We start from the raw sequence: 111,278 nt of genomic DNA, 5'->3' as shown, positions 1-111,278 counted from the left end.
ACATTGAAGATCATAAATAGTACTAATTAACAATAATTTTGAAAGTATCAGTAATAACCAAAACACATCAAAACAATGAAAATGGAAGAACATTACAAATCATATATCAGCATCATAAACATAAAATTGCACAGAAAATATCTAATGAATACAATGATTAAAACCTACGTGGGAAAAAAAGTACGTATTATGTAAATCCTATCTTGACACTTAATAAAGCAGTCATGTCATACAACATATAGTTAATTTCTGATTGTATACACACTTAAGTTATATCGTCAATCTATTAAATTCCATTTGGGGATTGACAATGATCGTTCATCATGCAAAAGGAGCATATTTGAAGCACGCTGTAACCTCGGGATTACTAGCAACACTAAAATTAAGCTTTTCATGTATTTGGTTCGTCAACAAAGATTCATATAATCCGTTGAGGAGCGTTGAATTTCATATCTTATTGAGGTGAACAAAGTTAAGAAGGAATTATAAAATGGGAAATATGGCGAATGATCACAATAAATAGAATTTATACATGATCTTTGCCAAAATAGCAAATATGGCATTTTACCACACCTGCCGGTTTTTACATATCATCCTGTGATATGATTGGTCGTTACTTTGTCACTGTCCTTCAGCAGACAGTGTCAACTTCTTTAGAGTGGTTGACAATTGCTCAGGAAAACATCAAATCCATCTTTGATTTGGTGCCATGACGTATGAAAAAATAGGGGGAGGGGGGAAGAAGTTCCAAGAAACATATAATATTCAAAGTTCAACAATTTTTCACACACGCAAATTTGAGACATTCGTCAAATAATATTAAAACTAATGCTCGATGAAACTTTTCTTTCTTTTCGTAGAGATACAAATTGTGCATCAACAAGATCTTAATATGAGGCATAGGCGGCGCCACAGTGGGTGCAGCTGCACTCACATTAACTTCGATTTTCAGATTTTCTACAACAATCCTTTATATATTGTATATTTCTTGTTTCCTATGTTTGGATATATTTGAGTGACATCTTAGGTCTCTCCTAAATTACTTGCTATCATACACTGTTTTTCTAGTTTTCTTTCTTTTCTTTTTTTTAATTAAAACTTAGGGATTATTTTTGAGATCTTAAGGATCAATAGTGCAGAGCGTTCTGGAAACAATGTTAGGATGTGCTGTCCCTTCCCAGCCTGCACCCACATTACCAAAATCCTGGCGCCGCCTATGATACGAGGATTGATTTTTTGGTCAAAAGAATGGCTATTACAAGAAAGGTGCCCTTAAAAAATGGTTTGTACAGTCATAAACAGAAAAAATATACAGCAATGATTCTCCATTTAAAAAAAAAAAAAAGGAAAAAGTATGCTAGTTTTTCCTTTGCTTATAACTGACTGGCATTAAACAAATCTATTTCTACTCCTACATATTAAAACACATGCAAAAAGGTCTAATTCTATCTAATGTATATCCCATAATGTAAAGCATGTGTTCCAAAAAAATAAATTACAAGTTTGGACTCTTTTGAGAAAAATGTGCAGAATATGTGACATTGAGATATACCACGACACAGCTACTTTCAATACCAAGGCCCCTTTGTGTATTTTAAAAAAATAATATACGAATGTGGAAGTCCATCTTCTCAGTTTAGAGACTATAATGCCTGCTTGTGATATACGCTGTGCCAGGTTCGATTCCCTGTGGAAAAGAATAGAACGCTTTAGAGTAATTCAGATATCACTTTAAACAGTAGGTTTCGTTCTAAGTAACGTAACTGACGACAAAGCATTTAAATACAAATCAACTAAAAAGCGAATTCAACAAACCTCACATATGAATGATGAAATGTACAAATAACACCAAAACCAGAAAATAAATGGAACTAAAAACAGAGGAGCCACTTCTGGCATTTGCAATACTCCCACTCCCACAAACACATTAATAATATCCAAGTTTTGCATAAAGTAAAAACGACAATACAAAGAAATGTGTAAGAACAATTTTTACGTTAAAATTAAAAAGCCACAATTTAGTACTGATTATGGCAATTTAGAATAGACATGGTCTGCATCGGTGGACATATTTTGAAGCAAAACAAATAATATTTATGTAAGAACCAAGATGATAGAACATAGCCACTTAATTCCTCTGGTCTTGGTACTCTCCATCTTGTTCACGTTGACTCATGGATTGGACTTCTGCACCCAGATCTTGAAAAGTATTCAACGAATTTGACCTAAACTTACCTTTCTTTTCTATCTTACCTTTTGAAGTATCATCCTACTCCTGAAGAATATTAATGCAAAAGGTTTTGACTTGTACAAACCTGTACACGAACAAACAAAGAGAGAATCAAACTTAAAAAGAAAGAAGAAAAAGGAAATTACAAAAATAAAGGTAATTGCAAGAAATCTTTGTCTTTCATATGTTTATTGAATATAATGTACAGTATAAATAGTACAGAAGGGATTGAGTAGCACAGTTAAGTCTATTCACGTAAGAGATGATACTGTGAAATTTGAACCGAAAAATAAATAATGTTGCAAGACTTCAGGAAACGTTGAGAATATAGATGAAAACACATATATATTATATATATATTTTAACTAATTCAGTAGTGATAGAAACTGAAGGAATATAAACAAATATAAGAATTGAAGGGACGAAAATAGAACAAATGACTAGTTTCCAGTACCAATAAAGATATGAAATATGAATGAATGGTGAAAAAAAGGAGGTATTGCCATATGAAATCTTTAGGGATAAAAAGTTGTTACAAAGCCCATCCAATATTCCGTGTAATGCATTTTATTATACGGAACAAAAAAGTGGACATTGCGAAATGTGACGAGAACGAGTTAATTCCAACCCGTTCCGCCATATAATTCTCTTGGAGCCCATACAACTTTTTGAACGAAATGTGTGAAAATTCATAAACCAGTTTCAAATACCAGTAGCTTATTCCATAATTGCTCTAGTGACATAAAACTAGAAGCAAAATTCGCAGGATAGATATAAAAAAAAATGTATAAAATATAAGGTGCCATTAAATCAAAAGACCAATTTCAAAATATCCCGACATCCATGTTGCATGAAACAATTACTGTGTGTACTGTGTATACCCACAGGTATATATGGCATTCTAGCGCATGAGTATTGTCGTCCAGAAGCACTTTCATTTTTCTTTCTCCGCACGTAACATGATCATGTGTGACTGAACAATGAAGGTGCCGCTAAAGAACAGCGAAGTGTGAGACGCTTTCTTCTCGTTATCTTGAATTAGATTGTCTATAATAGTCACTGTCACATCACGAATGCAATTTGTCAACTATCCTATCCGCTAATCGTCCTTCAATGAATTTCGTCTAGCACAAAAATGCGAACATGTATTTTGTCCGCTACATTTGTCACCACCGTATTCTCCTTCAAATGCCCGATTGATGAGTACCTTCAGAATACCATAGTCATATCTGTTAGCGGCATCTCAATTTTTCGACCACACATTGTATCTGGGGGAAGAAGCGAAAGCACTTACTGAACAATCCCTCGCCAACTGATTGTCAACACATATACACTGATGCCCCACCACAGGACTGCCACATACAGCTGTGGGTATACACAGCACACAAAATAGCTGTTTCACGTAACATGGATGTAGGAATATTTTGAAACAGACCTTTTCATTTGATGGCACCTTATATATGAGTTACGCCCATTGAAGTAAGCGTAGTCGAAGGGGAAGGGAGCGCTGGAAATTGATTTTTTTAAAAATGGGATTTCCTCCTAGCCCTTTTCCCCCGGCCTTGTAAAAGCAAAGTTGGTTCTGAAATCTAAGACATATCACTTGAAAGGAACAAATTGTTCTTTCCGAAAACTTTTCAACTACACTCAGAAAATAAACCTGTTGGAAGCATGGATGTTTCTTTTAGCAATAAAGAAAAACGCCACCATTCCCTCCCCCTTCCGAATTGACACAAATTCTTTCAACTGAAAATCATACAAACAGTAAGAAGCATGTATTTTCTATGTAATATAAATGAAACTAACAACAGTGTTTCAAAGAGAGAGAGAAAAAAATTTTAGCGTTCCACGATTATGCACCGAGCCCAAGGAAGGTGTTGTTGATGAACTGGATAATAAGGGTGAAATGAAAAAGTGGGAGGAAACGAGAGAACTTAGAAAAAACCCGCACACGGTGTTTGTCCAACACTAAACTCACTTGGCGGGAGCTAAGATCAAACCAGGTTCCTACATGATTAGCATTAAAACGAATAGAATCTACATCAAGAGATCAACTGAGCACAGAAGTACATAAAAGCTTTTCAAATAGCGGTAAACGTCTGCCAGGCAGAGTATTTAAGAAGACAAGTATGATATTTAACATTAATGGCGTGCTGTCAGACTACAATAATCATCAGTGATTTTTTCTGGCGTTGCATAGTACCAACAACCACATTTTTTATTTATTTATTTATTTATTTTTTGTGGTTTTCAAATAATTATGAGCTTATTATTTTACTTTTGTCAAAAGCCTGAAAGTTGTTTTAAAAGTGTCTTCTGGAAGGACACTATAGTTCATTTGCCTCCATACGCTAAAGTCTTAGATTTCAAGTATTGACTTGGAAATTCTGAGCTGCCATTTGGTAAAGAAGAAATTAAAAAGACAACATGCACACTCCACTTAAATGGAAGCGATTAGTCGCTAGTTTTTACATGTACCTTGAAGGAAAATCAGTTCTAGTTATGCTACATCCTCTAAAATATAACTACTGTATAATATCTTCTAGCGAATGTAAAAGGGGGCTCTCTCAGATAAATTTTCAGTAACTTAATCTAGATCATGTCAGCTTATAGGACAACCTTTTCATTATTGTTCATCAGGGAAGTAGAATCGTCTCTCACACACTTCCTAACCCATTGGCACAAACTTACGGAAAAGTTCCGTATGTTTGTAATAGGACAAAAGACAGCCTTACGGAAATTTTCCATTTCATATTTCTCTGACTCGTTTCCCCCTACTAACTCAAATGTCAGTATGTATGTTTAATACTTCATCACTATGTTAATAGATTACAGGACTGTACAGGACTTTCTTATTAGTCCTAAATGATTATAAAATATCACATGCAGTGTGTGAATTTTTAGTGTAAAATTATTTTTAAAACCCTGCCAGAATGTATTTCAATTTCCAGATGGGTTTACCCTAACAAATAAGCGGTCTCACAGTTGTTCCGAGGTTATCGTTCTGTAGTTGATACAAAAACAGGGTTCACACTCAAATTCTGGTATTGATTTCTCTTAATTTCCATGACTACTTCTGTAAGTAATAAATTTTCCGTGAACCGCGGCACAACGAACCCTATCATTTATGGTTAGGACTTTTTTTTTTTAAATCGACCTCCATTATCCCCGTAGCCATCCAAAGCTTTCTTTCTTGCCCTCTAAATACAGTACGGTATAAGTATCTTCTTACTGTAAATACCTAGTACATACTAAGCTTCTTGCATTTGGGATACAATAAATTACTATTCCAAGCAATAATTATACACTAACGATATCTTTAATACCTCAACATTCTGAAGATACTCAAAGTAAATATACAGGGTGTTTCAAAACAACACCGACAACGTTCGGGAGGTGATTCCTGACACCAAGATAACACAAAAAGTATACACCAATTTGGGTCCACAAATGCTTCCCATCGGAGTTACAGGCTGCTGAAAACATGAAAAATTGAACTTTTAAGGTCCATAGCTCCAAAACTATACGACCTACCGAAGTCGGTTCAAGAGTTCACTTAGGAACTAATATGTGCCCTATCCAAAAAGCTATGTTTTAGAATCGTAAGGTACTCACGCAACAGTTTTTGTAGAGGAAGTTTGGCTACGGGCATATAATTCGAAGTATTCACCAATTACGTCTATAAAAATTGTTGCGGAAGTACTGAAGGATTCTGAGACATGGATATTTGGATAGGGCACATATTAGTTCCTAAGTGAAGTCTTGACCCGACTACGGTAGGTCCCATAGTTTTAGAGCTATGGACCTTTAAAGTTCAACTATTCATGTTTTAGGCAGCCTGCAACTCCGAAAGGAAGCATTCGTGCACCCAGGTTGGTCTATACTTTTCGTTATCTTGGTGTCAGGAATCACCCCCAAATGTTGTCGGTGTTGTTTAGAAACACCCTGCATATCAATTTGGCCTATCTCCTTGCTTATCTACAACTAACAAACCTACCTTTTTCTTCTTCTTCTTGTGTAATATTTGAACTTTTAAATTTAATTTGTTCTTCTTTCGAAGCTTCAAGCTTAAAACACTTTTCGGCGCTCCTTGAGTTTCTTCATTTCCTAAGATTAATTTTCTTTTTTATTCAGTCTTTTTCTTAACATCTTTTAGAGTCTCTCATTGTTCTCTGAGGCGTGTAATATAGATTTCTCTGATTTTCGGCATATTTTAAAATATCTCTATGGCTTTCCCTGACTTTCAAGATCAGTGTGATCCACGAAAAAGCAAAAAGCGGTCTGGAGACGAACAATGCATATCAGAGGACACGTTAAAAGTGTGGAAATTTATTATACTAAATTCATATTCAGTATCGACAGCTTTTTCTCCTCAAAAAAGTACTACTACTACTACTAATAATAATAAATGGGTCAATGCATTTGAAATCACCCAATTTCAGATTAAATGGTTGCCGACAAAATTTAAGTTTTTAATTTTTGTGCACAAAGTTGGACTATATTTAGAGAGCTGACAATAAGCATTCAATCATTTTTTAGATGTCATATTTTCTTTTGAGCGGCCATTTTGTATTGACCCGTACGCATATTTTGCACTTTACAAGGCTTGCGGTAAACGCTGTAGCTCCGTTATTTTTGAAGATATGTATTTCAAACAAAAACCACTTGAACACAATTAAATATACAATATTTTATGTACAGTACACATTTAAGGCTATGTACTACAAATATCTTTTAAAAAAAATTGTTGTAAGTTGAAGTTCGAAAAACACAACTTGTCATTCTGAAAATTAAAATATTTAAAGAAAACTTTTTTTTTTTTTTTTTTTTTTTTTTTTGTAGCTATAGGCTTTGCAGTACATTATTTCCTAAAAAAGTTTGATACTTCAGAGTATCATTCTTTCTCAGTTATGGGTCTTCAAACATTACGATTTTTCGAAAATCGGCTATGTTCAACCAGAAATATCTGAAAAGAGACACATTTGAAACATCTCAAATTTTCACAAAACAATCATTATTTGTGTGGTAATAAGTGGTTAAAATTTGATCTTGAGACTTGACTAGTTTTTGAGTTGCTACATAGCACGTCCAGAAAGTAAGTTCCGTTTCAATTTATCTCCGCTGCAGCACTGCGATCGCAGTTCCGCACATGTGCAGTAGACGCTCTGTATCAAGGAGAAGAAACGTGCGCCATTTGGAGATCGCTGTCAGTCACGTACGCTTTGTTGTGCTTGTTTACAATGTCGGTGTTGATTGAAAATCCCGCCGCTTGTGAAATCAGAGCGGTGATTCGTTTTCTGATTGCGAGGAAAGTGAAACCAAGTTAAATTTATCGGCAAATTTGCGATGTTTACGGACAAAATGCGATGAGTGATTCAATGGTGAGAAGATGGGTCCGACAATTCAATGAAGGACGTAGTGACGTGCACGATGAAGAACGAAGTGGGCGTCCATCTTTGGTTACAGAAGAACTGGTTCACGCGATTGATGACAAGATCCAGGAAAACCGCAAGTTTACAATTAGTGCTCTCGGTATGGAATTTCTCTCAAGTCTTTCCTTGGCGGTCAACACTTCAACAATGACGACGAGCTGAAAGAAACTGTTTCCAACTGGTTGAAGACACAGGTGGCAAACTTCTATGAAGAAGGTATACAAAACCTTGTGCCACGCTATGACAAATGCCTGCAAAATTTCGGCAGTTATGTGGAAAAGTAGTTTAAGAGTTGTAGAATTTTGTGCAATAAATATTTTTTCTGTATCTGTACACAATTTAATTTTATTACCAAATGGAACTTACTTTCTGGACGTGCCTCGTATTTGTTTATATGTAGCAAATTCACAAGTGGTGCGCTGTGCAAATATAAGGTAACCAAGAAAGTTCTGTCGCTTTTGCACCCACCACCTGCGACATGTCACCAAAGACGTACCTGGAAGATCAAAAATAGTCCCCATCAGCATCGACGACCTTCTGCCAACGTTCTGGAAGACCATGGATTCGATCGCGGTAGAACTTGGAAGGCCATGAAGCGAAGAAGGTATCAAGTGCATTTTCCACCTCTACTAGGGATTTGAACTGGAGTCCTCTAAGGTACCTCTAAGGTAAGGTAAGGTAAGGAATGGAACAGGTGATAATCGGACGTGCAATGTCAGGGGAGTATGACGGATGTAATGGTGTTTCCCATTCAAGGCGTAGAATGGTGTCCCGAGCCATCCTAGCCACGTGGGGCTTAGCGTTGCCCTTTGCGATTCAGAAGTGCTGGCTCCAGAGCTTTTCTTGAACACGGCTCAACTGTTGATAGTACAAAGTTGCATTGATGCTCTAACCAGCTGGTAGCAGTTCCCGATGCACGATGCCGCGAGCACTCCACTAAACACACAGGAGGACCTTCTTCTGGTGCAGTGCTGGTTTCGGCTGTTTTGGAACCGGTTCATGGGATGCTAACCAATGATGACGGCGCCGTGGAGCTTCGTACAGGACCCACTTCTCATCACATGTCGACACCTTGTCCAGAAATGGCTCCTTCCTCAGACGAGACAGCAAAGAAACACAGATGCCTGCTCGCGCTGTCTTCTGGCCCGGAGTCAAATCATGTGGGACCCATCGACACAACTTGTAGTGCTTCCCAAGTTGATGGAGGTGCTGCCGAATGGTTTCTCCACTCACACTGAATTCTAATCCCAGTTCCTCCCATGTCTGATCAGTGTTCGCCTCAATTGTTGTCTGAAGATCTTCATTTTGGACATGTGTTGGTCTTCCGGCACGTGATGCATCTTCGAGCGTTTCGTCACCATCTTGTTAAACCACCGATGTACTCTCCGAATAGTCACGACACCCTCACTAAAAGCCTGGCATATATTCCACTCTATTGCAGTAACGTTTGACCCTAGTTTGAACTCGTAGAACATACACGCCCTTATGACGTACTGTGGAGGTCCCATGTTCACTCTGTCCTTACACAAGTTCACAGTGTAACTGAACAATCACAACCAGGTAGTATGTTGGATATATCCACATCAACAACTGACCTTCGCCTTATCTCCATTCGCATTCAACTCATGGTGTGAGGGCCAATGGAACACAGACGTCCACAAAAACCGACAGAACTTTCTTGGTTACGTTTATATAATAAAAAACTATGTTGAAAAATCGAAATAACTATATATATATATATATATATATATATATATATATATATATATATATATATATATATATATATAATATACAATTATACTAGTATATATAGTTATACGATTCACATGTTAAGCAAAAGTACATACAATTGTTAATTTTTTTTTTATTTTCTTAAAATACTATTGTTGAAAAAAAAAAGTTGACTGATTTTTGTACATAGTTTTTCACTGATATTGAAGCTTTGATCTGTAGTAATTGCGAACTCTGTTGATGATAGTTTCCTTAGGACCTTACTAATTGGCACCCACATTATGTCATGTTTAGAGATTAGAAACAAGTTCTGGGGCCATGTGAATGAAAACAGTGGATAAAAAGATTGAATAAACAAGTGAGGAAAACAACAATCACATACAGTCAGAAATATCTTTCAATGTTCTAGCCTGTTGCCTATGTATTAGAGAGTCTTATATCAGATGCACAGGAATTGAACTGTGTAGTAAACTTCTCTTAATGAAGACAAAGGCATATTTGGTGAGTTCTTGTATATGCGATATTCCTACTCTTAAGTCTTAATGTAACCACTCTTACTTGTATATTTACATACATACATACATTAAGGAATAAGCGGTAAAATATCCAAATTTTTTAGAAGGTCTGAAGTGATGGCAACATATCACTAAAACACCACGTATGTGCCGTTTATTGCTTGTTGAGAGAGTTACTGTCAATGAAGATGTCAGTTTCAATAAAAGGCAGGCAGGTGGTAACTGTTTAGCCGCGCCAACTTTCAAGAATGTGTTTTGTTGTTTGTATTCTTTTGTATTTTGCATAAACTAAGCTAAACAGGACCTCCAACACAAAGTGGTCTCGACTATTTTATGAATTGTGTAAGCTCAGAAACTACGTAAGACAAAATGGCGTTTCTTTCTTAATAATTACTTCCTTCAAAGCATAATTAACAATTAGTTTGTCCCAGTTGAATATTATTACAATAAAAATGACATGCATAATGTTTTAATAACTATGGCCTCTGTTTAGTTGTACTTTAGTTGCTAATAAACCGAATTTCGCCTCATAAAACAAACCCCCAATTCAAAAGCTAGTCTCGTTTCAGTGATCGAATTTTAACCACTTATTACCACGCAAATAACGATTATTTTGTGAAATATGAGGTGTTCGTGTGTCTCTTTTGAGATTTCAGGTTGAACATAGCAGATTTTCGAAAACTTGTAATGTTTGAAGACCCATAACTAAAAACAAAAAATAAATAAAAGACTCTCAGGTATCGAACTTTCTCAGAAAGTAGTATACCACGAAACCAATATACAGGTAAAATAAATAAATAAATAAATAAATAATAAAATAAAATAGTGGTGAATCTTATTTTTTCTTTAAAATTTTTAATTTAAAAATATGACAATTTGCGTTTCTCAAACTAACTTTCCACATTTTTAAAGGTAATTATTTGTAGCGTAGTAGGTTTAAAAGTGCACTGGACATAAAATATTGAAAATTTAATTTATCTTTCAAATGTTTTTTGTTTGAAACCATCATCTTCAAAAATAAACGAAGCTACAGAATTTACCGCAAGCTATTATAAAGTGGAAACTAGACTTACAGAATGGTTGCTCAAAAGAAAACCGGGTATCTAAAAAATAAATTAATGCTAGTTGTCAACAAATATAGTACAACTTGTGTATAAACATTTTAAAAATATTACAGATGTTGTCAGTAACCATCATTGTTTGATTTGATATGGATTTACCCTATACTCATTGTAGGTTTCAACGAATTCCAAAGAAGACAAATTCCCTTTCTCTAAAAAGAGGATTAATTATCGTTCAAAATTATACATTGACTATGCTACCCACCACATTCCAGCCATCTTCCTTAATATTTTATTTATTAAATGTTCATCAAAATTAAGTAATAATGCTTCTCTGTAAGTGTAATGTTTAGATTACTCATAGACGAAATGCTTGTTAATGATGATGATATAGAAAATCAAACTTTATTTATAAATTTCAGTATTACAATATAGAATACACGCACACGTACATTTATTCACTACTCAATAAAAAAATGTACAAACTGATAAATTATCAATGTTTGTATTGTTTTCCACGTTTAGTAACTTTCATATACTGGCAGGCTTGGTCATACAAACTAAATCGTAGTGAGGTAGTTAACATTGCTTTAATAATACTTGGTAATAAGCCTTTATATAGTCCCGATACTCCTTCTATTTGAACGGTTTTTACAAGGCAATCTATCATTCCATTATATTTTAAAACCTGCAAAGATTGATAACCAAATTAGGCTAAGTCAATATATATCGTTTCCTTTATTCTATATATATCTAGATTCGCTAAAGCGTACTATATTGCAAATTATAGTCGTAACAGCATATAAACTTCTTGCAATATCTCATTAGTCTTGTGCTAAATGATTACTGTCTGTTGGGTTTCACTCGAGTTATAACTTTGATACGTGTAATGGATATAGGGTGAATCTGTGAACCTGTGATTTGGTAAGTATGTTTTCTGGGATTCGCTCGAGTGGGGAGGTTTACCACTACTGCCACCTAGCACCCTAATTAAAAGCATTTCAGTAACAATGAAGCTGTGAATCGGAGCACAACGTGCTTTTGGTGTAAAAGTGATTTACATAAACGATGACAGTTTCTTGCTTGCTCAGTTTGAATTTCGAAGTATGTTCTTACTCACCGATTTGGAGTTTAGCGTCCTGTTTCAGAGAGGTGTTGTTCTACAACTTAAGGTGGGATCCGAATTACGTAAGTTCCCGCCACACGTTAACCATATAGTCCATATAGTCACGAGGAAGTTTTGGAATTCATTAATACCGTACAGTTCAATCAGTTCATGCTATCAAGACATAGGTTAAGAATTTTAAGTTTACTGGTTCTACACTAAAGAAGAAAAGCGGCAGTCTAAAAGCAGTACGAACACCCGTACAGATGCTATGAAGAATACTGTGCCATTAAGAAGAGACCAAGTACTTATAGCTACCGTCTCCTTTAGCCTAGCCGGCATACCGTGGGACGTAAAACTCAAAAATTTCATTTCATTTCATTTACAAGTACCTACAGCTGTGGTCATCTGAGGGATGGTGTTTTTCGGATACGATTCCAGTTTTCGCCAAGTGACCTTTGTGGTGCATAAATACTGTGTACGTGAGTTGCATTCTTCCGTTTCCTCCCACTTTATGCACTGCACCATTATTAGCCATCTCATTATTACCGTTTTTCTTTACCTAGATGTATAATCGAGGGGACATGAAATACACAAATGATAGAAAACACCAAATTAACTCACGAAAATAGAACTAACATTTAATGGCATGAAGTAATTTGAAAAATGCAAACGAATTAAAAAAAAAAAAAAATCAACACAAATGCAATACAAAATTTATTTACGAATAGACGTTTTGTACATAGTTATAAATATTTCTAAATCATAATCTAACAAAACTGCGAAAAAGAGACACATTATACACTTTTCAAAGCATTATGTGACCGTCGGATAAGTTGGCAAACATTATCATAAAAGGAGAAATTAAGCGCTGTGGTTGCCATAGCTTTTACCATACTTGGTGTAAGGCCTTTGTACATTCCCAGGATCCCTTCTATCTTAACTGTTTTCCACAAGCAGTCTAACATTCCCTTGTATTTTATCACCTGGAAAAAGGACAGTATGTTTAAAAAAGTCTTTGAATCACAATGAATGGGCTGTAACATTTTGAAATTCATGCAAAGATAGCCGATTAAATTCAACGCTTTTTTTTTTAACGAATTCTAAAACTTCATGCAGTCGGTTACAATTATTTTAAACATATACTAAGTACAACACAAAACGTAAACTCAACTAAACTTCAGGTAATCATATTCTGTAACGTGCTAATGAATAAAGAAAAGTACTGCGCACGTGGATATTCAGATGAAACTTACTTTCTGGATATTTTTGTATAGAGTAATTTATGAATTTACTCGGTAGACATGAGGAAGAGTTGAGTTGAGTTTAACGTCCCGTTCAGCAGCGAGGCTATATGAGACGTGGACCTACTGATTAACGTGGAATCCGAACCACATGAGTTCCCCCCGGGAATCGAACCTGGGTCTCCCACGCCAGACAAGAGGAAGAATATCTACCCGAAAGTAAAACATTTTTTCCTATCACTAACTTAGTATTCTAGACTCAATGGTTTCATCACTCAAGTTTCCCATTTACGAATATCAAAATCCAATGTAGTTTATACGACGAAGCAAACTACAGGCGTATGACAACGCTTGTGACCGCGTGCTCATTTCTCAAATCACAAGGCACGAATGAAATGAAATATATTTTGCCAGTGGTCTATGTAAGAGAAGTTTCAGGGTTTTTAACCCCTCTTTCAGCAAGATATTACGCAAAAATAAACATTTACGATATTAAGATATGTATACAAACAACTGACATTATATGTACTTTGGAGCTTGAAACTCTCCCCAGACGAACTTCTGCGTACGCCACTTGATTCTGCTAATGATAGCTGTATTAAAAGGGAACTGAATACGAAATAAATAACAATAATTTTATTGAAAATCTCTTAACACATATTTTGAATAATGAACTTGAACACCATACCATGTTGATTCTATTTCTGCAGTTACTCGCATTCAATTATTCTACGGGCCTGTGGTGGCTCAGTGGTAGAGTGTTCACCTCTGGTGCATGGGGTCCTTAGTTCGATTCCAGCTCGCGCCAAATGAGTTTGTGGTGGACGAACACAGCACGCGTGGATTTTCTCAGGGTTCTCTCGTTTCCTCCCACTTTCTTCATTCCACCATTTCATTCGTTTCTTATCTTCACTGTTTCCTTTAGCCTAGCCGACATAACCGTGGGACGTAAAACTTAAAGATTTCATTTCAATTATTCTACGTAACAAAGAAAATTTACTACTGACAGTAAGTTCTTTATCATAGTTCTTACTGGATGCATACCTAAGCACAACTGTAATATTTCAAAAACTTTGTATATTTCACTTTTAATTCAGCATTTTCTTATGGCGTCTTTATTTAAAATCTTACAGATCGCTGAGAATTTTCTGACTTTTTAAAGATAATTTCATGTAATAAATATAGGATTATTTTATATCAATTTATAAAAACGAAGTAAATTTTGCCTTGATATATAGACATACCTGCGTACGTAACTTTATCGTCATATATATAAAAGAAATATTGAATTAGTATTATTTAAATGATTCAGTAAAAATACATAATACACGATGAAAGGTAAAGGTACAAGGGTTTGTTTTAATACTTTTGGATCCAGGTGAGGAAATACAAGGGAAAAGACTAGGCAAGGAAACGAAAGAAATTAAGTTAAATATTATATATATATATATTAATACATAAATAAATAAATAAAAGCACAAGGATGACTACATATAAGGATAAGAGGAAACTTGTTTGAATATTAGAAGTTCCCTTTTCCCTTTACACCTTGTTTCAGTAGGCATTTTGTGATGTTCTGCATATATAAAACAGCTATTACTTACAAATATCGTTATAGGTTTCTTTACTACTGTTATAGTTCACTACTGAAAGATTTTCTGATTACTGTTGTATACTTGTTTTTCTTGTTAGTTACTACTTCTAGCTTCTATGCTATACTCAAGGCCGATGAAAAATATTTTATATGAAATGTTAACATCTTTAGAGCACACTGCAGTGCTGCCGGTGCTGATAAAATTGCTGTAAAGACTTCTAAAATAGAACATAGGGCCTCCGTTGCTGCAACGAAGAAAGTCTCACGAGGTGAGGTTGGAGAGAGTATGCAGGATAGACAAGAATTATTCCACGGTTTCCTAGTTCAGATTACATACGAACAGAAAGATGTGCAGAAAGGTTATGGTGGAAAATCAGTCAATTCTTTTTCCTCCACACGCCAAAACGCTTCCAATACATGGATTCACGCAGGAGTAAAAGACTACTGTTATATACCGTTCTCTGGTGACTACTGCCCCTGATCGTTGAGTTCTCTATCAATGAGGAGGAATATCTGCAACATGATTAAACCTTGAATTTGTCCTCACGGTATTGATTTCTGCGTAGGGACGTAGGTTATTTCCAGCTGGAAGCTTCGTTCATCGTTCAGGAAGCACCATGATTGGTGACCTGTGATGATGCTGATGAGGAGTGTTATTAGGTCATTATCCGCATGCCAATCAAGTCCCCGCATGGTCATAAGTTTGTGTATGAGGAACTACTTTCTCAGCACCATATGTCATGACGAAGTCAGAATGGCACAGCAATTACTACACGTAATTCCTGGTGCATCTGCAATGTTATCAACTGTACTGAAACAATTTGCACGGACAATATATTGCAGTTCCCGAATTTTCCGTCGTTCTGTTCCACAAAGGATTTCCGCAAGTTTGAACACAAATAGCGGAAAAACGAGACATCCTTCTTTGAAGTAATTTTCTTGAAGAAAAGATTTTTCTGCTATATTTGTCATATCAATATACATATACAGCCGCGGATCCATAATATGATCAAGGGAGGGGCTAAATCATAGTGTACCGCTTTATCCAGTGTAAAGAAAGTAGGGTTGAAGCCCATTTTATCCAGTGTATGTCTGATCGTCAAGAGGGAAGGGAGGCTATAGCCCTCCCCTTGAATCCGCGCCTGTATATAGGTGCCCATTCTTCTATGCAACTGTATCTACTCTATAACAGACAAGTACTCTTACAAGTGTTCCTGATATTAAAAACAAAACACTGAATTTTGAATGCACAAAATTTTCCGATATTCGGGATCAGGAAGTTTTCCCATTCTTACGTTGGACCATTTCCGCTTTATTATTATTATTATTTTAATCATAAATATGGAATGGAATAAAAACTGAAAATTATATCTTTCTTAATTTCAGTGGCTTTTCGCTGAGGACAAGTTATAAACAGCTTTCACTCTGATAGCATCAAGAAGTATTCTTAGTAGTACCACGTACTCTGTAACTTGGTGCTTCTGTTAGGACTGACTTGTCAACACACTACTGTTTCTTCCGGCAAGTTTAGGAACATTTTCCTCTTCGACAGTTCGATTTTTCTTCTAGTTTCATTCAATGTGACCACTCAGGTACGAGGCGAGATCCGAGAACAATTTATAGTCCTTCATACGAATTCAAGCAACGTTATAGAAATTCGGAAATTTCGTCAGAAATGGGTACTACAGTATAATATTTCATACCCATTCTTAATTATAATTATTTCCATACATTTCCTTTAACCCTTTTCTTTTACAGGGTGATTATAAACGATTCAACGGGTTTTCAAATGAAATACATTAAAAACTTACCACAATACGTTTGTACTATTGATGAAACGAAAAGAACACATTTGAAAGTTCAATTTCTCTAATAATCTTGGCTCGTGGTGACAGAGGGAAGCACAAGCCTAGTTTTCAAAATAGCGTCTATACTGCAGAAAGCGTTTTGCAATATGGAACATGAAAAGTACTTTTCCGTTGTTACCGTACAACATTCATTTCGCAGACAGTTTGCAACTATACTGCAGCTGCCAAGGCATTCTGAGATGGTATCAACAGTTTAAGGATGTTGAGCCTTCCTATGTAATGATGCAAACACAGAATGTTAGATTGGGCGATTGCTTAAGATGACAGCGCTTTTTCCATGGTCTCCTAGATATCCCGATCTAACAGTCTGTAATTTACTTCCTTTGGGGAATGAGCAAGACATAGTGTATGTGTCATCACTGCCAACAATTTTGAGTGAGCTCTAAGATCGTACTACAGCTGCATTTCCGACCATTAACAGAAATATATTACAGCGCCTGTGGGACGAACTAGACATAGATGTGTGTGGTGTGACAAAAGGGAGTTACATCGAACGTTTGTAACAATATGTCTGAAACTTACAGATTCTCTATATTTTCATGTGTAACTCGTTATTGTGTGTGTTATACATTCTTTAATACAGCCATTTCAAACCCAATGAATAATTTACAATCATATCACATTCTAAAATAGTCTAGTTTCTACACAAAGCAACAAAATAAATAAATAAATAAATAAATAAATAATAAGTAAAAACATGTCAATTGGATTAAGTCTTGCAAACAGAAGATGAGTAAAAAATATGTACCTTTCCAAATGGGTGCCTAGCTTGTTCGAAGCCTTGTACTTGAAGCCTTTTCTTTGTGATGTCAAGTGGATAAACCATTACTTTGGCCAACAGACCAGAAAGAGAGCCACAAATTAAGCCACCGATCACTGATACCGGCCTAGAACCGTCAGGTTCTTTCTGTTCTGAAAAAAAGGTGCATGTTGAAAACACATTATCGGAAATAAATTTTAATGAGCAAATACTATGAAATTATAAAGCATGATTCTATAGAAGACTTTCACTAGCTACGAGTATTACTAGGAAACTTGGTGTACAGTCACCTACATATTAACTTAGGAAAAATAGTTTAAGTAATTTTCTTTGACGTAAACAGAACATTATCCATTGTATATAGCTTAAATTTGTACGCACGTAAATCCATTCGTCCCGAAGTTACTGATAAAATATTATGTAGAAGACCAATATGCACATCTGTTGGCCTAAGACCAATATGCACATCTGTTGGCCTCTATACACTGAATATCGGTATCTTAAGGAAAGCTACGTTAAATTAATAATAACGAGAGTTCCGTACTTACAAAGGATTCAAATAGAAATCCTACACGCACAAGTGGCGCGGAGTGGGCAGAGTAGGTGTTGCGAAGCTGTGACGTATGGCTTCACGATTTTGTTGTATGGGCAGAGTCTCTATTTTATAACATCCTTGGTGATTTGTGTCTTGACTGGAAAGCTGTACTCGATTGCCATTTATGAACAAATAACATAACGAAAAAAAAAGTGCTTTACAGGAGTAATTGTTCAGTGAAGTGCAGACTGAAGTCAGAGCCGTTTGAGTACATTTTTAAAACTGATGTGACTACGCCTATTTTAATAGTGAAAAATGATCCCCCATAAGAAATTATCAGGTGCTCAGTTACGAAAAAGAAAAAAGGAGTGGGCGAAACAAGACAGATCATGGCTAAATTTGTAAAGCCCACTGAGGATATGGATGATTCTTCTGACGGTGATGGGGATAATGTTGCACAGAAGTCAGCAGTTGAAGCTTTAAGTTAAAATCCTATATAAAGTTAAAATCTTATATAGGCCTACCTAAACAGGTTTGAGCATACATTGGAACCTGTTTGGCAGGAACGTCCTTAGGGGGAGTATGGGGGCACATGCTCCTCCAAATCTTGGCTTGCCGCTCAAATATTTAACTATTACCATATATATATATAAACGCCCCCCACAAGTCAGAACTGTGGCTACGTTCCTGCTGTTTGGGTTACTGTCTTTCGATGAACGAAACCTTCTAAAAAGGAAACAAAATTATGCCTTGTACTTACGTAATTGTGGTTCGCTGGAAGTAGTAGACTCTCTCGGAGTAGTAACTTATGAAATATCTACAGGTATGCGTATTTATATGTACAAGGGCATATGAATTCTTCATGCCAACCGGTTCCAAAGCACGCCATACTCCATGAATGAGTACGTTAAGTTAGGTTTAGTATCTCTGTAATAATAATGCGGAGCATTGCGGCATTAACGTCTCTACAAATTGTCTTATCTAACTTAAAGACAGTAATATGAAATGTTCTGCTCAAAATAGGCTATACTCTTCCCGTTACATACTTGCTGTATATATCAAGAATAGGGGAGGAAAGTTTGCTTTATTGGGTACCTTAAGAAGTGCTTTTAAAAGTACTTCAAATGTAATGATTTGGGGGCATAAGTTTTCTTTATTGGGTACCTTTCTTTAGAGCATTTGTAAGGTACGTAATACAGTAAATTAGTTATGACTTGGGTAAATATGGAGGCAGTTTTGAGGCACGGAAAGCCAACATAAAGAGGGAAGAGTAACTTTCTCATTAGTCCATTTTATCATGGATTAAGTACAAGGGAGTATATTACATTTTTCAAGGCCATTATACTCCGTTCAAAGTTGAATGACAGTTGAAAGGTGTGTGTTATCTATGATTGCTTCGCTCGCGCGCTCTCCTCTAACCACACCAACCCTCCTCCGATCAGCAGCCCCCCTGGTTTTATTTTTGGTTTCCTCGCCTCAAAAACCCGTTCACTTTGTGTATTGTTCCAATTTAATACAGTTTTTTTTTTTTTTTAAATGAGGTATGCAATAAAGTAAAGAGGAACTTGTACCGAATATGATACATAAAAATAAAATCTAAAGAAAAAACAGCTTATAAGTTCAATGCAGCCAACACTAATTATAACCTAGCCTAACTGCTTGATTAATAATATTATTACTATGTAGTGAACGTTTCTTTATTTGACATCTCATACGAAAAATTTAAATCAACGAGCTTTTCTTCCACTGCTTTCTTTCACAAGGATCGCAGTAGTGGATCCAAATTTCAGTTTCATACCGAATACCAATTTGATACTGATGAATCTTGTTCAGAATGATGTAGAAGTTTGCTTGCAACTATAGCGCGAAGTTCAAGCTTTTCATTGTTTTAGAGATATATTCTTCCTTTTCTTGACAATAGTGAAAAATCTGTTTGCAGAAAAATAAACAATGGGTGCCAAACAATAAATTTTACTGTGTACTAATGATAATTGATTGGCAGTGTGAGTGCCAATTTTGCTATTTGAACAATTAACGTCATGCTGCTGTACGAATCTTGCAAGAGCTCTCGTATTGACAACACTTTCAAATCAATTATAGAGCATTTAAATTACCGATTGCTTGTACAAATGTGTGGGTAATAAAATAATTCTTTTGGGACTCTTTCATTAATAAAATACTTATTTTGTTTTCAATGAAAAATAACTTATTATTTGTTCAAGTGGAACAGAGTTTACATTATTGGTTTTAATTACAGGAAAATCCAGAAAACATCGAAATAACTGAAGTCCATGCCCAGGATCACGAAGATAGTCCACCATCAGCAGACCTGCCCGCTGATACATTTGTACGATTTGACTTCTAGACCTACAACGTCATCTGTATCTTGAGACATTGTCACAGCACAGAACCAGTCTTCAAATACATCAGCAACTCAGTTCTTGTATCAGCATGACTTGGGCGTAATTCAATTTGAGCAAAGACGAGACAACAACATCAGATGCTACATTACAGAAAGAAAAGAACGCTTTCAAAACCGTGATGTCAATTTTCCAAGTGAAACGGAAGACAGCATGGGAAGATATTTTTCAGCAGGATGGTTCAAGCGAATCCTGGAGAATAAAGTAGAAGTTCACCGAACATGGTTAGCGTATTCTCCATCCAGAAAATATATTTATTGTATTCCTTGCTTTTTATTTGGGAAAACTGATTCCTCACAGTTCTGTCAAAGTGAAGGATTCAACAACTGACGGAAACTAAATCCACGTATTCCAGATCATGAAGTGTCTCCTTGTCATAAAACAGCATTCACTGAGTGGATAGAACTCTCTATTCGATTGAAGAAGAAAGAAGCCACTGACCATGAAATGCAGATGCAAATAATGAATGAAACCGAAAAATGGAGGCATATTCTTCGAGCTGCACTTGATTGTATTTTATACCTTGCTGGAAGCAACCTTGCACTACGTGGTGGAAACGATGTTATATCTTCTAGCACGAAAGGTGGCTCTAATAATCTAGGAAATTTTCTCAATCGTTTTCTGCTTTTAGCGAAGTACGATCGTGTGTTGAAGTTGCATGTTGCGAAGATCATGGATTCACCATCCAAACTTGCGACAACATATCTGACGCCAAAAATTCAAAATGAACTGATCGGGTTGGCTGCCAATAGGGTCTGAAAGTCAGTGATAGAAGATGTAAATAAAGCCAAATACTTTTCGATAATGTTTGACTCTAAAACCTGATGCAAGCCATACAGAACAAGTGTCACATATTTATCGCTATGTAACAGTTTCACCTGATGGAGACTGCCAAGTCGAAGAAAGTTTTGTTGATTTCATCGATGTCAAAGAAAAAACTTTAAGTTCCCTAACGGACGTTATATTACAGAAAGTTCAAGACGATGGTGTGAAGATGGAAAATTGTCGGGGTCAATGCTACGAAAACGCTAATACGATGTCCGGTAAATATTCTGGTGTGCAAGCTCGTTTAACAGAACATTTTCCCAGTGCTCGTTAGTTATGTGCCTTGCACTGCACATACTTTGAACCTAGTTGGAATGCACGCAGCTCAAGTGGATTTTCATACAGTAAATTGTTTTGGGACTATACAGAATTCAGGGGTGCCCACAAGGGGGGGGCTATGACGCAAACTGCGTCATTGAAATATTGGGGGGGGGGGGTAAAAATCTATATAAATATGTTTGAGAGGGTGTAAAAATTAATCGAAAAGATTTTTTTTTTCATGGAAGAACACCTACAGATAGGCAATTGAGGAGGGGTGCGTCATGGACATGAGGGGGGTGGGCACCACTGCAGAATTTGTTCCTTTTTTTTTATTTATTTATTTTTAATCGAGCAGATCGACACATTGGTGGGATGTTTTGAAAAAGTATGTAAAGATAACGGTGAAAGGACATTGCGCAACTAAGTGGGCTTCCAAGTGGAATGCAGCAGATGCTCTAAGAACTCAGTTTCCACAAGTTTGCAATGCATTGGAAGAGTTGAAAGACATTACAAGTGAAACTGAAGAAACTGTAAATGGAGCAAACGACCTTTTGAGAAACTTAAAGGGACTTTGGTTTCCTGTCCTTTTTGGTTTTTGGCAGAAAGTGCTAAAAGCGATCAACAAAGTAAATTTAGCCCTACAAGATTCTTCGAAAAGTGTAGACGCTGCTACTTGCCATTTAAAAGGACTTCAACATGTTCTACAAGAAAATCATGAATCGTATGTGCAAGAAGCTCTTCAGAAAAGTTGAAGCACTTGCATTCAGCATGGTGTATATTGATGGGAGAATCTCGTCCAAGAAAAAAGAAAAGGTTTTCTGATGAACTGGCAGAAGACGAAGGAAATGCTTTGAATGAACAGCAAAGAATGAGACAGAGTATGTTTGCAGCACTAGATTCCATGAGAGGTACAACAAACTGAACACGATTGTAGAAGATTTTTCATGTATACTCCCAAATCGTTTCGAGAAACTTTGCGAAAGTGATTTAAGGAAACAAGTGGCTGACTTAGCTCTGTTCTGTGAGAAAGATCTGAAGGGTAGCGATCTAATTGATGAAATTGTATTCTTTAAGGGCCATGTTAAACCTTTTTTAAAATGACTTAGGCGTCAGTGTGCTCTCAGAAATGACTCCTTTGCAAGTGTAAAATTTTATTCATAAAATGTCGTTGGAAATTTGTCCAAATTTAGTAACAGCTCTGAAGATTTTTTCTAACATTGCCTTGTTCTGTTGCTTCTTGTGAGAGAACATTCAGCAAGTTAAAATTGATCAAAAATTATTTAAGATCCTCCATGTTGCAGGAACGGTTGTCAGATTTAGCCATACTCTCCATCGAAAAGCAAAGAGTGTTGTTACTGAACTTTGACCAGTTAATCAATGACTTCGTATCACAGAAAGCCAGGAGGATCAGTTTATAGGTATATTTTTCATACCATGTTATACCATACCATTTTATAGGTAAATTTGTCATATTATGTAGATAAATAATTTTAAATGTGTGCTATTCTAATTCTTTAAGAGGCCTCACTCCTGCGAAATTAAAGTACCGATAATTTAACAGTTTTCCTGTAATATCTTCATAACATTGCTTAAAATAATTTTCATGCGTCTATATTAATTAAGCTAACTAGAATTATACTTTAGTTTCTTTTGTAGCCATAACTCCAGTCTATCATTGTGCTAACATTAAAATGTTTGGATGAGTGGTGCACATATATTTGTTGCTACGAAATTTCCCTATTCTAATACAAGAAACACAAGTACGCAATTATCTTAACTCTAAACTAGTAAATATAAAATAGTTTTCATTTTAAAAGCATAATATAGTGAAATATTCGAAAATTTCAATTTTTCCTAAATTTTCCGCTATTTTTCCAGACCTTCACGTGTTAATCGATTCATTTCGTACCGAGAAGATATACTAGTGTTTATTTCACTTGTTCGGGCATAAGTAAGGTGGTGTCACTTTCAACATAACAAGTACTTTGAAAAGAATCTCCCAATGGCCCATCCTTTATTTGGATGCTCCGGTAAGTACGAAACTTTTGGTTATTATTAAATAAACATCCAACCATTTCTTTAAGTAGTATCTACGGCTAAATTCTTTGTAGGATAACTCAAATTAACCAGTTTCTACACCATGTTTCGTATTCTATAATCTTTCGGGTTTTATGAGGAAGATGATTTGGTGTCACCAGGAATCTGCTTTGAGAAAGAGAAGAAGTATGACGAGAAAAATGAACCTACGACTAGAGAAGGTCTATCTATCTATGTTCAGTGATGGTCATTTTCTCAGATCTATATGTAATTACTGACTTGAAATGAAATCTTTGAGTTTTACGTCTCACAGTTACGTCGGCTAGGCTAAAGGAGTCGGTGATTATGAGAAATGAATGAAAAATGGTGGAATGAAGAAAGTGGGAAGGAGCGGGAGAACCCCGAAAAAACGTACGCATGCGGTGTTTGTAATTATTGACTTAATTTCAAACTAAAATGTACAACAAGAAGTCGGAAAACCACTGCAGCTACAATGTATGGCCAAAAGAAACATGGAAGGAATGCTAAAAACAACGACCTCTTGTTTCAGGATTACGTAACAATTTGTGGCAAAGCAAATATTACGTAATTTTTTGTTTGTTTTTTTTAACCTGTAACAGAAACTCAGGCATCTCAAAACTACCTTGTTAATGAAAACTACGAAACCAGCATTAAGTAAGTACCTTGATCATCTAGCTAAAATCTAGATTCAAGTTGTACACCAAAATTCTAAATTACAATAATAATTCAAGATTGTTCTGAATATCAGTGCATGAGAGTTTTTGAACAAGTTTTAACAAGTAATGTTAGGAGACAGATTGAAGATAATTTTACGGATATGTTGCTATTTATAGTACATTCATCTTTTTGTTTCTATTTTACTTGAATTTTTATTTATTTATTACAATGTTTTTCAGCCTCTTTTATGATTTTATCTTAAAATATTTCCTTACTATTGAAGATGTCTGTAGCTGGGTAGACGAAAATAATATACGAGGCCTGTCTAAAAAGTATCCGACCTTAATTTTTTCCACGCAAAGTAGTGATTCTCAGGCGGCTCCACCGTGCACGGTGGAAGGAGGAACCTTAATGCGCATGCTTGAATTTTTTCACCGCGTTCGCGTGTGCCAGTCGTGAGCTGGTGGTAGCGAAGTGAGGTGCTGTTGGTAGTGTTCGTCGGATTTAGTGTTTCTCGCAAGATGACTGAACGAATTGAGCAAAGATACTGCATCAAATTCTGTCAAAGGCTGGGTGATTCTCAAAGCCAAACAATTCGTAAGATTCAACAGGTGTTTGGAGAAGATGCGATGGGTGTAACACAAATTAAACAATGGTTCAACCGATTCAAAGATGGCCGCACATCAGTCGAGAGTGAGCAGCGTAGCGGCAGGCCCCAAACTGCTCGGAATGCAGCTGTCGTTGAGCGGGTGCGAAATTTGGTGATGGCAGATCGCCGTTTGACAGTGCGGGAGATTGCAGAAGATGTTGGAGTGAGTAAAGATTCTGCACATGCAATTTTGCGTGACGATTTGAACATGAAACGAGTGGCTGCTAAATTTGTACCCAAGTTGTTGTCTCAGGAACAAAAAGACACCCGTTTTGACGTTGCACAGGACCTTCTGGACACCACCAACACTGATCCTGGGTATCTGAATTCCGTGATAACTGGAGATGAGTCATGGGTGTACGGGTACGACCCAGAAACAAAACAACAATCGTCTCAATGGAAGCATCCCGATTCTCCAAGGCCGAAGAAAGCGCGGCAGGTGCGAAGCAAAATCAAGGTGTTGCTGACTGTTTTCTTCGATGCCCGTGGAATTGTGCATCACGAGTACGCACCGGAAGGACAAACAGTGACAAAGGAGTACTATCAAGATGTTCTCAGGCGACTCCGTGACGCAGTCCGGCGCAAAAGACCAGACATGTGGACAGCGAAGAACTGGCACGTCCATCATGACAACGAACCAGCACATTCATCCCAATTGATCCACACGTTCTTAGCCAAACTTGGAATTACAACCGTTCGCCAACCTCCCTACTCTCCAGACCTGGCTCCTTGTGACTTCTGGTTGTTTCCAAAATTGAAGACGCCTCTGAAGGGATCCCGTTTTGAGAGTAGAGAAGACATAATGCGGAACACGACGACGGAGCTGAACAACATTCCAAAAGAAGACTTCCAGCGGTGTTTCCAGCAGTGGAAGGATCGGTGAGCTAAGTGTGTGGAAGCACAAGGGGCCTACTTTGAAGGGGATTAGGGTCCCAAATCTGTCAGGTATTCGCAACTATTTTTCTGGCCAAAGGTCGGATACTTTTTAGACAGCCCTCGTACTACAAATTAAATGTTTTTATGTTGAAGATTATTATCATATTTCACTATAGTATGTTGTTCCTCTGTGTACTGCACAAGATTTGACCATTTTTAACTTTAACATGATGGAGTAAAAATACGCAATAGAAGAAATGCACTTTTCAATGGTGAAGGAATTACCGAAACCGGTTAACAGTTTCGGAGATTATCTCGAACAAACTCTTTTTTTCCACAGTAATATTAGTATGTATAATTATAGTTAAGACAATAACAACTTGAACTATATAACTGTCTTCGACCATGAATAAATAGTCTTCTGATCATAAAAATATCTTGATGGAAGAACAAAAGGTATCTGTTGCTACCATATAACCAAAACTTCCGTATGGGATTCATCGCTTTATGTACAGGTAATTTAGAGTTTTAGAGACATTCACAGATTGCGTTTCTGGATATCATGGGAGTGAAACAAAATATACCTTGAAGTTAAAAAGGAAATCATATTACATATATGAATGCAATTTTGAGATTGTTTATAAAATTAAATTTTGTTCTAGAACTTGATTTAGAAAGAATAAAAGTTATGGTAGAACTATAAATTATATTTTATGTTTAAAGAAGAATAAACTTATGTATTTCCGTTGTATAAGACTGTTCTTTTGTACAAGACACGCTCCGAAATTTCACACAATTTGTTAAGGAGAACACAAAATATTCATGTTCGTATTTTCATGTTCCCACCACCTTCATTGCATAAGACTCACTCCACTTTAAGACCTGTTTTAAGGGTAAAAAGAAGTGTGTTATTAACGGATAATGATACGGTAATATAAAATAATAATACGGTATTATTATTATTAATATTAATATTATTATTATTATTAATAATAATAATAATAGTTATTCTTTAAAATCTGTTAAGGTAAACTCTTGCCTTAATCAATCTTACAATGTCAAAGCCTTTAATTAATATCCTATAATCTTCTCTTTTAAAACTTCTGACATTACAACAACAGCTGTACTTCTCAAGATACTCTTTATTTCATTCTTCAATATTATATTCTCCGAACATCTACACATATCTTGACCTAAATACATTTACCTTCTGTTACTTAACTTTGTTTATAACTCTAGAACATTATTCTCACACCAACTTTGAACTTACAATAACAAAATGATATCTCTCAAATTCCATAAACAACTATCTTGGTATTCATCAAACTACCAAGTAACTATTGACACTTCTTTTCTCTCTCTTTTATTTTTTTTATTCTTTACTGGTACTGTTTTAACACTATCACACTTTCCACTCTAAAGAATAATTCAAGCCTCATGACAATTCATACCCTAAGCCTCATTCTGTCTCACATCCCTAATAATAATAATAATAATAATAATAATAATAATAATAATAATAATAATAATAATAATAATAATAATAACACCGAAGTAATTGTGTATTTTGGCTACTTCAATTTATTATACTTTTTGCATTGTTGAGCAATGGTTTGTGTTATTATAGAGAAAAGTAAATAAATCCAATAGGTTAGAGAAGACTCTATGAGGTAAGTTATCTTCAATATAAACCATGCCTTAGGTTCTGACAACGCCATTTCATAATGTAATTCTTCTCGGAGTATGTTACGGTATTGTAATTTATAACGCTTGATGCTCATTTCGTCGATCTAACTATCGACTTTATTGGCTGAAACAATCGCTACTAGATCATTAGACATTATAAATTGCAATTACGTGAAAAATTTCGAAAGTAATCCATTATATTTTCATAGGATTTGATTTATACGAAGGTAGAAACAGGAACAGGAACTGCTCGGATATTTCTCCTTTTCTGATGATTATTTCCGTAATTCTAATTCTGAATAACACCTAGGCCTGTCAATTTGTACTGAAAATAGTAAAGACTCTCAATTTTAAATATGTGTAGATAGTTGGTGATGGATAATAATACACATAAAGTTCGATATCCTAGTATTACTACATGAAACTTAAGATCACCTGTAACCCACTGTTCATACAGCTTCATGAACAAAGTATAGAATGAAAATTGAGCTCCAACGTAAGGCGATATTTGAATAAGCGTTGGCCAGATACCCTTGTAGAACGATAACGGTCCTTCTCTCTTATACATCATCACAAAAGCACTTATAACTCCAGGATAGATCTATTAAGAAAGGCATATAGACATTATTGTTATTCAATTTGCATACATACATACACAGACATACAAATACACAGAACTAATAAATTAAGAGTTTAAAATGTATATTATTACAGAATTCCCTTTTATTTGGCAAGCATGAATTCCGTAACTTTTCCAGTTTTTTCAGATCACATACAAATATTAAGGTTTATATATAATGTAAAAAAGCGACTACATATATTCTTCCCGGCAGTGGGGTTTCTAATTTGAATTCTTTGTATTTTATTGTTATTTTGATTACGTGTATAGTGATCTTTAATGATAACTGATACATAGGCTTCTTTAAAGAAATATCATATAGGTTTTTAAAATTACACGTAGCACTGTGGTATAACACTTCACAGAGTGGGAGGAGTGAAGCAATAAACACATTAGGTAATGTTGATACTGACCCATCATTTGAGCAAAGGAACTTGGAAGCAGCTTCAAACACGTCGTATGCAATATACGAACTTTACGAACACATTTTTTTACACCAAAAGAGTAAAAAATATTTTTCTTAAAACATCGTTGCCACCTAATAAAATTACGTGCTAAGTTACATTATGTGATTTGCGCATTGCGCATAGTAATCCCAAACAGCGTCATTTTCATATTTTTCTATTCAAATATTTATTATTGTAATTATTACTTGCTTACAGGAAAGAATAATTATTAGACTGGTATTATTATACATTGTATACTACACAAACAGAAAAACGCACAATATTTTCAACTCTATAAACATTGAACAGTAGCAGCTTATTGTCAACACACTTCGCCACCAGTACTTCTTGCAAACTTTAGAAGAGCAAATATATTTTTAGTCAATAATTTGAATATTATGTCTGGGACACTACTAAACTCTACAGTCGTATTACAAAAAATTTGTGATGTGAAATAAACCCTGAACTTCTTGTAAATCTATATTTCAGCACCTTAAATAGATTTCCTATTTTCTCCTTACAGAGAAGAACTCATAAGATTTGTTAGGGAAGATTTATAGGTGCAGGTCACTTTCAGTTTAAGTTAAATATTCGCGTGTATGATACGAGATAAACATCTAATTTTCATACAGGGATCACGTGCTTAAAAATAGTTAAGAACAGCACATTTCTACAGCAGTAAATATTAAGACTTTTTTTCTTTTTTAACTATTTCCTTGAGCATTATTTCTATCTAGTAGAAGAATGAATATCTTGCAAATCCATACATAAATAATAGCATTAATACATGAAAATAAGTTTGCATATTGTAGTATATCTTCCATAATACCTTCGTAAAATAAATTTTCTCTTTTACTGTACATAGTATTCATGTATTCTGTCTGTTGCTTTGATTTTGTATTATATCTACACTTATTTACAACAACAATATTTCCAATGACCTGTCCTTCTACTCTATGATTACATGTATAATACAAAATTAGAGAAATAAAATATATCATTACTTCATTTTCATTACTTCAAGTTCAATTGAGATAATGCATTTCACACGTTCTCATTTTGTGTTTCACAATTTTCCCAACCCCCTTCCCAGTTAAGTCCTACGCCTTTAACCGAGTAAACTGAAAACTACACCTTACCCTAGTAACAATATTGATATAAATGCCAGCACGTGTTACTAAAAACGTACCTTCGGTTCTCCTTGTGCTATAAGGCGTGTCCTCACAACATCAAAGGGAAAGGAAAAAACAGTAGCTACAGTCCCAGCTGCAGCACCACAGAAAAAATGAATAGCAGGTTTATGCTTTTCAGTTTGAAGACCAGGAAACAAGTACCATGCATGTTGTGTCATCAATTCAAACGAGACGAACTGCAAGTTAAAATATATAAATTTGCATGTAACAACCCATATTCAGTAGTGCATGACTATATATATATATATATATATATATATATATATATATATATATATATATATATATATTAGGATTATCCTTGTTTATGGATTTTCCATTTTTTCAAAGTTTCTCAACCCTAAAATAGTTCCATACCAGACCAAAATAAGCCACGATACAAATAAACTCAACGGGATAATATTAAATACTATCCCAAGCTATCTCAAATTTTGAATGGATTATAGTATGAGACAAAGGTAAGTCAGAAGGAATAACATCATATCCTGACTAGGGGTAATGGAGGTAGAACGGCATCTATTCCAGTAACAGTATAGTATCATTATGGATACCATCTTGAAGTCCGCCATCTTGGATTCAAGTCCAAATTTTCAATAGGAAGTGGATGATGTGCACATCGTTCTGGGGTAGCTTTTCATCACAAACACACATTTCACGTTATTTCCAACTTATCTATAATAATTTAATATTTACTGTCTTCATAATATTATTTAATATTTACTATTTTCATATCTGTTCATTAACTTACAAACTTTGCGTCCTACTGTAAAGGCATTCAAAATTTGAGGTAGCTTGGAGAACCATTCAGTATTATTAAATTAAGAATTTTTCTCATGGATTACTTAGTTTACGGTTGATCATCGAAATTGCACATAATTTGAACTTAAGACGTGGAAACAAATGAGAAGCAATTACGGCAGCGAATCGAAGGAACTTGAATGTGGAAACAGACCATGTACAAGTGGTTGTTTTTCAAGATGTCAAGGCTCGAACAACTCAAGGCGCCAAACTGTCACGACGACTGGAAATAAAATATATATATAGAGTTTGGAGCCTAGTTTTTTTTTTTTTTTTCTGCGTTACTATTCCAAGTTTTTATCTGCTAGTAGTTCTGATTTTTCGGTGATTCAGTAGTAGAGAGCTAATCTTTGGCGCATGGAGTTCTGGTTCGATCCCAGCACCCGCCAAGCGAGCTGTATGGTGGACAAACACGATGAGTGTGGGTTTTCTGGGAATTTTACCGTTTCCCTTAGATTCAAAGTGGAAAGTTGATCGTATGGGACACCATTTACGAAGATTGGGATGATGTTTTCTGCTTTGATATTGCAGTATTTCCATTTGTAGCATGTTGTACTGATAACAGCTGTGCAGACTTAGTTGGTGGCCATTCCGTAAACAGAGTTCCACAAGATTTCATAATGACTTCAATGATATAACAGACGGCATACATTTCCATTTAATATTCTCAGCTGTTCCTCCCCCAAGAAACCCAAAATAGAGGGTTCTGTGGGGGCATTAATGGATTAGATTAGATTAAATTAGATCTTAAGTCAGATTAAGTGGGTAAGAGAGTGGATAGAAACATTAAACGCTATTATTCTCGGTCCCTGCCAACAAATGTTAAATTTATTCGCAGAATCATACACAAATAATCCCAATGACAAAAAACTTGAGAAATTACTCACTACATTCTTAGAAAATATCTACTGCTAAGTGTTAAATATGCGTTCAAAAACAATGCACAAATGCCATTTGTAAGAGGAAAAAAACCGTGGGAACATAATGAAGAAATCAGAAAATGTGGATGTGTATAAAGAGACGAGATGTCAATTCTACAGTTTGCTTGAGCATGCTGATTTCAATGGGGTTCACGTTCACTTATTGAATTTGCGTCCAATTGAACACAAGCCCAGGACTGGCAAGATTGGATATCTCTGACTCATTACAGATTTCTTGGAAATTTGGTCTCATGAAAAATTCTAATAGCCACATCAGAGGCGGCTTTAGGATTTTAATTTTGGGTAGGCCTACTTCCTCACTTATGGATAGTGGATACATAGTATACATATTTGATTAATTAATGACAGCAGGAAATTACTTTTACGGTAGTGATTGATGCTATGTGCTAAGTAATTATCTACTATTAATATAAATAGTGCAAAATATATTTACTCTTTATTGTATCTTTTAACGTTTATATTTTTTTCAAAATTTTTAGGTAGGCCCGTGTCTATCTGATCTACCCGCTAAAGCCGCCAGTGAGCTACATGCCATAATTAGTTTCTTCATTGACTGCAAATTACAACAAAAAACAGTAACCGAAAAAAAAAGCAAAAATTAGAATACAACGAATGTAAAACTATGTGATGCTGTAACAATACAAAACGTAGAGTGCACAATAATTATTGTTTCAGCAGCAGATCCAATGCTTGGTACTGACAGTGAGAATGAATTTGTGATCATACGTTTGTGAGGTCACATTATTATACAGGGGTCATTCCGTAAACAATGCACATTAACTTTGTTTACTTGTTTATTTTTTTTTTTATTTTTATTTTTTATTATTTTTTTTAACAGAGCTCTTTACAAGCCTGCAGTGTAGTTTCCCTGCTTCTCAATCTTCAAGAAGCTTCTGTATTCCATTCAAGACTACGGCTGCCAATTCTGAAAAATAAAATTACCGGCTTCCGCTCATAATTCTCAAAATAGATGAAGAACAATTGTATTTTAAACCTTGAAATATATAGTTGAACCTGAAAAACATACTGGCCAGCTGGTAAAAACCGGTCAGTTTGCAACCCTATTCAAGACGCCATTTTTGTTCAGCTATCGAATGGCTTGCGTAAGCAAACCCTTCTAAAGCTGGAAAACGATGTTCACGCACAGTGTTTCATCTCTGGGAATAGATCAAATCTGATGGACTCGTACGGACTGCAGGGAACAACAGGAGGTAACATTAACCGTATTCGCGTTTCTTTTCACTCATAAAATTCCCCAAGTGCGGGTGGGGGTTGTCATGGAGAATGAGCAGCTTAGCCTCGAGCAAGTTTTGTGTTGTTTTTTTCTGCTCAGTTTTCCCAAGAAGTCACGATAATACACTGTTTTTACATTCTTCCCACATGGAAATGTGTTTGTTATCATGATGCCTTGGTGATCATAAGCAAAAGTCATCATCTGTTTGACATTTGATTTAGCTCATCGATATTTAGTTGGTCATAAGGAAAATGGAGCTTTCCACTCGTTGGACTGTAATTTAAACCACTATGAAAACGTGTATCCCAACGAGAAACTGTTAACTCACCACAAGCTTCACGTAAATCACTGTGGATTTCAGTTGGATTCTTGCGATCAAGGATGAACAGACAAAACACCCGTAACACACGCAGCCTCTGTTTCTAACACTTGTCACAACCAAGATGTATACACTACAGAGTGGCATTATTTTTAATTAAAGCGAGTTTAAAATAGTATTAATAACCAATAGTTAGCAGTATTTTCCAACCCCTACCCTCTATTTCCAATGTATTTTATAGGGAGCGATGATCAAAATAACTCTACCAAGTTTGAGAGAGATGTATTTTCAATCTTTGTTCAAAGACAAATTGGATATAAGACCAGAGAATAATCCGTATAGAGGTTTTTGATATTTTGTTTACTTCATTATTGGGAGCATGTTTCTCAACACTGACATTAAATCCTCTCATATCAAGAATGGAAGAAAAAAATAAACACACGGATTATTCTTTGATCGTATATTCAATTTGCCTTTAAACAAAGACTGAATATTCATCTCTCTTGAATTTGGTAGAATTATTTGATTATTGCTCTTTACCAAATACACATTAGAAAGATACGAGAACGTGCTGCCATTTATTGGTGACTTGTTTTAAAGACAAAAGAATTTACCTTTGTTAAGAATCTGATTACTTAAATAAAAAGAGTTAAGTTCCTTATATTCAAAGAATGTTTACTAGCGTGTGTAATAAACTTTTAATTATTCTGTTCTTGTATACATGGCATCTGTAACTACTTAACTCTCAGTCTATTCCTTCAGTCGAGTTCCTTAACTTCCAAGTTATCATATACCTTTCTGAACTGTAGGGTAAAGGCATTAGCACTGCATATATTTTGCTAGCTTAATGACTCCTTAAGCGAGCTAAAACCTACCTTTGAATAAAACACCCAGACAATATCAAGAACATTTCGTTCCCTACTTCTTATCTCTGTTGCAGAAAACATATTGTTAATCTTTAACAGGACCATAATTCCTTGTATACCTTAAATTAATGACAGCTAAATAATTCTATATCATATTTGCATCCAAAATTCTCAAAACGTATCGGAGGGGACAGTTTATAGAGACTATTTTGAGTGTCAACACAGCAATATATTTTATGGTTATGCTTCTTTAAGTGCACAGAAGCGTTCAAACTCTTTGGACTACCTTATTTTAGAAGCCAAATTCCACACCTGAGTCACTCCGTAAACAACAGACAATACTTGAGCTGGAATATGGCCCTTCCAGAGGGCTCGAACCCCTTCTTCCAGAACAATACGTCCTGCTGCTTGCGTCATTCCCCAGTATTTTGAGTTGATGGAAGTTTTCTTTACAGGCTCTACCTGGAGCTGAAAATAAATAGATAAAATGTACACTTTAGGTTTGAATTTCTAATTTACAGTAAGCGTAAGTTCCGAAGGTACAAACCAAAATACTATACTCTCTTATTTGTCACAACACATGGCCCTGGTATCCTTATCAAAAACTTATGTTGCCAATGATGTAAAACCAGAGACGACATCCATTCTTATTATGAAACTTTAAAAGTGTTTCTTTTAAATATGCCTATGTTCCCTTTCAGTGAGTGTTAATAGTCTATTGGATGACGAACAATTCATAAACGATTAAATTTTTTAAAAATTTATTTTAAACAAACAAAAACAACAAACTAATTAATAATATACTCTCCGTTGCTATTTACGACTTCCTACTATCGTTTAATAAATTTTTCGATGCCTCGGCGATAAAAATCTCCCAATACCGACTAACAGAATTCATTAAAAAATAATTAAATAAATAAATAAACTACACACACATGAAGTGAAATATGGTCTTAATATCACTTTTTATAGCTTAAATTAAGAAATTAACTTACTAACTCTATGGCCTATGGAACCCGAAGGTTCCATACCGCATTCACAAAAGCTCTTCACTGACTTCTATTCTTAGCCAACTGGATCCAGTTTCTACTTTGTATTCCCATTTCTGCGAAATCCAACTTAATATTGTCCTCCCATCTGCGCCTAGGTCTTTCTAATGGTCGTTTTCGATTGGTCTTCCAGTTAAAACTTTGAAAGCGTTTTTACTTTCTTTCATCCTCGCTACATGACCTGCCCACCTGAGCCTCCTAGATTTGATGAGCCTAACAATGTTTGGTAAACTGTATATAATGTAGTTCCTCGTTATGAAGTTTCCGCCATTCCCCATTCTCGTTCCTCTTGGGTCCGAATATTCGTCTCAGGATCTTGTTCTCAAATACTTTCAGTTTACGTTCTTCCCTCAGAGAAGCGACCATGTTTCGCAACCATACAGAACAACAGCGGCGTAGCATAAGGGAACGCCGGTAAGTCCGGCATCCCCTGCTAATAAGAAAAAGTACGTATTTCATTATATATAAATTCTTTGCTTGTAATTATCATAAATATTTCCACTGCAATCTTCTGAATGCGCTCTCTCGCCTTACTTTGACAAGCTGAATCTACGCATGCGCGTCACTCACATGCATATTTTCTGTCTTTCCTCTTGTCGTATGCTATGTTCCTTGGGCTTCCAGGCCTACTGCAACCATCGCAGTTTTCGTTTGCTTTCTGTCAAATGCGCATGCCCAACTACTTGCTTTCTCACTCCTCCTCATCCCTTGCAACTCTACATTTGCTTTAGATATAAGATGGCATATTCTCAAGTATTTCCAACTCCATCTATTTGGAACTAAGCTATAGTTTCTGTACAGAATGTACGAGCGCTAACATCACGGAAATAGAACAAAACAAAAATGGCTAGTTCAATGCCTTTTTTGAAGCATGTCGGTTATGTAAATAATAATATAAAAATAGTTAGGCTTTAATCGTAATTAAATGCATTGTAATTGTAATCGTAAATAAAGGGAAACTAATTATCTTCATCATAAATACATAGTATGCCCATTGGCGTAGCCAGAAACTCTTTGAAGGAGCTCATACACACAAGCATAAATATAAAACATTCTATAGAATCACGGTCATCGATCTGGTAGGCCAAGAGAGCCAACACTCCCCGCTCCTCGCAAACGTTGCTTGGGCCCTTCAGTATCTGGATATCTGACAACGAAATAAGAGACAGAAATAGGCCCCCTGAGTTGTTTCAAGTGCTTTCTATATGCATCTTCAAATGATATACGTATACACTCAGGCCATATTCACGAACGGGGGTCGAGTTCCGGACCCAAGATGACAAATTTCAAGGGCTTTTTTTTTTTTTTTTTTAAGGAACGAGTTTGAAGTATGGTATGCGAAGAAAGAAGCTGCCCACGAGAAAGAAATAAAGGAAACTATACTGAAAACAATGTTCACACAACAGTGGAGCCGAGTTTTCTCGTCACAGCGGTAGTGGCAAGAAGGAGATGAAACAATTGCTTATTGGTTTCTAACGTAATCCACGCATTTGCTTCTGTATACCCCACTAGGCCACCAATTAGGGGGCCTTCCCCCTCTAAATTTTTTAAATAATCCTATATTTCCCTTCGGAATAGCTATGTATTGCTGACTGCAGCAGTAGTGTATCGCACAAGTGGCTAACTTTGGTATCTCCATTTCGGAAAACCACGCTACGCTACTGCAGAACAACAGGCATGATAATCGTTTTATATATTTTTTAAACTTCAAATTCCTTGACAATTCGCGACGACAAGAGATTTTGAACTGAATAGTAACACAAATTCCCTGCTTTTAGTCGACATTTAATTTCTTCGTGAATATGGTTTTCGTCTGTTAATTAAGAAATTACAAACTGAATATTCCGTACTTCTCAATTCATAGAATGGAATGGTATACAATCCTAATTTTACTTCGTTCTGGATGGCATAGATCCTATTTATAAAACTACAAGGAAAAAATACATTTTTCTGTAAGTTTCTCTAAAAATAATAATCGGGAATACTTAACTAAGAGAGTACCTTAGACAGTGGTGCCCCCCTCATGTCCATGACGCACCCCCCTCAATTGTCTATCCGTAGGTGTTCTTATATGGAAAAAAATCTTTTCGATTAATTTTTACACCCCCTCAAGCATATTTATATAGATTTTTAACCCCCCAAATATTTCAATGACGCAGTTTGCGTCATAGCCCCCCTTGTGGGCACCCCTGCCTTAGAAACAACTATGGGCAGTCGTAAATTTGTCGGAAAAATACGGAACCAGCCGTCACTCGAGGACAGAGCATCGGATCGAAGTCGATTAAAAGGGAACATTCATCGTTTTTAGTAGTAAATGTCACTAATGTACCATTGGATGTGATGCAGGTATGAACCAAGAGTAGTCCGCAAAATAATGAGAAATTCCTCTGGTATTTTACCAAAAAGGGCAGAAAATAAAGAAAACTAACATTAACATAGAAGTCACAATTAAATACAGTCCATTGTAAACCTTGCTCCCAACGATTTTTTTTTTTTTAAGTTGTCTATCTTTTAACGACACAATTTGCTATTAATAATTTTCGGGCAATCCTCGGATCCTTAGGAAGGGGGGGAGGCTTGTGAAAGAAGCCTAGCATCCTCTGACATTTTTTTCCCTTTTTTGTTGTATCATTTTACCTTCAACTATTTATGATATTATATGAAACACATGATATAGGAAAGAGGTATTCGTTGTATCATCATCACTGGCGTACCCTTCACTAAGTTGAAACAAGAGTACGAGTTGTTTACCTGTAGCCGTATCTTGAGGACATCGAGTGGTTGGCATAGGAAGCGAGTGATCATCCCACTCGCTCCACCTGCAATCGCATGCTCCCATTGGCTCAAGACTTCTTTGCCAGGATCAAAGCCTACCATCCCACCATCCTTACCTAGGAAACAAAACAAAAACATGAATTATATAATCTGAACTTGATGTAGAAAATAATTAAACATCTCGTTATTAACAAGAAGTTAATTATTAGTACACAAATAAACCTGCAGGGCCGGTTTAATATACTCTGGTTCTCTAGGCTATACTTCCGAAACCGCCCCCACCTTAAAAAAAAAAAAGAAAAAAGAAAAGGCGTGTAATGTAATGTTAAATGTATTTCTATTTACTTAATTTGAAGGCGCTGTTGGCTATTCTGTTGTAATACATAAAGAAAATTCTATATTTTGATCGAGCTATGAATATTTTTTTAAAAAAGGTACAAGAACCGAATAATCGTTGGTAATAGATCCAGCACTCAGTCGCACTGTGCAATACACGTCTACACGTTAGGATCACTCCAAAAAGGAAAAGCATATTATAATCAGTAATGCAGAAACGCCCATATGGAAATTTCTAGTACAAAAATTTAATTAAATAAGAAGAGGAGATAGCCAAATATGCCGCCTTAGACTTCATCCTACTCAGACTAGGCACAGATGCATCCTACTCAGACTAGACAGTAAATAAAATACTACTGACTATTTATTATTATTATTATTATTATTTGAAAATATGAAGAGTATACTATAAATAGCTGTAAGTACTTGCGCTAATATGAGATGAATCTCCTTCCCCCATCCTCACTATATCTGTACAGACACAAATGATGAACGATAGGACTCACAAAGGGAGTGAATTGATATAGACAGACATATACACGTTGAATATAAAAATAACGGTATGTTTTGCGAAAATTTCAATGAGAACTGGTGAATTTACACAAAATTTGAAACCGACAAGAGAAAACGGTACGTTTCTTGTGTTTGTGCTTTCCGAGATTTCATTGTCGAAAGGAGTCGGTTGCAAGTGATTTTTTTTCGTTATGATGGGAAGATATCTCTAAACAGTGTTACCTTGCTTTTTTCTTCCTTTCAAAAAATAATAATAATAAAAAAAAAACGCCACATACAGCATATTTTTAGTATATGTGCTTTTGGGTTTGCATAATTTAAAATAGACAGGTTTAAAAAAAAGCAGTCGGTTAAAGACCATAACATTAGAATTTTAAATACAGCACCAACAACGTAATTATTGTATCAAAATCTCGACTTCATAAAAAGCATATATTCTCAAGTATAAAGATAACAAAGAAAGTTCTGTCGCTTTTTTTTTTTTTTTTTTGAGGTCTGTCTTCCATTGGCCTTCACACCGTGAGTTCAATGCGAACGGAGATGAGACGAAGGTCAGTTGTTGGTGTAGGTATTCCAACATACTACCTGGTTGTAGCAGTTCAGTTACACTGTAAACTTTCGTAAGGACAGTGTGAAGATGGGACCTCCACAGAGCGTCATAAGGGCTTGTATGCTGCACGAGTTTAAACTAGGGTCAAACGCCGATACGCGGACAGTGCAGCAGTGGTTTAACAAGTTTAAGGACGGTGACGAAAAACTCGAAGACGCACCACATGCTGGAAGATCAACACATGTATAAAATTAAAATCTTCAGGCAGCAATTGAGGCGAACAGTGGCCAGACATGGGAGGAATTGGGATTACAATTCAGTGTGAGTGAAGAAACCATTCGGCAGCGCCTCCATCAACTTGGGAAGCACTACAAGTTAGGTCGATGGGTCCCACATGATTTGACTCCGGGCCAGAAGGCAATGCGGGCAGACATCTGTGTTTCTTTGCTATCTCGTCTGAGGAAGAAGCCATTTCTGGACAGGATGTTGACATGTGATGAGAAGTGTGTCCTGTACAAAGCTCTACGGAGCCGTCATCATTGGTTAGTATCCCATGAACCGGTTCCAAAACAGCCGAAACCAGCACTGCACAAGAAGGTCCTCCTGTGAGTTTGGCGAACTACTCGCGGCATCGTCATCGGGAACTGCTACCAGCTGGTCAGAGCACCAATGCAACTGTGTATTGTCAGCAGTTGAGCCGTGTTCAAGAAAAACTGAAAACTCGGGAGCCAGCACTTCTGAATCGCAAAGGGGTCCTCCTGTTTCAGGACAACGCTGAGCCTCATCCGCTAACGTCCGATTATCACCTATTCCATTCCTTGGACAATCGCCTTAGAGGACACCCGTTCAAATCTTTAGTAGAGGTACAAAATGCACTTGATATCTTCTTCGCTTCACGGCCCACAATCCCACTGCTATGGAATCCATGGCCTTCCAGAACGTTGGCAGAAGGTCGTTGAGGCTGATGGGGACTAGTTTTGATGTTCCAGATACGTATCGATGTTCGAAGGTGGTGGGTGAAAAAACGACAAAACTTTCTTGGTTACCTTTATATATTCAATAAATATGACTTTTTTCTTCATATATGACTTCTTATTTGTAGTTTTTTCTTTTTTAGTTTAATGCCCGACAATTATGCACCGAGGCTAAGGGAGACGGTGATGATGAGATGAATTATAATGATGGAATGATGGAAATGGGAGGAAACGAGAGAATCCCGCGAAAATCTACCCACACGGTTTTCTGCACCACAAAGTACATTTACAAGTTAGTGGGAACTGGGATCGAACCAGGGACTTATTTCTCGTTATACTAACAAATTCTCTGTAATCAATGGAAAGCCACTTGCAGAAAAACACTGAGAAGCTCCCTTGCACCACGGTCTTCGGCTAACCTATTTCTTTCCCTCTCCGTTTTTATTTTCACCGTGACTGATCACTGGTTCAAGATCAGTTTTTCTTAGTCAATTCTCTTTCTCATCTTGTAATTACATGAAATATTATTCTATTCTCCCATACTACTCCTTAACATTTTTTAAAATTATTTTTTCGTTCGATCAAAGCGATCTCCTCATGCTCTACCGTCTTGCATTATAGATTTTAAAGCATACAGCACTAGTGACCTTTTCCGAGTTATTGTATGTTTTCCAAACTTATTTTTTCTCTTCTGTTGATGGCAACACTGTTCAGCGGATCCTTCTAGACTTAGAGTAAGAGTAAACAGTTCTTGTCAATATCTGATTTAAGGTATGCAAAACGTTAGTACCTTACTCCCTGTATGCGCCAACACATATTACACGTTCTTTCTCGAGAAGTTTGCAGCATTGATATGCGTTTACCATCTCTTTTGTCTTTGTTTTCATTGTTGCTTCCAATGATGATATCCAATTTAGATCATTCCATTTACAAAAACAAAACTTTCTCTTGGGTTAGCAACATTGTTCATCCAGTGCTGTTTATCAATACACGAACAGATGTCGCTTTTTCTCTAGTTGCTACGTGCAAAGTTTCATTTCTCTGTCTCTTTTAGTTTCTCCGTTATCACGGTTGGAAATTCTAAATTATATTATAATGTGGAAACGTCATTTCATGACTTTGTCGTCAAGTCGGCACGAGTTAACGTTCTCGTAGAGAGCAGCTATTTCACTAATGAATGTTTATGGTCACATAGACTACCTTTGGGGTGTGTGGGTATCGCAGCATGAAATTATCCAAAATAAGGGACATCCTAATATATATGTACAGTAAACCCTATTGCATGTGAGGTAGGCAATCTCACCGTTATCCTGCAGTTTGCATATCTTTCAGATTTTTAAAATTGTTTTTCATTAACAAGGACAGGTATTTCTGCTAGCCCGAGAATCGATCATGTATATTTCATATATTTCTCTATTTTCAAAGTTTTTGCATGAGTATTATTCTTTCCGTGCGACAACGGGCACTTACGTTAGTTAGCAGATAAATGTAGAGAAATCTGAGAAGCGATAAGTTTTGAGTTTAGTTTTCTTCGAATTAGTAAATGTTGTTATAATGAAACTTGTACGCAGATTAGACTTAATTAATTAATCACGACTTGTGTTTAAAACTAGCCTAGATGTCTAAATTCGTACGAAATTATGTCAAACCTTCAAATCTATTTTCTGGTTACGGTTAACCTCGTTACCTTCTTTTTCCTTTTACTTCACAATGTTACTCAGGACATAAAGGGCTATTTGGGAAACTAAAAGGCTTGGTCATACCTCCTTTCGAACTTGTAAGTTCTCTGTGTATGTTACCGTTTCATTCTAATCTCATTCTTGCGCAAGATTTACCTCTGTATTTGTTCATGCCGCGTTTATCTTTTACGAAAATAATAACAATGGTCCTTCAACCTGTTTTATCCTTTACCATTCTTCTCGATTTGGAGGCGACGGAGGGGGAATCTAATGTCCTAGGGTAAGACCACATTCATAACCTACATGCAATCCTATATTTTCAAAGTGGGGGGAGGATTCTAGAACTTTGAGGAAGTTCCCTCTCCCTCCTAACTTGTATGCATAAAACACAGCTTCAATTCCAAATTTCAGGATCTTTATTGGCGCGAGATTAATCTTCTATCAGAAAGATGGCACAAGATAATCCATTACGGTGATGATTATGAAGTCGTAGGTAAGTTACAGATTATTGTTCACTATTGTTCACACTTCTATCTGCACGCTAAAATCGGGTAGAGCATACCAAATATTATACACCAAGAATTGCAACAGTTAGGTAAACCGAGTCTCATCTATTGTCAAGGTAAAATAAGATAATTTACGATTCTTCGCACGTAGACTATGTCTTGAATTGCCAAAAGAAATAGCTTTATAAGGTTGAATGTACTCTGTATTTCGTGGTGGAATGTTTGTCAGTCCTTTTCTGACGTACATCTAATAATTCTTCAATTTGATTGGCATAACAATGACAACGCACAAGGATACATGTTTCCTCAGGTCATCTTCAGAATACGGCAAATCTCAGTCTTTGTATTATATGAGCTAGTAGTCAGTTGTTTAAGGGCGATTTTGTAACTCTAATGTCTTCATAGTGCGCAATTAGATGGAAGAATATTGAAAGACACATTATGAACACTTTTAACTGCAAGATAGAATTATTAACTCTCTCTTGAAGGATTCTTCACTACATGTAAAAATCCTGTAGTCGGCTTCATTATTTCTATACTTTTTTTGGGGGGGGGGGCTTTAAAGATTCTTTAATACATTGTCAGATATCCAAGCAAGGAGTAATCTACACCCCCTAACACCCCCCAAATTTCTTTACACACACCCCTGGATGGGAAAGAAATACTCCCCCAAATCCAATTCTATCAATCAGTATCATATAGATTATTTATTACATCAAGTTAAAAAAGGTTTAGCGTTTAGGAAAGAAGGCAATATTCTTATTTATTTATTTCACTTCAAAATACGAAGCGACCTCGTTCTCATACACGACTTCGAGAACCTCATGACCTCATTGTTTCGGGCGATGTTTCGATCAAAACAATTGACAACACAGACCCCTCATACCTACCCTCCTGGGCTCTGCGGTCGTTTCCGAGAAAAGAGATTGATAGACAGATGCAGATGACTGAAATTGGCAACGTCTTGAGCGGTCATTCACCTACCTCCTCCACAATAAGGAAAAATGTGACAATATAGTAATAAGCTATACCAGATTCAGTTGGTGAGTGCTACTCTGCAAGTGGTGTACTAACGGACGGAAGTTAAAAGGGTGTAGTCAAAACGTTTTTAGAAATTAAGAGATCGATCGAGGTAAGAATTATATATATTAGACTGAGTCTAGTGTTATGCAGGAACGCATTTGTCGCTAGCTTAATTTATTGTAAAGCATATTTTTATTCACGTAAATTCATTGAGCGGATTATTAAAATTACATTAAAACAGACAAAACAGAAAGATACAAAATATTTGTAAATGGGATAACTGGATTTCTGGAAAACAATTAAATCAATGAATAATTTTCTTATGAAAGATATGCAGAGCTAATAACGTAGCGAGGAAGGGGCAGGAGCGGATATTAAGAGATCAAATAATATTATACTGGAATATCATAACTCAAAATCAGATGAGTCAATTTTTAGCAGATTGAGCTCAATAAATGAAAGCTACGAGGGAGGGGGGGGGGACATGGAACAAGTTACTCTTGCTAATAGTTGCGTAACAAAATATATTGTTTTCTTTGAGTTTGTTTAAAAATGTACACTATTCTGAGAGCATCCTCCTTTTATTTTGAACACACCCCAAATAAAAATTTCTGGCGTACTTACTGTATCGAAGCAAAGATCCAAGGGAGACCACGAAAACTTCGGCCCTCCCAGGATCGCACCCATGCTTGTTGCTCCAGAACATAATGAGTTCTGCACATTTAACAATACATATTATTATTCTACGTATTTATGATTGAAAAAGGAAATTCATTGCAGATGAAAGTAATCAGAGATTTAACCCTCTTATGAAATAAAGTGTATCTCTCAGTAATCACAACAAGACATGCACGTGCAAGTCTTATTTGCGAAAATTCATTCTTCTTTCAACAGATGTTAGGTCGGAGTAGAACTTTTAAGGTTGGCCACAGAAACATTGCTTCAGATTTTGCTTTGAGGTTCGTTTGATGAGAGAGCTCCATCGTGCCTAAGCGGTTAGCATACGCGCCTTTGGCGTGGGAGACCCGGGTTCGTTTCCCGGCGGGAGTTCATGTGGATCGGATAACATGTTAATCAGTAGGTCCCGTCTAATATAGCCTCGTTGCTGAAAGGGATGTTAAAATGAACTCAACTCAACTCGTTGATGATATGCTACCATTTGCTTATTTAATATACAAACAGTGTTCAAATGGAAAGGTACGAAACGTCGTACACACCAAACCGGTTGAAATACAAATATCCCGCTTTGGGATAACGTAGTGCGACATCTAGGGAAGAGAATGCAGTGTCTGGCGTGTTTGTGCGCATTTGCGGGCGCCTCACATGACGCAGGAGATAATGAGGCATTTGTGTAATCTGTTTCATTGATGTGGCGACAGTGCATGTGAAGAAAACATGCGTTCACATTGAAAAATTCGACGATTGAGAAGCAGCGAGGTGTTATCAGATTTCTGATTGCGGAAGGGGTTAAATCGGCCGATATTCATCGCCGGATGGTGGTCATATATAGGAGAGACTGTGTGTCCGACAAGTCAGTGAGAAAGTGGAGTGCCTGTTTTTGTGAAGGGTGGGAGAGTTTGAGTGATGAACCGAGACCAGGCCAGGCAGACACGGTAATCATAGCCGAACTCATAGACAAGGTGAATGACCTGGTGAGAAGTGATTGGCGTGTCACAATGCGAATGCTGGCAATAATGGTGGGGGTCAGCGTTGGAACAGTGTGGACAATTGTGCACGACATGTTGGGTTACCAGAAAGTGTGCACACATTGGGTTCCGAAGATGCTCACCGAACTGCAAAAAGAACTGCGTGTGGGGCATCTGTTCCGGTATCATTACGACCCCGCATTCCTGAAGCGAATCGTCGCCGGTGACGAAAGCTTGTGCCGTAACTTCGAGCCAAAGACAAAGCGAGACAGCATGTAATAGAAGAATGAGCCATCACCTCCCCCTAAAAAAAATCAAAGTTGTACCCTGAGCAGGCAAGGTGATGCTCACCGTCTTTTTCGACGTCCGAAGTCCGATACTCATCGAATTCCTCGGGGACGGAATAGAACATTAACAGTGACGTGTACTGTAAGACACTCTGTAGCCTACGCAAGTCCATCAAGAGCAAATGGGTTGGGCTGCTTACGGAGAGAGTGATTTTGCTCCACGATAAGACTCGTCGACACGTCTCCCAGGTCACACAAAGTGTACTGGACAAGCTCAAGCGGGAGCAGCTTGAGCATCCGCCTTACAGCCCGGACATGTCGCCCTGCGACTTCAATCTGTTTGGTCCGTTTTAAAAAAAAAAACTCAAAGCAACGCGCTTCAACTCGGACGACGAACTGAAGGACACAGTGGAGGACTGACTGCTGTCAAAGTCACAGAAATTCTAGGAACAGGGAACCTTCGGCTCGTGAAACAGTGGGATAGATGTGCTTAGGCTTCTGGTTATTACTTTTGAATTTATACTTCGATTATATTCACAGTGTCGTTTCGTACCTTTTCATTTGAACACCCCTTGTATTTTTACGCATTACATTCCATAGGTTTTATAACGTAAAGTTACCCCTAAGGAAATATTTTTTTTGGGGGGGGAATTCGACTTAGAAGGGGAACTGGGGATGCAATTATTGAAATAAGATTTCCACATCCCTTAAGGTTAGAGATGAAATTCGGTATTTAGACTTTTCATTTAAAATAACTAAACTCACGTTTCAACGTTTTCTGATATCTGACCTAGAATGGAAGAAAAAAGTGGTGGGATGGTTCATTAAGATGCCCGTACGGCAAGGGTAAAAGTGAATCTGAAAAGGTAGGGGGACGGTAGGTAGCGGCATGATGTCACGCCGTACATATTTTCTCGAGGTAGGGGACGGCGTCCTCTCCCTGCGTTCCCCCTCACTTTTACTCCCTGCCGTACGGGATATTTGAATTTCGAGCAAGACAGTTCAGACGCATGCTATATAAAAGACCCAGAAGGAGGAACACACAATATTGCCCGGAATAACATGAAGACATTTGCTAGTATAAACATAAACGATTAAAATGTGAATGTGAAAGACTTTCCCCGTCTTCACTGTAACTGCGTACACTTTGCCCCCAACCAATGAAATAATAAGAGAATGATTATGGAAGAATTGGTGGTATAAGAATACGGGAGAAAATGACAAAATTACGAGGAAACCCATAGACACAATGCTGCTTACGAGAAACGCACATGACACGGGGTCGAACCAGGAATCCCTTGCACCAGAGGTGAGTGGTTCATCACTGACCCAACGTTCCCCCTCAGCTGGATAAGCAGAATTCAAAGTGAAAAATCTGGTTGATCGGAGTGGCCACGAATTCGACCACAGTAAACAAACCATTGCCCAAGATAATACTTCAGGCATTATGACTTAAAAAAAAAAAAAAAAAAAAAAAGCTAGATAAGACTGAGAAAACCCAATTGATGATAAAAGTACATGACAATCCACAACATCTAAAGTAGGTAAATATGTAATGTGAGAACAGGGCTGGATTTTCGGTGTCCCCACCGGTGCACCCCCCTTCGTTCTAAATATACACTATCTAAAATGAGAAGTTAGCAGTGAAAATAGCAACACTTTCCGAAACTTTCTGCCATTATTTATGCGTTAGGGGCTTAAAAGAAAGCAGAGCTTTGCAAAAGCAATAGTTTATGTCGATTTTCTGAAGGTTAAAGAAAAGGGATTCACCATGCAAAACAATATAACATTTGTCAAAGAGGAAAAAAAAAAAAAAAAAAAAAACAGAAGCCAGGAGAAGAAAAACATTTTTTTCCTGCAATCACTTGCGACCCTCTTTAAATTACCCCCCCCCCCCCGTTTTATGTATCAGCGTTGTCAGGGGTAAAAAATATTGTCGCATGTCACTTTGAAGAGTCTCAATGTGATTAGTTATTTTGATGGTTATTTGTGCACCTCCCCTCAGAAGATCATGGATCCGACCCTGTGTGAGAATATAATAATTGTATTAAGAATAATGAAATATTTACTCTATTATGTTTTGCAATAGGAATTGATCATTAAAAATGGAGTCAAATACATTTTCCTTCTTTAAAAAAAATTGCACATGTTGATGTCAATTACATCTTCGTTCCGCTGGATCTACCACATCATGACAAGACGGGCACACGTTCATCGTTATTCGGCATCGCCCAATCTACTATCTTCCAATATACAGCCATTTCTTCCTGAAGCACTGTAACACTACAGAAAAAGACAAAGATTTCGAGAACGTTCACTTCTTATTCTAGGCGTTCCTTTCAATCTAACCAAACCAGAAAATGGGCGTTCAAGTATTTTCCTACTAAGTGAAGCCAGTTATATTCACCTTTTGATTCCAAGAAGAAAGCCGGCCTAACACCCTTGATCTTTCTTCACGGAGTTATCCACCCACTTTATCTTCACTTTTCAATATGGACTAATATTATAAAGGAAGTCAAATTCACATGTTTCATATGTTTTGTTTCTATGTTTGTTTGTTCAAGGTAATCTCCGAAACCACTCACCCGATTTAGAAAACATCTTTCGCCATTGCCGCATTGGGAAGTGTATTTCCTCGCGACCACACAGCTATCAACACGTCATGAGTCAAGGAAGGGAACCAATAGCGTAGATTTTGAAAGACGTTGAGAATACTTTTAAGAGATTTCTTTTGGGCCAACAGTTTTCTTGTACACCTACTTAATATTCAATTGCGTGCACCACTGAAACTAGTAGGCCTTAATGTCTTTCCAGAAAGATATTTGTGATACGGGTGTCTTTGTTAAAACTCATTTCGGGAAAATCTCAAGATTTCTATTAAATGCGCTCGCTTTGACATACGGAACAGAATGTACAATTTTCGGATGCGAAATAGTAACGCAGCTATACACAGAAGCAACTTTCACGAAATACATTGATCCTATCGCATTAAAATGGGTGAATCTAACGTTTTCAAGTGCAATGAAGCTGTCTTAACTTTCATTCATTTGCACGAATTTTGAGAATCCCACTTCAAGGGATGGAATAAATTTTACTATTACTACATATTTCATTGAATTTTTAGACATGAAAGGTCAACATCTGCTTCATGGGGATTAAAGTTTCCAAAAATGCAAACATTTTATTTACTTCCTTGAGTCTAATATTGTCAGCCTGACTACATTCTGAAATTGAAAATCCGAAACACCTCCGGAAATTCATAGAATAACACATTCTTTTTTACACCAATCACAGATTCATAATCAGAAAAGAAACTAATAAATGCCTGCATCACTTCACCCAGTTTTTACGACTGATCCATTTCAATTGATAGATCAGTGATCGCCAAACCGTCGATCGCGAGCTACTAGTAGCTCACGGGGACAGTTTCGGTAGATCGCGTTAACGCTTCGGTTGGTTAACCTTGATTCCTCCACTGACCTGACACTAACGACAGGGTGGGGGTGGGGGGGGGGTTGACGACAACAACTGCTTATTTCTCTCCCGCAACTACCATTGTCAGCCTCATCTCACAGTTGATTGTATACGTGTGGGGTTGTGCACGTTACGTTTTTCGCGTGTATATTAGACATTTGCTAACTTGGATAGTTTGATTTTATATTTAGTAGAAATGTCAGTTTATAATGTAAGGGTAATACACAAATGTAAGATTTAATTAAAAAAAAAAAAAAGTTGGTAGTTCATTTGGTTGGTAGCTCACAGTAGGATATAAAAACAGTACGGTAGCTTAAAAGCTTCATAAGTTTAGTTACTACTGTTATAGATGATATCATAATTATGGTGGCATCAGTATCTAAACAACACGGTTGTCGAAAAACAAATAAAACGTATGAGTGCTATTTACGAACTCGTGGTTGGTGTTGAGGCACTCTTTTTCTACATCTTAACAGTTCCTGCTCCCACTATTGCATGGCAAATTGCCCATTCTACCTTTTCTTTTGAAACACTTCATCTTAGAGAAAAATCTTAACGTAGAACATAACTTGAAACATGTTTTCACTTTGTCCATAAAAAAAACCAAAGAATACTAGGTACAATACAAATTTTTTGAAGCAAAGTAACCATTAAAAAAAAAAAAAAAAAAAAAAACAGATGATTTCTCGGAACACCGGTATGGCTAGCAGGAAACTGGGAGTGCCTCGGTAAATCCGAGACGTTTCGTCAGCCTGAATACAAAGGATATATAGTAAAGAGGCGCAACATTAAATAAAACTGACTGGAGAAGGATGAAACAGTTAGGGACGATTCCAGTAAGGACTTAAAATTATTCGGTGTTCGAATAGTTTTCTTCTGTTATTCGATTATCCGATGTTGGGATAACTTCGATTATTTTCCCGTTATTATTCGAATAATTATTCCGTTGTAACTCAAATATTCGAATATTTTCCAGTTGTTATTCGGATAATGTTATTCGATTATTGATTAATTTTCTACCTTTATTCGAATAATCGATATTTGAATAGTTAAATATATATTTTCCATTATTATTCGAATAATAAATGTTCGAATAATTTTCTGCTATTATTAAAGTATTCGTTCTTGGAATAATTTTTCCGTTGTTATTGTTACTCGAATAATCAATGTTTGAATAATAATTTATCTGTTGTTATTCGATTATTCGATATTGGGATAACTATTCGATTATTTTCCCTTATTATTCGAATAAATAGTCAAATAATTCTTCCGTTGTTATTTAAATAGTCGAATATTTTCCAGTTGTTATTCGATTATCGATTAATTTTCTGCCTTTATTCAAATACTAGCATATTTTACCCGCTTCGGTGGATTGAAATGAATATTTAAATGCGAAACTCCGTTATCTCATGTTTAGTACCCGTGAAATATGCTGTTTTCGTTTTTAATGGCATCAATTTAAACGACATCTGAAAGATTATTGATCATATCGGCGACCCCGAAAACCATGGATTCGACACTGATATTGGTCATTTTCGATCATTTTATTATCTCCCCCTCTCCCAAGTTGAGTGTCTGAATTTGGTTTTAAACGGGATCGGAAGTGTCAGCGACCCGGGAAACTATGGATTCGACACTAACATGGGTTATCTTTGATCAGTTTTATGTATTTCCCTTTTCCCCAAAATGCAGGGCTCAATTTGGATTTAAACAGCATCAGAAGTGTCACCGTTCATCTCAGCGATCCCAAAAAATATGAATTCAGTACTAATATCGGTCATTTTCGATCATTTTTAAATATCTCTTCCTCCCCCTCTCCCAAGTTGCGAGGTTGAATTTGAATTTAAACTGTATCGAAAGTATCACTGTTCATCTAAGCGACCCAGAAAACTATAAATTTGATACTGATAGGGGCCATTTTTGATCATTTTTATATATATCTTTCTCCCCTTCCCCCAAGTGCTGGGACTGATTTTGGATTTAAACCGGATCGGAAATATCACTGTTCACCTGAATGACCCCGAAAACTATGGATTAGACACTAATATTGGTCATTTTTGATCATTTTTAAATGCTTGTCCTCCTCCCCTAAGTTGTACCCTCCCCCTCCCCAACTATCAGGACTGAACTTGGATTGAAACAGCATCAGAAGTGTCACTGTTTCATCGACCCCGAAAATTATGGACTCAACACTAATATGTAATATCCGCAATATTTGATCATTTTTAAATTTCTCTCCCCTCCCCCTTTCCTACGTTGCATCGTCAAAGTAAATAGCCTAAACTAATCCCTGCTCCTAAAGTCATGTAATGTTGAAAATCTGATTGAGATCGGTCGGATGGTTTAAGAGTGATGAAGTCACAAAGGCAGTCACTTTTATTTTATTTTTTTATTTTTTTTACATATATATCTCCCTAGAAGGGCTCGTCAAAGTAAAACGATAAAAAACACCCAAGGCCCGACCCTCACATATGTTGAAAATTTGATCCAGTTTGGTTGGGTGCTTCAAAAGTTATAGATTTTACTAGTTTTTATTTATGTCCCCCTCCCCTCCCCTCCCCTAGGATCTACCGTTAAAGTGAAATCACAAAAATCTTTCCAGATCCGAACCTCATGTATCTTGAAAATTAGATTGAGATCGGTCGGATAGTTCAAGACTTATTAAGTTACAAAAATAGTCACTTTTAGTTTTATATAAATTGATTTTTATATATCTCCCTCTCCTTCTCCCCTACGTTGTTCCGTCAAATTTAAATCATAAAAACGATCCCAGGCCTGAACCTCATCTATGTTGAAAATTTGATCAAGATCGGTCGAGTGGTTCAGGAGTTATTAAGTTTTACTTATTCTTTTATACCCACTCCCCCTACCCCTCAGTTCTACCATCAAAGTGAATAGCCTAAAACCAGCTCAGCCTCGAACTTCATCCATATTACAAATTTGATCGAGATCGGTCGGGCGGTTTAGGAGATTTGGAGTCACAAACAATAATTTTCAATTTTGAATATATATATATTTGATTTTTGTTATTGAAATGATGACCGAATATTTTTCTGCCGTTATTCGAATAGTCCCGGGTTTGATCCCAGTTCCCGCCAAGTGAACTTTGTGGTGGACAAACACCGTGTGCGTGGGTTTTCTCGGGGTTCTCCCGTTTCCTCCCACTTTCTTCATTTCACCATTTTATTCATTACTCATCATCACCGTCTCCTTTAGCCTAACCGGCATATCCGTGGGACGTAAAACACAAAGATTTCATTTCATTTTCAATGTTCGAATAACTTATCTGCTGTTAGTAGATTATTCGATGTTGAGATAACTATTCGATTACTTTAACGTTATTATTCGAATAAATAGTAAAATAATTCTTCCGTTGTTATTCAAATATTCGAATATTTTCCAGTTGTTATTCGAATAATTTATCTGTTATTCGATATTCGAATAATTTTCCTCTATTATTCGAATATTCGAAATTTGAATAATTATGTACAATTTTCCTTTGTTATTTAAGTAATAAATGTTCGAATAATTTTCTGCCCTTATTTGAATACTCGATCTTAGAATATTTTTTCCCGTTGTAATTCGAATAATCAAAGCTCGAATAATTTGTCTGCAGTTATTCGAATAATTTGTCTACTGTTATACGAATATTTTGAAAAATTCATTATTTATATATAGACTTATTTGAAATTTAAGATCACTAATTCCAACTACTGAGCTGCACTTAACAGCTCCCATCTTCTTTATTTATTCCGTTCAAGTTTCGTCTTTGCCAATCGATTTGTCGCAAGCAGCTGGTATTCGCTAAAAAATAAATAAATAAATTTTAAAAAAAAAGTTATTTAAAGCAGCAACGACAAGGAAAGTTTTACAAAGGTCAAACACGTAATAGCACCATAAAGCTTAAGAAAGACATGTAAAATTTCAAAAACTATTAATAATATCCTCAAGGAAAAATATTTTTGCAACAACGGATATTTACACATCCCAAATGTCTCTGTGTACATGGAAGGCTATAATTATCATTTTTTTAATACCACTAATTTTTTTAAATGTCAAGAAGGTAGGTCGTTCACCTGACAAGGTCGTTACCAAAGCAATGCAAGACCCTTTCAGTTTCAGAGGAAGTCATCCAGCTGCAAAACTTGATTCGTGAAGAAGCATCTCCTTAGGCGGTCTGATCTGCAGCATTCCACTGCGGAGCACTAACATGCTCTTCTTCCTTCCTACACACACACATACACAAATACATACATACATCATGTTTGTTGTTGATTTCTTTGTTTTTGTTCCTTGGCCGATAGGCATCGTGCAAAAGGCGTTGCTCCTGGACTCATTGTGGATGCTGGAGAGGTATTGCCCCATCGGCAGACAGCCAGACACATTCACATATACATACATACGGACGTACATACAGAAATTCATACATACAGTTACATAGTTCGGTTCGCTATACCTCGGTTTGTATTTACAGCGGACACTGAACCTAATTCGCACAACTAGCAAAATATACTCATGCAGAATTACGGCGTCTTTCATCGGACGATAATAGGATGTTTTAGTTGAATAATTGTGCTTCAGTGAAACAGCTCTTGTGCTCAACAATTGATTTGTGACAAAGGCAAAAGCGAAGTGCATCTTGCCTCACGGTAAGTAGCTAACTTTATCTAATGTGTATAATCCATTTCAAGACAAAACGGGTATGTAAATTTAGCGTCCAGTGCATCTGTATGCATTCAATGACACTTGAAGTTGATTACATCTCAAAGAAAGTGAATAAGAATTTGCCAAATATTGATGGTGCAGACATTGTTCTGTAACCGGCCTGAATCTGTATACAGAAAACGATTCGGTTATCTACTTATTGTTTTTCAGTAGTCTTGCATTCTTTTTTCTACTACTTCTTAACATATGACTATCGTGATGCTTTCTAGAATGTACCTTTTACATTGAACGGTACTGTACCGAGACATCGCTTATTATTGGGGTATCGGTAAACGCTACCGTCCAAAATTTATTTTCATACTTTATCAATAAGAAGTATATGAAAATTACCAATAATTTTGATGTACGTTATTTAGTTGACTTTGACAAAGCTGGATAATAAATATGTATGAAGTTATCCATAGTCGTTGCATTCAATTAAGATTAAAATGATTTCTCTAACAATAATAATAATAATGCAATTACAAAAATTGGGTGTTCCCATGTAGCCAAATGGCTAATACACATCATCTTAAGTACTCGTGGTCTCGAGTTCGTTCCTCGGAGACAGACTTTACGGACAGCATTGAGAGTAAATTGGGACGCTATTGAATTAAGAGAAAGCGAGTTCCAGACTAGGAAGCCAGAAATAACGACGATACATTTGGAAAGATCCAACTCAATTGTGACTGTGCTCTTTGTTTCAGTGTGCAGAAACACGTTAACAGATGATACTAATAAACTGACTTCTAACGAAGTGATTACGACTATTTGAACAACTTAGCCATTAAAAAGGAACAAAACAATTCTTATATAGCATACTCTAGTTGTGTCTGACGTTCATGACGTTCATATTACCAGCGAGATTATGATCTCATTTTTAAAACTAAAACCGAAGCTACTTTACGGGATTAAATCTGAGATCACGCACAGGGGGAAAAAAGTGTATGCATAATTAAAGAGGACAAAGGTTATTTATATTCATCGCAAAACGCATGTAAATGGATACGAAGAGAAGAAATTGGGCATCAACGCAAAGTGGACGGAGCCAGAATAAGAAAGTGTGGCCAAGTTCCTCTTTGGCCGCATAGCAGGCAACGCACTAAATCATACAAGATGTCTGTGTGTGGTGTGTTGCACTGTTCTGTGTTAGTGGGGTGTCATAACTCGGAGACGGTACTTCGACCTTTCTTGGAAACACGGAGCGATTGGTTGAACACAGACAGACGAAAAAGAGGCAGAGTAAAGTTGTCAGGTTTATTGAATAAATTCCTACAGACATGTAACGTGCCACAAAGACTAGCAAAAACTGTCTTAAAAACCACAGATCTATAAAATTACTGCTATCAAATTGCTAGGCACACCATCACCCGTATATCAACTGAATTCAGAGTAGGGTGGCCAGATGTCCTGCTTTTGGAGGTCTTGTCCCGTGTCTGGCTTAGTATTCGAGCCGGATGCCCATTCGTCCTGCTTTTCAGTTGTCTCATTATAAATGTTTAACTTTCCATTATTCTGATGGCTCAAGTCTCAGACATTTCAGAATTTGCAAATTATTATACATTTTTGTAAGTTGTAAAGTAAGAAAAGATTAGAGCTCCAAAGTCAGGTCATATTCTTTCCATACAAAGTAGTAATGCTTAGTGCGAACGGGTATTTTCATTAATGAATGCTGTTTGGACAGAAGAACGCAACCGACTTCGTATCTCCACAGTTAAGTCCAAACTTCAAGTTTCTTTCAACTTTGAAGGAAAAAGTGAGAATGGAACATGCAGTGACATACTTAAAATTTTTTTTGCAGAACAAGCATCTACACAAAACCGCTCTAGGAGCAAATATCAATGAAGTAAGAATTTTAATATGTAAATGTAGCTATTTGTAAGTGTAGCTTTCCCAGCTTGCTTGAGCCAAAGATGCCTAAACGCAATTAATGAACTGAATTGTCATACGTGAGGAAAAGGTTTAAAAATTCAAAGTCCGGCTTTTTAATCATTTCCTTCTGTCCACCCTAACTCAGAGCTCGTTGCGGTTACACAGTAAACTTCAAGCAAGGTCTACTATGTCTAGAAGCATGACGAAAAGACCCTTTTTGGAAGACCCACAATCAATGAACCAATAAATAGAGCGCAAAAAGAATCGTCTAGGGCTATATCAACATTGTGGTTGGAACATCATTCTATTTAAAGATAAGTCAAGTTCAACCCTCCACCCCAGATCGGTACAGTATCATGTTCCATGCCTACAGCAACTTCCACATCGAGCTTCCTCGTGGCTAAGCTGTTAGTGTACGCACTTTTGGCGCAGAACACCTGGGTTCGATTCTCGGCGGAGGCTTATGTGGATCAGATCCCACGTTAAGCTGTAGGTCCACATCTTATATAGACTCGCTGCAGTGGCGGATCCAGGGGGCAATCGCCCCCCCAGAAGAGGAAACTTTCTTATTTTATATATATATATATATATATATATATATATATATATATATATATATATATATATATATATATATATATATATATATAAATACAACCCATCCCAGAGTTTGAAGCTCTTAAAGTAATTCTAAGTAGCAGTATGACAACACACCGACCCCCCAGAAGTTGGTCCTGGATCCGCCCCTGTCTCGCTGCCCAAAGGGATGCTAAACTGAAAATAAAATAAAACCAATTTCCACATCATAGGGCAGGTTCTCTGACCGCTAGAGATACATAGATGAAATTCTGGAGCAGTATATCCGCAAGTTTTGAGTCGGTGTTGAACGGAATTAGTTTTCATGACCGATAATACATGTCCTTATCAAGGACCTCCTTGTTAGCCAGGTACTACTCGGTTAGAATGGCCAGTTAGTTCTCCCAACCTAATCCGATCAAATATCAATCTTCCTCCCTATCCCGGGACCTAGGGAAGTTAAAAGTCTCTCTCCGCGAAGAATGAAACTCGTTAACTACTGACGTCATCAATAATATTGAGTTGGATTATCCTTGACGAACCCGTATACCTCATTAGGCTCAGCTTTCACAATTTACGACATATGTATTAGTCCGCAAATTTACGTTCTATGATAAAAGCAAGCCTTTCCTTTAGTATATTGGTTTTTTGCTTTAATAGTTCAAATACTATTTTGTGTTTGTTGTTTGATGTGCGGAAAACGCGATATATCAACAACGAAACATCTGATTTTACTTCGTCTCTTTTACGTATTTTGCACATTAGTGTACAAGTGTTGTAGTCAAACAATCGAAATGTTCCGGAACTTTAAACTGCTGTGAGGTTTGTGAGAAATTGTTCGATGCAACAATAACAGGTTCGAAGCTAGAAGTTCCCGAATTCAAGGAAAACACGTTACCTCCCTGCTGACCGTATTGCCACAGAGAAAGAAGTCTTCATAAGCAAGTTCTAACACAGGTTAAACTTGATTAAAGTAGCGATGATAAAGTGCTCAGCATGTGTTCGAAGGAATAGTTCAGCTATAAATAGTGGACTTCCGTTAACACGCGTGCTTTCAGTGAATGCATGGATTCAGGATGGATACAAGCTCGGGAAAAAAAGTCTCGGATGCAACCTCGAATAGTTGTTTCGATTTCACTTTAAACCATAGACCATCTCTTATATAGCCTCGCTGCTGAGAAGTAAAGCAAATTGATGAATACACTATGATAAAGAAAGTAAAGAGGATCACGCGATTCCATGTATGGGGTATTAGTAGGTCATCTTGCAGAGAAAAGCTACATATCCTTTTACTATAGGCAACCAACATATCTTTTCTACTGTGTAGGTTGCATAAAAGTCAGGGAAAGTTATACATTTTAAACGTGATATGGATAGTCGCCGTTACCAATAAAGACCGTAACGGTTTGATTTCATTAACGAACTCGCCCGAGATAATAAATTGATGAATAAACTATGATAAAGAGAGTAACGAAAATCACGCGATTCCATGTATGTATGTATAGGGTATAGATAGTCACCGTTACCAATCAAAATCGTAACGGATTAATTCCATTAATGAACTCGGCCGAGATAATTACTTTAGCTATTGTAAAATTAATTAAATAAATAAAAAATCTGCTTTCGTTCAAGAGTTGTCATGCAGAGTAACGGACAAAAAAGTACTAACAGCTCAATCTTATACGGCCCACTACGTGACTCTTAAAAAACAAAAAAGTGATAACGTTTTAGTACCAGTCCCTCATTCTAGTTTTGAATAAAAGTTCATGGGTCAGTGTACGGTACCCAAACAAAATGTTATAAACCACACTCTTTAGGCAACGATGCATTCCATAATTTGAAATTTAAACTATTTACCTATTCTTAAACATGGTTTACAGATATTTTTCTGAATTTTAGTAGTAACATAACGATATAATAATATAGAAACTGGACAACACTAAGAACTTACTAACTTTCCAGGAAAAGTAAACACGAAGGAAAGAGGGAAAATAAGAGAAAAATGGGTGGTTATCTTTCTTTGCAGAAATGTCTTTTTCCTTTCGATTATTTCTATTTGATTAACATAAATATAAAATTATTTGTATGTTCTTCTTTCGTGTGCAGTTTACTAATTGAATTTATCAGTTTAGTTTCCTCAATATTATCCCAAATCTGCACAATTTAAAAAATATAGCGTGAATCTCGAGATGGAATGTTTGAATACCGTTAAAAGGTACTTAGCAAAGATTGTCTTAACATGCAAAGTAACGCTGTCGATTCCAAGACTATCAATCAATTAATAGTTTAAAACCCGTAACATATATACATAAAAATTCGATATATGTTTTAAAATAAATCAAGGATACGTATAAACAAAGTAGACTGTAACAAAGATTGTAATTCTTACCTTTATTGCGCAAATTTTACTTGTCTTTCATAACCATTTCAACTGGTAAGTCTAAAAGCCAGTGTAGATTATCAATTGCGGCGATGGTGGCATCATATTGAAAGATGGTTGTGTGCATGTGTGTAGTAGTGTACTGTACATTTTTATTTTACAAATTTATATACCCTCAATAGATATAAGGTTTTTACATACACATTGTAAGGTATTTTGGTCATACCAGGCTGCCGACTTGTCAGTGGAAATAACTATCAGGAATAAATAAACCATTTTATTGAATATGTATATAATGCATATTATGGTAATTTTAGACGTAAGAGGAAAAAGAGTGTCAAGCGCTTCCAGTAACATGCTTAGACGTTTATAGAGAGGGCTTAAACCCCAATCTGATTGATTGAATATGAAAATATATATTGAAAGAAATGTTTAAGTTTAACGTCCCACGTTTATGCCTTTAGACTAAAAGAGTCGGATGATTAAGGCAAGGAAATTATGACGGAAGAATTAGTGGAATGAGACTGTGGGAGGAAACTGGAGTAGTCCGAGAAAATCCACGTACATGATGTTGTCTATCACAAACTTACTTCGCCGGGGATCGCTTCAGTGACCACACACACCAGAGGTAAGCGCTCTACCACTCAGCTATCTTGCTCTCCTTGATATTTATTGAGTAAAAAATGTCCCTATTTACGCAAAGTAAAAGTTTTAATTTCTATTTATAGATTTTAAGTGTAAAAATATGGTACAATTATGTACGATTCAGATTTATAGCAGCAAATGTCTGAATTGTAAATCGTACGGTGTATTTTTCATTCATATGTAAGTAGTTTATGAAAGTTTAGTTCTTCAAATCAATGTGACAGATATCAGAAACTGATTTTTTAAAATCAAACTTATCACCTGGGTAAGAGAGAATGATCATTCAAAGAAGAGTTCAAGTAAAAATCATATAAATAAAACTCCCAACAAAGTACTTCAGCTGATGAAATATTTATCAAATTACATTACCGTTTCCGCATTAAACAATGCCCGCATCAGATACATTATCAGTCACTTATGACAATAAATATCTTCAATTGTGATGTTTCATTCCAAGTTTTACTTACCCAAATAAAAATATGAAAATATAAAGATGTGTTTTCAAGTCAATTAATTAATTAATAATAATCTAACGCAAAATTCCTGGTACAGCTCCCCATTCTAGAAATCCTGCAAGAAAGCTATCTCAAGTTTTGAATAAAAATATTTTTTCAGTATTTCGCCAGTAAATTACGTAAAAAACATAACATTTCATCACAGCTGTGTCTTCATCGACAAAAACTTTGCGTTCATAAGAACCTGCAAGAATACACACATCAATCTTCCATGTGGCGGGACATGTGAGTTCGATTAACGGTGGGTGGGAGTTCAAGTGATTCGGAAACACATCTCATTTAGTCTTGGTGCTTAAAAAAACTGCTTTAATCTCCAAGTAAACCAACGGCCATATCATATTTTTACTTCATTCATGTAACTGTCTATATTTGTGAGCTCCCTAAACCTGCAGATAACATTATCCCATAGCTGAAGAAATTAAATGCAAACCGTACAGTCTTGAGCATAGGTGAATACTGTTTATCAAAAATTCTGAAAGGTTATACACTGTTCCAAGTGAATATCAACTGAAACTCAAATACGAAATGAAGATTTTTTTAACGTCCTATGGTTATACTCTTTAGGCTAAAGGATATGGATGCTTAACAAAAGTAAATGATTGTGAAATTAAACTTTTGTGCTCTCCCACTGGAATCGAAACCTCGACCCCGTGCACCAAAGCCGCACACGTTAACCACTAGTGCGCGAAACGGAGGCAACGAGCCAATACTTTCATAGTAACTACGTGCAATATCCTCCGACGTTCTTGAGAAAGACATTCTTTAGGTCGGTATCCACTTTTGCTGGTTACTATATTTTCTTACCTGCTTTGCAGTTGTGGATATTAGACTTTGTAAAAGGAAGCACTAGTTTCATAACAACCATACACAACGGTCACTTAATTCACAATATTGGTAGAGCTTTTCTGTTTCAAGTGTGCCCTCGAAAAATATTTGAAACATACTTCGGTCCTACTCCCGCCACCCTTACTGAGGAAACTCTCTCTTTGCTTAGGGGAAAAAGTGAATGACCTCGGCTGTGGTGCCAAATTGAGTTGAGTTGATTTTGAGTTTAACGTTCCTTTCAGGAGCGAGGATATATGAGACGGGACCTACTAATGTGGAATCCGAACCACATGAGCTCAAGCCGGGAATCGAACCCGGGTCTCCCACGCCAAAGGCGCTGACGCTAACCGCTTAGCCACAAAGGAGCTCTGTGTGTTGCTAATTTGTCACTCAGTCGTTTAGTCTTAACGAATGAAGATCGTAGGCTACTTAGAATGGCTATGAAGACAGTGCACAGCGAAGTCTGTGAAATATTACATTGTGGCTTCCGCAACCAGCAATTGAAAATCTCGGCCGCAGCAACTTGTCTCTCCTCTTTAGAGAAAGGCACGAGAAAACAAACGTCAACAGCAGCGCCAGCAGGGGCACACTTGAAATACAAAAGCTCTAGTACTTTGAGGTAACTTTTGGAAGATGACATATTTAAAATTTTACAGGTAGAATTAGGTGTTTGAAACACTTGTAATGAAATTAATCAAAATGAAAGTAACAGTCTATAAACTAATATATACTGCAATCTATGTCAGGTTGATTGTATTTCACTGACTACTTATTATATGCCAGTAAGGCATTTTTCCTGATGAAAAAAAAATCCAAATATTGGACAATCGCTTTCTGTAAATATTGCCGCGAAATTTGTTGCACAGTCTGCTAATGGTCATGTTCAAAGAATTAATCTTATCGTTAGTTTCAAGTTACGTAGCAAAATTAATTTTAGGATGTTATTTTAAGAAAGCCAATGAAGAATGAAGTCGTTATAATTCATTCTTAAAACCCGAGGTAGCTGAATCTCAACATAGTAAACTTATTTAAATGAACCGTTAGGAACTAGTTTATTCGAGCAGTTAAGGAGTTAGTTCTTTAAAACAGCTTACAGGAACGAAAACATGACTTTTTATTATTATTATTATGGTACAGACCTTTGCCTCTTTACTACTTATTATTTTCGAGTAGACATTGTATTCAAATAAAGTCATATGTAGTTCAGGTTTCTTTAGTTATACAAACAATTGCCCGTGAACTGCATTATATATGAAACTGAAACAATACTAATTTTGTAAATCACTTCGTTGCATGACTTTTTCGAAATCTAACTACGGTGTGTATTGTTATTTACATGTATTATGAATTACTTTAGTTTCTTATTACGTAATTTAGGTTCTAACATTTGCATAGAAACTGTATATACATACAGTATACACATATAAAGTTGTAAATACTCACCAGTACACATGGAGGAGAGATATGCAAGATATTAATTTCCTACAGCTATGTACCTCTTTTTTGTATTTATGTTAACAAAATTAGGATTACTATGTGAAACCATTACAAATGCCACAGAAATTCGTATTACTGTTGATAATTCGATGTAATTATAATATTTGCACCAAATAATTTGCTTTGCTTCTGTAATAAAAATTATTTTCGGTGCCATACAAGTTCAAACAATGCGATGAAACAATTTGAATAGACGTAAATTCAAATACAACCACCCTGTGCCTTTGGTATATGTAGTACTGGGTTTGATTCCGGTGGGAAAGCATTAAAAACACTGAACGCATTAGAGTGGTTCGGATTCCACTTTAAACTGTAGGTCTACGGCTCCCATAGCATCAGTGCTGAAAAGGGGCGCTAAACTTCAACAACAAACAAACACACACACACACCACAAGAAAGAAAAAAAAACTTGAAGTGTATGTAAATTACATGCTGAGTGGCATGAACACAACTTTGCTGTTTATTGTGCAACACTATCAAAATCCTTCATAATTCTGTTGCTATCTTCTTAATATTTCGTTTTGAATGTAATCTACTAAAGGACCTACAAATGTAATTAATGTTACGAAGACATAACATTACTTTCTGGAAGAATTAATGAATTTCTTTGATATTAAGCAAAGCGAATGAAAGAACATGAATAAACGTTAAGTATATTCTAATATGAGTCGTGACTGCAGTTTCTAAGAAAATCTCATTTTACGCACATACACATCATAGCTAACGCGTCTGCTTCCTACGGACGCACTGAACGGTAATAAATACCATTCTTGCTTGTAATAACCAGCTAGCACAGGTTGGTGCGTGTTTTTCGAGAGTATTATCAACCTATATGCAATTATTTGGCCTTGCACCAAGAAAATAACAAACTAGAATGAATTGAAGTATTATTGAACGCAAGAAAAGTGATGTAAAACAGGTACCGGAAAATTACACGTAAAATGTGTAATGTTACACTTAAAAAAGTACAGTGAAACCTGTCTATGTTGGCCACCATCGGTTCCATCGAAAAGTGGCCAACTTACAGAAAATAAGTGTGATTTGTGAATTTTTAGAATAGGATTTCTAGTATTACTTGATTGTAAAATTTTAATAAGCAGTGGCACGACAACTACTTATAAATAATGTATATAGAGTAATCATAAAAATATACAGTACTAGAAAATATTACTATAGTATGCAAGAGCGCCGATTTCTGTGTAAATTTGGGAGGGGGGGCATTCAGATGCAGAAGGTATATATATATATGAAGATTTTAAGACAAGTTGCACTCAAATTATACCAAATATTGTATACTCATAAATAAAATAGGGGCCACATGAGCTTTGGAGGGCCCGGGTCCCCTCGGTCCCCCAGGATCGGCACTCTTGATAAGAAAACACAATAACACAAACAACAATGAAATAGAAGTGTATGTACGCAGTTTATTAAAATTAATATTATAGCACACTGAGTTATTCAGATTGAAAACAAGAAAAGTTGTTATAGTGTATATTGAGAAATTCATGTGCAATTTATATGACTTCTTTTCAGTTGTTACTGAATGGTGGTTCATTCTAGACATATTTGCTTTATTCTTTTTGGCAGATATGCACATTCTAATATTGTGGTTAACTACCTCTTGTTAATTAGCTAGAAGTGTTTCCCTCGGAGCAAAAGATGTTTTGAGAAAATCTTGAGGGAATTCATATCTCAAAACCTCCGCTACCTTTTGACATCCAGTCAGGTGCCAATAAATGACAATTGAGCTTTAACCATGAGAATTTTCCGCAATTACTAAAGCTTCCCACTGATGAAAGGAGCCGATATAGCTAATGGTTTTACCAAAACAGACAGGGTAAACAAATACGTACAACCATTTCCTGGATTCCTGTACGTGCTTTTTCTTATTCACATCTTCCTTCACCACCCTTTTATGAGGGTAGTGTTCTGGCCATTGACCTCCAAGAACGAATCGTGCGAAGCTATGCTCCTTTGTGTCCAGTCAAAAATACAGAACATCTGCCTCTCATGTGGGAATTCGAAAGAGTTAAGAAAAATAGCAACGGTATTTTGCGTGGCCAAGATACGCAGGTAAATTTATCATTATCATCATAGGATAAACATTGCTTCAGCGTGGCCAACTTCCAAGATAGACAGGTGGCCAACTTATAGAGTAGAAAGTAACGAATGTCTTATGGAAAAATGCAGGTTCAAGACGAACTAGGCCAAGATAAGCAGGTGGCCAAGTTGACAGGTTTCACTGTATTACATAAAATAATTAATTTATGTAGGCGGCATATCTATGAGACGAGTGGTTTTGAAGAAATCTAACAACCAAAAGTAATACCTTTATCATGGAATCCGTCATAACACAGGGTGGCCCAAAAGTAGGTACACAGTACCGTACTGATCAGCTCATTGCATTTTATATAATTTCTTATTGTTATCCGTCAGGTAGACTTAGTTTCTTCATTATTTGTTCTTAATGTGCTTTTACTTACATTTTCAGCTCGGAAGAGCCGAAGCAAATAAACCCATAAACTAGAATCTTATACTTGATCAATGCAGAGGTGTATACCTACTTTTGGGCCACCCTGTATAACCATTGGTAGTATGAGGAATGAAGACACTCTCCTTCTTTTCTCTTCAGAGTTAATGTTTTATCTTGAAAGAACATCTGATCACTTCACTAAGAGAAAGTATCCACGCTTGGATATATTTCTAATTCCGCTTTTTACTAATTTGAAGACACATTGAATCCAATTGAACAATTTTAAAACTTATCCATCTATGTGGTCACAAAAAGTTAGAATCTTCAAAATACCGCTTATCCTAATAATAAAAGTGCTCACGCTTGGATATTTTCTGCTTTTACTTTTTTTTCAGGGTTGGCAAAAACCATGTTGAAGAAAAACAACAAGAACAAACAAACAAAAAAAAAAAAAAACTGTTTCTCTTGTTTAAATAATTTGCCTTGTGTATTTATATTACATATGGAGAAAAATAAGTTTGTTTCGTCTTGGTGTTACTATGCAACAACAGGGTTATGCTGGAAGGGGTCACATAAGTTTGAAGCGTAATCCTCCCGTTTCATTATGAAGTTGGGTGGTCCGGTTAATAAATTTCTTAAATCGAGAAACTCCCGCCTTAACCACCGGGATAATCCTGTTATTACTTTTAAATGCAAAGCAATAACGTTAAAATCCCGTTATTGCTTTACATGTAAAATTTTAAGGTCAAAATATCATAATCAGTACGCTAAAATTGAGCTATTAAATTTCAAATTGAGTATGTACTCATTATTCAATAAAATTAAAACTGAAAGTTCAATCCAAGCTAATATTGGAAGCTACGTGGGCAGTCGATAAATTTTGCCAATTTCTATCAATACAGTTCAGCAACCTTGGCTTCTTTATAAAACAACAGACTTTCAGGCAAGCAGAAATATAAAATTTGGTTTCGTTTCGTATGTTAGGCTTAACATCCTTATCTAATACTGTGGTTATCAAGAAGACTTTCGCTTAAATTGGCATCAGAACTGCTACTTGGATTACTCTTGAAAGAAGGGTTGTGGTTCGACCGAGAATTGAACATGGGGCGCCCTGATTAAAAGGTGAAAATGAGATAAAACTAATGCAGATGTTTTGATATATGAAAACGTTATCATGAAGTTCACACGATTTAAAGCCTTTTTTTTTTTCTACTTGGTTTAACCAACCAACCCTAGTTTTTATACTAATTTGAGGACGCTGAATCCAATCGAACTATTCAAAAACTCTTCCGTCCATGAGGTCACAAGAAAAATTATCTCAAATTTGCGGTCCTCGAAGTACAGCTTAAGTTAATAGTAAAATTTGCCTATTTTTTTGGATATATTCCTTTTTTAAAATACTAATTCGAGGATTCAGAATCCAATGAAAATATCTTAAAAACTTAATCAATTCATGGGGTCACACGAAAAATAACTTCAAAGCAGAGATATAAAACTCTGTTATAATGATCATGAAGAAGGAATTCACTGAATACGTCTCACTACAAATTATAGTACTTTACAGAAATTAGTTTAAAAAAAAAAAAAAGTACCATTCGAAATTATCGAAGCGTGGGCTCTTTTACTATTGATTTGATCAAATGTTCTTTACAAGGTGAAAAAAAAAAAAAAAAATGAAATGAAACTAAATCTTTGTTTTACGTCACATGCTTATGCCGGTTAGGTTAAAAGAGACAGCCATGATGACAAATGAACGAAACGACGGAATTAAGAAAGTGGGAGGAAATTAGAAAACCCACGCATACGACGGTGTTTGTCTACCACAAAGCTCACTTGGCGCGAGCTGAAATCGAATTAAGACCCATGCACCAGAGGTGAAGGCTCTACCACTGAGACACCGCGGCCCTTTTACAAAGTGGAATATGTTAACTAGCAAAGCAAGAGTAATATTGCTTGTAGCACAGTGAAGATCAAGTATAGGTTGGTGCGTTTAAGTTGGATAATAATTTCTTTTATCGATTTTGATCAAAATTTGTTAAGGGGGCAAACTACTAAATATGATACAAAAGCTAACCTTTTTTTTTTTTTAAATGCCCGTTTTTCGTAAGTGAAAAGAGATAATGAAATGTAATTTACCACAATAATAGATAATATTATCCTACACCCGAAAATAGGAATCAGAAGAATTTTCAGTGTTGCAGCCATAGAAATTACAGTTGACCAGAATACGAATTACCCAAAAATATTGGTTAAGTCAGCGACTAGAAAAATGAACTCAACGGTAATTGACGGACTTATCATGTGTGAAGAGACTAATATTTATTGACTTTCGTTGATCTCCCACAAAATCATTTATTCCTTAAGACATCTTCAAACTTATCTTCGGTGTTGTAAAATTATTCTTTTTTTTTTCTGTTTTTCCTAATTTCATAAAGCCATCTCTTATGTGTCAAAAAACGCTAGTTATTCGAATGTCTTAGTTTATGAAATTCATGTATCCGCAGTGAGCAGTCCTTTCAGTGACGGGAGGTCTACGTATAAACGAGGCTAGTGGAAGAACACACTTACACATAGAATACTTTCACTATTACTCAAAATTCCTTTCAATGCGATATGGTAAGTGTTCGGCTCTCGAGTCTAAAGGAGCTGCGCGATTGGAACGAAACTTGCAAGATTCATAGCTATTCGGCCTACGAATAAAACGCAATAAAAATTAACATTTTCTATTTGCACACACAAGAGGGACAGGAGTCATGTCATTTAAAAATTGTCCAAATGGGATAAAAGTGGCAAAATTTAAACCCTAGAAATTTAAAAATTATTTATATTCCCAAGACGTTTTAATCGTGGGCCGACGTGTTATAAATCCTGAAAGTTTCGTTTTAATCCCCCAACTTCTTCTAGGCTAGACCCAAGAGCCAAACCACAAGGCTTTATGGAAGAATAAGCCCCCTCTACTCCCACCAATTATGGATAGAAAGAAATTTAAGAATTATTTCTGTTTCCACGACGTTAGAGAAATTAAACTTGGCACGTTTTATCCCATCTGGACATTTTTTTGAGGGTCGCGCCCCCGTCTCCCGTTCCGTGTATATATATATATATATATATATATAAAGGCCGAAGGGATATATGAATCCTACAAGTTTCGTTCCAATTACGCAACCCCTCCTGGGCTAGGCCTAAGAACCGAACTATAAGATTTTATGGGGAAATATGCCTCCTTTGTTCCCGCAAATAGAAGTAGAAATAAATTTTAAAGGTATTTCTGTCCCCAGTGCGTTAGAGAAATTAAATTTTTGACTTTTATCCCGTTTGGACACCTTTTAACAGGCATGCCCTCGTCCTCCCTGTCTGTGTGTAAATGGAAAATGTTCCTTTTTATCGTTTCAATCGTAGGCCGAAGAGCTATGAATCCTGCAAGTTCCGTTCCAATCGCCCAACTCCTTTTAGTCTAGAGCCGAACCCTTACCCAATATGGTGTGCACTGACAATAATCACTTTTATTCACACTCCCATTCCTTCACAAAAAATATTTCACATCCTATTTTAACTATAAATCTTCTATCTGGTAGAATCGTCTGCTCGAGTGAACCCCGTACTTAGAAACGTACATTTTTCAACTTTACTAGAGATTCAATTTCGCATATATTTTGATCGGGTAATTTTGGAATTGGGAGGGCCAAAACCAGACAAAAAAAAAAAAAAAAAAAAAAGAAAGAAAAAAATCATGTTTACAGTTGAAACGAGTTGTCACGTAACGGTAATTACTAAGGGCATTAGTGCTGTATCGCCGGACCAGTCTGAAAATCGAAGAAAAGTACGAAAATGTACTGCATTGTTGGCTTAGATTACGTTACACTAGGCGTGCAGTATTTCTATACGGATCCACACTAGAAGTAGTAGTAGTATCGTATCAGTATTAGTAGTAGTAGGAGGAGGAGGAGAAACGGATTAGAAGCCGTTCTCGACATGGAATGTTCTGTTCTCAATTTTTCTGTAAATTTTACAATCTATGAATCCGCATAATAAAACTAGTGTACATCTTCGCGAAACAGTCGATCCGCCTCCACATACAGTGCCGCTTACATCAAAAACAACCAAAAAATGCAACCATATTCTTAGCTTTTACTACTCCCCTTTCCTGACTTTCACTCATTTTTACTCACAAATTTAAATAAATCCTCCAATTGACCCGGTAAACTTCCTAAAATAGGTCCGGCGATACAGCACTTAACACCCGTATAGTAAAACTACATGCCTAATAACGTAATCTAATGTCACGTAATGTAATCCAACCAAATATAACCGAATGCAGTATATTTTGGCACTTTTTTCGATTTTCAAATTGGCCCGGCCCTTGAGTTTAAACACTTCGCATTACTCGAACAGACAGCTCTACCAAATTTTCACACATTTATTGCATTTTCCGATTTCTTCTTACGGAGCATGCACTAAATGAGGAGCTAATACATAAACCACGAACCAACTTGTGCTAGGTCGCATTCCGCCTTCAGAATGCGTTCACTCCCATTCAAAATGTATTTCAATATGATATCTAATGACAGAAATTACTTATATTCACCTTCTGGTAATAGTTAAGAACAGCTACTTCTCATCTTCCGTGTACGAGGATACATCTTACTGTTGCACTACCTAAACACCCTAAGTACAAGGGCAAGAACTCAGTCTATTACCTACTTTTTAATATCCTAGATAGTCAATGAATAATGCCTGAAAGTATGGCGTTTCTCGTCCTTCCCTAAATGGGAAGTACGGCTCCTTAACTATAACCTTCAAAATTGAAAAAAGTACCAAAATGTACTGCATTCGGTTATATTTGGTTGGAGTACATTACGTTACATTAGATTACGTGGTAATAGTTAAGAACAGCTACGAAAAGTGTTTGACATCGTATTTTACCTACATTTTGTTTTTGGTAGAGCCGTCTGCTCGAGAGAACCCAAACACTTGCCCAAACTTTCTGTGCATTTTACAGTCTATGGATCCGTATAATAAAACAAGTGTACCTCTCCGCGACATAGTCCATCCGCCTCCACTTACAGTGCCGCTTACATCAACTCCTACTACTAGTTATATTATGGATCCGTATAGTAAAACTAGCATGCCTAATAACGTAATCTAACGTAACGTAATGTACTCCAACCAAATATAATCGAATGCAGTACATTTTGGTACTTTCTTCAATTTTGAAATTGGTCCGACGATGTAGCAGTAATGCCCCCTTTTGAAATGTTAGATATTTCTTCTGTAAATTTTACAATTTTATGTATCCGTCAAACAGGACACCACATATTGTTATACATTTACCCAGGTATGTTTTTCTGTGAACAGCATATACGGTACGAAATTCGTCAGAAGTACAAGTTTTGTGAGACAGTACCGGAACACTTATATAATACAATCACAAAAAGATATTCAGAATTATAAACTTACCTCGAAAATATTGTTAATCGAAGATGCTACTGTTTACTTTATAACAGAAGTTAACATTATAAATAAGAAATACAGGTATCACATTCAAATACTGTTATTTAACCATTCGCACTCCTGTTCGCTTATTCCAAATTAAACAGCTGATAGATGGATTATCGTGCTGCCGCCTGGTGGTACGAGAATATTCAAACTTAATTGCTCATCGGAAAGCGTAAATCTTCAGTGAAATTGAAATTATAGTTGTTCAATTTTGTTACTATTTTTGTAATTTAATTATACGAAATGCATAGAAAAGTAAGCTGTGCTAATATGATTTCGCAGTTAAAATAAGTAAGACAGAGGGGGAAATTTTGGAAAATAATTCACTGTAAAGAAGAAAGGACAACGACGGTGTAACATTTTCATTGTTTCCATTCGATAATTTCACAATAAAACAAAATTAAACAGTTATATAATATTATATAGATATGATGACATATTTCATACAATAACAGTTGATACAGCTGATGCACCCCCTCTTCAGTTACAATAAGCAAATCTGGCAGATATGTCAGGATGGCCGAGTGGTCTAAGGCGCCAGACTCAAGCGGAAGCTTCTCAGTGACTCTGAGGCATTCTGGTCCTCGTACGAGGGCGTGGGTTCAAATCCCACTCCTGACATAACTTTTTTTTTTTCTTTTCTGTATTGGAAATTTTAATTACTCTAAAGCTTTTATTGTTATTAGTTCAGACCAACACAAGATATTAAACCTAATTTTACATTTATACCTCACATTGTATAACTAGAATTCGTATTGTATGGGATTGTCCCTTACTGTCAGGTTGCATCAAAGGGCGCCGATTCTGAGGTGGCTCCGGTCTCACAATGCTTATGTGGGTCCGCATGATTTTTTATGAATATATATATATATATATATATATATATATATATATATATATATATATATATATATATATTATGTATGTATGTGTGTGTGTGTGTGAGTGTGTGTGTGTGTGTTGTATAAGGGGCGGATCCAGGACGGACTTCTGGGGGGGTTGTAATACTGGTACTTAGAGTTACTTTTAAAAACGTCAAACTCGGAGATGGGTTTTATTTATATATAAAATTTAAAAAAGTCTCCTCTTCTGGGGGGGCGTCGCCCAGATCGCCCCCCTGGATCCGCTCCTGTGTTGTATGTTCTTTTATGAATCTGCAATATCTAGCATAATTTGAATTAGTCTTAAAATCTCATATATGCCGCCTTAGACCCTTATCTGCAACCAAACACACATCTGAATGTCGCCCAAAAAGTTACAGAGAAATCGGTGCCCTTGGTTGCATCCCAAGGAAGTTCTTCAGGTCACAGAATTATCCAGTAATTTATTGATTTATGTGTACTGACATTCTTAGACTTAAAACAGCCAAAAAATGGAAAGCTGTCGTCAAAATGTCATCAATTAGTAACAATATCACGTTGCAGATATAGTGACACCACCGGACACCATAATAATGTATTTGATATGACACTGAGCTACGAATCGAAATTAGTTTTTTTCTTCATTATTTATTTCACATGTAGAGGTGTGGGCGGATGCTTTTAGTGGGTATATATATGTTTCAAAACAACACCGACAACGTTTGGGAGGTGATTCCTGACACCAAGATAACACAAAAAGTATAGACCAACATGGGTGCACAAATGCTTCCTTTTGGAGTTATAGGCTGCCGAAAACGAAAATATTAACTTTATAAAGACCCATACTTCCAAAACTATGGGACCTACCGTAATCGGGTCAAAATTTCACTTATGTACCCTTACCAAAAATACATGTTTCAGAATGCTAAGGTACCGTATCTCTCCAACAATTTTTAAAGAGGGAGTTTGGCTATTAGCATATAATCTGAAGTACTCACCAACAACCTCTATAAAAATTATTGGTGAAGTACCGCAGGATTCTGAAACTTGGATATTTGGTTAGGAAACATACTAGTGAAGTCTTGACCCGACTACAGTAGGTCCCATAGTTTTGGAGCTATTTATGTTTAAAGTTCTTTTTTTTTTTTTTTCATGTTTTCGCAGCCCATAACTCCGAAAGGAAGCATTTCTGTACCCATGTTCGTCTATATATATAGTGGCAGAAGTGAGACAATATGCGGTGGTATGCCATACCGACTGTGGTTTCTCAATGATGAAGACATACCGTGTCTGGTTTTTCAGTAATCAAGACTGAAAGTGGATGCTAATATACCTTTAGTAAATCTATTCTTATGCACAGTAATTGATGAATTGCTATGCACATCAAAGATTTTATTACTTCTGTAGAAATAATTTTCACATTGGCAATACCAACATTTTTGTTATATTTTCCCTATCTTTTGTTTCTAAAATAAGGTTTCTACAAAGAAGTTTACCCATTGCTCCTACGCAAGAACTCGTGTTGTTTATGTTGGTTGCAGATAAGGTCACATGACAGGGATCAGTCATGAGCCCAATCCAGACAAAAGGCAGTATATTGAGGGGACTCATTTAAACTGAAATCAGAAAGTATTGTTATGGGTTCGCCGGTACTTCTTATATGTCTACTATGGTAAAGAAATACATCAGTCTGGTATTTATGAGAAAAAAAATATATATATATAGTTTATGCAATTAAAAAAATCTGTTAGTTTCCTTAACTGTTCGTTTATTATGTGATGTGTTAAGAAGATTAAATTGATGGAGCTTATATAGTTTCATTAAAGCGTATTTTTGCATCTTTCTAATAATTGGATAACAAACTTACGGAGGTTTGGAATACCCCTCAATCGAGTGGGGATTTCGGGAGTTTACCCGCGGGAAATTGTTTAAAAATTAATAATATTAAAAAATCGGTTTTTAGAGCATTTGCCTGTATAATTTTCTATAATGCAACATAAGGGGATTTTTTAATTATTATTATAATTCGCAGAACATTGGGGGCGGGGACAAGCATCTCCATGCCCCACCCATAATTACGAAAAGTTGTCCCATTGTTTTGAGTCATTGTGTAAATAGAAATGCGATTTTTTTAGGTAACATATCCTCACTGTATTTCAACATTTAGATAGCCGGTATGCCCAGTTCAAATCGTAATAAAACATACCGCCTATGCTTTTTTCCACTTCGAACACTGTATGTATATACATCCTCCAGTTCGTAGTCTTAATAAAACAGAGCTTCTAAACAAACTTAATATTCACACTCCAGTTAATTGACGCATAGTGGCAGACTTGCTGCTTCTTCGTAAAATTATCAATGAAAAAAAAAATAAATAAAAACTCCGAATTATTAATCTCCGTTCTCAATGTTCGCGTGCACACCTTCTCGCCTTACTCGTAGTCAGACGTTACTAACGTGTGTAACACCCAGACTATCAGTTAGAAAATATATATATACAACGTTCTTTTGAAGGCTGACATCAGTGCATATTAGTTATGTTGATATTTTTTACTCTGAAAATCATTTTAGAAACAATACAAGGGCGGATCTAAGGGGGGCTACGGGGCTATAGCCCCCCCTTAACGCTCAGGTTTACACTGGATAAAATGGGCTTCAATTCAGCTTTACACTGGATAAAACGGCAAATTATTGTTTAGCCCCTCCCTTCATCATATCCTGGATCCGCCACTGTATATATATATATATATATATATATATTTCTTATATACTTTGTTACATTGAAACAGTGTAAAATGGACATAGACCTGAAACATTTACAAATAAATAAAATAAAATAAAAAAGGATAAATAATTTAAAAAACGAAAAGATTTTATCGTACTTAATGTTGAGTTTGATCGATATCAATCGTATCATAGGATTTAGAAAATTATAACGTAGGTATTTACAATTAGCATTAGGCTTCCAAATTATACTATGCATAAGTTTTGGAAGTTTCATTAGTCTTATAGAACAACTGCTATGTCCGTCCGTCCGACTGTTTATCGACGATATCGAGAAGCGTTTTTTTTTTTTTTTTTTTTTTTTTTGCAATCGATTCAGCGTTCCAAGAATAGGTTTTATTTCCCCCATTAAAACTCTATTCAAACCAGAAGTGGTTGAAATTAGCCAATTCTGATTACAACGTTTCTCGCCGTTGAACGAAAATTGTAGCAGATAGAGAGAAGCTGTTTTTTTTTTTTTTTTTTTCGCAAACGACTCAGTGTCTCAAGACAACATGTCATGACTACCTACAACACTATCGAAAACCCAAGTGGTTCAAATTTACTTTCACTTCCGGTTTCGATAGATATCTCCGTAGAGAAGAAAACTATGGAAGATATCGAGAAGCGATTTCTTACACTCGATTCAGTATCCCAAGAGTAGGCTTTGTATCTTTTGCTAAGCCTCTATTCAAATCGGAAGTTCTGGAGATCAATCTTTTCGGATTTCAACGTTTATCTTCGTAGAACGAAAACAATAATAAATACCGAGAAGTACTTTTTGGGGGGGGGGCGGGAAAACGATTCAGTTCCTCAAAACAATATATTATGACTGCCTGCAAGGCTCTACTTAAACCATAAGTGGTTCAAATTTACTATTACTTCCGGATTCAATACTGATTTCGATAGAGCTAAAACGGTAGAAAATGTCGAGAAGCAGTTTTCCAATAAAAAAAAAATCCGAAGAGTAAGCTCCATTTCCTTCGTTAACCTTCTATTCAAACCGGAAGTAGTAGAAATCAACTATTTTCGGTTTCAACATTTATCGGCACAGAACAAAGCGGTAACAAATAGCGAGATTTTTGCAATCGATTCACAGTTGAACAATGCTGGAAAACTGGAGCTGCTGGAGAATATTTCATTGCCGCCAGCAACCGTCTATCAAATCCGAAAGTGGTTGGAATTTACTAGTACTTCCGGTTTCAATACTGATTTCCCTAGAGCAAAAACAGAAAGCTAATATCGAGAAGGAATTCTTCCGATCGACTCAGCGTCAGGGGCGGCTTTAGGATTTTAATTTTAGGTAGACCCGTTCCTTCGCTTATGGATACACTTTTGCTTGATTAATGACAGTAGGAGATTACTTTTACAGTAGTGGTTGATGCTATTTGTTAAATAATTATCTACCATGAATATAAACAGTGGAAAATATATTTACTCTTTATCGTATGTTTTAGCGTTTATATATTTTTCAAAATTTTTGGGAAGGCCGGGCCTACCTACTAAAACCACCACTATTCAGCGTACGAGCTCCTTCGTAGCTAAGCGGTTAAGGTACGCACCTTTGGAGAGGGACACCCGGGTTTGATTCCTGGCGTGAGCTCATGTGGTTCGGATTCCACGTCGGAGGAGGTGGTATCAGTAGGTCCCGTCTCATATAGCCTCGCTGCTGAAAGAGACGTTAAATTCAAAATCAACCCAACTCAACGATTCGGCGTCCGAAGTACAGATTTCATCTCCTCCGTTAACAATCTATTTAAACCGGAAGGGGTAGAAATGAACCTTTCCGGTATCAACGTTGGTCGTCAGAAGAAAAATGGTAATAGATGGAGATAAGCGATTTATTATTATTAAAGAATCGATTCGATGTCTGAAGAGAACATACCACCATCAGTCGCAAAATTTACCCAAATCGGAAGTGATTGAAATTTACAAATACTTTCGGTTCTAATACTTACAAAGATATTCATAGAACAAAAACAGTAAAATGTAGCAAGTAATGTTTTTTAGATATGAATTCAGCGCCCGCGGAATATGTTCTATCTTTGATCTTATTTCTCTATTCAAGTAGTTATAGGGGGCACGGTAGCTCAATGGTAGAGCGCTTACCTCTGTTGCATGGAATCCCTGGTTCAATCCCCGTGCAAATAATTTTGTGGTGGACAAACGCATGTGCGTGGATTGGAGAGAAAAAGGTAAGTATGAAATAGGAAAATTTTGGTATAACCGTACCCTAACTCGTGAGATTTAAGCAAATTAATTGATGTCCATAGACGCTTACAGATATTAATGTGAATAGGATGGAAGTAAGTCACTTGCATCTTTGAACATCAATTAACTTATTTAACTTGTGAGAGTTAATTTGTACGACCAAATTTTGTACGAATTAAGGTTGCCAGATTTTTCAGAGACAAATATATATATATATGTTAGGAGGAAGAAAGTGAGATAGACGTGTATGGTTTTGTAGAATAATCTAAGTTGGAAATGGGGCAGGTTTCTTTAAAATATTGCAACACATAAAACACAAAAAAGTATATTAACACAAATCTTTGTTGCCTTTTAATTTATATTTAAATGTAGACTTTGCATCTCTTAACAGTCCCAGATCCTTTTGTTCGTTGTTCAAAAAATTATTGCAGGAGATATTGAAATTCAGAACCATTGAAGTTCTGCTTTCATTTGTTCGAAGTAGCTTCTGTTCCTAACATCAGTGTATTATGATGGATTGAAATCGTGATTTAGTCTAGATGTCCTTGACAAATTAAGGCTCATATTCTAAAATCAAACTATTGTTAAAAAGAAGGTTAGGGTGCCAGTTAGATAGGAGATAAGAATGCAACCTACTGTATTTTTTCTAAACACTAACCTAAAATGTTTAGTTGTATTGTTTACACTTACTAAAAAAAAAAAATTAAAAGTGTCCAGGTCAATAATTTATTTGATTTATTTTTTTAAAGGAAGACATCAATTTACGAGAAACACAAAAACGTACCAAAAAGCTGTAATATTTGCGGGAATAACGTTGAATCTGGCAACCATCATACGAATTCCTAACCATTGTAAGTCCAGCTTCAATCATCAGCCGGAGATTGAGCAAAACGGTATTTTGTGCTGACTGTATAATAGGCGACTATCTCTCCAACTTGCAATCAATTCGATTTACGACACGGTGCGAGCAGTCCCGAGTTCGATTCCCGGTGGGTGTATTCGGTCGAAGAAGTGTAAAAACCTTTTCCAGGCCAGCCATCCTGAGTTTTCCTCATTCACACCAGGCAAATGTCGGAGTGGTACCTAACATATAGGTCCCAGGTCGCTTCCTTCTCTTTCCTCGGATAGTGTGCTCGCCGAGGGACGTCATCCCTCATACGTGACTGGCTAAATGGTCATAGATCCCGAAAGTTCAGAAATCTTTATCCTAAATAGATTTATGACACCGTTATTTGGAAAGGTCAGGTGGGGAGCAATTGCTTCCCCTGAGTTCGACACATGCTTTTTAATAAATCGTGTACTAATATACTAACAAAAAAAGTGAAATTCTTATATATCTCTCTAGCGTAGACGATCTTGCCTCTCTCTAGCAAAACAGTCCTACAATTAAAATTAACAAATGGAATAAATATAACAAACAATGTCGTTCTTCAATCGATTTTCTGAAGTTATCCAAATTTACTATTTAATATTTCATAGTTGTCCTAAGAAATCTAGATTTACCTACATGCCAAATTTGGTCCAAATTATGTGACTCTTGCCCATGTGCACTGTTAATCTCATCTTGCGACCGTGTCACATGCACTTTAAAGCAGACGTTATTTCCCAGAAATATACCAAGTAATTAAAAATTAACTCAGTTCATGAGAAAACAAATTAATAATATTTCTGATAAATGCTTTTATTATTATTCTCTCTTTCTCACTCGCCAAACTTTAGGAAAAAGAAACTGGTTTGTATCCGCAAGTATGCTGATATTTTACCTTCTTTTTGTTTATTTCAGCAATGATGAAGATTGCTCTGCTCTTGTTTATCCATTTGAGTCCTTATATTACTTTGTGTAATGCAAGAAGCATCATCACCGTGCCAAATGAAGTCAAACCAATGGTACCAGATGAAGGTAATATATTTATTTGTATAGAAATATATTTTAGACTTTTGTGCATACAAGATGTTCAGGAAAAAAAAATTGGAAAAATAATCCTCACACGAAAACATGAAAAAATACAGACTAACGTGGGTGCACAAATGTGTGATTTTGGAGTTTTAACCCTCCTGAAATTGGTAGTTTCGATATATATATATAAAAAGGATCATAACTCGAGAAAGCAATGTCTCATGAAGATCGGATAAGAAAAAAAAAATGTAGTTATTTTGTGTCTAAATTCCGTTGATGTTCTAGTGGATATAGAAAATGTTTCTGATCTATCTTTTTCTCCCCCCTAGATCTCATAAAATCTCTTTCTAAGCTTCAAGGCTACACTCTCACTGCCCCTGTTCTATATCCACTGGTACATTATTGGAATGTATACATGAAATAATTGCTATGTTCTTTTACTGACTCATATGTTGTTCATCTGACAATTTGTTCTCTATCGTTCAGATCAATTTTCACTGAGCTATAGTTCCGAAATGACGAATTTGTGCATCCATGTTGGTCTTTAATGTTTTTTTTTGTTTTTTTTTTTGTTTTTGTTTTCATGTGAAAATTCATTTCACATAATTTTTTGGTGTTTTTCCGAACATCCTGTCCATAGTGTTTGCTGCTATTAGTTTATCAGAATTATCTGAAAGGATTTAGAGCCATAAATAGCAATAATGATTTTTAATAATCTGTTATTTTGTATCCTTTGTAAAATATTCTGTTAGCATGTACGGTACAGAGCACATCTTTAAAAACAATGTAATAAAAAAAATATTTCATTTGAAAAGTATGTAGTGGATTCAATAAGTTCCGAGACTACCTCCAAATAAAATACTTTACGATGCCGGAAAAAAATGTATTACGATGTTACTCTCTACATTCATCCGTTCATTCGCTATTCGCGGCTCAAATGCATTGTTAATTTTTTTTTCTTTCTTTCTTTTTCGGCTTACTGTGCAGAATGTCCCAGTTCGAACTTGTAAAGAAAAATCACTCACAATTATGTGTTCTCCATGGCGGGTTTTCATACGATCCGGTTCAATAATGCACTACTTCTTTACTATCAGGACATCTCAGGCTGTTTGCTGGGCATGTACTGAGTTTGAGTCATTAAACGTGTGATCTTAGTACATCCCTGTGTGTTGCTGAGGAGAGATTTTCACCAGATGTTAAAGCTAACATTTCATTCGCATTAATCTAATATACATATATTTTTAAACTCTTAAGTATCAAATCATATTTTCATTCATACACCTGAAAGAAAAGTTCCATAAACATGCATTTATTTATTTAGATAAATAAATCCTTTTATTATATATTTTATATTTATATTTTATATATTTATAAAATATAAATATATTGTATTATATATTTTATTTTGTTAGCCCGTTTGACGGTAGAAGCTCAGCGATTGTTACAAGAGTCAGATCAGGATCCTGAAGTTATCCCAGGTCTTGTGCAAGGGGATATGGCTATGTCAAAAGAGGTTAGTTTTTATTATATTAGATTTGGTAATAACTACAGGTTGTTGAGAATTAACTCTCTATTGAAAAAATGTAATAACTTTACTAATTATTAGTCTATTTTAGTGAAATAAATTTTGATACGGCGGAATATGAGAAACTTGAGTGGAATACGTATTAGGGTTTTATATAGGTATCAATCTGAATTATCCAACAGTTTCTATCATTATCTTTGAACATCCTCATTTGAATTTCGCAGTAATTTCGGTGGTGTTTTGTTGGAATATGCCGAATTGCAATTCGTCAGCCTTTGTGACTTGGTGCGATAAACTTTCTTGTTCATCGAACTCTAAGAAAAAAAAAAAAAAAAAGAAGAAGCACTGGATGAGATCAGAGTCGTTTCTGGCTATTTTGTGGAGCAGAGTGATGAACCAACTTAATGCATTTATAGTCAAAGTTTCCACGGATATTGACTGCAAAATAAAAAGGGAAACTACCCTGCATTAAAAGGGGGCTATCGATGTTCCGTCAGGCGAATGCACTGGGTCAACATCTTGCAACATAGTTAAATAATTAAGTAATAGCGTGCGCTTATTGGGCCATGAAGCACCGGGCCCAAAATCTTGTTGAATACCATCTGACACTCTCTGTGATATACGGGTGACATTGCATTTTTCAACAGTGGTTGTAGAATTTTCTAGTGTCCAGTTATGACAATTGTAAGAGCTCCAGTACCTTAACGCTTAAGGAGGCGCGTGAATTTCCGTATCGTTAGTAGGCGCGTGGGGAATATGATACCCCATATGTTTATTTTCAAGTACGTTAGCAATCACATACAGAATCATTTTTAAACTATCAATGCAGTCATAGTATATCATATATAAACTATGATAAGTAATACTATACTCAGGATTGCCAATTAAATGAAATTTATCTACCTTTTCAGTACCATCCTAACATTATTTAGATGCACATTACTGTTATAATACATATCACGTTATTTAATTATTAATTTCCAATTATATTAATAAACCCAGGATTCCCAAATACATTGAATTTCTTGTAACTTTCAAATCAATGACACTTTTGTGTAATGCTATTATGATTCCAATTTGCATCCACTTGAAATAGACGAAGAATATTTTCCAGTCAAACGCGTATGAAACGCATTCTACTGCATCAGCTCACTTTTTAAAAAACAATGGACAAATACCTCTAATGCGAGTTGAAATCCTAACGAAAAAATAATCCACATAATAAAGACTAACAGTGGGGTACGTTATACCCCAAGGCGCCTGCTTAAGGGTATCTTAAGAAACAGATTCATCACTCCACAAGATATCATAAACTGAAACCTGTCTACATTTCAACTAAAAATGATATGCTTTTTTTCGACAATAATGTGATTTCCAATCATGAAACTAATTTCTTTGAAACAATTCAGATGATTTGACAGGGTAGGTTGCTTTCGATAGTTTTGGTGTGTCGATTTTATAGGACTTTGAGTAAACATTTCTGTATCCAGTGTACATGCTTCTTTCACTTCGAATAATGATTGAGGAACACATTGTTCGAGTATATGCAACACGTCCTGTAGTCCAAATTTTTGAAATAGAAATTTCTGATGCTGTTCCTATTTAGTGCAGTACAGTATCCATGAATATTTCATTTCCGTTTTAACCATTATTCCGTAGACTGTGTATATTAACCGGGCAGGGCAGCGTTTTCTTATACTCTTATGTTGGATTAATCGTTGGGCTACTCTAGATTGTATCGATACTGTAAGACAAACAAAAAATGCACATAATATTGATAGATTCTGTGTGTACATATAGACTCCATTACTGCAACTATTACATATTTTATTTCATGTAAATGATGTAATACTTAATAAAAATATAAGTAATTTTCAATAGAGACTTAATTCCCAACCACAGAAGTATGAATACTGTTAATTGTCCTGTGTAAAGATAAAAGAAAACTAGTCAATAATGTTGCCTTCTATGAATTCAAAACATACAAGTTATTGTCATTTTTTTTTTTTTTTTTTTTTTGAAAACACTTGATTTTCATATCTCTGTATCTTTGAAAATTATTTTCACAAGACGAGGATAATTAGGTCACAAAACAACGTGAATAGATAAGTAACACATCATGTTAGAAGATCTGTAACAAGGATTCATAAGAGAATTGTCCAAGATGATTTTTCAAGAGATTAGAAAATAACAGTGTCAGTTACATTGTGAGTTCTGCTTGTGGATGAAAGTGTTATGTGTTACTCTCACAACTCCTCACTTAAGTGATTCCTCGTATGGGTGAAGAGACAAAAACTTGTAATATGTATAGTAATCCACCAATATGCATGCAATAATTCAAACTTTGACCTCAATATTCTCGAAATACATAATTTGTTACATAGTGCATTCCTCCTCTAATCCCTTTAGTTATTAAGGCTATGATTTTGGAAAACTTTAATCTTTACAATTTCGTGGTTGTAACTTATTACAAATTCTCCTAAATTTTGAGTATGTTATGTGTTGTTTTACCTTTTAAATAGCCCCTCCTGTTCTCGAAATCAAGAATACCACGAGCTTTCGAAACTTTGACAGACAAGCTTGTTCTGTTTTGAATTTATAGGAAGGCAGCAATTCCATTGATCAATGTACCTTTGGTAGTGTAGCAAGTAGTGGTACTCACGAGACGTGATTTGAGGCAATCTTGTCTCGTAAAGATGTCATCAAAACGCTTTATCGTCTCGAAAAGTGTATCTTTTTCTATTGGAAGACCTCTTTCTCTTCTTGTATTTTATCAAGAAAATCCTGTCTCGTCTCGTGTGGTAGGCACCACTAATACCAAATTATCTTTTTTTTAAAAAAAAAAAAAACAAAAAAACACTACTCGCTAGGGTATGGTGACAGGAAAGAGAGGAAACGGGCGAAGGAGATTACAATTAATAGACGATATCAAAGCAGAAAATCGTGCGTGAAGAGGAAGAGATTAGCTGAAGACCGTGGAGATTCTTATTTGCAGCAATTGACCTGCCAATAATGCCAGAATACCTATGATGATGATGATGACTCGAATGTGAAGTTATTACTACAATCATTGTTAGAGATTCACAACAGAGAAAAATAATTAAACAGTAGTGTTCGATTCATGTTAGGAAATACAGATAGTTATCAGAATAATAGAAGATTTAGTGAATAATATGGCTTTGGACCACCTTTCGCCATCAGAGCAGCTCTGATGCGACGTGGAATTGAGTCATAGAGGTTGTGAATGATAGGAAGTGAAATATTACATGATTTTTGCGTGCAGTGTATTACTCAGTTCCGTGAGAGAGGATAGAGGCTAAAACCGGCCCCAGATTCGTGTATCCGAAACGGACCACAAATGTTCAATTATGTTCTTATACGGGGATAGAGTGGACCAGAGAAGGTTTCAGCTTCATCCTGATGTACCTCAAAACACGCCACAACAGCTCCAACTATATGAACGTGCGCATTAACATCCTGAAATACCGTACGTAGGCGTATCCATAAATTCCAGGACAGTGCTCATAACATGCAAACCGCTTGCAGTTCACGAGTTTCCCGCTAGGATGTGTTGCGGTGGTATCTTTTGAGCCAGTGTGCCGAGTATCGTGGTTTGAAGTGGAAGCGTTTGAATGTTCCACATGTTTTCGTGTATGTGATGCATTAGCCGTCTGCGATTTTCTTATCTTGGCGGTATGGAGGAAGTTGAAGAACAAAGGGTGTGCATCAAATTCTGTGTCAAATCCTTGTCAACGTCATTGCAGGCGATGAGAGCATCGTTTATGCTTACGACCCAGAAACTAAACTGCAGACTTCTCAATGTAACAGTCCTGGGTCTCCAAGACCAAAAAAAGCACGCATGGAAAGAAGCAAATTGAAGAGATGCTCATTTGTTTCGTTGACCAAGAGGGGATCGTACACCGAGAATTTGTCCCACATGGAAGCACGGTCAATGCAGACTTCTACTGTGTCCTAAGGAGGTTGCGTGATAATGTGCATCGCAAAACGCCACACAAATGGCATAACGGTAACTTATTCACCACCACGACAATGCACCTGCACACTGGTCCATTAAAGTGGCGTAGTTTGTGGCTAAGAATAACATGACAGTGGCTCCCCATCCCATACTCACCTGACCTGGCCTCCTGTGACTTTTTTCTTTTCCCCAAGCTGAAGCTTCGGATAAAGGGGCGAAGATTCGACACCATTCCAGAAAGTCAAGAAGAATAGTGGCGAGTACTTGACACTGTTCCAAAAAAGGACTTCCCGAAAGCATGGCAAAAGCACTGGGACGCTGTATTAGTGCAAAAGGGGAGTACTTTGAAGTTAATGTAGGAATTTAACTTCAAAGGTAAGAAACTTTCATTTTACAGATTCAGTCCTGGAACTTTTGGATACATCCTTGTATGACATAATGCGCGGAAACAACATCTGGACCATCTGCTACATGGCTCTCTAAAATGGCTACATAATTGTTTTGATTTTTACGCCATCTGTCATCGGGGTTCACAAATACTTGGAGAAGAGAAACTTATACTATTAAATAATTTTTTTGTAAACCTACAATTTAATGGATCTCAAATCAACAGACTTCGGAATTTATAGACTGAATTTCTCTTTTTAGCAAACACAGTGAGAAGGAAATTGTTAAAACAAAATCTTCAATCAGATTTGTAAAAGATGCGATTGTAGTATGGCAGTGGTTCGTTTACAGAATAGAAATGCTACAGCTTTTTTCATCCTTTTACATAGTAATACGTAGATCTGAGAAGTTTTATTTCTAACGAGGCACGCATATGAAATATTTTACATTTACGTTATATAGCACCATTTCAAGTGTACAATTCTATTTTAAATATTATTTGTAACATTTACCTCTTTTGGCGCTAGAGAACTGGTTCAATTCCCGCCAGAAGGTCATGAGATTCGAGTTCAACGTTAAGCGGTAGGTCCACGTCTCACATAGCCTCGCTGCTGAAAGGAACTCCAAATCATAACCCAATCAAGCAACCAACAATTCTTGATTTAACAGACTTCCTTTTTTACGGACAGCCTTTCGAACTAATTAGTCTATTAAACGAAGAATTTACTGTATTTATTTATTATTTTCGGCTTGTTTCATAAGTCGAGGTGTAAGGAGTCTTGTTTCGTAAGTTGAGGTGTAAGCAGTCTTGTTTCGTAAGTCGAGGTGTAAGGAGTCTTGTTTCGTAAGTCGAGGTGTAAGGAGTCTTGTTTCGTAAGTTGAGGTGTAAGCAGTCTTGTTTCGTAAGTTGAGGTGTAAGGAGTCTTGTTTAGTAAGTCGAGGTGTAAGGAGTCTTGTTTAGTAAGTCGAGGTGTAAGCAGTCTTGTTTCGTAAGTCGAGGTGTAAGGAGTCTTGTTTAGTAAGTCGAGGTGTAAGGAGTCTTATTAACAAAAGAGTGTCATAATATAGACCTTAATAGTTAAAATACTATGTTAACTATTACTGAACAGATTAAATATATTGTTTGTTACATGTGTAACACTCAAGCTGTCCTTTATTTGCAAAATACGAACGTTATTGACTTTTCTGTTTCTCTAATAATTGAATGTTTTATATTGTTATTTTTTTTAAATAGGTGTATGATTATTGGCGAGTTGGATTGCGTTGGGATGTTTTCCCGGAAAAACTATGGACCAATAATACAGTTCCCTATGTTATTAGTCCTTTATACAGTAAGTATGCTATTTTCATTAGTAACATTGAATGTTATTTATTGTATATTTCATAAAATGTATATACAATAATGAATAAATGGTGAAACTGAATAGATCAAAATTAAAAAGATTCTTTGCAATTTTCAGGCACTCGAAATGGTCTTCAAGATAAATGAAGGGCAAAACAAGAAAAGAAATGGCAGTTTAAATAATAATAACAATAATAAAATTATATTTTTCCGTTGATTTCAACGGGAATTTAAAACGTGAAAAATCGTAAAGAGGTACAATTTAAGTGATAAATTTAAACGCAGACTTGCTAAACAAAATTCCAAAAATTTTAAAAGAAGTTTCCCGATATTTGAGAAGAAAACCAAAGGAAAAAAAAATTGACGTGGTAACTCAAATCTCTGAAATGCTATTCTCCCTATATTCTGAACCCTGCACTTTGGAAAATTTCAATGAAACACAATTAGCATTATACATATATACGTTACAAAACAACACCGACAACGTTTGGCAGGTGATTCCTGACACCAAGATGAAAAGTATAGACCAACCTTGGTGCACAAATGCTTCCTTTTGGAGTTATAGGCTGCTGAAAATATAAAAAAATTAAATTTAAAGGTCCGTAGCTCCAATACTATAGGACCTACCGTAGTTTGATCAAGACTTTATTTAAGAACTAGTTGGTGCTCTAACCAAATATCCATGTTTCAGAATCCTGCTGTACTTTCGCAACAATTTCTATAAGGGTAGTTGGTGAGTAGTTCAAATTACATGCCCGTAGCTAAACTGCCTCTATAAAAATTGTTGCGTAAGTACCTTCGAATTCTTATACATGAATTTTTAGACAGCGTACATATTACTTCCTAAGTGAAGTCGATCTGACTAGGGTAGATTCCATAGTTTTGGAGTTATGGACCCTTAAGATTCACTTTTCCATGTTTTCGGCAGCCTATAACTTCGAAAGGATGCCTTTGTGCACCCAGATTGGTCTATACTGTCCGTCTTATCTTAATGTCAGGAATCATCTCACAAACGTTGTCGGTGTTGTTTTGAAACACCCTGCATATTTACTTAGAACAAACTGAAAGAGTATTATTTTGATTTGTTTAAAATAAATATTTACAATGTACCTTTGTTATTCAAAAACGTATTACTTACAGATCCTGAGGACTTCGTAACAATTTACAATGGAATTGCTACATTGAATTTTATGACATGTGTGAAATTTGTCCCGTGGGATGGAAAAGCCAAAGATTTTATTCTTATATGGCCTATTCAATATCCAAAAGGGTAAGTTCACATTGTTTTTGATACTGTCAACTCGCTATTGTTAGAGTCCAATTTAACAGATATTTTAGATCATTATTGATCAGATCACACATTTTTTATTTGTTCAGAAAGTATTGCTTTGAGTCTTCACATTTTACTGTACGTACTATATAATTATTACTTGTAATTGCGTCCTCGGTATTCTCTTTTGTTTCTTCTTTCTTTTTTCTTTTGATAAATAATGTAGGTTATTCTTTTCGAAAGGATTTGCTTTGAAATATCATCATACAAGCCAGTGTTTTTTCCAGACCTGTTTTTGGGGGGCACTGTCTCCCCCGGAGCTCTGAGAGTGCCTCCCGGAGGAGACCAAAATAATACGTATTTAATATAATAATAAATAGAATAGTGTCAGCAGTGCCACCCCGGAATACTAAGTGTGCCCCCCCCCCCCCGGAACGTTGTTTCTGAAAGAAACACTGATAGGCCTACAAGCTGATATTCTAAGATTATTGGAAGGTCAGTTGCCTCAAGCTGAGAAGCTTCCTTGCATCGCGGTTTCAGCTAGCCTTTTCGTCCTGACATAACAGTTTTCTGTTTCAAGACTGGCCATCAGTGGCGTATTTAGGGGGGTGGCTTCCGGGCTTAAGCCCCCCCGAAATCTTACTTAATAGAGTAAAGTAAATGAAATACCTTGCACAATTTTCACATTTCCAGGCAAACCCCCCCCCCCGAAAGTTAGCAAAGCCCCTCCCGAAAGAAAATCGTAAATATGCCACTGCCGGCCATTAATTACAAGATCTTTCGTTTACTAGTTTTACTGCTACCTCACTCTTTAGCACGCCTTCCACGATACACTCCATTCGCAGACAATATCCTTCCCCCCCTTTTTTTTGACTCTTTTTAAAGTCGTTAGTTGCTCCTCCCTATCATTTCCAACTCCTCCTAATTCATTTGCGTTCAACTCAATTCGTAATTCTCTCCCTACATCCCCATTTAGAGAGCTATCAGTGTTGTTTTTTATCGCTTTTGCGCGGTGTTTATTTTTCTCTCCGATAGAACTCAATGTTTCTCGTCTTCTCGGTTAATGGGTTGATTTCTTGGTACTTACTACTATTAGAAGGCTTATGGAATAAATATTGATTGATGAATGATGCATGTAACGAAGCCCTTATTACTCAATTCTTTCATACGCGATATCTCTAGTATCGTCTTCTACATGCAATTTCGAGTATAGTCTCCTACTCCAGTGTCTTAGTTTCTAGTTTTCCCGGGATAATATTTGACAATTAAGAGGCCTCATCCCGGCGAAATTAAAATACCGCTAATTTTACAGTAATTATGTGATATCTTCAAATAGATAAAAGATAATTGAAATGTGGAACAAGAGCGCCCTAGACAATATTATTTTGCGTGCGGTAGCGAGTCACCTAGTGGCTTTCCGTTTTCAGCCGTCTAGAAACGCGAAAATAAATGCCGATTTTCAAAATGGCTCGAAATCGAAAGCAGATAAGTGAGTTGTGATAACGGTATCTCATGTAAAATGATATTGTCTAGGGCGCTCTTGTTCCACATTTCGATTATCTTTTATCTATTTGAAGTTATCATATAATTAGTATACTGTAAAATTAGCGATATTTTAATTTTGCCGGGATGAGGCCTCTTAAGTCGGCGAATTCGACTTATAAGCATTTCTGTAAGGTTTCAGTACCTCGGTATTTTAGTGTCGCGTCTTGTGGGGTTCGCGTTGACATTGTACCAGACGAGTGCTGAACAGGCGCGTACCCCCCCAAAAAAAAAATGTTAGGAAGGGTCCACAATTTCTTCTGGAGGAGGAGAGTCCATTACACCTATGTAGTATTAAATCCGTGTTATTCTGCAAGCGAAAAAAGGATAAATAATTGTTAATTACTTCCACCTGTATACTCAGAAAATCTTATAGAACTAGATTATTTTTATAATGAGAGGAAGGTGTAAAGTCAAATCTTTAGGCTATATTAATCATCTCTCTGTTAAACAAGTACAGTTATATTAAGAAAATGTACAAATGTTAGTCGAGCTACAGAGTTTTCGTCGAGGTCTGGACTCGGTTGTTTCCCCCCCCCCCCCCGTGGTTGAGTGACATGAAAATATCTAAGCTGAAATTGGAGCCACGAGGGTCATTATACTTCCTATTGAGAAAATGGAAGTGAAAACCCTAAGTTACCCTAAGTTTATGAGAATAATGATATGCAGAATAGGATTGCTACCTTTTGATAAGCATAAAGCGTGACACCCTTATCGAACATGTGCAAATATCTGGTTCTCTATACCCAAAGTTATACATTGAATAATTTATTAGGAATAATAGAAAGAAATGCAATATTCATGAACGAAAATTTCAACCAATAACACACGAAACAGAAAACTCGTAGCATCAGCTTGTTGGCAGTTAGTTGAGAAGTTATGAACCAATGAAGCGGTACAAACAAAGAATAACACCATTGGTCAAACAAAATAACAAATGATTTTGCTGCTACCAATACGAGAATTTTAGAGATATCGATTTTTCGATAGTCATAGGTATACTCATGCCAAAATTATTGTCGCATGTCTATAAATATGTTGTTGTAGGAATATAATTTGATAACTTATTCGTCTGGTATTTCTTATTATGTTCATATGTGTATAATCGGCAAAGACATGTATGTGGCATATTTCATGTCAAAAGAGCAGTAAATAAGAACAATAAAACGAAAATAAAACTTCCTTGCCCATTTAGCAACATTTTGTTTTATTCATTCTAGTTTTCGTATTTATAATTCTTTTCCTATGAAATTTACCAGAAATATATATTTCCCAATTATACATAGTATCAGTATTAAAAGTACCCTGGAAAATCCCCTGGAAAGTACAAGAAGAAAGCTATAGATATGCGACACTCATTTTGGACATGAGTGTATACATCGTGGGTCGAAATTTACAAATCCAGAATTTACAATTTACAATGCGAAATTTACAATTTCTGTCGTATATTTTGTGTTTTGGATAATTTGACGTCTCTCTTAAGCGTAATTAGGAATGACTAATTTCTTTTATTATAATTATTATTTTGGAAGACATCCAAATTCTGGACAGGTAGTAACTGTATACAGAAGACAAATAAAATGTACAAATGGATTAAACGTTTTTCTGATATGAGAAAATCTGTTGGTGGTTAAAGAGAGATCTGAGTGGCTACTAATGAGCAGAACTGGTGCAAATCTTAGAAACATTGGTTAGCTGACTGTACGAAACACAGCAGACAAACTAAACAACATTAGATAAGTAGTGAGGAAGATCTTCATTCATTATCTTGACAAGAGAAAGGTGCGTGTAAAATGGTTGTGTGTGCCATCTTAGATTGCACGATGTATATGAAGATGATTTTAGCCAACAAGCAAATCGTCCCTACTTAACTGATCTGACTCCCAGTGACTACTTTCTTTACCTCGGAGACATGAAATATTAAAGAAGGACATTTAGAAAAAAAATCAGGACATCAAGAGTAATAAGACGACAACTGCAAAGGACATTTTAGAAAAGGAATTTCAATATTACTTTGATGATTGAGCTAAGCAATGACGTTAGTGCATAGGTTCTCAAAAGGTGTACCTTGAAGGCAACGGTAGTGATGTTCGGTAATGATATATGTATTTCTTTTACTAGGATACGTTTACAAACAATTCTCAGAGTTTGTACGTATTTAAGAAAAAGGGTTCAGAAATGTCCCTTACTCCTACTCTAGATGTGTAGTAATTTTTCTCCTTGCCTAAAAATGTCAGGTAAATGGACTAATCCTGTCTTTAGACAGAATACTCAAATTTAAAAAGGAAATCACATTATTTTATTTTATTGTTAGGATCTAATTATACTCATTTATATTTCTATACTGTATACATTTTCTGTTTAGCTGTTGGTCGTATGTTGGGAAATTTGGAGGACCTCAGCTTCTGTCATTACTCCCTCCGGACGACAGAAGTCCCAATTGTCTGGGCCACGAGGGACGCACTATGCATGAGCTGATGCATGCTCTGGGTATTTTCCACGAGCAATCACGCGCTGACAGAGATGAATTCATTACTATTCACGACGAGAACATCATTCCAGGTACATTATAACTTCTGTTTTTAGCCTATGAAAAAATTAAATAACATACTCTTTGTTTTAGACATGTGTGTGCTGGTGAGAATAACAATAGTAATAATTGGGTAACAAAATTGAAATTAAAACAATACTTGTATGAAATACTAATCTGATTATTTTCGTTTCATAAAATTAATAACCTTAAAAAAAAACTTTCATAAACGATGCTTTTAGGAAATGCACTAAAAAAGGAGAAGATAATAATAATTCACTAAAAAGGATAACATATTTTTTCAGTGAGGTAATATGAAAAAGCTAAAACTAAAAGCATTGAGCATAAGCCATCCCGCCTAGAAAGTGTATCCAAATTATTATTTTTTTTTTTTTTTCATTTTACCTCACTAAAATATTTTCTTCTTTGTAGTGCATTTTATAATCATCTTCTTTTATTGCATTTTATAAAAGCATTACTTTTAAAAAGTATTTTTTTATTGTTTTCTCCTTTCTAGTACATTTTGTTATTTCCCCCTTTAGTGGATTTTATAAAAGCATTGTTTTAAAAAGTCTTTTTAAATTATTTTCTTTTTTCTAGTGCATTTTTATCTTCTCCTTTTATTATCTTATAAAAGTATACTTTTGAAAGATTCTTTTTGTATTTTCTGCTTTTGAGTACAATTTATTACAGCATTATTTTTAATCATTTTTTTAATTATTAATGTTTAGTTTTTAGTCTTTATTTAATATCTTTCAATCAGTTCTTTACTCCTAATTTCCTTAAGTTGAAAATATTATGCGATTTCAATGTGTGAGTTTACATATTTTATTTTCTAAAGACATTTTACAAGACATGACACAGTTTATTCAACATTTTTGCTAAAGGATATAAAAAGATGTAAATACACTTGTTGATAATGAAATCAACGGATCTGGTAGTAGTCTGCAACCCAGCCACACTTTTGTAAGGGTTTGGGTTGTATAAATAGGAAGCGTTCGATTATTAATTTTAAGTAGGCCTAATTAGTTTTTCAGTAAGATGATAAACTATAGCGAACATTATGTGAAAATATTGTATTGTCGTTGGGTTTACCTATCTGTGCAAAATTTCAGATCCACAGGTTAATATTGAAGTAAGTGGACTTTAAAATGTAACATTTGATCTAACAGAGAGAAATAACTTACTAAAGTATTGTAATAATAGTTATTGCGTAATAAAGTTCAGATAGCATAGTTAAATTTAAATATGTCATATAATTGAGATATTCTAGATATTTTTATAAATTATTTTTATAGAGCAGTATACAATATTATACATTATTATATTTAACATATTTTCTGCAATAAATAGATTTTAGTTTTTTGTTTGTTCCTTTTTCTTGTTTTATTATACAATTTTCTATCAATGACATCATACAGACATATGTTAGATAAAACAAATGCGGTACTTATTCGCAGGACCATAATTAATTGAAGCCCTCAAGGGGCATTATAAAATACGGGCCAATTTTTTTTTTTCAATTTCCAGAACTGCAATATTAAAAAGAAGTGATCCGAGAAAATTTGTCTCCCCCTCCCCTCGGTCCATGCTGTATATTGGTCCATACGTAAATAGGCCCTGCTTATTCATATTTAACTTATTAGAAATTTAACACTATATTTTATCCATCCATCATATGTTTCGCGGTGTGTGAGTATCTAAGACCATAACATTGAAGATAGACCTATTTATCCTGATACATTTGAACCCCTGTCGAAATGTATCCCGTGCAATTTTAAAAGTCAAAGTGCTTGCCCCTTGTGTAGGCTATATTCTCCAAACAGCCTAAATCTGCTGTCTTGAGATCTTTTGCTTACATTAGCCATTGTGTGACAGAAACATATTTCTTTATTGTTTATTTATGTATTAACGAAGTTTACTATACATATTTGATGGGGCTAAGGGAAACCCTGGAAAAGTCCTAGGTAGAATGACTGCTCCGCGAAAGTGAACCTAGTACCGAGGCAATATGATGTAGGCTATAGACCTACAACTTAAAGTGAGGTCCGAAACACATGAACTGCCGCTGGGGAAAGTATTGACCTGTTATCGTCTGGATACCTATTCTATTTTTAGTATCCACATTTAAAATATTCTAGACAAAGTTTATTCATTAATAAAAGTTGAACATGAGTTGAATATACTGTGCAGAGTAGGTTATTTGCCCAGTAATGTCAACGATCTGTACTTTTCCTCGCATAGTTTCCTTATTGACCAAGATAAGCCGTCTTCGCTTAGTCTAATGATTCACAATTATTGTGAATATTGTTCGTTCTTACAATATACATTACGAAGGTAGGGGATATGTGCTGCTATCTATTTTTAATATTCTAGCCTTTACACACTCACCTTATACTGTTGGACTTGTCTATATAATCATGATATTGAGAAGGAACGTAAATATACAACTCTATTATTATTATTATTATTATTATTATTATTATTATTATTATTATTATTATTATTATTATTATTATTATTATTATTATTATTATTATTATTATGCTATATTGTATGTGAAAACTATTCTTACGTATTAGCCTCATAAATAGTAACTTTATAATCATGAATCATCTGTAATACTTATTTTAATGTAGGATTATTTTTTTCTTTCAGGGTTTGAGGTGAATTTTGAAAAGCAAAGTCTGGAAAATACAACTTATTCCTTTGAATATGATTACGATAGTATTATGCACTACGGAAAATATTACTTCAGGTAAGGAAGTTGGTGTATGTCAATTATGGGCAGCTGTTAGAATCACTGTTACTTGTCATTTACAAAGAAAACGAAAAGAGGAAATCCAAAAATTTAATATAATGAAGTTTTTACGCTTTTGATAGAAAAGTCTGTCAATTTTTAAGTATAAGAAATTGTATCTTTATAGTACTTGACCGTATAAGCTACTATATGCAAAAGGTTTCTAAATATAGGGTAACCAGACTTAGAAAATTAACCACAAAGGAAAAACACACACTCGGCAAGTGGGCATAATTTGTCAGTCTACCTGGGTAAAGCCATTGTTTATGTCATTATCCATGCCAGTGAGGAAGAATTCTCTACCTAAAAATTACTTCTTTTTATTTATTTAAGCTTATTCCAATATTAATTTTTATATTATCTTTTAAAATTTGACACGAACTAGAATTAAATCCATTGATTGTCTGTTGTTACTATTTTAATGATCTGTTTCTTGTAGAAAGGCTGGTCTTTACTTCAAAATGACATTGAAGTTCAGACAGGAAATTACTAGTAAACTAGGTAACTGCAAGCTTAAAACGGAGAGTGTGAAATAATCATGTTCTGTCGATGGTGATGGCATCCGTCGTTTACTTGCTGGTATTACATCTTTCTGCACCGTTCCAATTGTCAAGATTCGATTTTCAATTCCAAGTTGGCACCCCTGTCAATCTTACACGACGCGGAATTCGACAATATGCAAGAGGACTTTTTTGTCTTCTTTTGATGTCACGTATCACCTCCTGGAGTTTGTGCGCATCTTTCAGGTTCAGGTTCACCCTATATATATATATATATAAGTGTGTGTGTGTGTTCACGTTTGTTTTTAGATAGGATTAATCATTACTTCAAGCATAAGATGTAACTGCAAATTTACTATGAAGTGATGTGTTATTTGGTTGATATTCGAAGAGTTTCCCTTAAATCTTTTGAATTAGTGCGAGAATTGCTTTTCTCACAGACTTTCTGACTGACAAATAAGCGTAAAAGCTTCGATTTTCAAGACTAATGTCAGCATTTAACTTATCGCACCAGATCTAATTTTGTGTCAAGTGGATGTATTTACTGCTCAGTTCGCTGTTAACAACTTTGTACTCACAATCAGTAATAATAATAATAATTGATTTATTGGATACATACAATGAATTGCCACAAGTTTGTCCAAAGAAGTACAAACAACATAAGAAAAGACATTGCAATAGGAAAAGTAATACAAATAAAATTATTCAGATAACACAACGAAGTATAACAAGATATACGAATATACAATAATTGTTGGAAAATAATAGACATTGAGCAACTTGGGAGAAAAAAGAAAAACAATAAAAACAAGCTGGAAAAACAAAACATTATAATGTTCCATCCCGGTGGGAGTTGATATTCGGATCCCACACTAAGATGTAGATAATAGATATTTTGTGTAAATTCTCATCTCATAGGCTTCGGTGCTGAAAAACACATTAAAACAATTCCATTCATTCATCCAATCAATAATAATAATAATAATAATAATAATAATAATAATAATAATAATAATAATAATAATAATAATAATAATAATAATAATAATAATAATAATAATAATAATAAATATTGATTATATCCACAGAGTTCTGTAATGATGAAATGGGCAGTTAATTAACCACTTTACAGAAGAATAGATCTGGTTCGATTATTATTATAATTGATTAAATTGGATTATTTTAGCTTTTAAAAAGAATTATATATATAATTCTTTTATAGAAGATTCATGATTTTATGACCATCAACTTTTTTTCACTTTTATTGTATATTTTCATTTTAAATAATCAAATATATCCTATATATAATGTTGTTTTCTTCCAGCATTGGCAAAGGACGCCCAACAATAACACCAAAACATCCAACAAAGAGATTAGGACAACGATTACGTCTCAGCAAAACAGATTGTCTCAAGATTAATGATCTCTATGGATGTTTGGATAAGGATCTCTACACTAGAAGAAAATATTATACTCTATGTAATGCTCTAGGACTTTAAAACATGCAATTTATATGTGTACAGTATTTTCTAATCAACAAGTTATCAATATTGAATGAATTTAAGTCAATGGGTAGTAATAGGGCATAGGGTAGTCAAGGGGGGTAAAGCAAACAAAGAAAAAAAAAGATTCGTACAGTCGCTAGCGGAAGGATATACCCTCATACATATATTATGGTAAATCCTTTTCAGTGATGAAATCGCATGCTGACACACTTTATTTCTGTTGCAGACAGAGATTTAGGTCTAATAGATTGTTTATTGAACTTAACGGTGTTAAGTACCTGCCCATTTTTGTTTTCTAGTTTATTTATTTATGTGGAAAAGTTTTTTCAAACATCCTTAGAAACAAACAGATATTTTTAATATTTTTATTTACTTTACTGATTTCTTCTTCAAGTTTAATGTAAAGTACTGTACCTTGTTGTTTTGTCAAAATGCATTTACTTGTAGATACGATGGTATTTCCCAAATTTTGAAACAACGAACACATAATCAAATTAGTGCCTACAAAAGGATAATTTTCATTTTTATAGATTTAATATTTTAATACGATCGTTTACAAAGCATTTTCTGAGAAAGTTAAGTCTGCGTATATCGAGTTTTCAACAAAACACTCAACTCTCTGTTCAATGCTGAAAATTGTATTCTAGTTGATCAATTCATTCGAATTTTATAGAGAAAACAGAAGCATGTATACCCATTTCTCTTTCTCACTCTTTTGCTATATTTGTTATGGCATTATACACGGAGTAGAAAGCCAGATAATGCAGATAATTATTTGTAGTGATCATAAGTTACTGTATATCACTTCAACAATATATTGACTACACTTGCTTATTTATTAACTTTTGGGTTGTAGTATTCCACATACGTATACAGTAAATATAGGAACCATGAAATCGTACACATATGAAAGGGAAATTTTAACAGAGCACGCTGACTAGTAACTCAAGGAAATAGTCCTTAGCCAAAATTTATTTCCGAAAGTTTGGGGAATAAATAGCGAAAAAAGAGAATAAACTTCAATCTTCATGTTTTAGATTTTTTAATGTCAGAAATCAAGACGACAAAGTGTTTTTTTAGAGCTATATTCTGTTCAAGTTTCTCTGGAAAACTATACGAGGTTGGAATCCTCATGGTACCACTCGTTAAATATGATAGATAATCTCATCTAACTTTAAATCTTGATTTCAGCATTCAAACCATAACATGTTATAACACATTTTCGGCATTGCTTTAAACAGGCAACCATGACTTTGCATCACTGTTTAATTGAAAGCTTCTTTCAAACAGAAGATACCTAATGTATTGTTACTTCAACCACATATAAGCCTAAAAATTATAAATTAAAGGCTGTCTAAAAATCTTTTAAAAATCCATCTCCAGATGATAACCTATATTTTATTGTAAATATCATTTAGCTAGGTCTAATAAACATTCATTTTCTTTGTATAAGAATTCTAACATGAGTGATATCAGTTGATTTGTTATAATTTGTTTAAAATTAAAATACTATGTTAGTCATTTTGTCTGTTACATAATTTTACCCCACACTAACTTCATAAGAAAATAATACAATTTGTGTACAATTTTTAATAACTTACACAGAGAAATTGAGTCAGTCATTGTTGAAAGGAGATATGTGCAATATATTTTAAGTGAAACATATCTCTCTTTTAACAATGACCGATTCAGTTGCAATGGAATTGCTGTAAACAGTACTCACGTTGGATTATCCACTCTGGAACTATTATTTCATAAATGTGTATGAATGGAGCAATTGTATTCTTTTGAGAGCGATTGTACTTATTGTAAATACTGTATGTAAGGGGGAATGACAGGAAAAAGGTGTATTTATCCACAAAGATTTTGCACTATATTTTTTAGTCAAAAATATATAAACGACGTTCAGTTTCCGTACCTAAACAAACTTTACGTCTATTTTTTATTATATGTACAATTTGTCAAGTCAAAACGTTGGTAAGTTGGTTACTTACTCCAAATTACTGTCTAGGCAAATTGTTTTGTACTATTTAAACTCTTACATAATTTTAGAATTGTGAGTTGTGCCATATTGAATGGTTTACCAATTAATAGATGCAATTAGTCTTACCGTCTTGCATTCTTAACTTCTATTTGAAGATATAATTTTTAGTTAAATACGATTTATGAATATTACTTGACAAATCAAACAACAAAATGCAATAAAATATCGATTTAATCAGAATATATTTAATTTCATTTTCAAAAAAATCATTCCTTACCTTTTGAGGAATTGGCCTTGTATATAGGCTATGTCTACATAGTTGAATAATTATAATTAAAGAAATAACAGGTGTTGGGTGTTTAGTGAGATATTAGTGGCATCCACTGGGGAGGTAGGAGTGTTGTAACACCCTCGAACACTAAAAGACTATTTGGTGGATGCTAATCGTGCCAACTATCAAAACTGATGACACCTACCATGGGCTGCGTCATGCGGACGAAAAGTTATATGGATGGGTCAAGAACGATTCCCTTGTGTTAGTAGCCCGGGCTTCATTTTTTCCACACAGGTTTCAAAGAAATTCATAACAAATGGAGTTTAAAATGGTTATGATTTGCATCAATTTAAGGCATCATATCTATGTAGTGAAAGAGAGAACTAGAATTTTTGTTTAATTTTACGGAAGAAGAAACCATAGATAAAGGTAAACGAATTAAAGATAAGGAAGGAAAAGAATTGTAGTAACACTAAAACAAATATGAAAACTATAACGGTCTCTGTTCCCTATATTTACAGCCATATTGCTGGGAATCGAAAATGTTACTTTTGGAATCTTGTATTATCGTTAACATCAAAAATGGAGAAATTACTTGAGTCATCCATTGTCTTTGCTTGTCCAGTACGAAAACTTTAAATTTTTGTTAATGTCACATGTTGTAAGTGATATTTTGTCGTACTAAAATACTATGTTACTATTTCATTTATGGAAATATTTCAAACGTAAAGTAAATTACGTCTGTAAACGTGATAACGAGGCAATTGTGTATCCGACGAAGTTCAATATTCAATTAACAATAAACGTTTAATAATAGATTTAAGATTATAAAAGCATATTTACAAACTGCTTGTCAGAAGTGAACAAAGATTTCTACCAATTTGCTCAAATTTCGAAATTGTGTAAAAATCTTCTGCATAAGTTCTTCACATCAATAAAACTTCGGAAAGAAGAGAATCCTAGTAAAAGGAAGTTACATTATTATATAAACAAATTTTTGACCTCATCATTGTTTACTATACACCCGAAATAGTGCAAGATAATATTCTGTCGACTGAGATGAATTTCATGAGTGGTGCTCAAATGTGCTGAGGAAGATGTCAATGAACACCAAAACAGAAAATTCAACATTAGACGCAGTACATAAAAGTCGTCTACAAATTATCACAACTATGTAATTCATGTCGTTAAATATTTTATTTAAAGGTATTTCTATTCATTTTGAAATCTGTCACACAATTCATGTCCAATTAATGTCCTTCTTAATAAATGTATGTTGGTATTTGTTGTTATGGTAGGTACACAGTGAATCAAATTTAGTTTAAGCACTTCTCATAAGACATGTCGCTTTTACACCAACATCACTTCAATTACTTTTGCTTGTTCAGCTTTCCAATGAACTCCTAGACTCCCAAGGAACACTACACACCTATTTCTTTTTAGAAAGTCCTGCGCTCTTATTCATAAGCATAAGTGATGTTTTATTCATAAGCATAAATAAAGTTTAAAAACAACTATGTTTCTAATTTGGTGTATATATTGTAATGTACCACGTGCTTCTGTGTACAAACAGTCATATGTTCCTGTTTGTAAACATCACCACATGTATTTACATCGGAGTACTACACACCACATGAGATTACTACGAGCAGATGACGGATCATCAGCACTTCCTACAAGCCACATGGCAACAGCAGCGCCATCGCTGCCAGGACCCTACATATCGGACAGCAACCAGCGGACAGGCAGCAGTTTACTGGCTTCACTCCTCTTGCTTACCTGGAGCATTAGGAGAACGCAGCCTCAAAGCCCATAGTTTGCTGTGGGACTCTTGGTTATTCCTTTCCTCTTGGCTTAGCCTGCTTCGGAACTCTGTCAGGATCCCAACCTCAGTTGATTACCTTCTTCGGGTCTCTGTGGCTTTTTAAATCTCTCACTGCTGGCTCTAGAACATTGGGGATTCTTGCGCCACTATGCTCAGCCTGCTTCGGGACTGTGGAGATCCTGTCCACGATCTTGGGCTATCTAATCTACCTCAGAATAGAGAGAAAGTGTAGTAAAATATTTCTGTAAATTCTGGAAGATTTTTGTAAATAAACCAGCAGTGAGAGTCGATTCCGGACTCAGATTTCATTAATCTAGCTCTACTTAGCAGAAATTTTACAATTCATATTTTTGAACAAGGATTATACGTTTCCAAGAGAGAATCGGAAAGAAGCAATCTGCATTTCAAGTCATATTTGCATCGATTAACACTTTCAATCGACGTGTCTACCCTCTGTTTTATTTCTCACGTATCGGCTTAAGTGCGTACATATCTATATAAGTTAATAGCTATAGCGAAGTTGCCTTTTGAAGATAAGCAACCACAAGTAGCAAAATCAAGTACATTACCCTTTGTCTTCACGATTGAAACAAGTGCATTTTACATAGAAACAAATTCATACCGTGGCATTATATTCTCATCATCAGTAAATATAAGCATTTATGTGACGGAACAATTCCTTGTATGTTTAGGAACGCACTAAATTCTCGAACCAAATTCCGAGTTTACGAAATCATTATTATATCAAATATAGTATTACTGTAATCTCAACTCTAGACTTAAATGTTTCTTCCTCAGGTCAATAACGTATCTTGTACAGTAATATTTGGTTTGATGTATATATGAGAAGCCGACAATAATTCACTCGGTTTTGCTTTTGATAATTATGATAACGCTCATTAAACTAAGTTAACAAACCCAGGTGAAAAGGCCATCGCAAGATTAAAATAATTTATTATTTTTTCTCACTAACAAATAAGCTCTATTGCAAGAGATAAATAACGAAGGTACAACATATGTTAAACACACTGAACCAAGTTCTCAAATTTATATTAATAGTTTTAAGATTCATAAATTATACACGTATGTTCTCTGAGTTAATTTCATAGATCAACTTGACTTAAATTATTAATTAGAGTGCACATTAAACACAATATTCCTCGTGTGTAGAACTCGAAGTACATGGAATAGCTGTAGCTTAAATTTAGCATAGGTAGAGTCGAATATTTCAAGGCAGGAGTAAAAGTGAATGGGAACGCGGAGGTGACACAGTCACCTCACTTCCACAAAATACATGTTGCGTCCCTTCACTTTCTAAAATATATATATACGATAGGCAAAGACAGGCACTGGGGACGGCGAGACATCATGTCCTTTTCAGATCCCCCCACCTTTTCAGATCCACTTTTACCCCTGTTCCAAGGAATATATCCTTTGTTTTAATACATTCATTAAATAAAACAATTTGTTTATGTTGGGTAAAGCCTTATTATTGTACTCAACGCATATGGTATTTCTTTTCTTTTTTACCTCATTTATATAATACGAGCAAAACTTATAAATCCATTAACAATAGATCATCATTAGTAACGCTTTTTCAAATGAATTAAGTTTTACTCTCTATAAGAGGTGATAAAGAAATGTGTTCCAAGTTCTAAGCAAAACAACAATGCCTCATTTAGAAAAACACAATTATTCTGATATCAGTATTTACATATAAAGAGTACATACGTATATTAAATTATTTTTCGTTGGGTAGAAATTGGTATAGAATTCTCTAAAATTCTGTACCGACAAATGAAACTTTCAATTTAATTGCACTGCTATTTCACGGATAAAATGCTACAAAAGAGATACCTGGAACTAAATGTAATTCTAGTTGTATTTGTAATGGACTATGTCTTGCGATCGCGATAATTAGAATTTGAAGCACAATAGCTGAAATTTTAATGTAAAATCTTAAACCGCGAAACTGAAGTATTTCTTGTAATATTTCTACCCGTTTTGTAATATTTGTATTTCCTTGCTTTCCGATTGTGTGTTCTTAAAATTCTAGAGAAGATTGAACGAGTCCATAACGCAGTAATCGGCATCTCTGCAACAACAACAACAAAAATGTATGCACTATGACTCCATATAAGTCATACAATCAGTGATTAAGCCACAATGGCAACTACAAGTTGCCCAGAAAGCCACCCAATTCGAACTCTGGAGCATAAGAACCTTTGAACCAGAGAAGCGATTAAAATGAAACTGACACCCAGGAAACATTTTTGTAGACATTTTTAAGATAAAACCCATGGAGAACGATTCAATATTCGTCTTCACGAATGCCACAAGCATACGAAGTGATTTTTTTTTTTTTTTTTTTTTTTTTTTTTTTTTTTACCAAACGTGAAAATTTGTAAATAGGAAAGAGGTGTGACATTATTTATAGATCAATGGGAATATAAATGGATGGGAAAGTATCATTTGCCGACACATGGCAATACTCAGGATATCAGATGGTGTCAACACATGTGACTTGGCACTAACTATTCAAAGGATAGACTGTTATACGACAAACAAGGAATTTGCAAATCAGTTGAGGAAATCATAATCAGGGATAGGTAGGTGGATTATTACTATTCCTCAAACTTGTACATCATCTCGTAAATTTGTATGAGAAGTCTTCAATTAAAATAACGGTTTGTTTTAATGTTGAGTTTGAGAATTAAGAACTTTCCCTTATATATAAATTAATTCTGTCCTCCTGAATTGAAAATTATCACCGAAAGAAAAAACATGTTAAAAATTCTGAACTTGATGAAAGTATATCTAAGTTATATAATTATCTGTACTCTTAATTTAGTGTTTCCAATTGTGCAATTTTACAGAAAGCTTAGTGAATGTTGAATTTACTGAATAACATGATGAATCTATCTACTTAAAACTGACTGACGTATGTACAAATACGTGGTTGGTACAGCATGGCATGTATTATTTATCAAGAAATGAGCTATGTACAAATACATCTTTGTTAGTTCTTTATGCACAATATGCTCCACTATGGTGGCTGTAGTGATATAGCCCAGTGTATATGGCTTAGTTCAACCTATACCTGTATACTCGTCAGCTACTATTCAGCAGAATCCTTATTGCCAACCTTTCACAACCCACAATAATCCTGATTAAAAGTTAATAATCTTTCATTTATTTAACACGCGCTTATGCGTTATCCGAATAATGGATTCTATTTCCATAAAAAATAACCGGATACTGTATCAAATAACTACCATGTGTTGGATCTTGACCGACTTGTTTTTATCTATCAAGTTGAATTTCAAATATACTGAAAGTCTCAAAACACGTTAATACCCTTAATCTCACATTACTAGGATGCGCACGAGACAAGATAGGATTTTCCTGACAAAATTCGAGTCGAGACACGGCTCTTCCAATAGAAAAATATATAGTTTTCGAGTCGAGACATTACTTTTACAGCACATTTTCGAGTCGAGACAGCCATAAATCTTGTCTCGTGCGCATCCCTACACATTACGTTTAAAGCCACTTAATGATAGTAATGATATGAACTTTCAACTACACAAATGGTATAATGTACTGGTAGATTTTACACGTTTCTCTAAATACTGTTCATGTCATCTATTTGACACTATACACACTGAATTTATACTATTATATCCTCTTCGGATTAGTCAACTTCTGTGATTGATCTGTATCAAATCATTGAATAGAAAGGGGGATATCCTCCAATAATATTAAGAGTAATGATAATAAAGTGAACGAAAAAATGGAAAACCATTGTTCCAAAAGGCTTATAACTTTTTCTCAAGTTAATTGAAATTGTTTAATGTAAAATCTACACAAGTAGGTGATTACAACAAGTTGGAATTTACTAAAAATCAACTACTAAATACAATCAGTAATGAAGTTTATCAAGGGTCAGGAAGCTAATTTGGTGTTAAATATGAGTTAAAAGTATATAAGTATACAAAAACATTTAACAGCAATAGTCATCCATCGTCTTTGTGAGACTTCCTTCAGACCAGATCAAAAATAACACAAAATCTGAGATTTTGTTCCTTGTTATTGTTACTTCGATAACTACAAAATGGCAGATACACAATTCTCTATACAACATTTAGTAGCGCTAAATATAAAGGGTTTATTTCCTGCAGTGATGTAAGTATTTCTTTGTAACTTCTGAAATAAAGACAAGAGCAGATAATGCTAAACCGATCAGAAGAACAACGAAAGCACCTTGCATATAAGTTATCATAAAAGGACGAAGAACTTCTTTAATTTCTTCCAAGCGTAATGGTAGCTTAAGCTCACGAGATATTTGTCTTTCCCAAAATAAAATTAGACCCAACTCAAATAAAGGACTTAGAAAACGATAGAATGGATAAAATCTACACAAGTAGGTGATTACAACAAGTTGGAATTTACTAAAAATCAACTACTAAATACAATCAGTAATGAAGTTTATCAAGGGTCAGGAAGCTAATTTGGTGTTAAATATGAGTTAAAAGTATATAAGTATACAAAAACATTTAACAGCAATAGTCATCCATCGTCTTTGTGAGACTTCCTTCAGACCAGATCAAAAATAACACAAAATCTGAGATTTTGTTCCTTGTTATTGTTACTTCGATAACTACAAAATGGCAGATACACAATTCTCTATACAACATTTAGTAGCGCTAAATATAAAGGGTTTATTTCCTGCAGTGATGTAAGTATTTCTTTGTAACTTCTGAAATAAAGACAAGAGCAGATAATGCTAAACCGATCAGAAGAACAACGAAAGCACCTTGCATATAAGTTATCATAAAAGGACGAAGAACTTCTTTAATTTCTTCCAAGCGTAATGGTAGCTTAAGCTCACGAGATATTTGTCTTTCCCAAAATAAAATTAGACCCAACTCAAATAAAGGACTTAGAAAACGATAGAATGGTTTTATAAGTGGAGAATTTCTTCAGAAATAGTATGCGGAATACATTCTAAAAATATATTCCTTCATCAAATGTAGGTTAAAGTTTACACCTTTAATCTTGAACCATAAATGAATAGCGCCTGAAGGATAAACCTCTTCTACAATTGCTGTTTTACTTTTTCTGCAAAAGCATCATTTCACCAATATCAATTGAAAGTAAATGGCAATCAGCAATAATTCGTAGTAATGAATTCATCGACTGTCATGTAATTCTTCCAATCTAGTTTTATTGTACTCCAATACATTTCTCTAGCAATAAACTGCTGTAACGTGTCCACAGTATCCTCATATTGAGGAAATGTTAGAAACGACACTAAATTGCAATTATAAGCTGTTATTAACATTGTGGATGTTATCAGGAGCCATACTACCAAATGTTTTACAATAGTGACTTTAAAATGAGTCACTCCGTACTCTGTTAGAATATTAATGGACTTCAGTAGTGAATAAGCACAGGATAAGTAGGGATTATTTGAGTCAGGATAGATAAACTTAGAATACAAAACTGAAAATAAATTTAAAAGAAATAAACTCAGAAAAATAAAGCCAACAACAGTTAACCAAACTTCGGAGTAAAGAGGTGAAAATATTGACTACAAATGTTGAATTCGTTGCGGAGAACGTACAAGAAATTTTACATCTACATGTATATATGTAATAGACGAGTCTCATGTAGGATTTAAACCTTTTACGTACTTGGTAGGTATTCCAAGTTGATATTTGCCACTATCGATGAGACCATAATACTCATCCGTATCTTCAATAACATCTAGGTACCATGTGAAATTATGAAATTATGAGAGCATATTCAGTCATTGTTCTATAATCTACTCCATCGTAAGAATTATTTACAAGAGTGAACACTTCGTACGGAAAAGCAGCTAATGATAAAGTCACTCCTCCAAGATCTAATAATCTACTTCTCTCCAATTCTTTTAACTGACCATGGAAAGTGCTATTTGACTATTTACCAATTTCCTTGACTCCATCTGGCTCTAACTGATTACCAATAATGTGAATTAGAAATAGATATTCCATCGATGATTTAGAGGTAGTGTTTATATGTATTGGGGAAAGGACGTAAGTATATGGATAAAATTTCATTGCTGTACTGTACAATTTAACCATTCATTGAACTGATCATCTATTGGATATTGTTTTAGAACGAAAAATCTACTCTTTCTTGAAGTAGACTTTTTATACGCTTCATGAATGGCTGAAAATGTATTGCAAATATTATCAACAGATAATATAAACGTTTCACAATTACTAATCATTGCGTGCAGGAACATATTAGCTACATTTTCTGATGCATTGGTGGTTTCCATCGTGTTATATAACATTAGAAGATCCTGATCGTTAGAAGATTATGGCTAGCAGAAGGCACATCTTCATCTCATTCAAGTAGATAATCTGTAAAGATGTAAATATTATATATATTTATTATACCGTATATATTCACACTATTTCTAAACGGCGCCAAAACTTAGATTTTTCTGGGGTGGCAAGCAAAATATTTGGGGCATCTACAAAAAGTTGTTTTGGGCCCTCCCAAAATTAGAAAATAGGCCCCTTCTTTCCATATCTCTTTTACTCTTTGTGAAACCCCGGAGTCTGTGGGCCCTCCTGTGCTCCTCTGGATCCGTTCCTTACATGAGAAATTAATTAAGGGACAATATTGACAAATCTCAAAGCCATACGAATAAATATTATTTCTAGGGCCCATGATATTAGACACGTTTACTGTAATGGGCCCATGATCCAGTTTTGTTTTATTTACTTTTTGTGTGCTTTTTGTTTATGTAATGTAGTGAACTTGTAATGCGCCGCTATTCTTAACCTCCGCCGTCGCATTACATATTTCGAAGTGTGGTGATAAGCTTTCCGGTCTGCAACATATGATCTAAATTTAAAGAACGGAAACTTTTTCGAAGCGAAATATAAATAAATGAAAAAGATAGGTTGTTGATTTTAAAAATGTCGATTTGATGTTGAAAGTTTTCGAATTCCAGCAGAATATAAGCTACTATATGTTTATTTAAAGATAACCGTAACAGGTAATATGTATATATTATTTAATTGTTATTTTGTGGAAGAAATGTGGCAATACACTATGAAATACTAACTGAAAACTTAGGTCGGGAGAGACTTTCTTCCTCTCTCAATATTCTCTGCCACCATAAATATGGAATTTGAAATATAAAATATATAGATATAATCAAACTGTTCAAAATTTCATGTGTATATCAAACTCTACAATTTTGAATCATAGAAATGATAAATATACATTATAACGACAATAAAGTTACGGAAAATTAAAGTGGACGTTACAATCGGGAAATTACAGTTGGAAGTTATCAATTCAGTAATAAATTGAAGAAATCCATTTAATAATTTCATTAAAAAATAAAACCATGGTCTTCTACTCTAATTAATATACATATAAGGTTCATTATCCACGTACGTTGTTTTGTTTCTGGAGATGCTCACTTACCAAATATAATGGGAGTCGACTGACCTGGGAAATAAAATAAATAAAATATTAGTTAATGTAAATGGGTGAAATATATATATATATATATATATATATATATATATATATATATATATATATATATATATATATATATATATTAAATGATATATACATATATATAAAGAGTGAAAAATAGAGTAATGTGAATATAAATGAGAAATATAAAATATGGTTATAATTGATGAAAGTACAGGAAGTCGTATACTTACCACGTATGTAACGAGATCTTCAAAGGACACGTCGTGCAAAATCTAGGCTGAACCTGAAAGAAAGAAGAAATATAGAAAATAAATAAATAATGGATTTGTTAATAAATGACGTTATGTTAGAATTGATACTTACCGTAAACTGTAAATTATACATTTCCTTCATATGTTACCTCACCAACACATGAAGAATCGTGTTTCTTCTGATTAATTTATATTTCCTACTTTATAGAAATAGTGGGTGAGTAGGGGAGATATGTAGGTTCTGCCCCACTTTCCCCCTCCACCCCCTAACTGCCCCAAAAATTTATGAAGCCACCCCTGACCATTGTACTTTAACACAGAAGGATACCCCAAAGTGAGATTGAATATGCTTTTATGACATTTAAAATCATAAAAACTTACATCTAAAACTTATAACTAAAACTACACTACATATAATTATATCTACTCCTCTTCTATCTTATAATGCCCCCAAGCTAACGTATTTATACCATCTCGCGCTATATATCTTTTATCGTCCGAGGAATCTAGTGCCAGCTTATGAACGGTTATGCTATATATATCGTGCTTATAACTTCTAATGAGGTTTATGTTCTTATACGTTTTAACATTTTTAAATAAGCTTTCTTTATAATCATCAAACTGCAACTCCTTGGCAACTACGCATTTAGTTACTCCTTTAGCTTTTTCTTTTCTTTATTTTCTACTCTATAAGCATACATCTTTGATCTCAATCCAATAAACTCTGTCATCATCTTACCTTTATTCTCATCTTTCATCTTACCTATTACTTTTTTGTTTATTAGTGGTAGTCCATATATGTTATTTTCCTTGTATTCACTCGTGTCAAACTGGTCAATTATTTCTGCTATATCTTTGTAAAAGTCTTCAGTCTCAATCTTATATATAAAGCTATCGGTGTCCATATAACATAAATCTATATTGTTTCCATATTTCGGCTTCATCGTGTTATAATGAAAATCATACATTAACAGTTTTAATAGTTCTAATACACTCATACCAACATATATTGGCTTATTAAACGTTAATCGCTCTTTTTTCATATGTATAGCACACAAGTTCTCACTAAATATTGTTCTGTAATCAAAGTTAGGTTTAGCAATTAATGCTTCTACTCTCTTAGGATCACATTCTAATTGTATGGGCTGCCTCTTTCTAATATTTTCCATTGTTTTTCCGAATACCGAGTTATTCATGAGCTTATAAAAATCTTTTTCAAACTCATTTTTAGCTTGCGTCCTCATCTCTGTATTTAAATCAATGTATTTCTTTAGCCAGTTTGATTGTTTAAACTCTAATACCCTATGCACTTTCTTCAATCTCATTCCAAGTGACATATAAAGTTTTAAGTTTCTATAGTGAATTACATATCTTTCCTTATTGTAAAGCGTTGTTAATAATTTCCATTGTTTTGAGCCGGGTGGACACATGTTCTCTGGAGCTAATGGTAAATCAGAATGCTTGTTATGTAAATGCTTTGGATATTCTAAATCTACTTCTAATATGTAGCCAGTTTCTGAGTCATCTGGAATGTTCTTTATATCTATATATGGTTTAACCCACTTAAAGTCTTTATAAGGCATGTATTGACTCATCGCCCATCCATATAAGTTGTTTGCGTCTAGATATGCTAGGTATGTTGAACACTCATCCTTATTATAATCTTTCATATATTTGTTGTTAGCTTTTACATATCTTTTACTGCATTGAGAGATTCCTCCTCGTATACCCTTTTCTAACATTAGTATTTTATCATAATCAGTCAGCATTTCTAAGTTAATTTTAGTCATCTTTAACATTGCATCCCACGATAGGCCTGGTGCTGTATAATACCAAGCAGGATCTAATCTATATGCCTTTAAACACACATCTCTAAAGTTTGCAAATATATCTGTTAATTGGAGGACATCCGTTTTGTTATAATGTTCAGTTAAGTCCTCCAATAACTCTAGATTGAATTCTTTACAAACTCGTACATGAAGCTTCTAACGTTCAGGACTCATTTTTTCTCCTGTTAATCTGTTTGTAAATTTGTCTGGAGATAATGGAACAGGTTCTTTCAATTTTTCAAATGAATCAACATAATCATATGGATAATTACCTTTAGTATTAACTAGATCAAGTTTATCAATCGGGAAAAACTTTAATGTTTCTCGAAATTGTTCTGGCTTTAAATTCTTTGTTAGCTCTGCTAAACTCTTTGACATAAATCTAAATGAATCAACAAATCTTAAATTTATTCCATCTTTTTCTGGTCCTGCTTTTACATATTTTTCATATGTTATGTACCTTTCCTCATTATTAGCGATCAGTTTAATTTTCTGTGTATCATAAGCTAACTCCTTAATAAACAAATGCGTATCATAGCCAGTTAAGTTGTGAAGAAATACAGGAACAAAGTTGGGATTTTTATAGTTTAAATTGCAATAACTGTGAGCTGCACCTCTAAACTTTCCAGTTAAATGATCATGATCTCTTACCTTTGCTTCATTTTTATTTATCTTATACAAACATTTTTTTAAGTCATGCTTCCATTCTTCTATTTTTTCATTCATATCATCTTTATCCTTGTAGAACTGTATTTTCTTCTTCAGTATATTTATTTTTTTCTCAACAGCTGGTGGTAAGTCATTCAAGTTTTTCTCACATATATGACAAGTATCCGAACTGTTATAAACTTCTATTTCCTCCTCACTAAGCGGGGTCATATTAACTACTCTGTTATATATTTTCATAATTTCTATTGCTTCTTTTTGTAACATTTCAATAAATACTTTCGCAGCATCTGGACCTATATAACTAACAGGGGCTTTGTAGTCTCCATTTGAATACTTGACATAGTAACAAAAACTCATTGGCTTATGCTTTTGATATTTTACTGTTTTACTACAATTATGCTCTATTTTTAACTTACATAAGATGCATTCAAAGTCAGCAATTATCGTAAATGGAACTCTTAATGATCGATTATAGTTTTGAAACTTTATTTGATTGTCGTATGGTTTTGGAAGTTCTATTCTAACAGCCTCATGCTCTTTACAATATAGCTCATGGTTTTGCAACTGCTTCTCATTTCGAAAGTGTCTCGTTAAACATCTGTCGCAGAAGTATAGTTTTTCCTCATGTTTTGTCACTTGACTTCTTATTAATCGTGATAAGTCTTTTACCCAACAAAAATGACTATTTTTTTTCATCTTTTACATATAATAAATTGATATGAGTTTCCTGCTTATTTTTTGTGATTTGAAGTGGATATACATTATAGTTCTTATCATAGCCGTAAACATTGATGGAGATATTACTTCTTCTTTCAAATTTTGGAATATCTTTTAACTGTATAGGAAACTCAATACCATCGCAATATTTCTTTTGTAATTCATTAACAAGTTGTTTATAATGGGAGGGTCTTTGAGGATTTTTTGAAACGGTTCTATCAATAGGCTTTAAATAACTTGCAATAGAATATAAGAAACATTTATTATCTTTATTTTGAATATTTATTACTGCTTTCTTATCTTTAATCTGCTTTGGAAGTTCAATATAGGAAGAAGCTCTTAATGGCACATACTTGTTTAATCTGATTTGTAAGTATTTAATTTGGTGTAATGTCCAACCTGATCCTCTACCTTCAAACTCTTCCATTTCTTTACGAAGTTTTTGTTTTGCATGATGTATATATTCACTTAAGTCAGTTGATTCTAATATTCTCTCGTTTGATGTTTTGAAATTGTGCTCTTGTATTTCTTTATCTTTAATATAGTCACAAATGAAAACAAGGTTAACTTTAACAGGGTGAAATTTTAATTCCTCTTTGATTTTGTTAATAGCAACTCTTCCACTTGTATCTAAAAATTTTATTGGGTCTTTATATCCGCCTGTGTTTTCGACTTTAATGGTTTGTAAACGCTTCTTGAGTGCTGTTTCTTCTAATTCTACTTTGATGGGTATACGTGCTGGCTTCGGTTCTTCAATTACTTCTTGTTTAAATGGGAGTATATTTCTAATCTGTTTTCTGCTTTGTTCATCGTCATGTTGTTTAAGAAGGTCTATCAGTTCTGCTTTTCTTAATCGGGAATACCTTCTGATTCCCCTCTCTTTACATTGGCGTCTTAACTCTACTACGGTAAATTTACTATAATTAGTCATCTTATTTATTATATAGAAAATCTTCAATTTTTATCTTTACCGGGTTATTTCAGTTCATTTTCATTTGTCCTAGTACAACGCTTAACATTGTACACCCCTGCTATTGTCTACATATTACGCGTTGTATTAGAACACGGCTTTCATGGGAATAACCCATCAAAGTCACATATACACATATTAAAATTAAATCATTTTTGTAAACTTACTCATCATCATCATCATAATCATCACTACCATATTTATATTCATCATCACTACTCAAATCAAATGTTTTTTGCTGTGTTATTAATAATTCTTTTTCCTTTAACAGTATTTGCTTCTCTAGTAGTGCTGCTAAAAGTTTAAGATCTTCATGAATAAGGCTAAGTCTATCATGTAATAAATCAAATTCTTTCTCCATATTTATTATATACAAAACCATAAAAGTTGTTACCTTTACAAATATCTAAACACA

At 35.1% G+C, this 111,278-nt stretch overlaps 2 protein-coding genes and 1 non-coding gene across 5 annotated transcripts; 2 read left to right on the top strand and 1 right to left on the bottom strand.

Moving 5' to 3' along the window:
• Window positions 1-11,400: 11,400 nt before the first annotated feature.
• LOC145680570 (mitochondrial thiamine pyrophosphate carrier-like) lies at window positions 11,401-69,851 on the bottom strand. 2 transcript variants are annotated; one of them, XM_081751211.1, is made up of 7 exons: window positions 69,683-69,851; window positions 37,727-37,866; window positions 34,239-34,394; window positions 29,765-29,944; window positions 27,946-28,111; window positions 17,532-17,695; window positions 11,401-11,660 (listed from the first exon to the last, which is right to left on the bottom strand). In XM_081751211.1, exons 2-7 carry the CDS (start codon window positions 37,850-37,852, stop codon window positions 11,469-11,471), a joined length of 984 nt encoding a protein of 327 aa, XP_081607337.1. In that variant the 5' UTR covers window positions 37,853-37,866; window positions 69,683-69,851; the 3' UTR covers window positions 11,401-11,468. The 2 variants fall into 2 exon arrangements, with proteins under 2 accessions (XP_081607337.1, XP_081607338.1); XM_081751212.1 differs by lacking the exon at window positions 11,401-11,660 and adding an exon at window positions 12,782-13,063 and having other exon boundaries at window positions 69,683-69,848.
• On the top strand, window positions 43,359-97,526 carry LOC145680571 (hatching enzyme 1.2). 2 transcript variants are annotated; one of them, XM_081751214.1, is made up of 8 exons: window positions 43,359-43,440; window positions 77,339-77,455; window positions 78,865-78,965; window positions 84,575-84,671; window positions 85,823-85,952; window positions 89,860-90,056; window positions 92,683-92,782; window positions 94,649-97,526. In XM_081751214.1, exons 2-8 carry the CDS (start codon window positions 77,341-77,343, stop codon window positions 94,821-94,823), a joined length of 915 nt encoding a protein of 304 aa, XP_081607340.1. In that variant the 5' UTR covers window positions 43,359-43,440; window positions 77,339-77,340; the 3' UTR covers window positions 94,824-97,526. The 2 variants fall into 2 exon arrangements, with proteins under 2 accessions (XP_081607340.1, XP_081607339.1); XM_081751213.1 differs by lacking the exon at window positions 43,359-43,440 and adding an exon at window positions 52,889-53,387.
• On the top strand, window positions 70,232-70,342 carry TRNAL-CAA (transfer RNA leucine (anticodon CAA)). Its single transcript has 2 exons — window positions 70,232-70,269; window positions 70,297-70,342. It is a non-coding gene; the product is annotated as a tRNA-Leu (tRNA).
• Window positions 97,527-111,278: the final 13,752 nt, after the last annotated feature.

Source organism: Thermobia domestica, chromosome 3 (assembly GCF_964235325.1).
Source record: "Thermobia domestica chromosome 3, izTheDome1.hap1.1, whole genome shotgun sequence".
Classification (NCBI taxonomy): domain Eukaryota; kingdom Metazoa; phylum Arthropoda; class Insecta; order Zygentoma; family Lepismatidae; genus Thermobia; species Thermobia domestica.
This window is presented reverse-complemented; position numbering and strand designations above follow the sequence as displayed.

Excerpts from the sequence above, each read along its gene's own strand:
- LOC145680570 (XM_081751211.1), bottom strand. The coding sequence starts at position 37,852 with ATGGTAGGCTTTGATCCTGGCAAAGAAGTCTTGAGCCAATGGGAGCAT. Across the intron at positions 34,395-37,726 it reads TCCTCAAGATACGGCTACAG|CTCCAGGTAGAGCCTGTAAA; the intron begins GTAAACAACTCG and ends ATTTATTTTCAG. Across the intron at positions 28,112-29,764 it reads TAGCACAAGGAGAACCGAAG|ATCTATCCTGGAGTTATAAG; the intron begins GTACGTTTTTAG and ends CTTTCTTAATAG.
- LOC145680571 (XM_081751214.1), top strand. The coding sequence starts at position 77,341 with ATGATGAAGATTGCTCTGCTCTTGTTTATCCATTTGAGTCCTTATATT. Across the intron at positions 84,672-85,822 it reads TGTTATTAGTCCTTTATACA|ATCCTGAGGACTTCGTAACA; the intron begins GTAAGTATGCTA and ends TATTACTTACAG. Across the intron at positions 90,057-92,682 it reads CGACGAGAACATCATTCCAG|GGTTTGAGGTGAATTTTGAA; the intron begins GTACATTATAAC and ends TTTTTCTTTCAG.